This window comes from Oncorhynchus nerka, linkage group LG20 (genome assembly GCF_034236695.1).
Source record: "Oncorhynchus nerka isolate Pitt River linkage group LG20, Oner_Uvic_2.0, whole genome shotgun sequence".
Taxonomy (NCBI): Eukaryota; Metazoa; Chordata; class Actinopteri; order Salmoniformes; family Salmonidae; genus Oncorhynchus; species Oncorhynchus nerka.
This window is the reverse complement of record NC_088415.1, coordinates 6,706,177-6,850,355: the sequence shown is the minus strand read 5'-3', so window position 1 is coordinate 6,850,355 and position 144,179 is coordinate 6,706,177. Positions and strand designations below refer to the sequence as shown.

General features: G+C 45.0%; 9 protein-coding genes and 1 long non-coding RNA gene across 15 annotated transcripts in view; 6 read left to right on the top strand and 4 right to left on the bottom strand.

Moving 5' to 3' along the window:
- Positions 1-9,837, top strand: part of ampd2b (adenosine monophosphate deaminase 2b) — a 96,723-nt gene extending 86,886 nt beyond the window's left edge. For both annotated transcript variants that reach the window (XM_065005157.1, XM_065005156.1), the window contains exons 17-18: positions 8,287-8,397; positions 9,600-9,837. In XM_065005157.1, the coding sequence (XP_064861229.1) occupies positions 8,287-8,397; positions 9,600-9,806 (318 nt within the window). In that variant the 3' untranslated portion in view covers positions 9,807-9,837. The remainder of the gene's footprint in view (positions 1-8,286; positions 8,398-9,599) is intronic.
- A 9,484-nt stretch (positions 9,838-19,321) lies between these two features.
- LOC115126007 (glutathione S-transferase Mu 3-like) lies at positions 19,322-23,624 on the top strand. Its single transcript, XM_029655594.2, has 8 exons — positions 19,322-19,501; positions 20,043-20,118; positions 20,204-20,268; positions 20,340-20,421; positions 20,631-20,728; positions 22,562-22,657; positions 22,796-22,906; positions 23,099-23,624. Exons 1-8 carry the CDS (start codon positions 19,466-19,468, stop codon positions 23,192-23,194), a joined length of 660 nt encoding a protein of 219 aa, XP_029511454.1. The 5' UTR covers positions 19,322-19,465; the 3' UTR covers positions 23,195-23,624.
- On the bottom strand, positions 23,334-27,142 carry LOC115126008 (uncharacterized). Its single transcript, XR_003863063.2, has 2 exons — positions 26,957-27,142; positions 23,334-24,077 (listed from the first exon to the last, which is right to left on the bottom strand). It is a non-coding gene; the product is annotated as an uncharacterized LOC115126008 (long non-coding RNA).
- Positions 27,143-37,154: 10,012 nt separating this feature from the next.
- LOC115126009 (ATP synthase F(0) complex subunit B1, mitochondrial-like) lies at positions 37,155-43,704 on the bottom strand. Its single transcript, XM_029655595.2, has 7 exons — positions 43,591-43,704; positions 42,769-42,805; positions 41,439-41,581; positions 40,065-40,228; positions 39,420-39,545; positions 38,830-39,009; positions 37,155-37,378 (listed from the first exon to the last, which is right to left on the bottom strand). The coding sequence occupies exons 1-7, from the start codon at positions 43,616-43,618 to the stop codon at positions 37,301-37,303; spliced, it is 756 nt and encodes a 251-aa protein (XP_029511455.1). The 5' UTR covers positions 43,619-43,704; the 3' UTR covers positions 37,155-37,300.
- A 548-nt stretch (positions 43,705-44,252) lies between these two features.
- Positions 44,253-72,397, top strand: LOC135562794 (uncharacterized). Its single transcript, XM_065005155.1, is given in 16 exon segments — positions 44,253-44,435; positions 47,683-47,768; positions 47,956-48,558; positions 54,585-55,160; positions 55,163-55,472; positions 55,556-55,613; positions 55,757-55,784; positions 59,932-59,961; positions 60,121-60,216; positions 62,601-62,672; positions 65,478-65,624; positions 68,480-68,617; positions 68,907-69,042; positions 69,193-70,079; positions 70,899-71,024; positions 71,163-72,397. Coding segments are annotated over 15 exon segments (3,441 nt in total). The 5' UTR covers positions 44,253-44,435; positions 47,683-47,735; the 3' UTR covers positions 71,364-72,397.
- A 6,579-nt stretch (positions 72,398-78,976) lies between these two features.
- Positions 78,977-83,884, top strand: LOC115127611 (uncharacterized). Of its 2 annotated transcripts, none has more exons than XM_029657225.2 (5): positions 78,977-80,985; positions 81,164-83,007; positions 83,153-83,222; positions 83,355-83,465; positions 83,546-83,884. In XM_029657225.2, the coding sequence occupies exons 2-5, from the start codon at positions 81,206-81,208 to the stop codon at positions 83,645-83,647; spliced, it is 2,085 nt and encodes a 694-aa protein (XP_029513085.2). In that variant the 5' UTR covers positions 78,977-80,985; positions 81,164-81,205; the 3' UTR covers positions 83,648-83,884. The 2 variants fall into 2 exon arrangements, with proteins under 2 accessions (XP_029513085.2, XP_029513082.2); XM_029657222.2 differs by having other exon boundaries at positions 78,983-80,985; positions 83,150-83,222.
- Positions 83,885-84,071: 187 nt separating this feature from the next.
- LOC115127612 (emerin-like) lies at positions 84,072-93,095 on the top strand. 3 transcript variants are annotated; one of them, XM_029657226.2, is made up of 9 exons: positions 84,073-84,276; positions 84,815-84,919; positions 85,272-85,306; positions 85,909-85,991; positions 86,113-86,160; positions 86,243-86,296; positions 86,379-86,432; positions 86,967-87,023; positions 90,252-93,095. In XM_029657226.2, the coding sequence occupies exons 1-9, from the start codon at positions 84,195-84,197 to the stop codon at positions 90,472-90,474; spliced, it is 741 nt and encodes a 246-aa protein (XP_029513086.1). In that variant the 5' UTR covers positions 84,073-84,194; the 3' UTR covers positions 90,475-93,095. The 3 variants fall into 3 exon arrangements, with proteins under 3 accessions (XP_029513087.1, XP_029513086.1, XP_029513088.1); XM_029657227.2 differs by lacking the exon at positions 86,113-86,160 and having other exon boundaries at positions 84,072-84,276; XM_029657228.2 differs by lacking the exon at positions 86,243-86,296.
- A 2,120-nt stretch (positions 93,096-95,215) lies between these two features.
- si:ch211-150o23.3 (uncharacterized) lies at positions 95,216-111,348 on the bottom strand. Of its 2 annotated transcripts, none has more exons than XM_065005153.1 (7): positions 110,676-111,348; positions 110,060-110,446; positions 109,479-109,787; positions 109,043-109,159; positions 108,642-108,839; positions 96,416-96,568; positions 95,216-96,044 (listed from the first exon to the last, which is right to left on the bottom strand). In XM_065005153.1, the coding sequence occupies exons 1-7, from the start codon at positions 110,707-110,709 to the stop codon at positions 96,004-96,006; spliced, it is 1,239 nt and encodes a 412-aa protein (XP_064861225.1). In that variant the 5' UTR covers positions 110,710-111,348; the 3' UTR covers positions 95,216-96,003. The 2 variants fall into 2 exon arrangements, with proteins under 2 accessions (XP_064861225.1, XP_064861226.1); XM_065005154.1 differs by having other exon boundaries at positions 110,685-111,348.
- A 2,263-nt stretch (positions 111,349-113,611) lies between these two features.
- On the top strand, positions 113,612-123,065 carry LOC115126764 (uncharacterized). The gene is made up of 14 exons (XM_029656406.2): positions 113,612-113,683; positions 113,782-113,849; positions 114,325-114,384; positions 114,558-114,638; positions 114,897-114,974; positions 116,082-116,126; positions 116,253-116,324; positions 118,193-118,270; positions 118,984-119,070; positions 121,626-121,664; positions 122,405-122,476; positions 122,666-122,698; positions 122,811-122,878; positions 122,971-123,065. The coding sequence occupies exons 2-13, from the start codon at positions 113,807-113,809 to the stop codon at positions 122,861-122,863; spliced, it is 741 nt and encodes a 246-aa protein (XP_029512266.1). The 5' UTR covers positions 113,612-113,683; positions 113,782-113,806; the 3' UTR covers positions 122,864-122,878; positions 122,971-123,065.
- A 5,332-nt stretch (positions 123,066-128,397) lies between these two features.
- The window catches only part of LOC115126763 (solute carrier family 25 member 33), a 32,343-nt gene continuing 16,561 nt past the window's right edge, over positions 128,398-144,179 (bottom strand). Inside the window, exons 6-7 of the mRNA XM_065005152.1 lie at positions 130,900-131,180; positions 128,398-130,098 (exon numbers count right to left, since the gene is read on the bottom strand). Coding sequence (XP_064861224.1) covers positions 129,896-130,098; positions 130,900-131,180 — 484 coding nt within the window. The 3' untranslated portion in view covers positions 128,398-129,895. The remainder of the gene's footprint in view (positions 130,099-130,899; positions 131,181-144,179) is intronic.

The window sequence follows — 144,179 nt, the reverse complement described above, 5'->3', positions numbered from 1 at the left end:
GCTGTGGAGAATAGACCATGTTCTGGAGGGTAGATAAGTAGCTGTGGAGAATAGACCATGTTCTGATGGGTAGATAAGTGGCTGTGGAGAATAGACCATGTTCTGGAGGGTAGATAAGTAGCTGTGGAGAATAGACCATGTTCTGGAGGGTAGATAAGTAGCTGTGGAGAATAGACCATGTTCTGGAGGGTAGATAAGTAGCTGTGGAGAATAGACCATGTTCTGATGGGTAGATAAGTAGCTGTGGAGAATAGACCATGTTCTGGAGGGTAGAGTGGCTGTGGAGAATAGATGTTCTGAAGTAGCTGTGGAGAATAGACCATGTTCTGGAGGGTAGATAAGTAGCTGTGGAGAATAGACCATGTTCTGGAGGGTAGATAAGTAGCTGTGGAGAATAGACCATGTTCTGATGGGTAGATAAGTAGCTGTGGAGAATAGACCATGTTCTGATGGGTAGATAAGTAGCTGTGGAGAATAGACCATGTTCTGATGGGTAGATAAGTAGCTGTGGAGAATAGACCATGTTCTGATGGGTAGATAAGTAGCTGTGGAGAATAGACCATGTTCTGATGGGTAGATAAGTAGCTGTGGAGAATAGACCATGTTCTGATGGGTAGATAAGTAGCTGTGGAGAATAGACCATGTTCTGATGGGTAGATAAGTAGCTGTGGAGAATAGACCATGTTCTGATGGGTAGATAAGTGGCTGTGGAGAATAGACCATGTTCTGGAGGGTAGATAAGTAGCTGTGGAGAATAGACCATGTTCTGATGGGTAGATAAGTAGCTGTGGAGAATAGACCATGTTCTGGAGGGTAGATAAGTAGCTGTGGAGAATAGACCATGTTCTGATGGGTAGATAAGTAGCTGTGGAGAATAGACCATGTTCTGGAGGGTAGATAAGTAGCTGTGGAGAATAGACCATGTTCTGGAGGGTAGATAAGTGGCTGTGGAGAATAGACCATGTTCTGATGGGTAGATAAGTAGCTGTGGAGAATAGACCATGTTCTGATGGGTAGATAAGTAGCTGTGGAGAATAGACCATGTTCTGATGGGTAGATAAGTAGCTGTGGAGAATAGACCATGTTCTGATGAGTAGATAAGTAGCTGTGGAAAATAGACCGTGTTCTGATGGGTAGATAAGTGGCTGTGGAGAATAGACCATGTTCTGGAGGGTAGATAAGTAGCTGTGGAGAATAGACCATGTTCTGATGGGTAGATAAGTAGCTGTGGAGAATAGACCATGTTCTGGAGGGTAGATAAGTGGCTGTGGAGAATAGACCATGTTCTGATGGGTAGATAAGTAGCTGTGGAGAATAGACCATGTTCTGGAGGGTAGATAAGTAGCTGTGGAGAATAGACCATGTTCTGGAGGGTAGATAAGTAGCTGTGGAGAATAGACCATGTTCTGATGGGTAGATAAGTAGCTGTGGAGAATAGACCATGTTCTGGAGGGTAGATAAGTGGCTGTGGAGAATAGACCATGTTCTGATGGGTAGATAAGTAGCTGTGGAGAATAGACCATGTTCTGGAGGGTAGATAAGTAGCTGTGGAGAATAGACCATGTTCTGGAGGGTAGATAAGTAGCTGTGGAGAATAGACCATGTTCTGATGGGTAGATAAGTAGCTGTGGAGAATAGACCATGTTCTGATGGGTAGATAAGTAGCTGTGGAGAATAGACCATGTTCTGGAGGGTAGATAAGTGGCTGTGGAGAATAGACCATGTTCTGATGGGTAGATAAGTAGCTGTGGAGAATAGACCATGTTCTGGAGGGTAGATAAGTAGCTGTGGAGAATAGACCATGTTCTGATGGGTAGATAAGTGGCTGTGGAGAATAGACCATGTTCTGGAGGGTAGATAAGTAGCTGTGGAGAATAGACCATGTTCTGGAGGGTAGATAAGTAGCTGTGGAGAATAGACCATGTTCTGGAGGGTAGATAAGTAGCTGTGGAGAATAGACCATGTTCTGATGGGTAGATAAGTAGCTGTGGAGAATAGACCATGTTCTGGAGGGTAGATAAGTGGCTGTGGAGAATAGACCATGTTCTGATGGGTAGATAAGTAGCTGTGGAGAATAGACCATGTTCTGGAGGGTAGATAAGTAGCTGTGGAGAATAGACCATGTTCTGGAGGGTAGATAAGTAGCTGTGGAGAATAGACCATGTTCTGATGGGTAGATAAGTAGCTGTGGAGAATAGACCATGTTCTGGAGGGTAGATAAGTAGCTGTGGAGAATAGACCATGTTCTGGAGGGTAGATAAGTAGCTGTGGAGAATAGACCATGTTCTGATGGGTAGATAAGTAGCTGTGGAGAATAGACCATGTTCTGATGGGTAGATAAGTAGCTGTGGAGAATAGACCATGTTCTGATGGGTAGATAAGTAGCTGTGGAGAATAGACCATGTTCTGATGGGTAGATAAGTAGCTGTGGAGAATAGACCATGTTCTGATGGGTAGATAAGTAGCTGTGGAGAATAGACCATGTTCTGATGGGTAGATAAGTAGCTGTGGAGAATAGACCATGTTCTGGAGGGTAGATAAATAGCTGTGGAGAATAGACCATGTTCTGATGGGTAGATAAGTAGCTGTGGAGAATAGACCATGTTCTGGAGGGTAGATAAGTGGCTGTGGAGAATAGACCATGTTCTGATGGGTAGATAAGTAGCTGTGGAGAATAGACCATGTTCTGATGGGTAGATAAGTAGCTGTGGAGAATAGACCATGTTCTGGAGGGTAGATAAGTAGCTGTGGAGAATAGACCATGTTCTGATGGGTAGATAAGTAGCTGTGGAGAATAGACCATGTTCTGGAGGGTAGATAAGTAGCTGTGGAGAATAGACCATGTTCTGGAGGGTAGATAAGTAGCTGTGGAGAATAGACCATGTTCTGATGGGTAGATAAGTAGCTGTGGAGAATAGACCATGTTCTGGAGGGTAGATAAGTAGCTGTGGAGAATATACCATGTTCTGGAGGGTAGATACGTAGCTGTGGAGAATAGACCATGTTCTGATGGGTAGATAAGTAGCTGTGGAGAATAGACCATGTTCTGGAGGGTCGATAAGTGGTTGTGGAGAATAGACCATGTTCTGATGGGTAGATAAGTAGCTGTGGAGAATAGACCATGTTCTGGAGGGTAGATAAGTAGCTGTGGAGAATAGACCATGTTCTGATGGGTAGATAAGTAGCTGTGGAGAATAGACCATGTTCTGATGGGAGATGGGTAGATAACCATGTTCTAGCTGTGGAGAATAGACCATGTTCTGAGGGTAGATAAGTAGCTGTGGAGAATAGACCATGTTCTGGAGGGTAGATAAGTAGCTGTGGAGAATAGACCATGTTCTGATGGGTAGATAAGTAGCTGTGGAGAATAGACCATGTTCTGGAGGGTAGATAAGTGGCTGTGGAGAATAGACCATGTTCTGATGGGTAGATAAGTAGCTGTGGAGAATAGACCATGTTCTGGAGGGTAGATAAGTAGCTGTGGAGAATAGACCATGTTCTGGAGGGTAGATAAGTAGCTGTGGAGAATAGACCATGTTCTGATGGGTAGATAAGTAGCTGTGGAGAATAGACCATGTTCTGATGGGTAGATAAGTAGCTGTGGAGAATAGACCATGTTCTGATGGGTAGATAAGTAGCTGTGGAGAATAGACCATGTTCTGGAGGGTAGATAAGTAGCTGTGGAGAATAGACCATGTTCTGATGGGTAGATAAGTAGCTGTGGAGAATAGACCATGTTCTGGAGGGTAGATAAGTAGCTGTGGAGAATAGACCATGTTCTGATGGGTAGATAAGTAGCTGTGGAGAATAGACCATGTTCTGATGGGTAGATAAGTAGCTGTGGAGAATAGACCATGTTCTGGAGGGTAGATAAGTAGCTGTGGAGAATAGACCATGTTCTGATGGGTAGATAAGTAGCTGTGGAGAATAGACCATGTTCTGGAGGGTAGATAAGTAGCTGTGGAGAATAGACCATGTTCTGGAGGGTAGATAAGTAGCTGTGGAGAATAGACCATGTTCTGATGGGTAGATAAGTAGCTGTGGAGAATAGACCATGTTCTGGAGGGTAGATAAGTAGCTGTGGAGAATATACCATGTTCTGGAGGGTAGATACGTAGCTGTGGAGAATAGACCATGTTCTGATGGGTAGATAAGTAGCTGTGGAGAATAGACCATGTTCTGGAGGGTCGATAAGTGGTTGTGGAGAATAGACCATGTTCTGATGGGTAGATAAGTAGCTGTGGAGAATAGACCATGTTCTGGAGGGTAGATAAGTAGCTGTGGAGAATAGACCATGTTCTGATGGGTAGATAAGTGGCTGTGGAGAATAGACCATGTTCTGGAGGGTAGATAAGTAGCTGTGGAGAATAGACCATGTTCTGGAGGGTAGATAAGTAGCTGTGGAGAATAGACCATGTTCTGGAGGGTAGATAAGTAGCTGTGGAGAATAGACCATGTTCTGATGGGTAGATAAGTAGCTGTGGAGAATAGACCATGTTCTGGAGGGTAGATAAGTGGCTGTGGAGAATAGACCATGTTCTGATGTTCTGATGGGTAGATAAGTAGCTGTGGAGAATAGACCATGTTCTGGAGGGTAGATAAGTAGCTGTGGAGAATAGACCATGTTCTGGAGGGTAGATAAGTAGCTGTGGAGAATAGACCATGTTCTGATGGGTAGATAAGTAGCTGTGGAGAATAGACCATGTTCTGATGGGTAGATAAGTAGCTGTGGAGAATAGACCATGTTCTGATGGGTAGATAAGTAGCTGTGGAGAATAGACCATGTTCTGATGGGTAGATAAGTAGCTGTGGAGAATAGACCATGTTCTGATGGGTAGATAAGTAGCTGTGGAGAATAGACCATGTTCTGATGGGTAGATAAGTAGCTGTGGAGAATAGACCATGTTCTGATGGTAGATAAGTAGCTGTGGAAAATAGACCATGTTCTGATGGGTAGATAAGTAGCTGTGGAGAATAGACCATGTTCTGGAGGGTAGATAAGTAGCTGTGGAGAATAGACCATGTTCTGATGGGTAGATAAGTAGCTGTGGAGAATAGACCATGTTCTGGAGGGTAGATAAGTGGCTGTGGAGAATAGACCATGTTCTGATGGGTAGATAAGTAGCTGTGGAGAATAGACCATGTTCTGGATGGGTAGATAAGTAGCTGTGGAGAATAGACCATGTTCTGGAGGGTAGATAAGTAGCTGTGGAGAATAGACCATGTTCTGATGGGTAGATAAGTAGCTGTGGAGAATAGACCATGTTCTGGAGGGTAGATAAGTGGCTGTGGAGAATAGACCATGTTCTGATGGGTAGATAAGTAGCTGTGGAGAATAGACCATGTTCTGATGGGTAGATAAGTAGCTGTGGAGAATAGACCATGTTCTGGAGGGTAGATAAGTAGCTGTGGAGAATAGACCATGTTCTGATGGGTAGATAAGTAGCTGTGGAGAATAGACCATGTTCTGGAGGGTAGATAAGTAGCTGTGGAGAATAGACCATGTTCTGATGGGTAGATAAGTAGCTGTGGAGAATAGACCATGTTCTGATGGGTAGATAAGTAGCTGTGGAGAATAGACCATGTTCTGGAGGGTAGATAAGTAGCTGTGGAGAATAGACCATGTTCTGGAGGGTAGATAAGTAGCTGTGGAGAATAGACCATGTTCTGATGGGTAGATAAGTAGCTGTGGAGAATAGACCATGTTCTGGAGGGTAGATAAGTAGCTGTGGAGAATAGACCATGTTCTGATGGGTAGATAAGTAGCTGTGGAGAATAGACCATGTTCTGGAGGGTAGATAAGTAGCTGTGGAGAATAGACCATGTTCTGGAGGGTAGATAAGTAGCTGTGGAGAATAGACCATGTTCTGATGGGTAGATAAGTAGCTGTGGAGAATAGACCATGTTCTGGAGGGTAGATAAGTGGCTGTGGAGAATAGACCATGTTCTGATGGGTAGATAAGTAGCTGTGGAGAATAGACCATGTTCTGGAGGGTAGATAAGTAGCTGTGGAGAATAGACCATGTTCTGGAGGGTAGATAAGTAGCTGTGGAGAATAGACCATGTTCTGATGGGTAGATAAGTAGCTGTGGAGAATAGACCATGTTCTGATGGGTAGATAAGTAGCTGTGGAGAATAGACCATGTTCTGATGGGTAGATAAGTAGCTGTGGAGAATAGACCATGTTCTGATGGGTAGATAAGTAGCTGTGGAGAATAGACCATGTTCTGATGGGTAGATAAGTAGCTGTGGAGAATAGACCATGTTCTGATGGGTAGATAAGTAGCTGTGGAGAATAGACCATGTTCTGATGAGTAGATAAGTAGCTGTGGAAAATAGACTGTGTTCTGATGGGTAGATAAGTGGCTGTGGAGAATAGACCATGTTCTGGAGGGTAGATAAGTAGCTGTGGAGAATAGACCATGTTCTGATGGGTAGATAAGTAGCTGTGGAGAATAGACCATGTTCTGGAGGGTAGATAAGTAGCTGTGGAGAATAGACCATGTTCTGATGGGTAGATAAGTAGCTGTGGAGAATAGACCATGTTCTGGAGGGTAGATAAGTAGCTGTGGAGAATAGACCATGTTCTGGAGGGTAGATAAGTAGCTGTGGAGAATAGACCATGTTCTGATGGGTAGATAAGTAGCTGTGGAGAATAGACCATGTTCTGGAGGGTAGATAAGTGGCTGTGGAGAATAGACCATGTTCTGATGGGTAGATAAGTAGCTGTGGAGAATAGACCATGTTCTGGAGGGTAGATAAGTAGCTGTGGAGAATAGACCATGTTCTGGAGGGTAGATAAGTAGCTGTGGAGAATAGACCATGTTCTGATGGGTAGATAAGTAGCTGTGGAGAATAGACCATGTTCTGATGGGTAGATAAGTAGCTGTGGAGAATAGACCATGTTCTGATGGGTAGATAAGTAGCTGTGGAGAATAGACCATGTTCTGATGGGTAGATAAGTAGCTGTGGAGAATAGACCATGTTCTGATGGGTAGATAAGTAGCTGTGGAGAATAGACCATGTTCTGATGGGTAGATAAGTAGCTGTGGAGAATAGACCATGTTCTGATGGGTAGATAAGTAGCTGTGGAGAATAGACCATGTTCTGGAGGGTAGATAAGTAGCTGTGGAGAATAGACCATGTTCTGGAGGGTAGATAAGTAGCTGTGGAGAATAGACCATGTTCTGGAGGGTAGATAAGTAGCTGTGGAGAATAGACCATGTTCTGATGGGTAGATAAGTAGCTGTGGAGAATAGACCATGTTCTGGAGGGTAGATAAGTAGCTGTGGAGAATAGACCATGTTCTGGAGGGTAGATAAGTAGCTGTGGAGAATAGACCATGTTCTGATGGGTAGATAAGTAGCTGTGGAGAATAGACCATGTTCTGATGGGTAGATAAGTAGCTGTGGAGAATAGACCATGTTCTGATGGGTAGATAAGTAGCTGTGGAGAATAGACCATGTTCTGGATGGGTAGATAAGTAGCTGTGGAGAATAGACCATGTTCTTGAGGTAGTAGATAATGTAGCTGATGGGTAGAGAATAGAGACCATGTTCTGGAGGGTAGATAAGTAGCTGTGGAGAATAGACCATGTTCTGGAGGGTAGATAAGTGGCTGTGGAGAATAGACCATGTTCTGATGGGTAGATAAGTAGCTGTGGAGAATAGACCATGTTCTGGAGGGTAGATAAGTAGCTGTGGAGAATAGACCATGTTCTGGAGGGTAGATAAGTAGCTGTGGAGAATAGACCATGTTCTGATGGGTAGATAAGTAGCTGTGGAGAATAGACCATGTTCTGATGGGTAGATAAGTAGCTGTGGAGAATAGACCATGTTCTGATGGGTAGATAAGTAGCTGTGGAGAATAGACCATGTTCTGATGGGTAGATAAGTAGCTGTGGAGAATAGACCATGTTCTGATGGGTAGATAAGTAGCTGTGGAGAATAGACCATGTTCTGATGGGTAGATAAGTAGCTGTGGAGAATAGACCATGTTCTGATGGGTAGATAAGTGGCTGTGGAAAATAGACCATGTTCTGATGGGTAGATAAGTGGCTGTGGAGAATAGACCATGTTCTAAGAGAGAATAAATAAAGTAAATAAATAAGTATGTGAAGTGAACAGACTGTACATAGTCATGATTCCATGCTTGGTGCCCTCAATGCTGGGGCCCTCCTATCCCTGACTCCAAGAGCTGGGTGTTCCGGGCCTTCCTCAGGCTGAATGTCATTATCAGGATGGAACGTATGACATATTACTGTTACTGTACGCTGTCCCGTTCCAGGAGCCTCTGATGGAGGAGTACAGCATCGCTGCTCAGGTGTGGAAGCTCAGCTCCTGTGACATGTGTGAGCTGGCCAGGAACAGTGTTCTGATGAGCGGTTTCTCCCATAAGGTACTACTTTTATCTTTAACCACTGCATTATCAAGTTTCTACATTATTTACTTGAGCATCTATTCCCTACTACATTATTTACCTACTGTTATCCTGTTGCTACTGTTAGCCTGTTCCTACTGTTAGCCTGTTTCTACTATTAGCCTGTTCCTACTGTTAGCCTGTTCCTACTGTTAGCCTGTTCCTACTGTTAGCCTGTTTCTACTATTAGCCTGTTCCTACTGTTATCCTGTTCCTACTGTTAGCCTGTTCCTACTGTTAGCCTGTTCCTACTGTTATCCTGTTCGTACTGTTAGCCTGTTCCTACTGTTAGCCTGTTCCTACTGTTAGCCTGTTTCTACTATTAGCCTGTTCCTACTGTTATCCTGTTCCTACTGTTAGCCTGTTCCTACTGTTAGCCTGTTCCTACTGTAATCCTGTTCGTACTGTTAGCCTGTTCCTACTGTTAGCCTGTTCCTACTGTTAGCCTGTTCCTACTATTAGCCTGTTCCTACTGTTAGCCTGTTCCTACTGTTAGCCTGTTCCTACTGTTAGCCTGTTTCTACTATTAGCCTGTTCCTACTGTTAGCCTGTTCCTACTGTTATCCTGTTCCTACTGTAATCCTGTTCGTACTGTTAGCCTGTTCCTACTGTTAGCCTGTTCCTACTGTTAGCCTGTTCCTACTGTTAGCCTTATTCCTACTGTTAGCATGTTCCTACTGTTATCCTGTTCCTACTGTTAGCCTGTTCCTACTGTTAGCCTGTTCCTACTGTTAGCATGTTCCTACTGTTAGCCTGTTCCTACTGTTATCCTGTTCCTACTGTTAGCCTGTTCCTACTGTTAGCCTGTTCCTACTGTTATCCTGTTCCTAATGTTAACCTGTTCGTACTGTTAGCCTGTTCCTACTGTAATCCTGTTCCTACTGTTAGCCTGTTCCTACTGTTTGCCTGTTCTTACTGTTAGCCTGTTTCTACTGTTAGCCTGTTCCTACTGTTAGCCTGTTCCTAAGGCTATGTGTATGTTTGAGATTGACAGACTTTGCTTAGGTCTGTTCAGATCAACAGATCTTCGTAATGCCTGGAACAGCCTCCAACCAATCAATGTATCTCTAACACACACTACTACTATTTCCCACGGTCATACACAGTCTGTTTGGAGGAAACCTTGTTTAATCACCTGACAAGTTACAGTACTTTTTCCTCAATCCACTTTCTGTCCTCAGGTGAAGAGTTACTGGCTGGGCCCTCACTACATCAAGGAGGGGCAGGAAGGAAACGACATCCGACGCACCAACGTCCCCGACATCCGTGTGGCGTACCGTTACGAGACCATGTGTGAAGAACTCAACCTCATCACCCAGGCCATCCGCACAGACGAGCTGGAGGCCATCACAGAAGAGGAAGGGACTCTGTGTATGGGGCCTGTCTAGGGGGAGAGAGGAGGGGCAGAGAGGAGGGAGGTCTGTCTATGGGGCCTGTCTAGGGGGAGAGAGGAGGGGCAGAGAGGAGGGAGATCTGTCTATGGGGCCTGTCTAGGGGGAGAGAGGAGGGGCAGAGAGGAGGGAGGTCTGTCTATGGGGCCTGTCTAGGGGGAGAGGAGGGGCAGGATGGGGCCTGTCTAGGGGGAGAGAGGAGGGAGGTCTGTCTATGGGGCCTGTCTAGGGGGAGAGAGGAGGAGGTCTGTCTATGGGGCCTGTCTAGGGGGAGAGAGGAGGGGCAGAGAGGAGGGAGGTCTGTCTATGGGGCCTGTCTAGGGGAGAGAGGAGGGAGGTCTGTCTATGGGGCCTGTCTAGGGGGAGAGAGGAGGAGCAGAGAGGAGGGAGGTCTGATGGGGCCTGTCAGAGAGGAGGGAGGTCTGTCTATGGGGCCTGTCTAGGGGGAGAGAGGAGGGGCAGAGAGGAGGGAGGTCTGTCTATGGGGCCTGTCTAGGGGGAGAGAGGAGGGGCAGAGAGGAGGGAGGTCTGTCTATGGGGCCTGTCTAGGGGGGGGAGAGAGGAGGGTCTATGGGGCCTGTCAGAGGAGGGGCAGAGAGGAGGGAGGTCTGTCTATGGGGCCTGTCTAGGGGGAGAGAGGAGGGACAGAGAGGAGGGGAGTCTATAAGGCCTGTCTAGGGGGAGAGAGGAGAGACAGAGAGGAGGGGAGTCTATAAGGCCTGTCTAGGGGGAGAGAGGAGGGACAGAGAGGAGGGGAGTCTATAAGGCCTGTCTAGGGGGAGAGAGGGGGACAGAGAGGAGGGGAGGGACTAGGGGGAGAGAGGAGGGACAGAGAGGAGGGGAGTCTATAAGGCCTGTCTAGGGGGAGAGAGGAGGGACAGAGAGGAGGGAGGTCTGTCTAGGGGGCCTGTCTAGGGGGAGATAGGAGGGACAGAGAGGAGGTGAGTCTATGTATGGGTTCATCCTTGGCTCTGGCATCTTCCACAATATTTGGAACCAAGGATTGATCACCCCAATCCACAAAAGTGGAGACAAATTTGACCCCAATAACTACCGTGGGATATGCGTCAACAGCAACCTTGGGAAAATCCCCAGCATTATCATTAACAGCAGACTAGTTCATTTCCTCAGTGAAAACAATGTACTGCAAATGCAAATATCAAATTACCGTACGACAGACCACGTATTCACCCTACACACCCCAATTGACAAACAAACATGGGGCCTGTCTAGGGGGAGGAAAGGAGGGACAGAGAGGAGGGGAGTCTGTGTATGGAGTCTGTCTACTGGGAGAGATGAGGGAGGAGGAAGAGCAGAGGAGGAGGGTAACCTTCATATGGGACAGGTGTAGGAAGGAAGTGGAAGGAGGAGTAACAGGAAGGAGGAGGCAGGGTCGTAACTACAAATGAGGACAGAGAGGTCCGGACGCAGGTCATTTTTTTCAACTAATAAAAATGTATACAGTATATTTACAGTATATTATATTTACAGTATATTATATTTACAGTACATTTACTGCATATTATATTTACAGTACATTTACTGTATATTATATTTACAGTATATTTACAGTATATTATATTTACAGTACATTTACTGCATATTATATTTACAGTATATTTACAGTATATTACATTTACAGTACATTTGCTGTATATTATATTTACAGTATATTTACAGTATATTAAATTTACAGTACATTTACTGTATATTATATTTACAGTATATTCACAGTATAGTATATCTACAGTACATTTACTGTATATTATATTTACAGTATATTTACAGTATATTAAATTTACAGTACATTTACTGTATATTATATTTACAGTATATTTACAGTATATTAAATTTACAGTACATTTACTGTATATTATAATTACAGTATATTTACAGTATATTATATTTACAGTATATTTACAGTATATTTACAGTATATTATATTTACAGTATATTATATTTACAGTATATTTATAGTATATTATATTTACAGTATATTTACAGTATATTATATTTACAGTATATTATATTTACAGTATATTTATAGTATATTATATTTATAGTATATTATATTTACAGTACCAGTCAAAAGTTTAGACACGCCTACTCATTCCAAGGGTTTTTCTTTATTTTGTACTATTTTCTACATTGTAGAATAATAGTGAAGACATCAAAACTATGAAATAACACATATGGGATCATGTAGTAACCAAAAAAGTGTTTAAACAAATCAAAATGTATTTTATATTTGAGATTCTTCAAAGTAGCCACACTTTGCCTTGATGACAGCTTTGCACACTCTTGGCATTCTCTCAACCAGCTTCTACCAAGAAGGAGAGTAACGGAGTGCTGCATCAAATGACCTGGAAAGAAAAGCAGCCAACAAGTACTCAGCATATGTGGGCACTCCTTCAAGACTTTTGGAAAAGCATTCCGGGTGAAGCTGGTTGAGGGAATGCCAAGTGTGTGCAAAGCTGTCATCAAGGCAAAGGGTTTTATTTCCCGGGGGGTTCCCTTCCCGACCTCTCTAGAGCTTAAACCCTGGTTACGGCCCTGGGAGAAGGAGCATGGAAGAGGAGGAGGAGCAGGGAAGAGGAGAGAGGAGGGGGAGCAGGGGAGAGGAGGAGGAGCAGGGAAGAGTGGGAGGAAGAGGAGGGAAGAGGAGGAGAAGCAGGGAAGAGGAGGGAGGAGGAGGAGCAGGGAAGAGTGGGAGGAAGAGGAGGGAAGAGGAGGGAGGAGGCGGAGCAGGGAAGAGTGGGGGGAAGAGGAGGGAGGAGGAGGCACAGGGAAGAGTGGGGGGAAGAGAAGGGAGGAGGAGGCACAGGGAAGAGGAAGGAGAAGCAGGGAGGAGGACAGACCTCAGTCCTGAGGGAACCAAGACGGTTGCAAGAGACCCTATCATTCACAGGACAGAGTAGAGAATACAATTTTTTTTTTTTTTTTAAGGAAAATCTTTGCAGAGACTTTACTGGCAGATATGGTTTGATAGAAATAATTGTGTGGTGTGCGACATGGAAGAGATCTGGGCAATGCAATATTAGAGAACAAACCTATTCCTGTCTGTCAAAATGACCTGTTTTTGATTAATATTGTTTTTGCGGTATCTGATATTGTGACTTTCCATTGTATCTTTGATTTCATCATTCTTACTGTTGTGGCAAAGAAGGGGGTCGAGTGATAAGTGGCAGATATGTGAGAGCAGAACTAATAAACGGGCTCTGCCCGATCACTAAAATGGCCACCCCTGTCAGAACTACAGATCACAAAATGGCCGACCGCCAAAACAATCCAGCTCATACACGGTAAATCCAGCCAATCTCTATAGTCTCTTTCTCTATTGTTCATAGCTCCTTCCAGCACTCTCTCTTCCTCTTCCTGGTTTTTCTTGACCCTTTATCTGTGAGTCGGCTCCACCTTCTGAGGGTTCCCCTTGCTTCTGGGACTTGTAGTTTTGGCGGTCGGCCATTTTGTGATCTGTAGTTCTGACAGGGGTGGCCATTTTAGTGATCGGGCAGAGCCCGTTTATTAGTTCTGCTCTCACATATCTGCCACTTATCACTCGACCCCCTTCTTTGCCACACTGTCAAACCTTTCTTTGTCACTGTGATATAATTTCTGAGTTTATTTATTTGCAAGTGAATATAGGCTACATATTCTTTAGAATCTAAAAAATGTCTGCCAGTATTTAAAAAAACAACTACATATTTCTGGCAATATTTCTTAAGCCTTTTATGGTTTTATACTAGCCTGGTGAATTCCAGTCTTTTTGTGCTAACATTCCACTCATTGCCACTTCTTGTCATACCAAACAACATGTACAAATGAGTGGAACGTTAGCACAAAACAGGTTCTGGATTTCAGGCTAGTTTTACATCAGGGTGGCGTAAAGACCTTTTACTGGAGCGGATGCTGTGGTAACTCATCTTTCGTCTCAGATTCATCCTGACAATAGTCTTTCATTATAGTGACTGTATCATATCTCATCATGTCATTTCATTGCATTACAATGTCAACTCTCTATCTGATCTCGGATCAGTGTCCTGCATAGCCTACAATACAAAATAAAGCTCCAAGTTTGGAATCATCATCTAGATGGAGATGCTGCATCACGTTTCATATCTGTTTTACAATCCATAATTACCTGATAGATTTTGTCTGTGTTTCCGTAAAACTTATGGACATGTCCCAAAATGAAGGGTGAACACACTCATCCTAGTTTTGTATCAACAGTAGCTTCGTAATGGTCTCTTTTCAGACTTGCGTGCCCAAGGTAAACTAGCGTCACACCTCAGACTGTATGGATGACTGTTATCTGCATTTACTTTCCCAATAACTGTGGACTAAAAAGCCATCTGACTTGGTTCAATATTTGTTGTTGATTTATAGTTGGTGTTTGTTTGTTTTATCTCGTAAATAAATTTCTCTAAGACACAGGAATTCATTGCAGTTGTTGAAGTGTGTGATTCATTTCGAAACTTCTATTCCATCAAATAAGCCTCGCGTAGCAAATGAGCAATTACATTTTTTTTGTTGACCATTACTAACCTACACTCTCTCATTGACCTCCATACAAAAATCCCTCACTTCGTGGTCTCATTTTTCTGGAAGTAAAGTCTCTCGCTTCGCCAGGAAATTGTTATTTATTTAACTAGGCAAGTCAGTTATGTCTCTCGCTTCGCCAGGAAATTGTTATTTATTTAACTAGGCAAGTCAGTTAAGAATCTATTCTTATTTACAATGACGGCCTAGGAACAGTGGGTTAACTGCCTTGTTCAGGGTCAGAACGACAGATTTTTACCTTGTCAGCTCGGGGATTCAATCTAGCAACCTTTCAGTTACTGGCCAAACGCTCTAACCACTAGGCTTCCTGCCTCCCAATGACATCAAACGACACCAACTTTAACCCGTATGCTCCAAGTATGGGAAACTGCATCCTTGGAGTGTCTGAAAGTTGGCGTTGCACAAGAAGTTGGTGGCTCATCAGCGATGTGTGTATCAGTGGGTGTAACATCAGCTCTCCATTATTGGTTAGACTGGCCAAATCTGCTTAATTACCTGATATGCTTTCCATACACCCACTTCTGTTGATCCTCCCACTGCTGTTGACACGCCCACTTCTGTTGATCCTCCCACTGCTGTTGACACACCCACTTCTGTTGATCCTTCCACTGCTGTTGACACGCCCACTTCTGTTGATCCTTCCACTGCTGTTGACACGCCCACTTCTGTTGATCCTCCCACTGCTGTTGACACGCCCACTTCTGTTGATCCTTCCACTGCTGTTGACATGCCCACTTCTGTTGATCCTCCCACTCTGTTGATCCTCCCACTGCTGTTGACACGCCCACTTCTGTTGATCCTCCCACTGCTGTTGCCCACTGTTGATCCTCCCTGTTGATGCCCACTTCTGTTGATCCTCCCACTGCTGTTGACATGCCCACTTCTGTTGATCCTCCCACTGCTGTTGACATGCCCACTTCTGTTGATCCTCCCACTGCTGTTGACACGCCCACTTTCAGACACACTCCATGTATCTATTTATGTTTTTTATTGAACCTTTATTTAATTAGGCAAGTCAGTTAAGTCAGTTAATTCTTAGTTAGAATGACGGCCTACCCTGGCCAAACTGTAACCCGGACGACGCTGGGTTATGGTATGCAGTTACCCATAACACAGCACTGGGGGCCTGAGGCTATATGTTAATGCCACATTATTTCGAGGATTACTCTCAGATTAGCTTTTTTAAATTCATAGATTTTGCCTTGATGATGTCCAGTCAGCAGGAGCACTCACATTCTGTAATGTAAACAAGACAGCCAGGTGCTCTGAAGACAATAAATAGAAATTTACATGAATAAAAAAATATTACAAAATTGTCAAAAAAAATTCCCAACTAATAAAGACTTTAGAAATGTAGAAATACAACTCCAATAGGTAGTTTACATGTAGCCCTTGATCATCTCTGCATTCCATTACATCACACTTCTGTGGCCTCCAACTGCTCTTAAATGCAAGTAAAACTAAATGTATGCTCTTCAACCGATCGCTGCCCGCCCGTCCGTCCAGCATCATTACTCTGGACGGTTCTGACTTAGAATATGTGGACGACTACAAATACCTAGGTGTCTGGTTAGACTGTAAACTCTCCTTCCAGACTCACATTAAACATCTTCAATCCCTTCACTCATGCTGCCAAACATACCCTCGTAAATCTGACCATCCTACCGAGCCTCGACTTCGGCGATGTCATTTAGAAAATAGCCTCCAACACTCTACTCAACAAATTGGATGCAGTCTATCACAGTGACGAACTGCAAAAATCTCTGAAGCTGGAGACTCTTACCTCCCTCACTAGCTTTAAGCACCAGCTGTCAGAGCAGCTCACAGATCACTGCACCTTTACATAGCCCATCTGTAAATAGCCCATTCAATCTACCTCATCCCCATACTGTATTTATTTATTTATCTTACTCCTTTGCACCCCAGTATCTCTACTTGCGCATTCATCTTCTGCACATTCTACCTTTCCAGTGTTTAATTGCTATATTGTAATTACTTCGCCACCATGGTCTATTTATTGCCTTACCTCTCTTATCCTACCTCATTTGCACATGCTGTATATAGATTTTTCTACTGTATTATTGATTTTATGTTTGTTTATTCCATGTGTAACTCGCAGGTCGCAGTTACAAATGAGAACTTGTTCTCAACTAGCCTACCTGGTAAAATAAAGGTGAAATTAAATTAAATTAAAAACACATAAGAGTAATTTGGACGAAGGTGTCTTCGGGAACGGAGGAGTTTTGTTTAAAGCCCCGGTCCTCGGTCTGGGAACGGGGGAGTTTTGTTTAAAGCCCCGGTGCTCAGTCTGGGAACGGGGGAGTTTTGTTTAAAGCCCCGGTGCTCGGTCTGGGAACGGGGGAGTTTTGTTTAAAGCCCCGGTGCTCGGTCTGGGAACGGGGGAGTTTTGTTTAAAGCCCCGGTGCTCGGTCTGGGAACGGGGGAGTTTTGTTTAAAGCCCCGGTGCTCAGTCTGGGAACGGGGGAGTTTTGTTTAAAGCCCCGGTGCTCGGTCTGGTGGGAACGGGGGAGTTTTGTTTAAAGCCCCGGTGCTCGGTCTGGGAACGGGGGAGTTTTGTTTAAAGCCCCGGTGCTCGGTCTGGGAACGGGGGAGTTTTGTTTAAAGCCCCGGTGCTCGGTCTGGTGGGAATGGGGGAGTTTTGTTTAAAGCCCCGGTGCTCGGTCTGGGAACAGGGGAGTTTTGTTTAAAGCCCCGGTGATCGGTCTGGGAACGGGGGAGTTTTGTTTAAAGCCCCGGTGCTCGGTCTGGGAACGGGGGAGTTTTGTTTAAAGCCCCGGTGCTCGGTCTAGGAACGGGGGAGTTTTGTTTAAAGCCCCGGTGCTCGGTCTGGTAACAGGGGAGTTTTGTTTAAAGCCCCGGTGCTCGGTCTGGTGGGAACGGGGGAGTTTTGTTTAAAGCCCCGGTGCTCGGTCTGGGAACAGGGGAGTTTTGTTTAAAGCCCCGGTGCTCGGTCTGGGAACGGGGGAGTTTTGTTTAAAGCCCCGGTGCTCGGTCTGGGAACGGGGGAGTTTTGTTTAAAGCCCCGGTGCTCGGTCTGGTAACAGGGGAGTTTTGTTTAAAGCCCCGATGCTCGGTCTGGTGGGAACGGGGGAGTTTTGTTTAAAGCCCCGGTGCTCGGTCTGGGAACGGGGGAGTTTTGTTTAAAGCCCCGGTGCTCGGTCTGGGAACGGGGGAGTTTTGTTTAAAAGCCCCGGTGCTCGGTCTGGGAACAGGGGAGTTTTGTTTAAAGCCCCGGTGCTCGGTCTGGGAACGGGGGAGTTTTGTTTAAAGCCCCGGTGCTCGGTCTTGTAACAGGGGAGTTTTGCTTAAAGCCCCGGTGCTCGGTCTGGTGGGAATGGGGGAGTTTTGTTTAAAGCCCCGGTGCTCAGTCTGGGAACGGGGGAGTTTTGTTTAAAGCCCCGGTGCTCGGTCTGGGAACGGGGGAGTTTTGTTTAAAGCCCTGGTGCTCGGTCTGGTGGGAACAGGGGAGTTTTGTTTAAAGACCCGGTGCTCGGTCTGGGAACGGGGGAGTTTTGTTTAAAGCCCCGGTGCTCAGTCTGGGAATAGGGGAGTTTTATTTAAAGCCCCGGTGCTCGGTCTGGGAACGGGGGAGTTTTGTTTAAAGCCCCGGTGCTTGGTCTGGGAACAGGGGAGTTTTGTTTAAAGCCCCGGTGCTCGGTCTGGACATTAACATGCAGCATAAGGACCTTATCTTCGATATTAGCGAGAAAACATTTTCAATTGATACACAGCTTTTTAGGGTTTGGGTTAGTGTTCCCACAATGCCATATCTCAATGTTACAGTGAATGTTTATGGAAGACAGACGAAAGACAGAGGGAACACCTGTGTGGTATGGAAGAATGGCCGCCAGAAATGTGATGTCACTGAAAAACACTGTCTTCTGCAACTGTGATAAAGCAGGTTAAAACAGTGTACAGTAAGTGTATATTTAGATTTTATTATTATTATGTTTGATGTGATAGGAAAGTAAAGGGCTTTATGTTTCTAGAATCGTATCACAATTGAGAATGGATTCACGTTTAGATGGAGTATTTAACTGTTTTGGCTGCCAGAGCCAGTCTACCTCTGAAAATAACATACAAGGTCCTTGAACCTTAAGGAGTAACGGTAGCCTGCCTACATGAACCTTTCGATTTACGTTCTCCTAGCAGCAGAATATTATGCTGGTAGCATCGCGGATTTTTCTTCTCAAAATAAGAGTCCCCCTGCAAAGACATGCTAAACTTCGGGACTATCGATTTTTTTTTCAGCAGTAGTTCATGACAACTGTTTTTCACAGCATTGTAACCACCTCAGAAAATACTGGAATGTTGAAAGCTATTGTGTAGGCTATATTTAAAGAAATACACTTTTAATAAAATGCAAAGTATATCAAATTGGAAAGACTCAATAGTCTGCAGAACTTAAATGTGTCTCTTTTGCTGGGCAACGGGGTTTAATACAGAGTACTGGTGAGTCCTTACTCCACCAATACATTTGGGATGGTTATTGGCTTGTAGAGAGAAAACTGTTATTTCTATCTGTCTCAGCTAAAGTGGGGTGGGAAAGACTCAGTGGGGTCTCTACTAACCAAATATGTGTAGTTTTGGAAGGGGACTGTGTTGTACATATCCAGCAGCACTTCGTTTTCTACCCCCTTCACAATACAGTAATAGACTGTACATGGGATACAAAAACCAGCAGCATGCCGTGCAACTCAGCACCCTTCCTAATTGCTTAGTAGACACCCTGTTGTGTATTTTCTCTCTACAGAACAATATTCTCAACATACCAGTGTCGACGTTGTATTTTTTCATTGTTTTGAAGCTTATTTACATTTGTTATTTGTTGTTTTGATTTGTTTTGAAATGCGGGATTTTATTTTTGAAGGTTAATATTACCATACGAAAGTGACGTCATAGTTTGTGCTGCTGGCAGAACAGCAGTATTTTTTTCTCATTCCACACAGTGAAGGTTCCGGTATAAAGCCTCCACAGGCTGCTACAGAATATTCATTTTAACGCCGTTGTTCGTCTGTGTTTGCAATAAACTCGGTGCTGTAGTCTGTGCTACCTTGTTCGTGAAAGGGTACAACATGGCAATGAAATTGGCTTATTGGGATATTCGCGGGGTAAGGAATCAAGTTATTTGTTTTTCTGCACGCAGTTGCACAGTTGGTATGAACAGCGGTTTCCCATTAATTTGTGTGCCTGCGGTGGTAGGTTATAGTAACGGTACTTTGTTTCCAATATTCGGGCGTGATTTCAAGCTGTTCATAATAGTTGGATACAATTATTGTCATGCAGTCTAATTGTTTAAATCGAGAAATGTCTATTGTGTTATACATTTCAAAGACCCTAAGAGAAATGTGTGTTATGTAACTATAAATTGCCGATTTGCAACACGTGTTTACTTTGTTAGAAATTGCTTGCCAGAGGGGAAAAAAATGTCAGTTAATCTGAAATGTGTTCAAACGTAATCGCCACGCGTCAGTATATCAGATTGTCAATATGAAATATTTTAGATTTAGCACACACACACACCTGCTATTTTAAATGTTCATAGTATAGTCGCACTGTCTCATCCATGATATTTTATTTTTATTTCACCTTTTATTTATGAGGACCTCTGGCAGAAAAGTTTACTACGTGCCATATTGTCTTTCTAAATAGCTTGCTCAGCCCATTCGTCTGCTCCTGGAGTACACTGACACTAAATATGAGGACAAATTCTACACCTGCGGAGAAGGTACATGTTTAATTTGTTGAATATTCCTAAAGGGAAGAATATAAATTTTGAGAACATTCAAGTTCTAACTTTCTGTCTCCTGTAGCCCCAAACTATGACAAAAGTTGCTGGTTTGATGAGAAGCACAAACTGGGCATGGACTTCCCCAACGTAAGTAGCCTACTATAATATGCTGAACACACACACACACACCCTGTGACTGTTGCTGTGTTTTCCCCTAGCTGCCCTATCTGGAGGACGGAGACAGGAAGATTGTCCAGAGCAATGCCATCATGAGATACATCGCACGCAAGCACAACCTCTGTACTGTGTGATAAACTGCAATCAGGCCATTCAGGGTGGCATTATTGCTGTAGTTCTACAACACAGTACTTTACACACACACACACACACACAGCTAAGCTATGACTAGACCACGGAGTTGCCATATCTCTATTCTGTAAGTTCTTAGTTGAGAATATAAATGTTCTATTGTCTTTTTGTGTGATTTTTTTTCTCTGTCATTTTTGTAGGTGGAGAGAGCGACGACGAGAAGGTTCGTGTGGACATTCTTGAGAATCAGGCGATGGACTTCCGGAACGGCTTTGTGATTCTGTGCTACACAGACTTTGTAAGTGACAACTTTACACTTAGACTGGCTTCTTGAATGTCATTCCGAAGTCTCGCTTGATAATTGGCGACCAATAGACTTTGTAAGTCTTGGACATTGACCCATCACTCAAGACTTATTTCAACTCACTTTCTAAATTAAACATTTCATCATTATGGAATTTTAGTTTGCACTTACCACTGCCTTTAAAAAAATATATATATATATTAGTACCAGTCAAAAGTTTGGACACCTACTCATTCAAGGGTTTTTATTTTTACTATTTTCTACATTGTAGAATAATAGTGAAGACATCAACTGAAATAACACATGGAATCATGTAGGAACCAAAACCGTGTTAAACAAGTTGCAGCTTTACACACTCTTGGCAGTCTCTCAACCAGTCTCAACCAGTTTCACCTGGAATGCATTTCAATTAACAGGTGTGCCTTGTTAAAAGTTAATTTGTGGAATTTCTTTCCTTCTTAATGCATTTGAGCCAATCAGTTGTGTTGTGACAAGGTAGGCGTGGTCTACAGAACAATTTGGTAAAAGACCAAGTCCATATTATGACGAGAACAGCGCAAATAGAAAGAGAAACGACAGTCCATCATTACTTTAAGACATGAAGGTCTTAAAGAACTTAAGAAAGTTTCTTCAAGTGAAGTTGCTAAAACCATCAAGCACTACGATGAAACTGGCTCTCGTGCGGACCGCCACAGGAAAGGATAAGGTCATTAGTTACAAGTAAACTCTTCAGAGTTCAGATAACAGACACATCTCAACATCAACTGTTCAGAGGAGACTGTCCTCTGGCCTGATGATGAGTCCAAATTTGAGAACGTTGGTTCCAACCGCCTTGTCTTTGTGAGACGCAGAGTAGATGAACGGCTCTCCGCATGTTTGGTTCCCACCGTGAAGCACGGAGGTGTGTGGTTCCCACCGTGAAGCACGGAGGTGTGTGGTTCCCACCGTGAAGCACGGAGGTGTGTGGTTCCCACCGTGAAGCACGGAGGTGTGGAGGTGAAGCTGGTTGAGAAACTTTTAGGAGTACATTCCTTTCTTCCTAGGTACATGCCATATAACCCCTTCCTAATGAACGCACATTATTTAACACTAGAAGAAAGACGGGGTTAGAATTCTTGCCAGTTTTCGTTCCGTATACCTCATTTTAAAAATCCCATAACAGTTAACAGACAACGTCACAGCCAATGCTCATGCTTCAATGGGGCAGACGTTTGTGTTGTGATTCTGGATGGCCACCAAGCATGAGAAGAAACCTCTGTGTTGTGATTCTGGATGGCCACCAAGCATGAGAAGAAACCTCTGTGTTGTGATTCTGGATGGCCACCAAGCATGAGAAGAAACCTCTGTGTTGTGATTCTGGATGGCCACCAAGCATGAGAAACCTCTGTGTTGTGATTCTGGATGGCCACCAAGCATGAGAAGAAACCTCTGTGTTGTGTATTGTGTCTCTTTTTTGGGGAGTTTTGTTTTGAGTGACTTCATGTCCATGCTACTGTGGCAAATTCACGAGCTAGCTAACCAACAACTGGTAACCATGTATTTGAGACAAGTGTCAACAGTCTAAACCAACCCAGTCTTTTTTTTTGCCCCATAGTTTCACACGTGTCTGTTTTGTTTAAACAACCAACCCGTCTCGTGATTATGGATTTTGCTGTTTCGATGTGATCTGGGTTTGCAGCCCGCTATAAGGACCTTGTGCTACTCACCCGATTTTCATAGCAGTACAATACCTTCCTATGTTCTAGTTTTCATTCCCCAAGACTCATCTTGATACTGAGTGACCCTAGATCGTTTGGAGTATAACTCCCCGCCTGTATTCTCCCTCAGGACAAGATGAAGCCAGGCTACACAGAGAGACTGCCCGGAACACTGAAGCAATTCTCAGAGTTCCTAGGAACCAGGAAGTGGTTTGCTGGTGACAAGGTATGATGCACTTCTATTGGCTAGTCACTGCACTGTTAAGTAGTGAGACACGTAACGCACCAATGGTGCCGGCCAGGATAAAATACTCACCACCTCTCTGGAGAATGAATAATTGCTCTGTTGCTCCCCCTCAACCAGATCACCTTTGTGGACTTCATCATGTATGAGCTTTTGGATCAACATATAATGTTTGACTCCAAGTGCCTGGACAACTTCAAGAACCTACAGGAACTTGTAGACCGCTTCGAGGTCAGGATTGTCATTTTGTATATTTGGGGATTATTATCATTTCCTCTGCTGTTTTCTATTAAAGCCCATTGTATAACTGAAAGGGTTCCCTTTCCAATTTGAAGGATAAAAAATGTTATCTACACAGAATAAGACGATACCCGCCGGCTTTAAACTTTAGTTGACTTGACACTGTATTATCTTTCTCAACAGGCTCTGGAGAAGATCGCAGCCTACATGAAGTCAAGCCTCTTCAGAAAGACTCCTGTCAATAACAAGATAGCCAAGTGGGGCAACAAGAAAGAGTAAAGAAACCAATGACTGGAAAAACATCCATCGTATGATTTGAGATATTAGGAGAGTTAGTTCTGCACCCACTGGGGTCATGGGACCTGATAAGACATCTAGGAGTCTGCTGAATGAACCATTTGATAGACTAGCTAGTCTTAAGGTTTTTACACAGGCAGGCCAATTCTGTTCTTTAATCCTATTTCAGTGGCAAAATATCAGGATCTGGCTGCCTGTGGTTGAGTATTGGCACGGAGGAAAATGTATCATCTTTGGAATGGAGTGACATTAACTAATGTTAGATGTTTGAATGGCTAAAATAATTTACTGTCCTGACTTATGATTTTTGTTTTGTACTTTTTTTTTTCTTTTTTTTTTTGGAAACTAAAAAGCATAAATGTTTTAAAGTGATAATTAGAACCTTGAGTTAATAAAAAATGATTTCATTAAATGTCAGTGTCATCACTTTATTTTCAGGATAACGTTACCCGAATATGCAAAGGATATTGTTTTAATGATGAGTACAATACATTCGTTCAAGTGCAAAAGAGAAACTATTGCATATCTGTCCACTGTAAACATTGAGGACACTTTGAAGCTTGGCGATTTTTGTTCCTTGATTCTTGCAAATGTGGATATTCAGAATTACTGAAATAAACTGTACGATCTAACATGGGCTCACAAGTGGCTAGGAGTACTAACAAAGTAGTTCTCTTTGGCTACTCCAATTGTTTTGCTTAGTCATCACTCCATTCTACGGACTGCACTGACGTCTATAAGTGTACACAATTATAAGGTTAAATGGTTCTCCCTCCGTAGACTCTTGGTTCTTTAGGACGAGTCAGTCTGATGACCATTATAAGGGCCATAGCTGTTGGATTCACTGGCAAGCTGCAAACGAAGACTGGGAAGAGACCGGCTGTCATTATCTCCCTCACAGATGTATTTTGTTTCTTGAATTTGTCAGACGTAGAAATGACCCCCAAAACACACCCAAACCCTTAGATAAATATAGCTTGCTCGATCCGTGTTGTACAGTATTACTATGTGTGGGCCTGTCTGCTATGGAGGACTTAGGAGAGCACCGTTCAGCTACGAACCGCACCGTTCAGCACAACCAGGCTACGAACAGCACCGTTCAGCACGGCCAGGCTACGAACAGCACCGTTCAGCACGGCCAGGCTACGAACAGCACCGTTCAGCACGGCCAGGTTACGAACCGCACCGTTCAGCACGGCCAGGCTACGAACCGCACCGTTCAGCACGGCCAGGCTACGAACCGCACCGTTCAGCACGGCCAGGCTACGAACAGCACCGTTCAGCACGGCCAGGCTACGAACCGCACCGTTCAGCACGGCCAGGCTACGAACCGCACCGTTCAGCACGGCCAGGCTACGAACCGCACCGTTCAGCACGGCCAGGCTACGAACCGCACCGTTCAGCACGGCCAGGCTACGAACCGCACCGTTCAGCACGGCCAGGCTACGAACCGCACCGTTCAGCACGGCCAGGGAACCCAGTTCAGCACGGCCAGGCTACTTAACCGCACCGTTCAGCACGGCCAGGCTACGAACCGCACCGTTCAGCACGGCCAGGCTACGAACCGCACCGTTCAGCACGGCCAGGCTACGAACAGCAGTTCAGCACGGCCAGGCTACGAACAGCACCGTTCAGCACGGCCAGGCTACGAACCGCACCGCACCGTTCAGCACGGCCAGGCTACGAACCGCACCGTTCAGCACGGCCAGCGAACCGCACCGTTCAGCACGGCCAGGCGAACCGCACCGTTCAGCACGGCCAGGCTACGAACAGTTCAGCACGGCCAGGCTACGAACCGCACCGTTCAGCACGGCCAGGCTACGAACAGCACCGTTCAGCACGGCCAGGCTACAAACAGCACCGTTCAGCACGGCCAGGTTACGAACAGCACGTTCAGCACCGCACCGTTCAGCACGGCCAGGCTACGAACAGCACCGTTCAGCACGGCCCGTTCAGCACGGCCAGGCTACGAACAGCACCGTTCAGCACGGCCAGGCTACGAACAGCACCGTTCAGCACGGCCAGGCTACGAACAGCACCGTTCAGCACGGCCAGGCTACGAACAGCACCGTTCAGCACGGCCAGGCTACGAACAGCACCGTTCAGCACGGCCAGGCTACGAACAGCACCGTTCAGCACGGCCAGGCTACGAACCGCACCGTTCAGCACGGCCAGGCTACAAACAGCACCGTTCAGCACGGCCAGGCTACGAACCGCACCGTTCAGCACGCCAGGCTACGAACCGCAGTTCAGCACAGCCAGGCTACGAACCGCACCGTTCAGCACGGCTACGAACAGGCTCAGCACGAACCGCACCGTTCAGCACGGCCAGGCTACGAACCGCACCGTTCAGCACGGCCAGGCTACGAACCGCACCCGTTCAGCACGGCCAGGCTACAAACAGCACCGTTCAGCACGGCCAGGCTACGAACCGCACCGTTCAGCACAGCCAGGCTACGAACCGCACCGTTCAGCACGGCCAGGCTACGAACCGCACCGTTCAGCACAGCCAGGCTACGAACCGCACCGTTCAGCACGGCCAGGCTACGAACCGCACCGTTCAGCACAGCCAGGCTACGAACCGCACCGTTCAGCACGGCCAGGCTACGAACCGCACCGTTCAGCACAGCCAGGCTACGAACCGCACCGTTCAGCACGTTCAGCACGGCCAGGCTACGAGCACCCAGGCACCGTTCAGCACGGCCAGGCTACGAACCGCACCGTTCAGCACGGCCAGGCCGAAGGTTCAGCACGCCAGGCTACGAACCGCACCGTTCAGCACGGCCAGGCTACGAACCGCACCGTTCAGCACGGCCAGGCTACGAACCGCACCGTTCAGCACGGCCAGGCTACGAACCGCACCGTTCAGCACGGCCAGGCTACGAACCGCACCGTTCAGCACAGCCAGGCTACGAACCGCACCGTTCAGCACGGCCAGGCTACGAACCGCACCGTTCAGCACGGCCAGGCTACGAACCGCACCGTTCAGCACAGCGAACGTTCAGCAGGCTACGAACCGCACCGTTCAGCACAGCCAGGCTACGAACCGCACCGTTCAGCACAGCCAGGCTACGAACCGCACCGTTCAGCACGGCCAGGCTACGAACCGCACCGTTCAGCACGGCCAGGCTACGAACCGCACCGTTCAGCACGGCCAGGCTACGAACCGCACCGTTCAGCACGGCCAGGCTACGAACCGCACCGTTCAGCACGGCCAGGCTACGAACCGCACCGTTCAGCACGGCCAGGCTACGAACCGCACCGTTCAGCACGGCCAGGCTACGAACCGCACCGTTCAGCACGGCCAGGCTACGAACCGCACCGTTCAGCACGGCCAGGCTACGAACCGCACCGTTCAGCACGGCCAGGCTACGAACCGCACCGTTCAGCACGGCCAGGCTACGAACCGCACCGTTCAGCACGGCCAGGCTACGAACCGCACCGTTCAGCACGGCCAGGCTACGAACAGTTCTGACAACACAGAGCCATTTTATAAAGCCTTCATAAACACATCCAACATGTCATCTCTGGTCATCCATAGCAATAGATAACATTACAGGTTATTTATGGTTGCTCCTCTACCTCTGGTCTGTAGACTTGTTCTAGTCCATGTCCCTACTCCTTGAGACTAGTTTTAATGTAAGCAGTCCTCCCAAGGAGAAAACACCATACATTGCTGCTCCCTCATTCGTCAGTTGCTTGCCTGTCTGTGGTTTTTAAAAAAGAGTGCATTTGATGTCTTACATTTTGGAGAAGGTCTTGTACCCCAGCCATGCTTTGCCATCTGGAGATCTGGACTGGTGGGGATCACACCTCCTCAGCCCTCATCCCAGAGTTCCCTTCCATCCAGAGTCTCCAGAACATTCTTGGCAACATGACCCTCCTCACCACGTTCATTACGGACTCTCCACCACTGCCCCTGACTTGTCCATTACCTAGAAAAAGAAGAAGAAAAGGAAACATACACTATTTCTTTGAGGCCTTGGATAGATATACTCCTATTTAAATATTAATAAGCGTTATGGATTCCTCCTATATTTCCTTACCCTCAAGTTATCTTTACCCATGTATATATCAATACCTAATAACAACTCCTAGTAGTTATTATGCTCGTCAGCTAGTAGTCACTCGGAAACTAGTATTGGTATATGTTTTGACTTTCTTAAAAATATATTATTGTCCACACAATGAAATATTCTTTAGTGCAATCACTTTAACCTATAACCAGGGTCACTTTCTGTTCAGTGAGAGTGTCAAAGGCGTTTGCTCTCCAGATCGTTAATCTGGCCTAGTTGTCAAAGTTTCAAGCTTTTATTAAGTCACTCTGTTTTTTGTCTTATACACATTATTACAATTCAATGGTTATACAGTTTCTCAATACAACAATAATGCTCAATCAATCCTTAATGCTGTAAGCTATGCCAGATAATATTGCAAAACTTTAAATGCGTTAACACTTCTAACAATATTGACTAAATAGCAAAAATAGTTCAATTACCTTAAATGCTCAGCCCCTTGGTCACTTTCCTGTAATCGGTATTCTCGCAGCTATGACGCTAGATTCCGAATTCCAGTATCTCTATACACTTCCAACTCTGTGTATGGACTCAATATATTGTAACTGGTACTTGGCTGTTTTTCCTTGAATTGCTAATCACCTCTGGTTTCTGGTGTCAAAAATGCGAACGCCCGCTTTGTCTATGTGATCAAGAGGTGGTTAGACCTCTGTTTTTCGGAGACTCAGTCGGGTTCACAAGATTCAACCAGCTTCTTCAGAGTATGACCCAATAAGTACTTAAGCACAATTATCCGGTTCCCAAAATATTGTTTTACTCTATCAAAAAGCATATAGTGCAATAGTAAATTTACCTATGATGATTCTCCATATGAAGTCTGTTTCATATGTTAGTGAGGATCATGCTGTCCTATGATCTCTGTTCTCTTTATATACCTTTTTAAAGGGGAAGTTCCCACTGGGGCTGTAGACCTACGTAACCTTAGGCCTGTGTGTTAAACGGAAGCTTCCTATTATTACCCTTTAAGGTCATGCACTACTGACTCTCACATTGCTGCTTCCGTGTTACTGTTGGCTGATTCTACTCAATCATACCAGCTGGTTGTTTCTACCACTGGAGGTGGCGTAGGTGGTATGTCAAGCGTCAGCTGGGAGAAGTCTATGATAGGTATCTCCTCTGCTTCTCCCTGTTGTCCAGTTTCTGCAGGTGCTTGTCCAGTTTCTGCAGGTGCTTGTCCAGTTTCTGCAGGTGCGGTCCAGTTTCTGCAGGTGCTTGTCCAGTTTCTGCAGGTGCTTGTCCAGTTTCTGCAGGTGCGGTCCAGTTTCTGCAGGTGCTTGTCCAGTTTCTGCAGGTGCTTGTCCAGTTTCTGCAGGTGCTTGTCCAGTTTCTGCAGGTGCTTGTCCAGTTTCTGCAGGTGCGGTCCAGTTTCTGCAGGTGCTTGCCCAGTTTCTGCAGGTGCTTGTCCAGTTTCTGCAGGTGCTTGTCCAGTTTCTGCAGGTGCTTGTCCAGTTTCTGCAGGTGCTTGTCCAGTTTCTGCAGGTGCGGTCCAGTTTCTGCAGGTGCGGTCCAGTTTCTGCAGGTGCTTGTCCAGTTTCTGCAGGTGCTTGTCCAGTTTCTGCAGGTGCTTGTCCAGTTTCTGCAGGTGCGGTCCAGTTTCTGCAGGTGCTTGTCCAGTTTCTGCAGGTGCTTGTCCAGTTTCTGCAGGTGCTTGTCCAGTTTCTGCAGGTGCGGTCCAGTTTCTGCAGGTGCTTGTCCAGTTTCTGCAGGTGCGGTCCAGTTTCTGCAGGTGCGGTCCGTGGTTCTGCAGGTGCGGTCCAGTTTCTGCAGGTGCTTGTCCAGTTTCTGCAGGTGCTTGTCCAGTTTCTGCAGGTGCGGTCCAGTTTCTGCAGGTGCTTGTCCAGTTTCTGCAGGTGCTTGTCCAGTTTCTGCAGGTGCGGTCCAGTTTCTGCAGGTGCTTGTCCAGTTTCTGCAGGTGCGGTCCAGTTTCTGCAGGTGCTTGTCCAGTTTCTGCAGGTGCTTGTCCAGTTTCTGCAGGTGCTTGTCCAGTTTCTGCAGGTGCTTGTCCAGTTTCTGCAGGTGCTTGTCCAGTTTCTGCAGGTGCGGTCCAGTTTCTGCAGGTGCGGTCCAGTTTCTGCAGGTGCGGTCCAGTTTCTGCAGGTGCTTGTCCAGTTTCTGCAGGTGCGGTCCGTGGTTCCATGAGGTCCCTTGAATGCCCTGTGTTGTTGTACCCATTGTTTGATGGAGTGGGCAGATTCTTTTTATCTCTTGTCACAATTGTGTCCCACTTGTTGTTGATTCTTCACAAAAAAATACAGTTTTATATCTTTATGTTTGAAGCCTGAAATGTGGCAAAAGGTCGCAAAGTTCAAGTGGGCCGAATACTTTCGCAAGGCACTGTATAAATTCTCATAAAATAGATTAAGAGTTTTCAATTGATGAAAGCACATTGGCATAATTAAATTACAGTAACTCAACCCCAACCCACCTGGACCACCTCTCCCTTCATAATGCTCAGCTCCTGGTGGTTCAACCCCAACCCACCTGGACCACCTCTCTCTTCATAATGCTCAGCTCCTGGTGGTTCAACCCCAACCCACCTGGACCACCTATCTCTTCATAATGCTCAGCTCCTGGTGGTTCAACCCCAACCCACCTCTCTCTTCATAATGCTCAGCTCCTGGTGGTTCAACCCCAACCCACCTGGACCACCTCTCCCTTCATAATGCTCAGCTCCTGGTGGTTCAACCCCAACCCACCTCTCTCTTCATAATGCTCAGCTCCTGGTGGTTCAACCCCAACCCACCTGGACCACCTCTCCCTTCATAATGCTCAGCTCCTGGTGGTTCAACCCCAACCCACCTCTCTCTTCATAATACTCAGCTCCTGGTGGTTCAACCCCAACCCACCTGGACCACCTCTCCCTTCATAATGCTCAGCTCCTGGTGGTTCAACCCCAACCCACCTGGACCACCTCTCCCTTCATAATGCTCAGCTCCTGGTGGTTCAACCCCAACCCACCTCTCTCTTCATAATGCTCAGCTCCTGGTGGTTCAACCCCAACCCACCTGTACCACCTCTCTCTTCATAATGCTCAGCTCCTGGTGGTTCAACCCCAACCCACCTGGACCACCTCTCTCTTCATAATGCTCAGCTCCTGGTGGTTCAACCCCAACCCACCTGGACCACCTCTCTCTTCATAATGCTCAGCTCCTGGTGGTTCAACCCCAACCCACCTGGACCACCTCTCTCTTCATAATGCTCAGCTCCTGGTGGTTCAACCCAAACCCACCTGGACCACCCTCTCTTCAAAAAGCTGGACAGAGTCATAATCACCTGCAGAATAGAGATGTTCAACTATAACCCACCTGGACCACCTCTCTCTTCAATAATGCTCAGCTCCTGGTGGTTCCTGGCCATGAAGTCATAGATCACATGCATCCTCACTGGGGCAGGAAAGGAGATGAACAATGCTATAACAATGTAGTAACAATGCAATATCAATGCAAATTAGACAGAGAAACACAATGTAGTAGATATGTAATGGCAATAGAATAGTTATATAATTACAATTTTATAACTATTTAATATCAATAGTATAGCTATATAATTACAATGTTATAACTACGTAATAGCTATATAATTAATGTTATAACTATGTAATAGCAATAGTATAGCTATATAATTACAATGTTATAACTACGTAATAGCTATATAATTAATGTTATAATAGCTATATAATTAATGTTATAACTATGTAATAGCTATATAATTACCATGTTATAACTACGTAATAGCTATATAATTAATGTTATAACTATGTAATAGCAATAGTATAGCTATATAATTACAATGTTATAACTATGTAATATCAATATAATTACAATGTTATAACTATGTAATATCAATATAATTTATTTTCTAACTATGTCATATCAATATAATTCATGTTATAACTATGTCATATCAATATAATTAATGTTCTAACTATGTAATATCTATATAATTCATGTTATAACTATGTCATATCAATATAATTCATGTTATAACTATGTCATATCAATATAATTCATGTTATAACTATGTAATATCAATATAATTCATGTTATAACTATGTACATATCAATATAATTCATGTTCTAACTATGTGATATCTATATAATTCATGTTCTAACTATGTACAGTACCAGTCAAGAGTTTGGAAAAACCATCTCATTCAAGTTTTTATTATCTTCTACATTGTAGAATAATAGTGAAGACATCAAAACTATGAAATGTAGTAACCAAAAAAGTGTTAAACAAATCAAAATATATTTTATATTTGAGATTCTTCAAAGTAGCCCCCCTTTGCCTTGACGAGAGCTTTGCACACTCTTGGAAGTCTCTCAACCAGCTTCGTGAGGAATGCTTTTCCAACAGTCTTGAAGGAGTTCCTACATATGCTGTGCACTTGTTGACTGGTTTTCCTTCTCTCTGCGGTCCAACTTATCCCAAACCATCTCAATTGTGTTGAGGTCAGGTGATTGTGGAGGCCAGGTCATCTGATGCAGCACTCCATCACCCTCCTTCTTGGTCAAATAGCCTTTACACTGCCTGGAGGTGTGTTGGGTCATTGTCCTGTTGAAAAACAAATGATAGTCCCACTAAGCACAAACCAGATGGGATGAGGTGTCGCTGCAGAATGCTGTGGTAGCCATGGTGATTAAGTGTGTCTTGAATTCTAAATAAATCACCAACAGTGTCACCAGAAAAGCACCCCCACATCATCACACCACCTCCTCCATGCTTTACGATTGGAACCATACATGCGGAGGTCATCCGTTCACCTACTCACAAAGACACGGCAGTTGGATCAAAAATCGCACATTTGGACTCATCAGACCAAAGGACAGATTTCCACCAGTCTAATGTCCATTACTCATGTTTCTTGACCCAAGCAAGTCTCTTATTATTGGTGTCCTTTAGTAGTGGTTTCGTTGCAGCAATTCAACCATTAAGGCCTGATTCCCACAGTCTCCACTGAACAGTTGATGTTGAGATGTGTCTGTTACTTGAACTCTGTGAATCATTTATTTTGGCTGCAATTTCTGAGGCTGGGAACTCTAATGAACTTATCCTCTGCAGCAGAGGTAACTCTGGGTCTTCCTTTCCTGTGGCGGTCCTCATGAGAGCCAGTTAACTCTAATGAACTTATCCTCTGCAGCAGAGGTAACTCTGGGTCTTCCTTTCCTGTGGCGGTCCTCGTGAGAGCCAGTTAACTCTAATGAACTTATCCTCTGCAGCAGAGGTAACTCTGGGTCTTCCTTTCCTGTGGCGGTCCTCATGAGAGCCAATTTCATCATAGTGCTTGATGGTTTTTGTGACTGCACTTGAAGAAACTTTCAAAGTTCTTGACATTTTCCAGATTGACTGACCTTCATGTCTTAAAGTAATGATTGACTGTCATTTCTCTTTGCTTATTTGAGCTGTTCTTGCCATAAAATGGACTTGGTTTTTAACCAAATAGGGCTATCTTCTGTTTACCACCCCTACGTTGTCACAACACAACTGACTGGCTCAAACGCATTAAAGAAAGAAATTTTAACAAGGCACACCTGCTGATTGAAATGCATTCCAGGTGACTACCTCATGAACCTGGTTGAGAGAATGCCAAGAGTGTGCAAAGCTGTCATCAAGTCAAAGGGTGGCTACTTTGAAGAATCTCAAGTATAAAATACATTTTGACTTGTTTTACACTATTTTGATTACAACATGATTCCATATGTGTTATTTCATAGTTTTGGCTCGTCACTATTATTCAACAATGTAGGAAACAGTAAAAACAGTAAAAAAATAAAGACAAACCCTTTAACGAGTAGGTGTGTCCAAACTTCTGACTGGTACTCAATGGTGGAAAAAGTACCCAATTGTCATACTTGAGATAAAGTATAGAAAGTTACTCATGTAATGTGGTGCGTGTTGGTGGCAGGGAAGTCAGGTGCAGGAGAACGAACTTGGTAAAAACAGAGTTGTTTAATAAAATCTGTTACAACTCCAAAAACCAAAATGTACAAAATAACAATAGTGTGTGTACAAAATCCATCGCACACCAACATAATACATAACAAACAAACAATCTCCGACAAGGACATGAGGGGGGAACAGAGGGTTAAATACACAACATGTTATTGATGGGATTGGAACCAGGTGTGATGGAAGACAAGACAAAACCAATGGAAAATGAAAAGAGGATCAGTGATGGCTAAAAGGCCAGTGACTTCGACCACCGAACACTGCCCGAACAAGGAGAGGGACCGAACAAGGAGAGGGACCGAACAAGGAGAGGGGCCGAACAAGGAGAGGGACCGAACAAGGAGAGTGGGCGAACACCGCCCGAACAAGGAGAGGGACCGAACACCGCCCGAACAAGGAGAGGGACCGAACAAGGAGAGGGGCCGAACACCGCCCGAACAAGGAGAGGGACCGAACAAGGAGAGGGGGCGAACACCGCCCGAACAAGGAGAGGGACCGAACAAGGAGAGTGGGCGAACACCGCCCGAACAAGGAGAGGGACCGAACACCGCCCGAACAAGGAGAGGGGCCGAACACCGCCTGAACAAGGAGAGGGACCGAACAAGGAGAGGGGGCGAACACCGCCCGAACAAGGAGAGGGGGCGAACAAGGAGAGGGACCGAACAAGGAGAGGGGGCGAACAAGGAGAGGGGGCGAACACCGCCCGAACAAGGAGAGGGACCGAACAAGGAGAGGGACCGAACAAGGAGAGGGACCGAACACCGCCCGAACAAGGAGAGGGACCGAACAAGGAGAGGGGGCGAACACCGCCCGAACAAGGAGAGGGACCGAACAAGGAGAGGGGCCGAACAAGGAGAGGGACCGAACAAGGAGAGGGGGCGAACACCGCCCGAACAAGGAGAGGGACCGAACAAGGAGAGGGGCCGAACACCGCCCGAACAAGGAGAGGGACCGAACAAGGAGAGGGACCGAACAAGGAGAGGGGCCGAACACCGCCCGAACAAGGAGAGGGACCGAACAAGGAGAGGGGACGAACACCGCCCGAACAAGGAGAGGGACCGAACAAGGAGAGGGGACGAACACCGCCCGAACAAGGAGAGGGACCGAACAAGGAGAGGGACCGAACAAGGAGAGGGGGCGAACACCGCCCGAACAAGGAGAGGGACCGAACAAGGAGAGGGGCCGAACAAGGAGAGGGACCGAACAAGGAGAGGGGGCGAACACCGCCCGAACAAGGAGAGGGGCCGAACAAGGAGAGGGACCGAACAAGGAGAGGGGCCGAACAAGGAGAGGGACCGAACAAGGAGAGGGACCGAACAAGGAGAGGGGGCGAACACCGCCCGAACAAGGAGAGGGACCGAACAAGGAGAGGGACCGAACAAGGACAGGGGGCGAACAAGGAGAGGGACCGAACAAGGAGAGGGGGCGAACACCGCCCGAACAAGGAGAGGGACCGAACAAGGAGAGGGACCGAACAAGGAGAGGGACCGAACAAGGAGAGGGGGCGAACACCGCCCGAACAAGGAGAGGGACTGAACAAGGAGAGGGACCGAACAAGGAGAGGGACCGAACAAGGAGAGGGGGCGAACAAGGAGAGGGACCGAACAAGGAGAGGGGGCGAACACCGCCCGAACAAGGAGAGGGGCCGAACAAGGAGAGGGACCGAACAAGGAGAGGGGCCGAACAAGGAGAGGGACCGAACAAGGAGAGGGGGCGAACACCGCCCGAACAAGGAGAGGGACCGAACAAGGAGAGGGGCCGAACACCGCCCGAACAAGGAGAGGGACCGAACACCGCAAGGAGAGGGACCGAACACGAACAAGAGAGGGACCGAAACGAACAAGGAGAGGGACCGAACAAGGAGAGGGACCGAACAAGGAGAGGGACCGAACACCGCCCGAACAAGGAGAGGGACCAAACAAGGAGAGGGGCCGAACAAGTCGTGACAACTCAAGTAAAAGTCACCCAGTAAAATACTACTTGAGTAAAAGTCTAAAAGTATTTGGTTGTAAATATATATATAAGTATCAAAAGTAAATGTAATTGCTAGAATATACTTATGTATCAAAAGTTATTTTGGGTACTTTTGTGTACTTTTTCACTCCCCTTTACTTGTGATCGAGTATTCAGTATTAAAAGCTGAGACAACCATTATAATTCCAGACTTTATTCAGTATATGACTTACTAGTAAAAGGAAACCAAGAGGGAACAAGTTGTTACACAAACACTTGGCATCAGTCAGACACTGGTTAATCACTACCAATGTGTTTGTCCATCTCTATAAATCACTTGCCATCTTCTCTGTTCACACACCAGTTCAAATCCAATACAATAGGTGAAGGACTAAGTGTTTAAGGTGAAATAGTTCACATAAGATAATGTTGACAAGAAAGTAAATCATCCGTGAAGTAATGTATGAATTGTGAAGTGATTGAGTGTCATTATTGATAGTAGGCCTATGAATCAAAGGAATGTTTCAGGTTTAAAAAGTGTTGGTTCCATGTTTTATGAGCTAAAATGAAAGCTCCTAGAAATGTTTCATTACGCACAAAAAAAAGCTTATTTCTCTCAAATGTTTGTGGGAATTTAGCAGTATGTCGAAACCGGCCTCACATCCGCATACCACGTGTAACCACGCCAGCCCAGGACCTTCCACATCCTGCTCCTTCACTTGCGGGATCGTCTGAGACCAATCACCTGGAAGCTGATGAAACTGTCAGAAACCTCTTCAGGGAAGCTTATCTGCGTGCTCGTCGTCCTCACCAGGGTATTGGCCTGACTGTAGTCCGGCGTCGAGAAGTGTGCTCTTCACGGATGAATCCTGGTTTTTACTGCACCAGGTAGATGACGTGTATTGGCGTCATGTCAACATCAGACAACTGCCTTGGTAGGACCAAATGGGGATCCATAATAAACCCCAGGAAGAGTAGCTGCTGCCTTGGCAGGAACTAATGGGGATCCATAATAAACCCAAAGAAGAGTGGCTGCTGCCTTGGTAGGAACTAATGAGGATTCATAATAAACCCCAGGAAGAGTGGCTGCTGCTGCCTTGACAGGAACTAATGGGGATCCATAATAAACCCCAGGAAGAGTAGCTGCTGCCTCGGCAGGAACTAATGGGGATCCATAATAAACCCCAGGAAGAGTAGCTGCTGCCTTGGCAGGAACTAATGGGGATCCATAATAAACCCCAGGAAGAGTAGCTGCTGCCTTGGTAGGAACTAATGAGGATCCATAATAAACCCCAGGAAGAGTGGCTGCTGCCTGCTGCTAATGGGGATCCATAATAAACCCCAGGAAGAGTAGCTGCTTTGGCAGGAATTGGGGATCCAAAATAAACCCCAGGAAGAGTAGCTGCTCTTGGTAGGAACTAATGAGGATCCATAATAAAAGGAAACATTTGACATGTTTCAAGGATCGATCATTAAAAAAAACATTTGACATGTTTCTATGAACTTTACGGATACTATTTGGAATTGGTGTCTGCCCCGTCGTGACCGCTCGAGCCTGTGGATTTCTGAACAAAACGCGCCAACCAAATGGAGGTATTTTGGATATAAAAATAATCTTTATGGAACAAAAGGAACATTTCATTGTGTAACTGGGAGTCTCGTGAGTGCAAACAGCCAAAGTTCAAAAGTAAGCAATTCATTTTATTTCTTTTCTGACCAATCTACTTTGCTGCTAGCTGTTTGTAATGTTGTCTGCTGAGAGAGATGTCCTAACACAAACGCTTGGATAGCTTTTGCTGTAAAGCTTTTTTGAAATCTGACACACCAGGCCGATTAACAACAAGCTAAACTGTGTTCTGCTATATTGCACTTGTGATTTCATGAAAATTAAATATTTTTAGTAAATTAATTTGACGCTCTGCAATTTTAGCGGACGTTGACAAAAATGAGCCAGAACACCAAACTAGAACCGAATAAAATGACTTTTATTTTATGATCAGTTGACATGTACAGTATAGACAGACCATATATGGTTAAAGAGGAAATAGTTTATTTGAAATGAAAACAGTTGGGGTTCAGGAGAGAAGGTCTAGACTGTTACAGCGGTGAATTACGCAGTGGCCTTAGCCTGCTGGACTTTAGCCAACGCCTTCAGGTCTGTGATGCACTTGGCAATACTCGCCTTCTCCTGAAACACAAAGTGAACACGTTCTTTGGTTACTACATGATTCCATAGGTGTTATTTCATAGTTAAGATGTTTTCACTATTATTCTACAATGTAGAAATAAAGAAAAAACCCTTGAATGAGTAGGTGTGTCCAAACTGTTGACTGGTACTGTATATAGACCTACCCCTCTATACACACACACACATACATACATACATATGACCTACCCCTTAACACACACATATCTATCCTTCTATACAGCAGTCAAGTACGTCATGTCCCCATCTCTACACTGACTATACACACACTCCAGTCAAATCCATAACGTTCCCCATCTCTATACTGACTATATACACTCAGTCAAATCCATAACGTTCCCCATCTCTATACACACTCTCCAGTCAAATCCATAACGTTCCCCATCTCTATACACACTCTCCAGTCAAATCCATAATGTTCCCCATCTCTATACACACACTCCAGTCAAATCCATAACGTTCCCCATCTCTATACACACTCTCCAGTCAAATCCATAACGTTCCCCATCTCTATACACACACTCCAGTCAAATCCATAATGTTCCCCATCTCTATACACACACTCCAGTCAAATCCATAACGTTCCGTATACACACACTCCAGTCCCATCTCCCCATCTCTATACACACACTCCAGTCAAATCCATAACATTCCCCATCTCTATACACACACTCCAGTCAAATCCATAACGTTCCCCATCTCTATACACACACTCCAGTCAAATCCATAATGTTCCTGTTAAGGGAATTTTGATCAATGATGACTAATTATGTAGACATTTCAATCAGGACTGACTAATCAGAATACTATTATGTTACTTTATATGTACTATTCAGAATACTATTATGTTAGTGTATATGTACTAATCAGAACACTATTGGTACTGTATATGTATGAATTTTCTTTTTAATCCTAGTACTGAATATAATGTGTGTAAATATAATCAAGAATTAGAACAATAACTGTCTGTTCCTTGGTAGAAATGAATGAACTATAAATCGCCAGTCTGGCTAGAAGGCTTATCTACACAAGCATGACCTTGGCTCGGTCGTATATTATTTTAATAGGGAGAGACTATGTGAGAACCATACAGCCTTTGTACTGGAACGGAGATGACACGGGCTAGTACTGAAACTAATGACGTCATTTTAACCTGTGGTAAACTGTGTAAAAAGGAGCAGTACTCTCGTGAATAAAGGCTGCTGTTTGACTTGAAGACTGGGCTCTGTCCATTTCTATACTAATAAGGGTCATACAAATCCTTATGAATTGACAGAGTGTTTAATTTTAATTGGGTGTTAAAACAGAGGAATTTAATTCCTCTAACAGTTCCCCATCTCTATACTGACTATACACACTCCAGTCAAATCCATAACGTTCCCCATCTCTATACACACACACTCCAGTCAAATCTATAACGTTCCCCAACCCACCTGCTGAGGGGTGATGCTGGTGACTACGTTCTTCTCCACCCAGTTCACCATGTGTTCCTGCTCCATGCGACGGTGAAGGGTCTGCAGGGCGATCTGGTAGTCCAGCCTCTTCTTCACATCGTTGGTCACCATGTGGACCCTCTCCCTACGGTTGGTCTCCAGTAGCATGGCCACGTTGTTCTGACGTGGGGTGGGGGGTGGGGAGAGAACGGAGGAGACATTAGCACACCATCTCATGCTAAAATCATAGCAAGACGTTAGGGTCTGGTTTCCTCAGAAACGGTTTAATCCTGGATTATTTATTTTTTTAAACACTCTTTCAACAGATATTCTCCATTCACAATGCTTTTTAATCCAAGTTTACACTTAATTAAGTCTGTGTCCTGAAATACCAGCCCTAGGAGTGGTTACACAGACCTAGATGAAGCTTACTCCTGGACTGAAGACCATGTGAAAACAGGTCTATCAAAAGGCTTTTCAAATTGGACCGATTTGACCTCGTCAGAGCGTGTGGGTTTTGAGCCCAGAGTTGGAACTCCTCTTTACCATACAGACGAGACGCGTGTTCTAACGGCAGGTAACCGACTCACCCTCTTAGCGTCGAAGAGCATCTGTCGTCCCTCTGCTCTCCACTGCTCCTTCTTCTCATCCAGGACGGCCTGAGCCAAGCTGGTCATGGCCAGGTCCTTCACTTCCTGAGCCTTCTGCACTTTCTCCTGCAAAAAAAATAGAACACACAGCCAACGTCAGAGAGTCATAACCAGAACACACAGCCAACGTCAGAGGGTAAGGGTCATAGGTCAGCTGTGAGACTACGGGGCACCGAGGAACACAGCATATGGACAGTTTGCATAACATATGAAATGTCTCAGGACTGGTGACTTTAAATAAGGGAGGGGCTAAAATCCTCAATAGAAAATTCAGTAGAAACACTGCTGGGGGTACCGGAGGAGTCGGGGCTGCTGGGGGGAGGGGGTGGTGCCGGAGGAGTCGGGGCTGCTGGGGGAGGGGGGTGGTGCCGGAGGAGTCGGGGCTGCTGGGGGGGATGGTGCCGGAGGAGTCGGGGCTGCTGGGGGGGTGGTGCCGGAGGAGTCGGGGCTGCTGGGGGGGTACCGGAGGAGTTGAGAAACACTGCTCCAGAACTACTACAAAAGTCCAAAAGATTTACGACAAGAAGACCTGCAATTAATGATCAAACCGGCCAAACAAACGCAGGAGGACAATAAATTCCGCACCTCGTTCAGTTTGTCAGCGAAAGCCGCGACGTCGGGGCCGAACTTCCTGACACCGTAGATGATGACCGTACCCATGCAGGCAGCAGCGAAGGTCTCGTGGTTGATGATGTAAATCTCCTTGGAGAGAATGTACGTGAGCAGCCCAGCACCCAGCATGTAGGGGCCTAGAGACAACAGGAGTGGAGATGCCAACGTTTATTTAGTATAATTTATAGAGGAGAAGAGCAAGAGAGAGAGAAGCAGAACAGGATTTGGTTTTGGAGCTGGTCACGGGTGCACCTCAGCCACGCTCAAGGTCCTAAACGATATCATAACCGCTATCGATAAGAGACATTACTGTGCAGCCGTTTTCATCGACCTGGCAAGGCTTTCGACTCTGTCAATCACCACATTCTTATCAGCAGACTTGTTTTCTCAAATGACTGCCTCGCCTGGTTCACCAACTACTTCTCAGATAAGAGTTCAGTGTGTCAAATCGGAGGGCCTGTTGTCTGGACCTCTGGCAGTCTCTATGGGGGTGCCACAGGGTTAAATTCTCGGGTTGACTCTTTTCACTGTATACATCAATGATGTCGCTCTTACTGCTGGTGATTCTCTGATCCACCTCCACGCAGACGACACCATTCTGTATACTTCTGGCCCCTCTTTGGACACTGTGTTAACTAACCTCCAGATGAGAGTCAATGCCATACAACACTCCTTCATTTCTCCTTTGCACCCCAGTATCTCTACTTGCACACTCATCTTCTGCACATCAATCACTCCAGTATTTAATTGCTATATTGTAATTATTTTGCCACTATGGCCTATTTATTGCCTTACCTCTCTTATCCTACCTCATTTCCACACACTGTATATATACACACACCTTTTCTATTGTATTATTGACTGTATGTTTGTTTATTCCATGTGTAACTCTGTGTTGTTGTTTGTGTCGTACTGCTTTGCTTTATCTTGGCCAGGTCGCAGTTGTAAATGAGAACTTGTTCTCAACCAGCCTACCTGGTTAAATAAAGGTCAAATAAAAATAAAAAACAAAAAAGGATGTAGGAACCTGGGGGTGATAATAGAACACGGGAGAGGAGAGTGTCAAGGGCAAAAGTAGATGGAAGGGAGAACGGATAGGAGGGGGAGGAGGAAGAGGGGATGGGAGGGGGAGGAGGAAGAGGGGATGGGAGGGGGAGGAGAGCAGATAGGAGAGAGGAGAGTGAAAGCCCATGGCCACATTCAATAGGCAAATGTTGATTATGTAGATAAATATGTCATGAATACAGATTAAATTATTAGTTACTCAACATGTCAGTGAGGCATGTTTGTTCCACATATCATTTTTCTATCTGAACACTGCTCCGGGTTTGTGGAAGTTCTGCTGACCTGTGACTCCAGTCTTGGGGTACAGGAGCTGGAAAATCTCCTCAGGGATGATGCCATGGCGTGTCTTGCCTCCCTTCTCTGGCAGAGCAGGGACTGGAGCTTGGCTGTTGGGGGACGTGTGGAGGTGGGACAGCTGGACCAGCCTGAGAAGACAGGCAGACTTTATTGTAGGGAACTATGGTGAGGACGGGCATGTAGAACGTCAATGTAGAGTTCAAGGTCCCCATTATCATTTTGTCACCCTTTATTTCATTTATCTAGTTTGCCAATTCATATCAAAACTACTGGACCATTAAAATGACATATCTAGTGTTGTGAATTGGCATTTAGAGAAAGGGGAATAATGGAGCGGCAGGAAGCCTAGCGGTTAGAGCGTTGGGCCAATGGAGCGGCAGGAAGCCTAGCGGTTAGAGCGTTGGGCCAATGGAGCGGCAGAAGCGTTAGAGCGGGCCAATGGAGCGGCAGGAAGCCTAGCGGTTAGAGCGTTGGGCCAATGGAGCGGCAGGAAGCCTAGCGGTTAGAGCGTTGGGCCAATGGAGCGGCAGGAAGCCTAGCGGTTAGAGCGTTGGGCCAATGGAGCGGCAGGAAGCCTAGCGGTTAGAGCGTTGGGCCAATGGAGCGGCAGGAAGCCTAGCGGTTAGAGCGTTGGGCCAATGGAGCGGCAGGAAGCCTAGCGGTTAGAGCGTTGGGCCAATGGAGCGGCAGGAAGCCTAGCGGTTAGAGCGTTGGGCCAATGGAGCGGCAGGAAGCCTAGCGGTTAGAGCGTTGGGCCAATGGAGCGGCAGGAAGCCTAGCTGTTAGAGCGTTGGGCCAATGGAGCGGCAGGAAGCCTAGCGGTTAGAGCGTTGGGCCAATGGAGCGGCAGGAAGCCTAGCGGTTAGAGCGTTGGGCCAATGGAGCGGCAGGAAGCCTAGCAGTTAGAGCGTTGGGCCAATGGAGCGGCAGGAAGCCTAGCTGTTAGAGCGTTGGGCCAATGGAGCGGCAGGAAGCCTAGCGGTTAGAGCGTTGGGCCAATGGAGCGGCAGGAAGCCTAGCGGTTAGTGTTGGGCCAGTAACCAAAAGGTTGCTGGATCGAATCCCCGGGCTGATGACTATGTAAAAATCTGTCGTTCTGCACCTGAATAAGGCATTAACCCCACTGTCAATTTTAAGGCAGCCCACCTCTCTGATTCAGAGCGGTTGGGTTAAATACGGAAGACATTTCAGTTGAAGGCATTCAGTTGTACAACTGACTCGGTTTGAAATGCAGTGTACTGACATTTAATTGTGTAATGTTTACTTAGAGAACGTCATGTAGCTTCATGTTAAAGTAATAATAACAAGTGCATACCCAGCGCCGAGGGGACCACTGCTTTTTACAGCATTAGCTGGAGGAGAAAAGAACAGTCAATATAATTAAAAAAGACAAGAAACATGTTTTGAATGTCATGAATTTACGTGTCAATGAAACATGTGACTGAAAGAGGCTGCTCGGTTGCTAAAAAAAAAATCATTCACATAATGGTAGAGAATAATAGCGCTAGGGAACTGTATCCACATACAAGCTTTCGCTAGCCAACGTCAAATCAGCTGTCAAGTGCAATAGCCACGACATCTACAAGTGTTAGTACGCTAGCTAACGTTTGTTAACCGTCCAGGACTCGACATTGTCCCTAGTTAACTAGATAGATACCTAAATATTTTTTTTGCTAACTAGTTGTTTAACAAACAAATACCTACTTCAAGACACCAATATTATGCATGATGAACTTGCACGATGAGTTGCCAACTGTCAGTGAAGTTAGCTATGCTAACAGTTTAACTGTGGAAGGCTTGACACCTTTCCCAACAAGCAAGGACAGTCTGGCTAACGTCAAAAACAATGTTACCTTGACATTTACTGTAACTAAATAACGTTAGTTATTCCAAAATATGGGTGCAATAACTACCCAGATTGGACAAATAAAGAATATTTTTGCCACGTAACATTTACGGTTTGCTAGCTATATTTACCCTGTTCTTGCTAGGTTAGCATGTTGCTCATTCAATTGTGATTGAGGCCTTCTCCTCCAGACTTTACCCTTCAGCTTTACATTTCAAATCAGCCACACTTCGTGACATTACTATTGCTATTTCAACTCAATAGTATGTATGATACGCTGACATTGCATACCTGAAACGAAAATGATCCTAGACAGCATTGGTTAAACGAAAAAGTGCCAAGTCTTAGATTTCCTGACCACCTTCTCTTCGTGCCCTTCTACTGCTAGAGACCGTCAAACGTCGCGAGATTATAAACGGGATTTGAAGGTCACTGTTTTACAAATTGTCCTGTTGTTCAGTGTTTAATCCACTAGGTTGAACACAAGTGAAATAGATATGACCTTTGCCGCACGGGATATTAAGTTATTATGCTCCTAAATATAGTTGCAGTTGAAATTTGTTTTGAGCGTTATGAATAGGCCTAGTTTGAAAGCACAGTGTTTCAAGTCCAGAGGCAATCAGCCCCATGTTATTTTCAAAACACACACACACAACATAATACATTGCTGGGAGTTTTACAGTGTATATGCATCATGTCCAGTAGTTACATATCATACCAATTTACAGTACGTACAGAAGAACATGCCTAGTACATAACACCCAGCTGACCAGTCTCGCTGAGATGGGGAGAGAGGAAAACGACCAAATAGCTACCTTCTACACCCAACTACAGTGTCAACAGGGCATGGCAGTCTCTAATCAATGGGACCCACCAGTGTGTGGCATCATTGGAGCTACAGCTTGTTGGTGAGATAGAGGAACCTGCATGACGTGGTTACCCATCCCTTCCACTTCCTGAAAAAACATGCAAGACAGAACGAGCGACTTGAGAAAGACAGAAAATCTACAAGGAGGACACGATTTAGAAGACAGAGAAAGCTTGGCTGGTTTTTTTTTCTGGTTTAAAAAAAAAAAATTACTTCACAACTGCCTCTTCAGGATCCGTTACTTCAAACAATATTGATGCCTGAGCAGGTAACATGTACATATCTTGATAAACCTCCCTGTAGTCATGCTTCCCTTCTCTACTGAAACTCTGTTGTCATAGCAGCCAGAGAAATGTCTTATTTGTGTGTAACTATCTTCTTCAACTTGCTTTTGACACATAAAGCCTTTTTAGCAACTGACAGATGTTTATTGTGCCATTAGTTTTACAAAACGTTCTGTGTTATGTGTACACGTTTGTCAAGTTTGAGGAGCGATGAAGAGCTCCCTGTCAACTGTAAAATGCGATGAGAGAAGTTGAACTGTGAATGGTATTAGACCTGTGGGCAAAGAAATAACAATCAGTCGAAGGCTAATTATACATTCCCCTCATCTGCTTCTCGAGGTGCGTGTCATTTACTGATTGAGTATCCACCCCGTTATCCACCACAGTATCCACCCCGTTATCCACCACAGTATCCACCCTGTTATCCACCCCGTTATCCACCACAGTATCCACCCTGTTATCCACCAGGTTATCCACCAGGTTAACCACCACAGTATCCACCACAGTATCCACCCCGTTATCCACCACAGTATCCACCCTGTTATCCACCAGGTTAACCACCACAGTATCCACCACAGTATCCACCCCGTTATCCACCACAGTATCCACCCCGTTATCCACCACAGTATCCAACCCGTTATCCACCACAGTATCCACCCCGTTATCCACCACAGTATCCACCACAGTATCCACCCCGTTATCCACCACAGTATCCACCACAGTATCCACCACAGTATCCACCCCGTTATCCACCACAGTATCCACCACAGTATCCACCCCGTTATCCACCACAGTATCCACCACAGTATCCACCCCGTTATCCACCACAGTATCCACCACAGTATCCACCCCGTTATCCACCACAGTATCCACCACAGTATCCACCAGGTTATCCACCAGGTTATCCACCAGGTTATCCACCAGATTATCCACCCCGTTATCCACCAGGTTATCCACCATGTTATCCACCAGGTTATCCACCCCGTTATCCACCAGGTTATCCACCAGGTTATCCACCCCGTTATCCACCAGGTTATCCACCAGGTTATCCACCCCGTTATCCACCAGGTTATCCACCAGGTTATCCACCCCGTTATCCACCAGGTTATCCACCATGTTATCCACCAGGTTATCCACCAGGTTATCCACCCCGTTATCCACCAGGTTATCCACCAGGTTATCCACCCCGTTATCCACCCCGGTATCCACCAGGTTATCCACCAGGTTATCCACACCGTTATCCACCAGGTTATCCACCAGGTTATCCACCCCGTTATCCACCCCGGTATCCACCCTGTTATCCACCAGGTTATCCACCATGTTATCCACCAGGTTATCCACCCCGGTATCCACCAGGTTATCCACCAGGTTATCCACCCCGTTATCCACCCCGGTATCCACCAGGTTATCCACCAGGTTATCCACCCCGTTATCCACCCCGGTATCCACCCTGTTATCCACCAGGTTATCCACCATGTTATCCACCAGGTTATCCACGCTGTTATCCACGCTGTTATCCACCAGGTTATCCACCAGGTTATCCACCCCGTTATCCACCCCGGTATCCACCAGGTTATCCACCAGGTTATCCACCCCGTTATCCACCCCGGTATCCACCCTGTTATCCACCAGGTTATCCACCAGGTTATCCACCAGGTTATCCACCAGGTTATCCACCCCGTTATCCACCAGGTTATCCACCAGGTTATCCACCCCGTTATCCACCAGGTTATCCACCAGGTTATCCACCCCGTTATCCACCAGGTTATCCACCAGGTTATCCACCCCGTTATCCACCAGGTTATCCACCCCGTTATCCACCAGGTTATCCACCATGTTATCCACCAGGTTATCCACCAGGTTATCCACCAGGTTATCCACCAGGTTATCCACCATGTTATCCACCAGGTTATCCACCCCGTTATCCACCAGGTTATCCACCAGGTTATCCACCAGGTTATCCACCCCGTTATCCACCAGGTTATCCACCAGGTTATCCACCCCGTTATCCACCAGGTTATCCACCAGGTTATCCACCCCGTTATCCACCAGGTTATCCACCCCGTTATCCACCAGGTTATCCACCATGTTATCCACCAGGTTATCCACCAGGTTATCCACCCCGTTATCCACCAGGTTATCCACCAGGTTATCCACCCCGGTATCCACCAGGTTATCCACCAGGTTATCCACCCCGTTATCCACCAGGTTATCCACCAGGTTATCCACCCCGTTATCCACCCCGGTATCCACCCTGTTATCCACCAGGTTATCCACCATGTTATCCACCAGGTTATCCACGCTGTTATCCACGCTGTTATCCACGCTGTTATCCACCAGGTTATCCACCCCGTTATCCACCCCGGTATCCACCAGGTTATCCACCCCGTTATCCACCCCGGTATCCACCCTGTTATCCACCAGGTTATCCACCAGGTTATCCACCAGGTTATCCACCAGGTTATCCACCCCGTTATCCACCAGGTTATCCACCAGGTTATCCACCATGTTATCCACCAGGTTATCCACCCCGTTATCCACCAGGTTATCCACCAGGTTATCCACCAGGTTATCCACGCTGTTATCCACCAGGTTATCTACCAGGTTATCCACCCCGTTATCCACCAGGTTATCCACCAGGTTATCCACCAGGTTATCCACCCCGTTATCCACCAGGTTATCCACCCCGGTATCCACCAGGTTATCCACCCCGTTATCCACCAGGTTATCCACCAGGTTATCCACCCTGTTATCCACCCCGGTATCCACCAGGTTATCCACCCCGGTATCCACCAGGTTATCCACCATGGTATCCACCCCGGTATCCACCAGGTTATCCACCCCGGTATCCACCAGGTTATCCACCAGGTTATCCACCAGGTTATCCACCCCGTTATCCACCAGGTTATCCACCCCGGTATCCACCCCGTTATCCACCAGGTTATCCACCCCGGTATCCACCAGGTTATCCACCAGGTTATCCACCCTGTTATCCACCCCGTTATCCACCCCGGTATCCACCAGGTTATCCACCAGGTTATCCACCCTGTTATCCACCCCGTTATCCACCCCGGTATCCACCAGGTTATCCACCATGGTATCCACTACCTCCACTCCTGCCTTCATTTAGCCAATATGACACAACCATTTTAACTGCTTTATTTGTCATGTGTCTCTACATATCAATTGCAATAACAATATACTAAATGTTTTAACATGTTCACTTTGCAGTTGTAAGAGTAGGCCTACACCCTCATCATTACAGCCAGACAGGACACACTACCATGGAGGATATCACCCTGACCAAGTGGTTTAAGGTGAGAGAATAACAACTCTGCCTAATGAAGGTCTCTGGCTGAAAGGTCACGCTATGTTTTTATCCTTGTAATTTACAAGAGAGAGAGAGAGAGAGAGTCCGTGCTTCAACTTCTGATGCGTCGTTCGTTTATTTAAGGTAGCACCACTACTCCAGTTGTTTGACCATATGACCCTCTGTTGCGTCAGGTGAAAGAATACGACCAGAAGAGTGAGCAGCGGTCAGAGAAACATAAGGGACTACGGGGACGCAACAACGTTACTTCCTGTCGGAGCCCAACCAGAGAACTGGACACACGGTGGATCAAGAAGGAGCTGAGGCGGAAGAGACAGCAGGAATTCAATATAAGACGATCAGTCAGCCCAGAAAGGGCCAAAGACTCTGGAAAGGTCAAGGACGACAGTTGTGTCATCTGTGACACAGCCAAGTCAGAGACGGTGGGGGCTAAGGTCAGCGTGACCCCTAAGTCAAATTTGCATGGGTCACAAAGGGCCAAAGACTCTGGAAAGGTCAAGGACGACAGTTGTGTCATCTGTGACACAGCCAAGTCAGAGACGGTGGGGGCTAAGGTCAGCGTGACCCCTAAGTCAAATCTGCATGGGTCACAAAGGGCCAAAGACTCTGGAAAGGTCAAGGACGACAGTTGTGTCATCTGTGACGAAGCGAAGACAGAGTCTTTGCAGTGTAACATCAATTGGCCTATGCCTCCTGGGCTTATGTCCAATGTAAGGCCATTGACAATGGGTCGAAGAATAAAGACATCCACAGATGACCTGGACAACAGTGAATGGGTAAAAGAAAACATGTAATTCATGGTTTACCATCTACTTTACTACATGCCTATTGGTTTACCATCTACTTTACCGCATGCCTATTGGTTTACCATCTACTTTACTGCATGCCTATTGGTTTACCATCTACTTTACTGCATGCCTATTGGTTTACCATCTACTTTACTACATGCCTATTGGTTTACCATCTACTTTACCGCATGCCTATTGGTTTACCATCTACTTTACTGCATGCCTATTGGTTTACCATCTACTTTACCGCATGCCTATTGGTTTACCATCTACTTTACCGCATGCCTATTGGTTTACCATCTACTTTACTGCATGCCTATTGGTTTACCATCTACTTTACTGCATGCCTATTGGTTTACCATCTACTTTACTACATGCCTATTGGTTTACCATCTACTTTACCGCATGCCTATTGGTTTACCATCTACTTTACTACATGCCTATTGGTTTACCATCTACTTTACCGCATGCCTATTGGTTTACCATCTACTTTACATGCCATTGGTTTAAAATCCTATTGGTTTACCATCTACTTTACATGCCATGCCTATTGGTTTACCATCTACTTTACCGCATGCCTATTGGTTTAAAATCTACTTTACTACATGCCTATTGGTTTACCATCTACTTTACTACATGCCTATTGGTTTACCATCTACTTTACTACATGCCTATTGGTTTACTTTAACATGCCTATTGGTTTAAATTACTTTACATGCCTATTGGTTTACCATCTACTTTACTGCATGCCTATTGGTTTACCATCTACTTTACTGCATGCCTATTGGTTTACCATCTACTTTACTACATGCCTATTGGTTTACCATCTACTTTACTGCATGCCTATTGGTTTACCATCTACTTTACTACATGCCTATTGGTTTACCATCTACTTTACTACATGCCTATTGGTTTACCATCTACTTTACTACATGCCTATTGGTTTAAAACTTTCGACTATTGGTTTTTACTACATGCCTATTGGTTTACCATCTACTTTACTACATGCCTATTGGTTTACCATTTATGCCTATTGGTTTACCACTACATGCCTATTGGTTTACCATCTACTTTACTACATGCCTATTGGTTTAAAATCGACTTTACTACATGCCTATTGGTTTACCATCTACTTTACTACATGCCTATTGGTTTACCATCTACTTTACTACATGCCTATTGGTTTACCATCTACTTTACTACATGCCTATTGGTTTACCATCCATCTATGCCTATTGGTTTTTACTACATGCCTATTGGTTTACCATCTACTTTACCGCATGCCTATTGGCATGCCTATTGGTTTACCATCTACTTTACTGCATGCCTATTGGTTTACCATCTACTTTACCATGCCATTGCCTATTGGTTTAAAATCTACTTTACTACATGCCTATTGGTTTACCATCTACTTTACCGCATGCCTATTGGTTTACCATCTACTTTACCGCATGCCTATTGGTTTACCATCTACTTTACTGCATGCCTATTGGTTTACCATCTACTTTACTACATGCCTATTGGTTTAAAATCGACTTTACTACATGCCTATTGGTTTACCATCTACTTTACTACATGCCTATTGGTTTACCATCTACTTTACTACATGCCTATTGGTTTACTACATGCCTATTGGTTTACCATCTACTTTACTATTAGTTTACATGCCTATTGGTTTAAAATCTACTTTACTACATGCCTATTGGTTTACCATCTACTTTACTACATGCCTATTGGTTTACCATCTACTTTACTACATGCCTATTGGTTTACCATCTACTTTACTACATGCCTATTGGTTTACCATCTACTTTACTACATGCCTATTGGTTTACCATCTACTTTACCGCATGCCTATTGGTTTACCATCTACTTTACTGCATGCCTATTGGTTTACCATCTACTTTACCGCATGCCTATTGGTTTAAAATCTACTTTACTACATGCCTATTGGTTTACCATCTACTTTACCGCATGCCTATTGGTTTACCATCTACTTTACCGCATGCCTATTGGTTTACCATCTACTTTACTGCATGCCTATTGGTTTACCATCTACTTTACTACATGCCTATTGGTTTAAAATCTACTTTACCGCATGCCTATTGGTTTGCCTACTTTTGGTTTACCATCTACTTTACATGCTATGTTTACCATCCTACTACATTGGTTTACCATCTACTTTACTACATGCCTATTGGTTTACCATCTACTTTACCGCATGCCTATTGGTTTACCATCTACTTTACTGCATGCCTACATGCCTGGTTTACCATCTACTTTTACTATTGGCATGCCTATTGGTTTACCATCTACTTTACTACATGCCTATTGGTTTACCATCTACTTTACTACATGCCTATTGGTTTACCATCTACTTTACTGCATGCCTATTGGTTTACCATCTACTTTACTACATGCCTATTGGTTTACCATCTACTTTACTACATGCCTATTGGTTTACCATCTACTTTACTACATGCCTATTGCCTATTGGTTTACCATCTACTTTTATGCCTATTGGTTTACCATCTACTTTACTGCATGCCATGCCTATTGGTTTAAAATCGACTTTACTACATGCCTATTGGTTTACCATCTACTTTACTACATGCCTATTGGTTTACCATCTACTTTACTACATGCCTATTGGTTTACCATCTACTTTACTACATGCCTATTGGTTTAAAATCGACTTTACTACATGCCTATTGGTTTACCATCTACTTTACTACATGCCTATTGGTTTACCATCTACTTTTACTGCCTATTGGTTTACCATCTACTTTACTACATGCCTGGTTTACCATCTACTTTACTACATGCCTATTGGTTTACCATCTACTTTGCCTATTGGTTTACCATCTACTTTACTGCATGCCTATTGGTTTACCATCTACTTTACTGCATGCCTATTGGTTTACCATCTACTTTACTACATGCCTATTGGTTTACCATCTATGCCTATTGGTTTTTACTACATGCCTATTGGTTTACCATCTACTTTACTACATGCCTATTGGTTTACCATCTACTTTACTACATGCCTATTGGTTTACCATCTCTTTACTACATGCCTACTACTTTACTACATGCCTATTGGTTTACCATCTACTTTACATGCCTATTGGTTTACCACTTTCTACATGCCTATTGGTTTACCATCTACTTTACTACATGCCTATTGGTTTACCATCTACTTTACTACATGCCTATTGGTTTACCATCTACTTTACTACATGCCTATTGGTTTAAAATCGACTTTACTACATGCCTATTGGTTTACCATCTACTTTACTACATGCCTATTGGTTTACCATCTACTTTACTACATGCCTATTGGTTTACCATCTACTTTACTACATGCCTATTGGTTTACCATCTACTTTACTACATGCCTATTGGTTTACCATCTACTTTACCGCATGCCTATTGGTTTACTGCATGCCATCTACTACATGCCTTTATCTACTTTACTACATGCCTATTGGTTTACCATCTACTTTACCGCATGCCTATTGGTTTAAAATCTACTTTACTACATGCCTATTGGTTTACCATCTACTTTACCGCATGCCTATTGGTTTACCATCTACTTTACCGCATGCCTATTGGTTTACCATCTACTTTACTGCATGCCTATTGGTTTACCATCTACTTTACTACATGCCTATTGGTTTAAAATCTACTTTACTACATGCCTATTGGTTTACCATCTACTTTACCGCATGCCTATTGGTTTACCATCTACTTTACTGCATGCCTATTGGTTTACCATCTACTTTACTACATGCCTATTGGTTTAAAATCTACTTTACTACATGCCTATTGGTTTACCATCTACTTTACTACATGCCTATTGGTTTACCATCTACTTTACTACATGCCTATTGGTTTACCATCTACTTTACTACATGCCTATTGGTTTACCATCTACTTTACTACATGCCTATTGGTTTACCATCTACTTTACTACATGCCTATTGGTTTACCATCTACTTTACTACATGCCTATTGGTTTAAAATCGACTTTACTACATGCCTATTGGTTTACCATCTACTTTACTGCATGCCTATTGGTTTACCATCTACTTTACTGCATGCCTATTGGTTTACCATCTACTTTACTACATGCCTATTGGTTTACCATCTACTTTACCGCATGCCTATTGGTTTACCATCTACTTTACTGCATGCCTATTGGTTTACCATCTACTTTACTGCATGCCTATTGGTTTACCATCTACTTTACTACATGCCTATTGGTTTACCATCTACTTTTGGTTTACCATCTACTTTACCGCATGCCTATTGGTTTACCATCTACTTTACCGCATGCCTATTGGTTTAAAATCTACTTTACTACATGCCTATTGGTTTACCATCTACTTTACTACATGCCTATTGGTTTACCATCTACTTTACTACATGCCTATTGGTTTAATGCCTATTGGTTTACCAACTTTATCACTTTACTACATGCCTATTGGTTTACCATCTACTTTACTGCATGCCTATTGGTTTACATCATCTACTATTGGTTTTTACTGCATGCCTATTGGTTTACCATCTACTTTACTACATGCCTATTGGTTTACCATCTACTTTACTGCATGCCTATTGGTTTACCATCTACTTTACTACATGCCTATTGGTTTACCATCTACTTTACTACATGCCTATTGGTTTACCATCTACTTTACTACATGCCTATTGGTTTACCATCTACTTTACTACATGCCTATTGGTTTAAAATCGACTTTACTACATGCCTATTGGTTTACCATCTACTTTACTACATGCCTATTGGTTTACCATCTACTTTACTACATGCCTATTGGTTTACCATCTACTTTACTACATGCCTATTGGTTTTAAAATCTATTGGACTTTACTACATGCCTATTGGTTTACCATCTACTTTACTACATGCCTATTGGTTTACCATCTACTTTACTAGATGCCTATTGGTTTACCATCTACTTTACTACATGCCTATTGGTTTACCATCTACTTTACTACATGCCTATTGGTTTACCATCTACTTTACCGCATGCCTATTGGTTTAAAATCTACTTTACTACATGCCTATTGGTTTACCATCTACTTTACCGCATGCCTATTGGTTTACCATCTACTTTACCGCATGCCTATTGGTTTACCATCTACTTTACTGCATGCCTATTGGTTTACCATCTACTTTACTACATGCCTATTGGTTTAAAATCTACTTTACCGCATGCCTATTGGTTTACCATCTACTTTACCGCATGCCTATTGGTTTACCATCTACTTTACTACATGCCTATTGGTTTAAAATCGACTTTACTACATGCCTATTGGTTTAAAATCTACTTTACCGCATGCCTATTGGTTTACCATCTACTTTACCGCATGCCTATTGGTTTACCATCTACTTTACTACATGCCTATTGGTTTACCATCTACTTTACTACGTGCCTATTGGTTTAAAATCTACTTTACTACATGCCTATTAGTTTACCATCTACTTTACTACATGCCTATTGGTTTACCATCTACTTTACTACGTGCCTATTGGTTTAAAATCTACTTTACTACATGCCTATTAGTTTACCATCTACTTTACTACATGCCTATTGGTTTAAAATCTACTTTACTACATGCCTATTAGTTTACCATCTACTTTACTACATGCCTATTGGTTTAAAATCTACTTTACTACATGCCTATTAGTTTACCATCTACTTTACTACATGCCTATTGGTTTAAAATCTACTTTACTACGTGCCTATTGGTTTACCATCTACTTTACTACATGCCTATTGGTTTACCATCTACTTTACTACATGCCTATTGGTTTACCATCTACTTTACTACATGCCTATTGGTTTGAACAATATATTTGAAGTGTATCTTGTTAATTGGGCTACTGTCTATAGTCTGATTCTGACTATCCAGGGCTCATTTATTTATTAAGGTAACGTTACAGCATAATTATTGAGTTCCTTCGTTATCACTGTTGTATTTACCAGGCCTCAATATGGAAAAATGAGAAGAGCAGTACTAGAACACTAGAGTCAGTTTCCTCCACCTTCACCACCTTCACCACCTCGACCAGAGAACCACCCACCTCCACCTTCACCACCTCGACCAGAGAACCACCCACCTCCACCTTCACCACCTCGACCAGAGAACCACCCACCTCCACCTTCACCACCTCGACCAGAGAACCACCCACCTCCACCCCAACCATCTGCACCTCGACCAGAGAACCACCCATCTCCACCCCAACCTCCACCCTGAAGACGTCCACCCCGAGCAGAGAACTAGTCCAGCCCAGGTTAAAAGCCTTGACAAAACAACCACCCACCTCCACCCCTACATCCACCCCTACCTCCACCCCTACGTCCACCCCTACCTCCACCCCTACCTCCACCCCTACGTCCACCCCTACCTCCACCCCTACGTCCACCCCTACCTCCACCCCTACCTCCACCCCAACCTCCACCCCGAGCAGAGATCTAGTCCAGCCCAGGAAAAAAGCCTTGACAAAACAACCACCCACCTCCACCCCTACCTCCACCCCTACCTCCACCCCTACCTCCACCCCAACCTCCACCCCGAGCAGAGATCTAGGCCAGCCCAGGAAAAAAGCCTTGACAAAACAACCACCCACCTCCACCCCTACCTCCACCCCTACGTCCACCCCTACCTCCACCCCAACCTCCACCCCGAGCAGAGATCTAGTCCAGCCCAGGAAAAAGCCTTGACAAAACAACCACCCACCTCCACCCCTACCTCCACCCCTACCTCCACCCCAACCTCCACCCCTACCTCCACCCCTACCTCCACCCCAACCTCCACCCCGAGCAGAGATCTAGTCCAGCCCAGGAAAAAAGCCTCCACGAAGAAAGAAAAGGGTACTTCTATATTTTTTATTCCACTTCCAATACAATACAATTATGACCAAGTCATATTGAATGAAAACATTTCACTCTACCAGGCATCCTGAAGGGTACAGGAGATAAGAAGACACAGCAAGAAGCCAACACACAAACAGAGTGAGTCTCAATCATGTATTTGTCTTGAAATAATGGGTGTATAAAACCCACAAACTGTAGCAATAGAAAACACATCAAATCTCTGATTCTGTTGTTATCTTGATGTCAGTCTCTGTAACAAAATAAATGTTTTGTATATACAGGTCTGGCTATGTTACCGTCAAAGAATCTGTGAGTTTCCACAATCCACCTTGCTCACAATTGTGTGCAGTGCCATATAGATCAGTCACTACAGTCTTAGGTTAAATACACCCCCCCCCCCCCATACAGGTCAGTCACTACAGTCTTAGGTTAAATACACCCCCCCCATACAGGTCAGTCACTACAGTCTTAGGTTAAATACACCCCCCCCCCCCATACAGACCAGTCACTACAGTCTTAGGTTAAATACACCCCCCCCATACAGGTCAGTCACTACAGTCTTAGGTTAAATACACCCCCCCATACAGGTCAGTCACTACAGTCTTAGGTTAAATACCCCCCCCCATACAGGTCAGTCACTACAGTCTTAGGTTAAATATACCCCCCCCATACAGGTCATTCACTACAGTCTTAGGTTAAATACACCCCCCCAGACCAGTCACTACAGTCTTAGGTTAAATACACCCCCCCCCATACAGACCAGTCACTACAGTCTTAGGTTAAATACACCCCCCCCCCCCCAGACCAGTCACTACAGTCTTAGGTTAAATACACCCCCCCATACAGACCAGTCACTACAGTCTTAGGTTAAATACACCCCCCCCCCATACAGACCAGTCACTACAGTCTTAGGTTAAATACACCCCCCCCATACAGACCAGTCACTACAGTCTTAGGTTAAATACCCCCCCCATACAGACCAGTCACTACAGTCTTAGGTTAAATACACCCCCCCCATACAGACCAGTCACTACAGTCTTAGGTTAAATACACCCCCCCCACCCCCATACAGGTCAGTCACTACAGTCTTAGGTTAAATACACCCCCATACAGACCAGTCACTACAGTCTTAGGTTAAATAAACCCCCCCCCCAGGTCTGTCACTACAGTCTTAGGTTAAATACACCCCCCACCCCCATACAGGTCATTCACTACAGTCTTAGGTTAAATACACCCCCCCACCCCCATACAGACCAGTCACTACAGTCTTAGGTTAAATACACCCCCCCAGACCAGTCACTACAGTCTTAGGTTAAATACACCCCCCCAGACCAGTCACTACAGTCTTAGGTTAAATACACCCCCCATACAGACCAGTCACTACAGTCTTAGGTTAAATACACCCCCCACCCCCATACAGACCAGTCACTACAGTCTTAGGTTAAATACACCCCCCCCCATACAGACCAGTCACTACAGTCTTAGGTTAAATACACCCCCCCATACAGACCAGTCACTACAGTCTTAGGTTAAATACCCCCCCATACAGACCAGTCACTACAGTCTTAGGTTAAATACACCCCCCCATACAGACCAGTCACTACAGTCTTAGGTTAAATACACCCCCCCCCCATACAGACCAGTCACTACAGTCTTAGGTTAAATACCCCCATACAGACCAGTCACTACAGTCTTAGGTTAAATACACCCCCCCCCCATACAGACCAGTCACTACAGTCTTAGGTTGAATACACCCCCCCCCCCATCCAGGTCAGTCACTACAGTCTTAGGTTGAATACACCCCCCCCCACCCCCATACAGACCAGTCACTACAGTCTTAGGTTAAATACACCCCCATACAGACCAGTCACTACAGTCTTAGGTTAAATACACCCCCCCATACAGACCAGTCACTACAGTCTTAGGTTAAATACACCCCCCCCAGACCAATCACTACAGTCTTAGGTTAAATACCCCCCCATACAGACCAGTCACTACAGTCTTAGGTTAAATACACCCCCCCATACAGACCAGTCACTACAGTCTTAGGTTAAATACACCCCCCCCCCCATACAGACCAGTCACTACAGTCTTAGGTTAAATACCCCCCCCCCCATACAGACCAGTCACTACAGTCTTAGGTTAAATACACCCCCATACAGACCAGTCACTACAGTCTTAGGTTAAATACACCCCCCCCCCCCCCATACAGACCAGTCACTACAGTCTTAGGTTAAATACACCCCCCCATACAGACCAGTCACTACAGTCTTAGGTTAAATACCACCCCCCCCCATACAGACCAGTCACTACAGTCTTAGGTTGAATACACCCCCCCATCCAGGTCAGTCACTACAGTCTTAGGTTAAATACACCCCCCCCCATACAGGTCAGTCACTACAGTCTTAGGTTAAATACACCCCCCCCATACAGGTCAGTCACTACAGTCTTAGGTTAAATATACCCCCCCATACAGGTCATTCACTACAGTCTTAGGTTAAATACACCCCCAGACCAGTCACTACAGTCTTAGGTTAAATACACCCCCCCCCCCCCCATACAGACCAGTCACTACAGTCTTAGGTTAAATACACCACCCCCCATACAGACCAGTCACTACAGTCTTAGGTTAAATACACCCCCCCAGGTCAGTCACTACAGTCTTAGGTTAAATACACCCCCCCATACAGACCAGTCACTACAGTCTTAGGTTAAATACACACCCCCCCCATACAGGTCAGTCACTACAGTCTTAGGTTAAATACACCCCCATACAGACCAGTCACTACAGTCTTAGGTTAAATAAATCCCCCCACCCAGGTCTGTCACTACAGTCTTAGGTTAAATACACCCCCCCATACAGGTCATTCACTACAGTCTTAGGTTAAATACACCCCCCCACCCCCATACAGACCAGTCACTACAGTCTTAGGTTAAATACACCCCCCCCCCCCAGACCAGTCACTACAGTCTTAGGTTAAATACACCCCCATACAGACCAGTCACTACAGTCTTAGGTTAAATACCCCCCCCCCCCCATACAGACCAGTCACTACAGTCTTAGGTTAAATACACCCCCCACCCCCCATACAGACCAGTCACTACAGTCTTAGGTTAAATACACCCCCCCCGCCCCATACAGACCAGTCACTACAGTCTTAGGTTAAATACACCCCCCCCCCCATACAGACCAGTCACTACAGTCTTAGGTTAAATACCCCCCCCATACAGACCAGTCACTACAGTCTTAGGTTAAATACACCCCCCCATACAGACCAGTCACTACAGTCTTAGGTTAAATACACCCCCCCCCATACAGACCAGTCACTACAGTCTTAGGTTAAATACACTCCCCCCATACAGACCAGTCACTACAGTCTTAGGTTGAATACACCCCCCCCCTCCAGGTCAGTCACTACAGTCTTAGGTTGAATACACCCCCCCATACAGGTCTGTCACTACAGTCTTAGGTTAAATACACCCCCCCAGGTCTGTCACTACAGTCTTAGGTTAAATACACCCCCCCCCATACAGACCAGTCACTACAGTCTTAGGTTAAATAACCCCCCCCCCCCCCAGGTCTGTCACTACAGTCTTAGGTTAAATACACCCCCAGGTCAGTCACTACAGTCTTAGGTTAAATACCCCCCCATACAGACCAGTCACTACAGTCTTAGGTTAAATACACCCCCAGACCAGTCACTACAGTCTTAGGTTAAATACACCCCCCCAGGTCAGTCACTACAGTCTTAGGTTAAATACACCCCCCATACAGACCAGTCACTACAGTCTTAGGTTGAATACACCCCCCCCCCCATACAGACCAGTCACTACAGTCTTAGGTTAAATACACCCCCCCAGACCAGTCACTACAGTCTTAGGTTAAATCCACCCCCAGACCAGTCACTACAGTCTTAGGTTAAATACACCCCCCCCATACAGACCAGTCACTACAGTCTTAGGTTGAATACACCCCCCCCCAGGTCAGTCACTACAGTCTTAGGTTGAATACGCCCCCCCCAGGTCAGTCACTACAGTCTTAGGTTGAATACACCCCCCCATACAGGTCTGTCACTACAGTCTTAGGTTGAATACACCCCCATACAGGTCTGTCACTACAGTCTTAGGTTGAATACACCCCCCCCCCCCCATACAGACCAGTCACTACAGTCTTAGGTTAAATACAACCCCCCCCAGGTCTGTCACTACAGTCTTAGGTTAAATACACCCCCCCATACAGACCAGTCACTACAGTCTTAGGTTAAATACAACCCCCCCCCCCAGGTCTGTCACTACAGTCTTAGGTTAAATACACCCCCCCATACAGACCAGTCACTACAGTCTTATGTTAAATACCCCCCATACAGACCAGTCACTACAGTCTTAGGTTAAATACCCCCCCCCAGGTCAGTCACTACAGTAACACAATGTTCTTTCCCCTGTTCTTCCTTGACAGGAAGTTATTCAGCTGGATGTTTACTTGCAGGTAAAACTTTATTTTTAAAGATTCACACGTTTAAAGCATTATTTATTTTTTTGACCCAACCTGTAATGTGCCCAGTTAAACGTGTGAGGCCAGTTGTCCTTCATAGAAGTGTGTATCTTGGCCTTCATACGATATCTGTTCTGTTCCTGCTCGTGGCAGGAGGCTCTATGGAGAGAGGAGGTCCTGAAGAAGAAGTTGGCTGTTCTCCAGAAGCGTGGCTCCACCCTGCTGCGATACTCTGACAACCTATGGGCTGTAAGAGACATACCTTCCTCACAGACCACACCCACTTTCCTCATACCTTCCTCACTTACAACACCAACTTTCCTCATACCTTCCTCACAGACCACACCCACTTTCCTCTTGCCTGTCTCAGATACCACACCCACTTTCCTCATACCTGCCTCAGATACCACACCCACTTTCCTCATACCTTCCTCACATACAACACCCACTTTCCTCATACCTGCCTCACACACCACACCCACTTTACTCATACCTGCCTCACATACCACACCCACTTTCCTCATACCTTCCTCACAGACCACACCCACTTTCCTCTTACCTGCCTCAGATACCACACCCACTTTCCTCATACCTGCCTCAGATACCACACCCACTTTCCTCATACCTGCCTCAGATAACACACCCACTTTCTTCATACCTGCCTCAGATACCACACCCACTTTCCTCATACCTTCCTGACACACCACACCCACTTTCCTCATACCTTCCTCACATACCACACCCACTTTCCTCATACCTGCCTCACATACCACACCCACTTTCCTCATACCTGCCTCACATACCACACCCACTTTCCTCATACCTGCCTCAGATACCACACCCACTTTTCTCATACCTGCCTCAGATAACACACTCACTTTCCTCATCCCTGCCTCAGATACCATACCCACTTTCCTCACACCTGCCTCACATACCACACCCACTTTCCTCATACCTGCCTCACACACCACACCCACTTTCCTCATACCTGCCTCACACACCACACCCACTTTTCTCATACCTGCCTCACATACCACACCCACTTTCCTCACACCTGCCTCACATACCACACCCACTTTCCTCATACCTGCCTCACAGACCACACCCACTTTCCTCATACCTGCCTCACATACCACACCCACTTTCCTCACACCTGCCTCACATACCACACCCACTTTCCTCATACCTGCCTCACATACCACACCCACTTTCCTCACACCTGCCTCACATACCACACCCACTTTCCTCATACCTGCCTCACAGACCACACCCACTTTCCTCATACCTGCCTCACACAAACAAAACTCATTGCCATAATCATGTACAGTATCTGTAGTGTTTCTCTGTTTCTGACTACGATACAGCAGACAGGATGAGTCTGTAGTGTTTCTCTGTTTCTGACTACGATACAGCAGGCAGGATGAGTCTGTGGTGTTTCTCTGTTTCTGACTACGATACAGCAGGCAGGATGAGTCTGTAGTGGTTCTCTGTTTCTGACTACGATACAGCAGACAGGATGAGTCTGTAGTGTTTCTCTGTTTCTGACTACGATACAGCAGGCAGGATGAGTCTGTGGTGTTTCTCTGTTTCTGACTACGATACAGCAGGCAGGATGAGTCTGTAGTGGTTCTCTGTTTCTGACTACGGTACAGCAGACAGGATGAGTCTGTCGTGTTTCTCTGTTTCTGACTACGGTACAGCAGACAGGATGAGTCTGTCGTGTTTCTCTGTTTCTGACTACGATACAGCAGACAGGATGAGTCTGTCGTGTTTCTCTGTTTCTGACTACGGTACAGCAGGAAGGATGAGTCTGTCGTGTTTCTCTGTTTCTGACTACGGTACAGCAGACAGGATGAGTCTGTAGTGTTTCTCTGTTTCTGACTACGGTACAGCAGACAGGATGAGTCTGTAGTGTTTCTCTGTTTCTGACTACGATACAGCAGGCAGGATGAGTCTGTGGTGTTTCTCTGTTTCTGACTACGATACAGCAGGCAGGATGAGTCTGTGGTGTTTCTCTGTTTCTGACTACGATACAGCAGGCAGGATGAGTCTGTCGTGTTTCTCTGTTTCTGACTACGATACAGCAGGCAGGATGAGTCTGTGGTGTTTCTCTGTTTCTGACTACGATACAGCAGGCAGGATGAGTCTGTGGTGTTTCTCTGTTTCTGACTACGGTACAGCAGACAGGATGAGTCTGTGGTGTTTCTCTGTTTCTGACTACGATACAGCAGGCAGGATGAGTCTGTGGTGTTTCTCTGTTTCTGACTACGATACAGCAGGCAGGATGAGTCTGTGGTGTTTCTCTGTTTCTGACTACGGTACAGCAGACAGGATGAGTCTGTGGTTAAGGGCTAGCTTCCTTCTGCTCTCGTCTGTACCTTGCTCACAGAGTAATATCAGAGAACATCAGTATCTAGGAAGAGAGATTGCTGTAGCTCTCACACAGGAAGGGTGTGTTCTTATTGTTTCTGTTCACAACAGACTATATCTGCCTTTGATTGGTGCATACGGGACAGACCGCGGTGACAAGCAAGGAGACTCGTCGTGGTGTCAACCAGCCGTTAGTCTTTCCTCGGCAGATTTCAGTCGTGTAAAAACTTCAGGCTACAGACGTTTCCTCTCCACTCCCACAGACGAGCTGCAACGAAGACCTCCTAAAGAACCAGATCAGAGCCTTGGAAGCACAGCTGCAAGTCTGTCTGCAGGTAAGAATAGAACCCCGGCTGTATCCGCAGCTGTTGACTGAGGATGCGCTCTTTCTCCGCGAAGATTAAAAAAAAAAAAAATATCCCTCTTGTCATTTCTAGTTTGTCCTATTTTGTTGTCAGATGCTTCTAATGTTTGCACATGAGTTTGAAAAGGAAGTGTTTGGCATCCCGTTAAATCTCATTTGTAGGCTTTATTACAGTTGTATGTTGCCCTTTGGCCAAAACAACCATTCAGGCAATATCTCGGTTCAGAACCAACAACCCTCTCATACTAATCCGATGATACTGTCCATAGAGAGTGGTGTTGCCATGTGGTTTGTGGGTTATACCTCCTTAAGCTCGTGTATTTCTATTTATTAATAAGGATCCCCATTTAGTTCCTGCCAAGGCCGCAGCTACTCTTCCTGGGGTTTATTATGGATCCCCATTAGTTCCTGTCAAGGCAGCAGCTACTCTTCCTGGGGTTTATTATGGATCCCCATTTAGTTCCTGCCAAGGCAGCAGCTACTCTTCCTGGGGTTTATTATGGATCCCCATTAGCTGCAAGGCAACAGCTACTCTTCCTGGGATTTATTATGGATCCCCATTTAGTTCCTGCCAAGGCAGCAGCTACTCTTCCTGGGGTTTATTATGGATCCCCATTAGCTGCAAGGCAACAGCTACTCTTCCTGGGGTTTATTATGGATCCCCATTAGTTCCTGTCAAGGCAGCAGCTACTCTTCCTGGGGTTTATTATGGATCCCCATTAGTTCCTGCCAAGGCAGCAGCTACTCTTCCTGGGGTTTATTATGGATCCCCATTTAGTTCCTGTCAAGACAGCAGCTACTCTTCCTGTGGTTTATTATGGATCCCCATTAGCTGCAAGGCAACAGCTACTCTTCCTGGGGTTTATTATGGATCCCCATTTAGTTCCTGCCAAGGCAGCAGCTACTCTTCCTGGGGTTTATTATGGATCCCCATTAGCTGCAAGGCAACAGCTACTCTTCCTGGGGTTTATTATGGATCCCCATTAGTTCCTGCCAAGGCAGCAGCTACTCTTCCTGGGGTTTATTATGGATCCCCATTAGCTGCAAGGCAGCAGCTACTCTTCCTGGGGTTTATTATGGATCCCCATTAGTTCCTGCCAAGGCAGCAGCTACTCTTCCTGGGGTTTATTATGGATCCCCATTAGTTCCTACCAAGGCAGCAGCTACTCTTCCTGGGGTTTATTATGGATCCCCATTTAGTTCCTGTCAAGACAGCAGCTACTCTTCCTGGGGTTTATTATGGATCCCCATTAGCTGCAAGGCAGCAGCTACTCTTCCTGGGGTTTATTATGGATCCCCATTAGTTCCTGCCAAGGCAGCAGCTACTCTTCCTGGGGTTTATTATGGATCCCCATTTAGTTCCTGCAAAGGCAGCAGCTACTCTTCCTGGGGTTTATTATGGATCCCCATTAGTTCCTACCAAGGCAGCAGCTACTCTTCCTGGGGTTTATTATGGATCCCCATTAGTTCCTGCCAAGGCAGCAGCTACTCTTCCTGGGGTTTATTATGGATCCCCATTTAGTTCCTGCAAAGGCAGCAGCTACTCTTCCTGGGGTTTATTATGGATCCCCATTAGTTCCTACCAAGGCAGCAGCTACTCTTCCTGGGGTTTATTATGGATCCCCATTAGTTCCTACCAAGGCAGCAGCTACTCTTCCTGGGGTTTATTATGAATCCCCATTAGTTCCTGCCAAGGCAGCAGCTACTCTTCCTGAAAGTGGCTGTTCCACTGGATGTCTTAAGGTGAACGCACCAATTTGTAAGTCGCTCTGGATAAGAGCGTCTGCTAAATGACTTAAATGTAAATGTAAATTATGGATCCCCATTAGTTCCTGCCAAGACAGCAGCTACTCTTCCTGGGGTTTATTATGGATCCCCATTAGTTCCTGCCAAGGCAGCAGCTACTCTTCCTGGGGTTTATTATGGATCCCCATTTAGTTCCTGCCAAGGCAGCAGCTACTCTTCCTGGGGTTTATTATGGATCCCCATTAGTTCCTGCCAAGGCAGCAGCTACTCTTCCTGTGGTTTATTATGGATCCCCATTAGTTCCTGCCAAGGCAGCAGCTACTCTTCCTGTGGTTTATTATGGATCCCCATTAGTTCCTGCCGAGGCAGCAGCTACTCTTCCTGTGGTTTATTATGGATCCCCATTAGTTCCTGCCGAGGCAGCAGCTACTCTTCCTGGGGTTTATTATGGATCCCCATTAGCTGCAAGGCAACAGCTACTCTTCCTGGGGTTTATTATGGATCCCCATTAGTTCCTGTCAAGGCAGCAGCTACTCTTCCTGTGGTCCAGCCAAATTAAGGCATTACAATACATTTCACAACAGATTTCACAACAGGGCCCTACTCTACAACACAAAATCCATGTGTATGTGTGTGTATAAAGCGTATGTTATCATGTGTGTGCATGTGTCTGTGCCTGTGTGTGTGTCTCTTTACAGTCCCCGCTGTTCCATAAGGTGTATTTTTGTCTGTTTTTTAATTCTGATTCTACTGTTTGTATCAGTTACCTGATGTGGAATAGAGTTCCATGTAGTCATGGCTCTATGTAGTACTGTGCACCTCCCATAGTCTGTTCTGGACTTGGGGACTGTGAAGAGACCTCTGGTGGTATGTCTTTGTGGGGTATGTATGGGTGTCTGAGCTGTGTGCAAGTAGTTTAAACAGCCAGCTTGGTTCATTCAACTTGTCAATACTTCTCACAACTACAGTGTAGCGCAGCTAGCAAACGTCTGTCTATGTTTAACCCGTTTATAACTTGCTGTTCTCACAGAAACAGAAGCTCCCCTTGGATGGAGTGAAGAAGCTCGTGCTACAGATGGAGAACCAGAAGGGAGCGTATGAGGAGAAAGCCTTAGAGGTCATCCAGAGGGCTACAGAGGAGAAAAGGGAAGCTCTCAGTCAGGCCGAGACACTCGAGGTTGGGGTCTTTCTCTGTCTCTCTCTCTGTGTCTGGCACATACAGACACCCTGTTCATACCTGCCTCACATAACAAACTCTCAGTCAGGCCGAGACACTCGAGGTTGGGGTCTTTCTCTGTCTCTCTCTCTCTCTGTCTCTGGCACATACAGACACCCTGTTCATACCTGCCTCACATAACAAACTCTCAGTCAGGCCGAGACACTCGAGGTTGGGGTCTTTCTCTGTCTCTCTCTCTCTGTCTCTCTCTCTCTCTCTGTCTCTGGCACATACAGACACCCTGTTCATACCTGCCTCATATAACACACTCTCAGTCAGGCCGAGACACTCGAGGTTGGGGTCTTTCTCTGTCTCTCTCTCTCTCTGTCTCTGGCACATACAGACACCCTGTTCATACCTGCCTCACATAACAAACTCTCAGTCAGGCCGAGACACTCGAGGTTGGGGTCTTTCTCTGTCTCTCTCTCTCTCTGTCTCTGGCACATACAGACACCCTGTTCATACCTGCCTCATATAACACACTCTCAGTCAGGCCGAGACACTCGAGGTTGGGGTCTTTCTCTGTCTCTCTCTCTCTCTGTCTCTGGCACATACAGACACCCTGTTCATACCTGCCTCACATAACAAACTCTCAGTCAGGCCGAGACACTCGAGGTTGGGGTCTTTCTCTGTCTCTCTCTCTCTCTCTGTCTCTGGCACATACAGACACCCTGTTCATACCTGCCTCATATAACACACTCTCAGTCAGGCCGAGACACTCGAGGTTGGGGTCTTTCTCTGTCTCTCTCTCTCTCTGTCTCTGGCACATACAGACACCCTGCTCATACCTGCCTCATATAACACACTCTCAGTCAGGCCGAGACACTCGAGGTTGGGGTCTTTCTCTGTCTCTCTCTCTCTCTGTCTCTGGCACATACAGACACCCTGTTCATACCTGCCTCACATAACAAACTCTCAGTCAGGCCGAGACACTCGAGGTTGGGGTCTTTCTCTGTCTCTCTCTCTCTCTGTCTCTGGCACATACAGACACCCTGTTCATACCTGCCTCATATAACACACTCTCAGTCAGGCCGAGACACTCGAGGTTGGGGTCTTTCTCTGTCTCTCTCTCTCTCTGTCTCTGGCACATACAGACACCCTGCTCATACCTGCCTCATATAACACACACTCAGTCAGGCCAAGACACTCGAGGTTGGGGTATTTCTCTGTCTCTCTCTCTCTCTGTCTCTGGCACATACAGACACCCTGTTCATACCTGCCTCACATAACAAACTCTCAGTCAGGCCGAGACACTCGAGGTTGGGGTCTTTCTCTGTCTCTCTCTCTCTCTGTCTCTGGCACATACAGACACCCTGTTCATACCTGCCTCATATAACACACTCTCAGTCAGGCCGAGACACTCGAGGTTGGGGTCTTTCTCTGTCTCTCTCTCTCTCTGTCTCTGGCACATACAGACACCCTGCTCATACCTGCCTCATATAACACACACTCAGTCAGGCCAAGACACTCGAGGTTGGGGTCTTTCTCTGTCTCTCTCTCTCTCTGTCTCTGGCACATACAGACACCCTGTTCATACCTGCCTCATATAACACACTCTCAGTCAGGCCGAGACACTCGAGGTTGGGGTCTTTCTCTGTCTCTCTCTCTCTCTGTCTCTGGCACATACAGACACCCTGTTCATACCTGCCTCATATAACACACACTCAGTCAGGTCGAGACACTCGAGGTTGGGGTCTTTCTCTGTCTCTCTCTCTCTCTGTCTCTGGCACATACAGACACCCTGTTCATACCTGCCTCATATAACACACACTCAGTCAGGCCGAGACACTCGAGGTTGGGGTTTTTCTCTGTCTCTCTCTCTCTCTGTCTCTCTCTGTCTCTGGCACATACAGACACCCTGTTCATACCTGCCTCATATAGCACACTCTCAGTCAGGCCGAGACACTCGAGGTTGGGGTCTTTCTCTGTCTCTCTCTGTCTCTCTCTCTCTCTCTGTCTCTGGCACATACAGACACCCTGCTCATACCTGCCTCATATAACACACACTCAGTCAGGCCAAGACACTCGAGGTTGGGGTTTTTCTTTGTCTCTGTCTCTCTCTCTGGCACATGCAGACACCCTGTTCATGTACAGGCCGGCACTTTGCAGCTATACTAAACTGATGTTACGTTTTGGCTATAATGAATTGCTCATACCATTTCACCAGGTTTCTACTGTCGAGATAGTGTATTGAATACTATGAAGCCCTACATTGATAACACTTGTAGTGGCTTGTCTTGTATAATGTAGGTGTACTTCTCTGTCCACTAGGTGCTGTCTCTCTGTATAATGTAGGTGTACTTCTCTGTCCACTAGGTGCTGTCTCTCTGTATAATGTAGGTGTACTTCTCTGTCCACTAGGTGCTGTCTCTCTGTATAATGTAGGTGTACTTCTCTGTCCACTAGGTGCTGTCTCTCTGTATAATGTAGGTGTACTTCTCTGTCCACTAGGTGCTGTCTCTCTGTATAATGTAGGTGTACTTCTCTGTCCACTAGGTGCTGTCTCTCTGTATAATGTAGGTGTACTTCTCTGTCCACTAGGTGCTGTCTCTCTGTATAATGTAGGTGTACTTCTCTGTCCACTAGGTGCTGTCTCTCTGTATAATGTAGGTGTACTTCTCTGTCCACTAGGTGCTGTCTCTCTGTATAATGTAGGTGTACTTCTCTGTCCACTAGGTGCTGTCTCTCTGTATAATGTAGGTGTACTTCTCTGTCCACTAGGTGCTGTCTCTCTGTATAATGTAGGTGTACTTCTCTGTCCACTAGGTGCTGTCTCTCTGTATAATGTAGGTGTACTTCTTCCTCCTGTCCACTAGATGTTGCTGCAGGCAGCCAGGGTGGAAGCAGCACAGTGGCAGGGTCTGTGTGAGGAAATGAAGGAGAGCTCAGAACAGCTGAAGAAGAAACAGGAGATCAGCTCTGAACAGGTTCTACAACTGCAGAACCAACTGGAGGTACAGTAGTCACTGCTGTACAGACAGCAGTTATCGCAGAGTGGAGTGTTCTGTGAGGCACTGAAGGATGCCGTCATAATCAGTTAGCCTCTGGTGAAGTGAGACTACATCATGATCAGAGAGACCGCTACATATTGTGTGATCCATTGGGTTACTGTCATTTAACTAACTGGAGTTGGATAAAAATCTGGATCTAAAATAGATTTAATTCTAGGGGGAAAAGATGTTTGTATAGACATAGCTGTGTATATTAATGCTCAAGAGGCTGGTTGGTGTCTGTTGTGTGCAGCTGGCCAGGGGTCAGGAGGCGGGGCTGAGGGAGGAGCTGGGGGCAGTACAGCGAGTGGAGGAGGAGTTACAGTCCAACATTGTTCTGCTGGAAGAACAGAACCAGAACCTGAGGGACCAGATCCATGAGATGAGAGGTTAGAGGCCATACAAATAACACATGTAGTTTGATACACACACACCAATTTTCATGGGGTTCTGCATCTGAATATATTTTAGTAGTGAAGTAGAAACTAAAGGAATTAATTCATTAATGGCTTTCTCATCTTGCCTTGCCTGACTCCTAGATGCCAGAGCTGACACTCAGGAGGTGTCCCTGGATGAATCCTTGGTCCAGTTGGATGTGTCGCTGGAGCAGTCGGAGGAGGAGGAGACCCTGGCCCAGTTGGAGCGGACCCTGGCCCAGTTGGATGTGTCTCTGGAGCAGTCGGAGGAGGAGGAGACCCTGGCCCAGCTGGATGTGTCTCTGGAGCAGTCGGAGGAGGAGACCCTGGCCCAGTTGGATGTGTCTCTGGAGCAGTCGGAGGAGGAGGAGACCTTGGCCCAGCTGGATGTGTCTCTGGAGCAGTCGAAGTCGGAGGAGACCCTGGCCCAGTTGGAGCGGACCCTGGCCCAGTTGGATGTGTCTCTGGAGCAGTCGGAGGAGGAGGAGACCCTGGCCCAGTTGGATGTGTCTCTGGAGCAGTCGGAGGAGGAGGAGACCCTGGCCCAGCTGGATGTGTCTCTGGAGCAGTCGGAGGAGGAGACCCTGGCCCAGTTGGATGTGTCTCTGGAGCAGTCGGAGGAGGAGGAGACCTTGGCCCAGTTGGATGTGTCTCTGGAGCAGTCGGAGGAGGAGGAGACCTTGGCCCAGCTGGATGTGTCTCTGGAGCAGTCGAAGTCGGAAGAGACCCTGGCCCAGCTGGAGCGGACCCTGGCCCAGCTGGATGTGTCTCTGGAGCAGTCGGAGGAGGAGACCTTGGCCCAGCTGGATGTGTCTCTGGAGCAGTCGGAGGAGGAGACCCTGGCCCAGCTGGAGCGGACCCTGGCCCAGTTGGATGTGTCTCTGGAGCAGTCGGAGGAGGAGGAGCTGATTGTATCGTCACAGCAGAAGCAGCTATTATGGGGAGATGGAGATCAGGTTCTGGAGCAGCTCCGTCACGCTCTGGACCGATTACAGCTGAAGGAGAGGGAGGTGAGGAAGAGGGGTTCATAAACCCAGACCTCGTAGTGATTACAGCTGAAGGAGAGGGAGGTGAGGAAGAGGGGTTCATAAACCCAGACCTCGTAGTGATTACAGCTGAAGGAGAGGGAGGTGAGGAAGGAGGGGTTCATAAACCCAGACCTCGTAGTGATTACAGCTGAAGGAGAGGGAGGTGAGGAAGGAGGGGTTCATAAACCCAGACCTCGTAGTGATTACAGCTGAAGGAGAGGGAGGTGAGGAAGAGGGGTTCATAAACCCAGACCTCGTAGTGATTACAGCTGAAGGAGAGGGAGGTGAGGAAGAGGGGTTCATAAACCCAGACCTCGTAGTGATTACAGCTGAAGGAGAGGGAGGTAAGGAAGGAGGGGTTCATAAACCCAGACCTCGTAGTGATTACAGCTGAAGGAGAGGGAGGTGAGGAAGAGGGGTTCATAAACCCAGACCTCGTAGTGATTACAGCTGAAGGAGAGGGAGGTGAGGAAGGAGGGGTTCATAAACCCAGACCTCGTAGTGATTACAGCTGAAGGACAGGGAGGTGAGGAAGGAGGGGTTCATAAACCCAGACCTCGTAGTGATTACAGGAGAATAATGGCAGTTATTACATGTTCATTGAAACGTTGCCAATAAGTAGGAATGGAATTAAAGGAGCCCTCCTGAACCCTCCTGAATTGGACCAATAAGTGGAACAGGAATATTTCATTCTCAGCTAAATGTAAAGATGTTTCAATTCAGTCCCCAAATTATATTTCATACACAATGGTGGAGAAAAAAAATGTATTTCATAGTGTCTGTGTGTGTGTGTGTGTGCAGTGTGAGGAGCTGCAGAACGATCTGGAAGCCGTGGAGGCAGAGTGCCAGTCGTGCCAGGTCCGTCTGACGCAGTGCAGGGACGAACTCCGACAGCTCAGCCACCGACACAGCAGCAGGGTGTGCAGGGTGTGTGTGTGTGTGTGAAATATGCCCCTGGCGGTGCAGTTACATCCACTTTGAAGGAAATGTTGTTTTTTACTGCGCTTCAGTACAGGTTAACTTTGTAAAGACCAGAATTGTATGTACTTTTCCTTCTGTTTCTAGAAGCCCTGTGTCTCGTGGATATGGCTCTGTGTTCTACTACCACTGCTCCTGTCCATGGTGGCGGTGGCCATCTTGTGGGCGTGGCATCCTCCCTTCAAGGACCAAGTCCAGGACCTGTACTCAGCTGTAGAGGAACACATAGAGGACTATCTAATGCAGGCCGCCTCTCCACAACACGTTGGCTGCTTCAGGCCTGTCTGACCACAGCACTAGCCTGAGTCCCACATCGGTTGGGGCTCTCTTGCCAACTCTAAGACATTGGACTTGACAAGACAGTACAAAGAGATCTGGGACTCAGGCTACCACAGCTCAGGTTTATGATTTATAGTTTGATTGAGTTTGTTTCGTGTATATTAGGAATTTTTGTTAAGTTATTATTAATTTATTTTTTAAAGAAAAAAATCTAGCAAAAACAATCCAAATGATAAAAGACAAAACAATCTATTAATTTAATTTATATTTATAACTCAGAACGTTTGTGTGCCTTTATAGATGAATTGAGAATGACAACTAAGAATTAGTTGCTTTTGATTTCAACTTTGAAGTAGTCTCTCTGCAGATATAGTTTGATTGACTTTAACATGAATGTTTACAATGTTACACATTACACAAACTCTGGGATACAAATAACAATTTACTGCCTATCAGTGAAGGCTGCTGAGAGGAGGACGGTTCATAGTAAAGGCAGGACTGGAGTCAATGGAATGGAATCAACCCACATGGAAACCGCATGTTTAGATTCCATTCCATTGACTCCAGTCCAGCCTTTACTATGAACCGTCCTCCTCTCAGCAGCCACCAATGCTACATAAGCATCATTATGTAAAGATTGTTCAATATCTGTGTTTGAAATGATTATATTTGACTAATGCACCTCATATTTTAGTTGGACACAAAAAATCGTTGCAGATCATGAAAAATCGTTAGATGAGTATCACAATAAGTATTCTGTTTTGTGTCATTTTGTTTGAGAAACAGAGAGCGGGATTCAATCCGATCCGCTGTAGGATCAGCGTTGTAGCGCGTTTGACATTTAAAGGTCACTCCCGAGGTGACATATGCAGAGTTTACCGTGAATGCAGTGTGAGTGTGGAAACATTGCCTTTAAAAGGTGCGATCGGATCAGAACTCGGCCATAATGTTAATGATTGTGTTTACATTATTGTCACAAGTGCTGTCCATTTTTGTGGAGTTTGTGGAAATCGACTGTAATAAAATGACTGTAGAAGGTCCAATGACTGTCCTGGAGGGGTGACTGTCCTGGAGGGGGGACTGTCCTGGAGGGGTGACTGTCCTGGAGGGGGGACTGTCCTGGAGGGGGGACTGTCCTGGAGGGGTGACTGTCCTGGAGGGGTGACTGTCCTGGAGGGGGGACTGTCCTGGAGGGGTGACTGTCCTGGAGGGGTGACTGTCCTGGAGGGGGGACTGTCCTGGAGGGGGGACTGTCCTGGAGGGGTGACTGTCCTTGTCCTGGAGGGGGGACTGTCCTGGAGGGGGACTGTCCTGGAGGGGTGACTGTCCTGGAGGGGGACTGTCCTGGAGGGGGACTGTCCTGGAGGGTGACTGTCCTGGAGGGGGGACTGTCCTGGACTGTCCTGGAGGGGTGACTGTCCTGGAGGGGTGACTGTCCTGGAGGGGTGACTGTCCTGGAGGGGGGACTGTCCTGGAGGGGGGACTGTCCTGGAGGGGGGACTATCCTGGAGGAGTGACTGTCCTGAAGGGGTGACTGTCCTGGAGGAGTGACTGACCTGGAGGGGTGACTGTCCTGGAGGGGTGACTGCTTGTTCAGATTCATATTCTGCTGTATATTTGTCAAATTATCATTGAGTATGTGGGCCTGTAAATTGCCAAAGCTGTGTCAACACACCTGATGCCATTTGATGACCTGCAGCAGGCTATGTTTAAAGATAACGGATTTATGAAACAATGACACTCACTGAAATGGTTTGAATTTCACCAACTCCTAAATGAGCAGACACGGAAGGTAGCAATTATACTTCCGGAAAATGGGTCCCCGAAGACAGAGGTTGAAGCAGGGACTTCACAGTTTCTTCTTCCAATACACCTATGGTTAAAGAACGAGAGGGTATGTACAACTGCATTCAGCATGCAGGGCTGGCCATGTCCTTCTGGGGCCCTATCCTTCTAGGGCCCTATCCTTCTGGGGCCCTAGCCTTCTGGGGCCCTATCCTTCTGGGGCCCTAGCCTTCTGGGGCCCTAGCCTTCTGGGGCCCTATCCTTCTGGGGCCCTAGCCTTCTCGGGCCCTATCCTTCTAGGGCCCTAGCCTTCTGGGGCCCTATCCTTCTGGGGCCCTATCCTTCTGGGGCCCTAGCCTTCTGGGGCCCTATCCTTCTAGGGCCCTATCCTTCTGGGGCCCTAGCCTTCTGGGGCCCTATCCTTCTGGGGCCCAAACCTTCTGGGGCCCTAGCCTTCTGGGGCCCTATCCATCTGGGGCCCTATCCTTATAGGGCCCTATCCTTCTGGGGCCTTATCCATCTGGGGCCTTATCCTTCTGGGGCCCTAGATTCTGTTTTTCCCTCTCTAGATTCTGATTTTCCCTCTCTAGATTCTGTTTTCCCCTCTCTAGATTCTGTTTTCCCCTCTCTAGATTCTGGTTTTTCCCTCTCTAGATTCTGTTTTTCCCTCTCTAGATTCTGTTTTCCCCTCTCTAGATTCTGATTTCCCCTCTCTAGATTCTGATTTCCCCTCTCTAGATTCTGATTTCCCCTCCCTAGATTCTGTTTTCTCCGTCTCTAGATTCTGTTTTTTCCCTCTCTAGATTATGTTTTTCCCTCTCTAGATGCTGTTTTCCCCTCTCTAGATTCTGTTTTCCCCTCTCTAGATTCTGTTTTTCCCTCTCTAGATTCTGGCTTGCTGTGACCTGTGTGTGATTCAGGAGGTTTGAGACTCTAAAGGGGAAGCCATCAAATCAAATGATATTGGTCACATACATACTGTATATTTAGCAGATGTTATTGCAGGTGTAGTGAAATACTTGTGTTCCTAGCACCAACAGTGCTGTAGTATCTAACAATTCACAACAATACACACAAAACTAAAACCAAACGAATGGAATTAAGAAAGACACACTGTGCTTATCTCTTCCTCATCAATATGTTGAGTCTCCTCTTCTCCTGAACCTCATCAATATGTTGTCTCCTCTTCTCCTAAACCTCATCAATATGTTGTCTCCTCTTCTCCTAAACCTCATCAATATGTTGTCTCCTCTTCTCCTAAACCTCATCAATATGTTGTCTCCTCTTCTCCTAAACCTCATCAATATGTTGTCTCCTCTTCTCCTGAACCTATCTCTTCCTCATCAATATGTTGTCTCCTCTTCTCCTGAACCTATCTATTCATCATCAATATGTTGTCTCCTCTTCTCCTGAACCTATCTCTTCCTCATCAATATGTTGTCTCCTCTTCTCCTGAACCTATCTCTTCCTCATCAATATGTTGAGTCTCCTCTTCGTCATCCTATATCTCCACTGAGATATGGTCAGATACAGTTTCAGTTTCTCCACCAGGCTCTCCCTCTATCTCTTCCTGTCCTACATCTTCCTCTTCCTCTCTCAGCACCGGTAACGTTCCAGGAGACATGTCTGGCTTGGCTTCGTCAAAATAGAGAGACTCAAAGTCTAACTCTCCTTCAGGGAAAGATGGGAGGGATGAGTCTGCAACAACAACATCACAGACAGAAAAATATCATATGAGATGGCGTCTGAGAAAATATATTATTTCAGTCAGCACAAAGACTAATACATTATATTTATTTGATATCTGCAGACTGAAGTCTATTTTGGATTCATCCCTTATAACATATTATACAAGAATGGAGATAGTTTATATGTTCACCAGTAAGTTATATGTAGGTAGGGCCTAGACAGTTGATGCATATGTAGGTAGGGCCTAGACAGTTGATGCATATGTAGGTAGGGCCTAGACAGTTGATACATATGTAGGTAGGGCCTAGACAGTTGATGCATATGTAGGCAGGGCCTAGACAGTTGATGCATATGTAGGTAGGGCCTAGACAGTTGATGCATATGTAGGTAGGGCCTAGACAGTTGATGCATATGTAGCTAAGGCCTAGACAGTTGATGCATTTGTAGGTAGGGCCTAGACAGTTGATGCATATGTAGGTAGGGCCTAGACAATTGATGCATATGTAGGTAGGGCCTAGACAGTTGATGCATATGTAGCTAGGGCCTAGACAGTTGATGCATATGTAGCTAGGGCCTAGACAGTTGATGCATATGTAGGTAGGGCCTAGACAGTTGATGCATATGTAGGTAGGGCCTAGACAGTTGATGCATATGTAGCTAGGGCCTAGACAGTTGATGCATATGTAGGTAGGGCCTAGACAGTTGATGCATATGTAGCTAGGGCCTAGACAGTTGATGCATATGTAGCTAGGGCCTAGACAGTTGATGCATATGTAGGTAGGGCCTAGACAGTTGATACATATGTAGCTAGGGCCTAGACAGTTGATGCATATGTAGGTAGGGCCTAGACAGTTGATGCATATGTAGGTAGGGCCTAGACAGTTGATGCATATGTAGCTAGGGCCTAGACAGTTGATGCATTTGTAGGTAGGGCCTAGACAGTTGATCCATATGTAGGTAGGGCCTAGACAGTTGATGCATATGTTAGGGCCTAGACAGTTGATGCATATGTAGGTAGAACCTAGACAGTTGATGCATATGTAGGTAGGGCCTAGACAGTTGATACATATGTAGCTAGGGCCTAGACAGTTGATGCATATGTAGGTAGGGCCTAGACCATATGTAGGTAGGGCCTAGGCAGTTGATGTATTGTAGGGCCTAGGCAGTTGATGTATATGTAGGTAGGACCTAGACAGTTGATGTATATGTAGGTAGGGCCTAGACAGTTGATGCACATAGCTAGGGCCTAGACAGTTGATACATATGTAGCTAGGGCCTAGACAGTTGATGCAGGTAGGGCCTAGACAGTTGATGCATATGTAGGTAGGACCTAGACAGTTGATGCATATGTAGCTAGGGCCTAGACAGTTGATCCATATGTAGGTAGGGCCTAGACAGTTGATGGATATGTAGGTAGGGCCTAGACAGTTGATGGATATGTAGGTAGGGCCTAGACAGTTGATGCATATGTAGATAGGGCCTAGACAGTTGATGGATATGTAGGTAGGACCTAGACAGTTGATGCATATGTAGGTAGGGCCTAGACAGTTGATGCATATGTAGGTAGGGCCTAGACAGTTGATGTATATGTAGGTAGGACCTAGACAGTTGATGGATATGTAGGTAGGGCCTAGACAGTTGATGCATATGTAGCTAGGGCCTAGACAGTTGATGCATATGTAGGTAGGGCCTAGACAGTTGATGCATATGTAGCTAGGGCCTAGACAGTTGATGCATATGTAGCTAGGGCCTAGACAGTTGATGCATATGTAGGTAGGGCCTAGACAGTTGATACATATGTAGCTAGGGCCTAGACAGTTGATGCATATGTAGGTAGGGCCTAGACAGTTGATGCATATGTAGGTAGGGCCTAGACAGTTGATGCATATGTAGCTAGGGCCTAGACAGTTGATGCATTTGTAGGTAGGGCCTAGACAGTTGATCCATATGTAGGTAGGGCCTAGACAGTTGATGCATATGTAGGTAGGGCCTAGACAGTTGATGCATATGTAGGTAGAACCTAGACAGTTGATGCATATGTAGGTAGGGCCTAGACAGTTGATACATATGTAGCTAGGGCCTAGACAGTTGATGCATATGTAGGTAGGGCCTAGACAGTTGATGCATATGTAGGTAGGGCCTAGGCAGTTGATGTATATGTAGGTAGGGCCTAGGCAGTTGATGTATATGTAGGTAGGACCTAGACAGTTGATGTATATGTAGGTAGGGCCTAGACAGTTGATGCACATGTAGCTAGGGCCTAGACAGTTGATACATATGTAGCTAGGGCCTAGACAGTTGATGCATATGTAGGTAGGGCCTAGACAGTTGATGCATATGTAGGTAGGACCTAGACAGTTGATGCATATGTAGCTAGGGCCTAGACAGTTGATCCATATGTAGGTAGGGCCTAGACAGTTGATGGATATGTAGGTAGGGCCTAGACAGTTGATGGATATGTAGGTAGGGCCTAGACAGTTGATGCATATGTAGATAGGGCCTAGACAGTTGATGGATATGTAGGTAGGACCTAGACAGTTGATGCATATGTAGGTAGGGCCTAGACAGTTGATGCATATGTAGGTAGGGCCTAGACAGTTGATGTATATGTAGGTAGGACCTAGACAGTTGATGGATATGTAGGTAGGGCCTAGACAGTTGATGCATCAACTGTCTAGGTCGCTCCTACCAGGTGGCGAATCGCATCTCTGCATGTCTGGCAGACATATCAGTGTGGATGACGGATCACCACCTCAAGCTGAACCTCGGCAAGACGGAGCTGCTCTTCCTCCCGGGGAAGGACTGCCCGTTCCATGATCTCGCCATCACGGTTGACAACTCCACTGTGTCCTCCTCCCAGAGCGCTAAGAACCTTGGCGTGATCCTGGACAACACCCTGTCGTTCTCAACTAACATCAAGGCGGTGGCCCGTTCCTGTAGGTTCATGCTCTACAACATCCGCAGAGTACGACCCTGCCTCACACAGGAAGCGGCGCAGGTCCTAATCCAGGCACTTGTCATCTCCCGTCTGGATTACTGCAACTCGCTGTTGGCTGGGCTCCCTGCCTGTGCCATTAAACCCCTACAACTCATCCAGAACGCCGCAGCCCGTCTGGTGTTCAACCTTCCCAAGTTCTCTCACGTCACCCCGCTCCTCCGCTCTCTCCACTGGCTTCCAGTTGAAGCTCGCATCCGCTACAAGACCATGGTGCTTGCCTACGGAGCTGTGAGGGGAACGGCACCTCAGTACCTCCAGGCTCTGATCAGGCCCTACACCCAAACAAGGGCACTGCGTTCATCCACCTAGACAGTTGATGTATATGTAGGTAGGACCTAGACAGTTGATGCATATGTAGGTAGGGCCTAGACAGTTGATGCATATGTAGGTAGGGCCTAGACAGTTGATGCATATGTATCTAGGGCCTAGACAGTTGATGCATATGTAGGTAGGGCCTAGACAGTTGATGCATATGTAGCTAGGGCCTAGACAGTTGATGCATATGTAGGTAGGGCCTAGACAGTTGATGCATATGTAGCTAGGGCCTAGACAGTTGATGCATATGTAGCTAGGGCCTAGACAGTTGATGCATATGTAGGTAGGGCCTAGACAGTTGATGCATATGTAGGTAGGGCCTAGACAGTTGATGCATATGTAGCTAGGGCCTAGACAGTTGATGCATATGTAGGTAGGACCTAGACAGTTGATGCATATGTAGCTAGGGCCTAGACAGTTGATGCATATGTAGGTAGGACCTAGACAGTTGATGCATATGTAGCTAGGGCCTAGACAGTTGATGCATATGTAGGTAGGACCTAGACAGTTGATGCATATGTAGCTAGGGCCTAGACAGTTGATGCATATGTAGGTAGGGCCTAGACAGTTGATGCATATGTAGCTAGGGCCTAGACAGTTGATGCATATGTAGGTAGGGCCTAGACAGTTGATGCATATGTAGCTAGGGCCTAGACAGTTGATGCATATGTATCTAGGGCCTAGACAGTTGATGCATATGTAGCTAGGGCCTAGACAGTTGATGCATATGTAGGTAGGGCCTAGACAGTTGATGCATATGTAGGCAGGGCCTAGACAGTTGATGCATATGTAGGTAGGGCCTAGACAGTTGATGCATATGTAGGTAGGGCCTAGACAGTTGATGCATATGTATCTAGGGCCTAGACAGTTGATGCATATGTAGCTAGGGCCTAGACAGTTGATGCATATGTAGGTAGGGCCTAGACAGTTGATGTATATGTAGGTAGGACCTAGACAGTTGATGCATATGTAGGTAGGACCTAGACAGTTGATGCATATGTATGTAGGGCCTAGACAGTTGATGCATATGTAGCTAGGGCCTAGACAGTTGATGCATATGTAGGTAGGACCTAGACAGTTGATGCACCTTCCTTTGCCAGAGACAGACAGAGACAGATAGACAGGGTGGAAGTGGTAGCCTACATCTCTAAGGGATGGAGGTAGGGCCTAGACAGTTGATGCACCTTCCTTTGCCAGAGACAGACAGAGACAGATAGACAGGGTGGAAGTGGTAGCCTACATCTCTAAGGGATGGAGGTAGGGCCTAGACAGTTGATGCACCTTCCTTTGCCAGAGACAGACAGAGACAGATAGACAGGGTGGAAGTGGTAGCCTACATCTCTAAGGGATGGAGGTAGGGCCTAGACAGTTGATGCACCTTCCTTTGCCAGAGACAGACAGAGACAGATAGACAGGGTGGAAGTGGTAGCCTACATCTCTAAGGGATGGAGGTAGGGCCTAGACAGTTGATGCACCTTCCTTTGCCAGAGACAGACAGAGACAGATAGACAGGGTGGAAGTGGTAGCCTACATCTCTAAGGGATGGAGGTAGGGCCTAGACAGTTGATGCACCTTCCTTTGCCAGAGACAGACAGAGACAGATAGAGATGTAGGCTACCACTTCCACCCTGTCTAAGGGATGGAGGTAGGGCCTAGACAGTTGATGCACCTTCCTTTGCCAGAGACAGACAGAGACAGATAGACAGGGTGGAAGTGGTAGCCTACATCTCTAAGGGATGGAGGTAGGGCCTAGACAGTTGATGCACCTTCCTTTGCCAGAGACAGACAGAGACAGATAGACAGGGTGGAAGTGGTAGCCTACATCTCTAAGGGATGGAGGTAGGGCCTAGACAGTTGATGCACCTTCCTTTGCCAGAGACAGACAGAGACAGATAGACAGGGTGGAAGTGGTAGCCTACATCTATAAGGGATGGAGGTAGGGCCTAGACAGTTGATGCACCTTCCTTTGCCAGAGACAGACAGAGACAGATAGACAGGGTGGAAGTGGTAGCCTACATCTCTAAGGGATGGAGGTAGGGCCTAGACAGTTGATGCACCTTCCTTTGCCAGAGACAGACAGAGACAGATAGACAGGGTGGAAGTGGTAGCCTACATCTCTAAGGGATTGAGGTAGGGCCTAGACAGTTGATGCACCTTCCTTTGCCAGAGACAGACAGAGACAGACAGACAGGGTGGAAGTGGTAGCCTACATCTCTAAGGGATGGAGGTAGGGCCTAGACAGTTGATGCACCTTCCTTTGCCAGAGACAGACAGACAGGGTGGAAGTGGTAGCCTACATCTCTAAGGGATAGAGGTAGGGCTGGGGCTTGTGTTCTACATCTGAAAGTATAACCACAGCACGGCTGACATGTTGAATCTACGGTGAGTACATCGACATAAACACCTTCTTCTTATGTGTGACTTTTTATTTTTTATGACAAAGCAAATGCTTTTAACATACTGTGATTTTCTGCCATTTTAATTAACATATTAGTTTAAACTATTTTGTCGTTCTCTTTATGTGCTGTCTGTCTGTCACTACTTGTCAATGTGTTTTGTTCTATTTCTGTATCCCCATTTTGACAGGAAGCGTCATGATGCAATAACAGATGTAAAACTAAACTAAACTCACTTCCTGTCAGAAATCAGAAGAGCTTCAATAGGAAATGAAATGCTGTCAAACATGAAATCATTACGTGTCTCTTGTCTGCTTGTCTCTTGGTAAAACTGGAAAAACTAAATGCACAAAAAATGCAATGACATATATAGTTTGAATGTACCTATCCTATTCTACCTAGAAGATAGAACAAGACTTTGCTGATTTGTTAGAGGATTCATTTTCAGGTAAGCGTTATGCAGGTTGTAGTTAGAACACTGCACTTTCACTGACATTTACTGCAATTACTTCCTGAAAGTGTTTGTTTTTGTTTTTCTGTCTTTGTTATTATTTTCCATCTCATGTGATATTTTTCTGTCTGTGATGTTGTTGTTGCTGACTCATCCCTCCCATCTTTCCCTGAAGGAGAGTTACACTTTGTGCATTTTTTACGAAGCCAAGCCAGACATGTCTCCTGGAACGTTACCGGTGCTGGGAGAGGAAGAGGAAGATGTAGGACAGGAAGAGATAGAGGGAGAGCCTGGTGGAGAAACTGAAACTGTATCTGACCATATCTCAGTGGAGATATATGATGACGAAGAGGAGACTCAACATATTGTTGAAGAAGAGATGGGTTCAGGACATGAGGATACTCAACCTATTGATGAGGAAGAGGCAGAGATGATGGACTCAGGAGAAGAAGAGGACACAGGAATAAAGAACCTTGGCTCGCCAGGGGGTTGGTCTGTGGTTGTTCACTACGATGAAGAAAGCTGGGATGGTGCACTCCAGGACATAGAGAAGATTGTAACCACAGGACAACCTTTTGCCGAACAAGACAGTGAAAACCGTGAAGTCAGAAACGCAGAGCAAGGTACTTTCGAAAACAGTGATGTGAGGTGTTTTGTGGGTGTCACTGAAGACGTCACCATGGAGATCACAGCAGATATATGTGAAGAAGAGGAAAGACAGACGGATGAAGAAAACCAAGAGGAATCATCTGATTCAGACCTGGAGGTCCTGACTAGCTCTATCACCAAAAAACAGAGAAAAGAGGCAAATAAAGTAGCGAACTTACTCTCCCAGCAGACTGTTCCTCGGGAGAATGAAGAGGAAGACGAGCAAGAAGAAGATGGAGCTCCAGAGGTTGTTTGTGATTGGCCAGATCCTGCAGCAACACAGAATGTGCAAGCTCTTATGGTCAACGCCTTTGTGGAACACCCTCTTCAGAAGAAAATGAAGGAGTTCCAATTGGACGACCACCAAGAGGCAGATGACCCCTCTGTTTGCTCTCCGTGTAAATACAAAAAGGATGGAGGAAAACTGTCTAGTCCCTTGGAAGGTATCTGGAATACAGAAGAGAAAGTAGACGTGGTAACAGCCTCTATCTCTCCACGCGTAGAAGGTGAGCAAGATTTAGCAGATTGTGCGATGTTCAAAACCAATATTGACACTAGCATGAGGAAGAGTATTGGATACCATCTTGAACCTCAGAGTGACAACAATAGTTCCAGAGGCAGTTCTAGTGAGGATGAGGAGGAACAACAGAAGTATAAGGAAGAACACCAAGCGCTGCCAAGATACCAGGGTCTTCCTCGGAGAGACCGGGGGTCTGAGGATTCTCCTCTTCAAGTTCAGTGGGGAGGTGGAGAGGAGGACGGCTCCAAGCAGAGCGTTGCTGCCGACCTGCATCTTTCAGAAACCATCTCCGATGTCTCCACTTTTACCCTTCACAGTGAGGCCAGACGCGGTAGAGCAGCTATAACTATCTCCAGAGGTACCGGCAACATGTCACCATCTGGCTCTGAGGAAAGTTTGCCCGCAGCGTTGTGGACATTGGAGGCTGAACAACGAGAGGATAAACGGGAGACTTGGCTTTGGGGTGAGGCTGGGCCAGGCGCTTTAGAAGAGGAACATCTTTACAAAGTTCAACTGGAACTAGCAGGAAGGTTGAAGAGCCACATTCACACTGATATAAGCTGGGACACAGGGAAAAATAATGTGGAACGTGGTGGTTTAATTCAAGATTACCAATATGACGCGTCTGGAATCACAGAGAGTGGAGAACTTGCAGACGAAGAGGATGACGAAGAGGATAATAGGAGTTGGGAACAAGAGAAAGAGAGAATCAAGGCATTCTACAAGTTTTATAATGATGAAGAGGAAGAGGGGGAGAATGCCACTGGAACAGAATGTGATTTTTCAGGGAGGAAGAGTTCAGTTCAGTTCTGCATGGATCCCCTGCCTCAAGTCATTGAATACACAGACAGGTAAGTGAAATAACAAACATAAAAAATAGTTACGACAACCGCCAACCAGGAAATGCCTATTTCTACTTGAACAAGACATGTCACTGTGGTATAGATGAGTGAAATGATTTACTATGTCACTGTCTGTCTACTACGTTCTCAGCAGCAGTGATGTTGATTTGGTCGACAACTTATCTGATGGAGACGAGGACCTGGATTCTACAGAAAGACTTGAAGTGAGCGCACACACACACACACACACACACACACACACACACACTCTCTCTCTCTCTCTCTCTCTGTCTCTTTGTCTCTTTCCTTTAGCCAGCACACTTTACCAGCAGATGACGATGTTGTGACTATTTCAGGAGCAGAGTGAGCCTGAGAGACAGAGAATGAGTTTACCCGAGACTCGGGAGCCACAAGGAGAACTACAAGATCTCAGCAAAATGCCTCAGACCCACACCAAGAGAGACCAGGTAAGTCTTTAACCCACAACTTGCTATAAAAAAGGGCTTCGTTGATTGATTGATTCCTCTGACACACTGTGTTTCTGTAGTGTCTGAGGGTGCTAAAGTTACTGGTGAAGATAACCCTGTTGACAGTGATTGGACTTCTGACATTTTGGTGGACAAGATACCAACTGGACTTGGAATGGTGATTTGGCTAAAATTGTCTTGCCTAACGACTGTACTGTATTGCCAATGTGTCTGAATATAATTAGAACGTAAAAAGTAGCAGTAGTTTTAAGTAAAAAAAAAAAGGCTTACTTGTAAGGCAAATGCTATCTCCTTATATACTGTAGTTGCTGTCACTTATTTGTATCATGGCATCATCTATATCATGTCTTTATCTGTTTTGAGGATAATAAAGGGGTATATTTATAGTCCCATTCGACTTTAAGCGTCAGTCGTTTTTGTTGTTGTTGCCATCACAGATACAGAAAGCCTTGGATTTTGCACACAAATGTACATCTTATTGTATAAATTCTCTGGTAACGTTACGATGTGACTGTTGCCAACGCGCAGGAAATTCAGAGGGCGCTGTCACAGTTTAAATGCGATGTTCAAAGAGGACCCGGAAGTAACATAGGAATGTTGTGTGGAAGTGGGTGGGGACAGAAGCTTGATTTTTGGAAATGAAAGTGTAAGTCAACACGAGTAATTGTCTGTTTCAATCAGAGTAGCTACAAATATATCGCCGACAGTATGGCCGCACTGCGCAATAAATCTGACCAAGAAATCAAGGACCTGCTGGATGAGTATGGAATTAAGCATGGTCCTGTCGTTGGTAAGTCAAGCTTTGAGTTGTTTGAATTAGCTCACGTTAAGCTAAGCTTTACCCAGCCCTGTCCGAATACACTCCACGATTTACTATGGAGTTGAGCGTTGACTAGTGTGGGCGGACTGCAGCGCCGACTTCACAGAAAATGAAAGAATAACACGCATTTACACAGTTGAAATCCCTAGTTTTTTTTGTTGTTGTATAAAAACTTAATTTTATGTGACATCAGAGCTCCAGTCCTCCCACACTAGTTTTATTATACATGTGTTTTTATTGCCGCGAAAGCCATCGTTAATCATGGCGTGTAGTTGGCTAGGCCAGCCTATGTTTTAAAGTTACAATACATGGGCTGGGCATGCTTAGTTTAGCTAACGTTTGCTAGTTATTTTAGTTACAAATTCCTAGTCTGAGTAGGCCTGCTTAATAGACTAACTTAGATGTCTATGACTAGACAGTCTCAAATGTACTGATGATATTCTAATAGTCATGTAACTATGGTTTTAAATTGCATTACTGAGCCACACCTAACATTTGTGCGTTGTAGACACTACAAGACCACTGTATGAGAAGAAGCTGACAGAAGCCATGGCCAAAGCCAAGGTCACTGTGACAAAACCATCCCCAGACAGAACCTTCTACAGAGAGGACCGTAAGTTAGACATGCATGATAACACAAGGCTACTTTATGCATATCAACCATTAGACTGAACTAAGCTCCCGACAGGCGCAGCGGTCTAAGGAACTGCATCGCAGTGCTAGAGGTGTCACTACAGACCCTGGTTCGATCCCGGGCTGTATCACAACCGGCCGTGATAACGAGTCCCATAACGCGGCACACAATTGGCCCAGCGTCGCCCTGGATAGGGTTTGGCCGGTTTTAGGCCGCCATTGTAAATAAGAATTTGTTCCTAACTGACTTGCCTAGTTAAATAAAGATTGAATAAAAATGTAAATAAGAAAGTGGAACTCGGTAATGTTGGTTTACTTCTGTTTCATTTCAGAGGAAGAAGTCACCTATGTCACCTACCAGACACCAGTAAGTATTGATTATTTTGTTTGCAGTTGCTTCTAGAACATGTCCTTTTGTTGACAGAATGTCTAATTAAGCAATGAGACACGAGTGCTTCTAGAACATGTCCTTTTGTTGACAGAATGTCTAATTAAGCAATGAGACACGAGTGCTTCTAGAATATGTCTTTTTGTTGACAGAATGTCTAATTTAGCAATGAGACACGAGTGCTTCTAGAATATGTCATTTTGTTGACAGAATGTCTAATTAAGCAATGAGACACGAGTGCTTCTAGAACATGTCCTTTTGTTGACAGAATGTCAAATTAAGCAATGAGACACGAGTGCTTCTAGAACATGTCCTTTTGTTGACAGAATGTCTAATTAAGCAATGAGGGGGGGGTTATACGGCCTATATACCACGGATAAGGGTTGTTCTTAGGCACCTGGACACAGCCCTTAGCCGTGGTATATTGACCATATACCACAAACCTCTGAATTACCTTATTGATATTATAAACTGGTTACCAACACAATTAGGACAGTAAAAAATACATTATTTTTCAGCATTCGGGGCTTGAACCACCCAGTTTATAACCATCAATATTCTTCTGTTTCTCATATTTGCAGGTTAGAAGTGAGGGTCCTTCTGGAGATGGGAAACCCTACATGAGATCAAGACCAGAGTACAGCGAGAGGGACCGGGTGGATGAGTATGTTTACGGATGGCTTTGCATTAGAAAATGTCATGTTATTCAGTGTTTTTGTGGTCAGTTGATTTAAAGTGGACCAATACAACTAATCAAAGCTTTTCTCTCTCTCTCTCCTTTGCAGTAAACCCTATTCAAGACCAGAGTACAGCGAGAGGGACCGGGTGGATGAGTATGTTTACAGATAGCTTTGTGGTCAGTTGATTTAAAGTGGACCAATACAACTAATTAAATCTTTTCTCTCTTCTTTGCAGTAAACCCTATTCAAGATCAAGACCAGAGTACAGTGAGAGGGACCGGGTGGATGAGTATGTTTACAGATAGCTTTGTGGTCAGTTGATTTAAAGTGGACCAATACAACTAATTAAATCTTTTCTCTCTTCTTTGCAGTAAACCCTATTCAAGATCAAGACCAGAGTACAGTGAGAGGGACCGGGTGGATGAGTATGTTTACAGATAGCTTTGCATTAGTAAATGTCATGTTATTCAGTGTTTGTGTGGTCAGTTGATTTAAAGTGGACCAATAAAATGTATCAAAGCCTCTCTGTCTCTCTCTCTGTCTCTCTCTCTGTCTCTCTCTCTGTCTCTCTCCGTCTGTCTCTCTCTGTGTCTCTCTGTCTCTCTCTCTGTCTCTGTGTCTCTCCATCTCTCTCTCTCTCCGTCTGTCTGTCTCTGTCTGTCTCTCTGTCTGTCTGTCTGTCTCTCTCCATCTCTCTCTCTGTCTGTCTCTCTCTCTCTCTCTCCATCTCTCTCTCTCTGTCTGTCTGTCTGTCTGTCTGTCTCTCCATCTCTCTCTCTCTCTGTCTGTCTCTCCGTCTGTCTCTCTCTCCATCTCTCTCTCTCTCTGTCTGTCTCTCCGTCTGTCTCTCTCTCCATCTCTCTCTCTCTCCGTCTGTCTCTCTCTCTGTCTGTCTGTCTCTCTCCATCTCTCTCTCTCTCCGTCTGTCTGTCTCTCTGTCTGTCTGTCTCTCTCTCCAGTAAACTCTATTCGAGATCAAGACCAGAGTACAGCAGTGGAAGACCGTACATTGATGAGTGAGTCTAGTTTAGACAGATTTCACATTGTTCATGTATAATAAATGTTTTAATAGCCTGGTCCCAGATCTGTTGCGGTCTTGCCAAGTCCTATGGTCATTATTGTGCCGAAAACAACCAATACGAGCTGGCAATGCAACATAAACCGATCTGAAACCAGGCTAATTGTTCAGAGATGTGATTTCTGCTTCTCTGACATGTATCCTTCATTCATATACACTAGGTAGTCCACTGTTCCACTTGAATGTACCTTTGGTACAGAGCATTCATGAAGTATTCAGACCCCTTCCTTTTCCCACATTTTGTTACGTTACAGCCTTGGACTAAAATGGATTAAATAAAATATTTCTCTTCACATCTACACACAATACCCCATAATGACAAAGTAAACAGGTTTTTCAGAATCTTTTGCAAATTCACAAAAATAAACTTATTTACATAAGTATTCAGACCCTGTGCTATATGACTGGAAATTGAGCTCAGGTGCATCTTGTTTCCATTGATCATCCTTGAGATGTTTCTACAACTTTGATTGGAGTCCAACCTGTGGTAAATTCAATTGATTGGACATGATTTGGAAAGACACACACCTGTCTATATAAGGTGCCACAGTTGACACTTCATGTCGGAGTAAAAACCAAGCCATGAGGTTGAAGGAATTGTCCGTAGAGCTCTGAGACCGGATGGTATCGAGGCACAGATCTGGGGAAGGGTACCAAAACATTTCCGCAGCATTTAACAAAAAAAACTTTGTTTAACTATTAATTTATTTTACCTTTATTTAACCAGGCAAGTCAGTTAAGAACAAATTCTTATTTTCAATGACTGCCTAGGAACAGTGGGTTAACTGCCTTGTTCAGGGGCAGAATGACAGTTTTGTACCTTGTCAGCTCGGGGTTTGAACCTGCAACCCTCCAGTCATCAGTCCAACCACTAGGCTACCCTGCCATTGAAGGTCCCCAAGAACACAGGGGCCTCCATCATTCTTAAATGGAAGAAGTTTGGAACCACCAAGACTCTTCTCCTTAGAGCTGGCCAGCCGGCCAAACTGAGCAATCGGGGGAGAAGGGCCGTGGTCAGGGAGGTGACCAAGAGCTCCAGAGTTTCTCCGTGGAGATGGGAGAACCTTCTAGAAGGACAACCATCTCTGCACTACTCACCAATCAGGCCTTTATGGTAGAGTGGCCAGACGGAAGCCACTCCTCAGTAAAAGGCAAATGTGAGCCCGCTTGGAGTTTGCCAAAAGGCACCGAAAGGACTCTGACATTGAGAAACAAGATTCTCTGGTCTGATGAACCCAAGATTGAACTCTTTGGCCTGAATGCCAAGCGTCACTCCTGGAGGAAACCTGAAAATGAGTGGCCCAGCCAGAGCCAAAACCTCTGGAGACCTGAAAATAGCTGTGCAGTGACGCTCCCTATCCAACCTGACAGAGCTTGAGAGGATCTGCAGAGAAGAATGTGAGAAACTCCCCAAATACAGGTGTGCCAAGCTTGTAGCGACATACCCAAGAAGACTCAAGGCTGTAGTCGCTTCCAAAGGTGCTTCAACAAAGTACTGAGTAAAGGGTCTGAATACTTATGTAAATGTGATATTTCCATTTAAAAAAATATATATTTGCAAATATTTCTAAACCTGTTTTTGCTTTGTCATTATGGAGTATTGTGATGTCATTATGGAGTATTGTGATGTCATAATGGAGTATTGTGTGTAGATTGAGGGGAAAACAATTTAATCCATTTTAGAATAAGGTTGTAACACAACAAAATGTGGAAAAGGTCAAAGGGTCTGAATACTTAACAAATGCCTTCCGAAAGTATCCCCACCCCTTGACTCTTTTTACAGCCTTCATTTTAAAATAGATTCCATGGAGTCGTCGTCTCTGGCCTACACACAATACTCCATAATGTAAAAATGGAATTACGTTTGTAGAAATGTTTACGAATGAATACAAAATAAAGCTGAAATGTCTTGAACCCTGTTGTTATGTCAAGCCTAAACCCGTTCAGGAATGATAATGGTGCTTAACAAGCCACGTCCGTTGCATGGACTCTGTGGGTAATAATAGTGTTTGACATTCTTTTTTTCTTTTTTTTGAATGACTACTTCATCACTGTACCTCACACATACAATTATCTGTAAGGCCTCTCAATCGAGGAGTACATTTTGAAACACAGATTCAACCACAAAGACCAGGGAGGTTTTCCAATGCCTCGTAAAGAAAGGCATCGAACCTAAAATGACAGCCTGTACAGAATAACACTATTCCCGAAACATACATTGTGTTTGCAACAAAAGGCACTAAAGTAAAACTACAAAAAAAAAAAAAAATTTTTACTTCATGTCCTGAATACCAAGTGTTGTTTGGGGCAAATCCAACACGTCAGAGTACCACTTTTATATTTTTAAGCATGGTGGTAACTGCATCATTATGGGTATGCTTGTCATTGGCAAGGACATGGGAGTTTTTTTTTTTTTTTTTTAAGGATAAAAAGAAACCGGATAAAGCTAAGCACAGGCATTATCCTAGAGGAAACCCTGGTTCAGTCTGCTTTCCACCAGACACTGGGAGACATTCGCCTTTCAGCAGGACAATAACCTGAAACACAAGGCCAAATCTACACTGGAGTTGGTTACCAAGACGATATTGAATGTTCCTGAGTGGCCTAGTTGTGACTTAAATCTACTTGAAAACCAATGGCAGGACCTGAAAATGGTTGCCTAGCAATGATTAACTACCAACTTCACAGAGCTTGAATATTTAAAAAAAAATATTAAAAAATTAAGTAAGCAAATTTTGTACAATTTCAAGGTTTGCAAAGCTCTTAGACTTACCCAGAACGACTCACGGCTGTAACCGCTGCCAAAGGTGATTCTAACAAGTTTTGACTCGGGTGTGAATTCTTACGTAAATGAGATTTGCGTTTCATTTTCAATACATTTGCAAACATGTGTAAAAAGAAAAAAAACATTTAAAACAAATATCTAATATCTTGTCATTATGGGGTATTGTGTGTGTGTAGATGGGTGAGAGGAAAAAGGAATCCATTTTAATCCATTTTGAATTCAGGCTGTAACACAACAAAATGTGTAATGCGTCAAGGTGTATGAATACTTACAGAAGGTTTTGTATACAAACAGACCTATCCCCCTAACTAAAGAGCCCGCTTTTACTATGTTGGTCTGATCACATGGATGAATGTAGTCATGTTTGAGACCTGTTTTCAGGCCCCATGTCTACAACACACCGTCGTCATCATCCTACTCCAAACCAACGCCCGTTGTGAAGTCTGGAGGTGGCGTTGTGAAGAAGGAAAACACAACGAGTTCTGGGAGACTGATCCCTCTCTGGGTCCAGTTCCTGGTCTTCCTGATCCTAGCCGGGTTCCTCTACTTCATATTCACTAACATGGAGTCTGCAGAGAGTAGCCCCTTTAACAGAATCCAATGATCCAAAAATTTACAAATAAATGTCAATCTGGGGTATGTTCTTTAGGCACGAAATGGTCCAAAATGGGAAAGTACTATTTGTTCTTGAGCTATAAGAATCACTCGTTTTCTGATGGACAATGTTTTTTTTAAATGTTTCATTACGTGTGTCCTAATGAATATGACCCAGTTATATATAATGACACTTCCTATGCCTGTTTTTTTCTTTTAACTCTTTTTGCATGTTCTTTAAGGTGACTTTGGGTTCTGGGAACTTTACTATTGGTGAAAGGAAAGCTGTAACATTTCCTCCTGTCTCAACTCCTATGTAATGACTAGATGGTGATGTATAGTGTTCTGTTTATCAGAACTACCTTGGGGTGCTTCTACTGTGGGGTAACAGTACTATCTTCATCTTCACAAATGTAGAGAGCCCGCGGCCCACAGTAAATGTAGAGAGCCCCCACAGTAAATGTAGAGAGCCCGCGGCCCACAGTAAATGTAGAGAGCCCCCACAGTAAATGTAGAGAGCCCCGCGGCCCACAGTAAATGTAGAGAGCCCCCACAGTAAATGTAGAGAGCCCGCGGCCCACAGTAAATGTAGAGAGCCCGCGGCCCACAGTAAATGTAGAGAGCCCGCGGCCCACAGTAAATGCAGAGAGCCCCGCGGCCCACAGTAAATGTAGAGAGCCCCCACAGTAAATGTAGAGAGCCCGCGGCCCACAGTAAATGTAGAGAGCTCCCACAGTAAATGTAGAGAGCCCGCGGCCCACAGTAAATGTAGAGAGCCCGCGGCCCACAGTAAATGTAGAGAGCCCCCACAGTAAATGTAGAGAGCCCGCGGCCCACAGTAAATGTAGAGAGCCCGCGGCCCACAGTAAATGTAGAGAGCCCGCGGCCCACAGTAAATGTAGAGAGCCCGCGGCCCACAGTAAATGCAGAGAGCCCGCGGCCCACAGTAAATGCAGAGAGCCCGCGGCCCACAGTAAATGCAGAGAGCCCGCGGCCCACAGTAAATGCAGAGAGCCCGCGGCCCACAGTAAATGCAGAGAGCCCGCGGCCCACAGTAAATGCAGAGAGCCCGCGGCCCACAGTAAATGCAGAGAGCCCGCGGCCCACAGTAAATGTAGAGAGCCCGCGGCCCACAGTAAATGTAGAGAGCCCCGTGGCCCACAGTAAATGTAGAGAGCCCCCCCCCACAGTAAATGTAGAGAGCCCCCGGCCCACAGTAAATGTAGAGAGCCCCGTGGCCCACAGTAAATGTAGAGAGCCCCGTGGCCCACAGTAAATGTAGAGAGCCCCGCGGCCCACAGTAAATGTAGAGAGCCCCCGGCCCACAGTAAATGCAGAGAGCCCCCGGCCCACAGTAAATGTAGAGAGCCCCGTGGCCCACAGTAAATGTAGAGAGCCCCGCGGCCCACAGTAAATGTAGAGAGCCCCGCGGCCCACAGTAAATGTAGAGAGCCCCGCGGCCCACAGTAAATGTAGAGAGCCCCGTGGCCCACAGTAAATGTAGAGCCCCGTGGCCCACAGTAAATGTAGAGAGCCCCGTGGCCCACAGTAAATGTAGAGAGCCCCCGGCCCACAGTAAATGCAGAGAGCCCCCGGCCCACAGTAAATGCAGAGAGCCCCGTGGCCCACAGTAAATGTAGAGAGCCCCGTGGCCCACAGTAAATGTAGAGAGCCCCGTGGCCCACAGTAAATGTAGAGAGCCCCGTGGCCCACAGTAAATGTAGAGAGCCCCGCGGCCCACAGTAAATGTAGAGAGCCCGCGGCCCACAGTAAATGCAGAGAGCCAGCGGCCCACAGTAAATGTAGAGAGCCCGTTACAAAACTCTAAATGACGTTACAAAACTCTAAATGACGTTACACAATTCTAAATGACGTTACAAAACTCTAAATGACGTTACACAATTCTAAATGACGTTACACAATTCTAAATGACGTTACAAAACTCTAAATGACGTTACACAATTCTAAATGACGTTACACAATTCTAAATGACGTTACAAAACTCTAAATGTTACACAATTCTAAATGACGTTTTAAAGTTCTAAATGTTACACAATTCTAAATGACGTTTTAAAGTTCTAAATGTTACACAATTCTAAATGACGTTTTAAAGTTCTAAATGACTTTACAAAATTCTAAATTACATTAAAGTTGTAAACAGATCCATAGCCCCCCCCATTTAATTGTGGGGGACAATACAGTTCTAAATGAAGTAGCGTAGCATTTTGAACTGTTAATGATTTCTATCCATACATTTCTAGAACTGTAATTGCTGTGGTCGGTGTATCGTCATTTTAAATGTAATGTGAGTTGTGGTTTTGTTAGATGAACTCATGCCACCGGTTCTTTTTAGTTTTCTACACCTGCAGTATCATTTTGTAACAAAGTAACTTTTTAAAGTTTTCAGACACTTGTCTGTTTTATCAGAGGAGATCACTTTGGTCACACAATAATGTTTATAAGCACAGGCTGTGTCCTATATAGGCAATAGGATGCCATTTAGGACAGACTCAGTTTACAAATGAAAATACCTTCAGCAGGACAGCAACTGTTCAGATATACTATTTTTTATCCAGCCATTGAGTCATTCATAGGATTCTCCAACTTTAAAAATAAATGTTTTTATATCAATTTGTCTGCTATTTCTTTATTTCATTTGAGGTTAGTAGTATTAACTAGTAGAAGATATAACCTGTGAACAGAATGGAAGAAATCCTTTTTTCTTTGTCATTTGTTCCCAGCTCCACAGTGAATAGAACTTAGTGATATCGGTGAATGTGGTAATTCATAACCGGGTGAAATATAAAACCCCAATAGATTCTAGATACTACAGAGGGCATACGGGTCTCTCTCTGAGATGGACGTCCCCACGGGTCTCTCTGAGATGGACGTCCCCACGGGTCTCTCTCTGAGATGGAAGTCCCCACGGGTCTCTCTCAGAGATGGACGTCCCCACGGTTCTCTCTCAGAGATGGACGTCCCCACGGGTCTCTCTCAGAGATGGACGTCCCCACGGGTCTCTCTCAGAGATGGACGTCCCAACGGGTCTCTATCTGAGATGGACGTCCCCACGGGTCTCTCTCTGAGATGGACGTCCCCACGGGTCTCTCTCAGAGATGGACGTCCCCACGGGTCTCTCAGAGATGGACGTCCCCACGGGTCTCTCTCAGAGATGGACGTCCCCACGGGTCTCTATCTGAGATGGACGTCCCCACGGGTCTCTCTCTGAGATGGACGTCCCCACGGGTCTCTGAGATGGAAGTCCCCACGGGTCTCTCTCAGAGATGGACGACCCCACGGGTCTCTCTCTGAGATGGACGTCCCCACGGGTCTCTCTCAGAGATGGACGTCCCCACGGGTCTCTCTCAGAGATGGACGTCCCCACGGGTCTCTCTCTGAGATGGACGTCCCCACGGGTCTCTCTGAGATGGAAGTCCCCACGGGTCTCTCTCAGAGATGGACGACCCCACGGGTCTCTCTCTGAGATGGACGTCCCCACGGGTCTCTCTCAGAGATGGACGTCCCCACGGGTCTCTCTCAGAGATGGACGTCCCAACGGGTCTCTCTCAGAGATGGACGTCCCCACGGGTCTCTCTCTGAGATGGACGTCCCCACGGGTCTCTCTCAGAGATGGACGTCCCCACGGGTCTCTCTCAGAGATGGACGTCCCCACGGGTCTCTCTCAGAGATGGACGTCCCCACGGGTCTCTCTCAGAGATGGACGTCCCCACGGGTCTCTCTCAGAGATGGACGTCCCAACGGGTCTCTCTCTGAGATGGACGTCCCCACGGGTCTCTCTCTGAGATGGACGTCCCCACGGGTCTCTCTCTGAGATGGACGTCCCCACGGGTCTCTCTCAGAGATGGACGTCCCAACGGGTCTCTCTCTGAGATGGACGTCCCCACGGGTCTCAAAGCCATCTTTCCAAATGGAGCGAAGCCTGGGCATCCGAGGCAACGTCACAACTATCAGTAAGATGATCCCAGATCTGTTCGTGCTACCTTGCCAACTCCTATAGCTGCAACATTAGACATTTCTCTTAACCATAGTGTAAAAGCAAGAATGTAAAAGCAAGAATTCATTATCCTTGATGTTGTCCCCTGTTAATTTACTGTGCTGTCTTTTAATGAAATTAATTAGACGAATTGTGTAAACACATTAACAAGAAACCTAAATTATGTTTCACAGTCAAACTTAAAGTCTTAATATCAAACTTCTAGCCTGGTCCCAGATCTGTTTGTGCCGTCTTACTCACTTCTGTTGTTATTGTCTCACCCACAGTGGCAAGTCAGCACAAACAGACCTGAGACCAGGCTATCAAACTACTCCATTCAGGAGCAGAGCTGACAAACCTAAGTGAATCTTTCTTCAGTCCAACAAGTGTCCACTGTTCTCTTGTTGACCATCAGTCTTATTCAACCATACATTTAAAGGCCCAACCATAAATTTAAAATGTGATTTTCCTGTGTTTTATATATATATATATATATATATATATATATTTCCACATTGAGGTTGGAATAATACTGCAAAAATGATAATGCCCTTTTAGTGGAAGAGCTGTTTGAAAAGATGGCCTGAAATTTCAGCCTGTTTTTAATCGGTGGGATGGAGATTTGACCTGCCTGGTGGCATCACTAGACGGTATATTAATTAACACTAATAACTAGTTCTGTTTTTCTACACTCAGACCCACTCCCAGACAGTCCTAGAAAAATGATTGCTTGAGAAATTCTTTGCAAAATAAGCTATTTTTTGTTGTTTATTTTTGATAATTTTTATTTGAAAACAAATCACAGTAAAAAGTACTTCATTGATACACAGAAATGATTTGAGAGATAAAAACCGCTACATTGGATATTTTAAATCATTGGAACACAGTGTTCTATTTCATGTCCATCATTGTCAGTTGTAGCTGACCTGAGAACTGGTCCAGAAAGGCCAATGTGTCCAGAAAGGGTCATTATAGTCAACACCCTTTTCATAGTCAGTTGTAGCTGACCTGAGAACTGGTCCAGAAAGGCCAATGTGTCCAGAAAGGGTCATTATTATAGTCAACGCCCTTTTCATAGTCAGTTGTAGCTGACCTGAGAACTGGTCCAGAAAGGCCAATGTGTCCAGAAAGGGTCATTATAGTCAACGCCCTTTTCATAGTCAGTTGTAGCTGACCTGAGAACTGGTCCAGAAAGGCCAATGTGTCCAGAAAGGGTCATTATTATAGTCAACGCCCTTTTCATAGTCAGTTGTAGTGTTTATTACAGTGTACCTGGTATATAGATGAAGACCTAACAATTACTCTACCTACAAGTGCTGCTGTCGTGTTCTAATGCAGGATTCTACCAGGTACTACTAGTAGCTGCTGAGAGATTGAGGCATTTTCGTGCCGATGTCTCCTTCGTAGTGTTTTCGGATAACTTGGTCTTGTGTCTTCTTCACCTGTGCTCCAGAGCCATCCTTCAGGAAGGTTTGTCAGCTCAGGAATGTCTCTCCATGGTTCCATCTTTAATGGTTCTCTCAAAAACATAGCAACTTGCCCAACTCACAATTTTATTGCTAAGGCAACGTAAGTGTTCTCCACACCTGTTGGTCAAATCAGACATGTAAATGGACGTGTCAGTGTGTTCATGGTTATATACAGGAGGATTCTTCTAAATGACCTTGACAGTGGTAAGCGAAGACAACCAGGAATATAAAACTGATATGCTTTGTTTCACCATTGTTTCACCATTGTTTCTATGCATATCAGTTTAGATTCCAGCAGGGTTAGGGTCAATTCCATTTCAATTCAGGAAGAACGATGAAATTACTATTCTCTTCAATACTTTTTCAATGAGGAAAATGTGGAATTGGTTTTACTTTCTGAATTGACTGGAAATGGAACCTGACCCCAAACTTGGATTCTAGGCTAAAGCTAAGAGTGGGAAGTGGAATTATACATGACAAGGACTCACAGGTTCTGGTCTCTCTCTCTAGCTCCGAGGGTTTCTTCTCCCTCTTGCAGAGCACTCTGGCAACGATGATGATGATGATGAGGAGAGCCACGAGGAAGGTCAGAGCAGACGCCAGCCAGCTGATCACCATAGGGCTCAACACCGGGTCTGGGTCTGGTGAGGGTGGACGCAACACAGATGGACAGACAATATGAGAAGTGATACTTTATATCTTCCAGGTCAGGTGAGGGTGGACGCACATTACATTACATTTACATTTAAGTCATTTAGCAGACGCTCTTATCCAGAGCGACTTACAAATTGGTGCATTCACCGTTTGACATCCAGTGGAGCAGCCACTTTACAATAGTGCATCTAAATCTTTTAAGAGGGGGGTGAGAAGGATTACTTTATCCTATCCTAGGTATTCCTTAAAGAGGTGGGGTTTCAGGTGTCTCCGGAAGGTGGTGATTGACTCCGCTGTCCTGGCGTCGTGAGGGAGTTTGTTCCACCATTGGGGGGCCAGAGCAGCGAACAGTTTTGACTGGGCTGAGCGGGAACTGTACTTCCTCAGTGGTAGGGAGGCGAGCAGGCCAGAGGTGGATGAACGCAACACAGATGGACGCAACCAAACATGAATATATGTATGGCCACAACCCAGATGGACAGACAGTCAGTATATGAAAGTATAAACAGTTTACATTAGAGTTTATCATTATAATTCATTACAACTAAACACCAACTCATCTACATATAAAATCATCTGTGTTTCTTTCTCTGCATTAGAATCGATAAATAACCTTCATGACACCAATCCACAAGGCCTGAGGTGGTGCCCTAGTAGCCTGGCCTCATGACACCAATCCACAAGGCCTGAGGTGGTGCCCTAGTAGCCTGGCCTCATGACACCAATCCACAAGGCCTGAGGTGGTGCCCTAGTAGCCTGGCCTCATGACACCAATCCACAAGGCCTGAGGTGGTGCCCTAGTAGCCTGGCCTCATGACACCAATCCACAAGGCCTGAGGTGGTGCCCTAGTAGCCTGGGCTCATGACACCAATCCACAAGGCCTGAGGTGGTGCCCTAGTAGACTGGCCTCATGACACCAATCCACAAGGCCTGAGGTGGTGCCCTAGTAGCCTGGCCTCATGACACCAATCCACAAGGCCTGAGGTGGTGCCCTAGTAGCCTGGCCTCATGACACCAATCCACAAGGCCTGAGGTGGTGCCTAGTAGACTGGCCTCATGACACCAATCCACAAGGCCTGAGGTGGTGCCCTAGTAGCCTGGCCTCATGACACCAATCCACAAGGCCTGAGGTGGTGCCCTAGTAGCCTGGGCTCATGACACCAATCCACAAGGCCTGAGGTGGTGCCCTAGTAGACTGGCCTCATGACACCAATCCACAAGGCCTGAGGTGGTGCCCTAGTAGCCTGGCCTCATGACACCAATCCACAAGGCCTGAGGTGGTGCCCTAGTAGCCTGGCCTCATGACACCAATCCACAAGGCCTGAGGTGGTGCCCTAGTAGCCTGGCCTCATGACACCAATCCACAAGGCCTGAGGTGGTGCCCTAGTAGACTGGCCTCATGACACCAATCCACAAGGCCTGAGATGGTGCTCTAATCTGGCCTCATGACACCAATCCACAAGGCCTGAGGTGGTGCCCTAGTAGCCTGGGCTCATGACACCAATCCACAAGGCCTGAGATGGTGCCCTAGTAGACTGGCCTCATGACACCAATCCACAAGGCCTGAGGTGGTGCCCTAGTAGCCTGGCCTCATGACACCAATCCACAAGGCCTGAGGTGGTGCCCTAGTAGCCTGGCCTCATGACACCAATCCACAAGGCCTGAGGTGGTGCCCTAGTAGCCTGGCCTCATGACACCAATCCACAAGGCCTGAGGTGGTGCCCCTAGTAGACTGGCCTCATGACACCAATCCACAAGGCCTGAGGTGGTGCTCTAATCTGGCCTCATGACACCAATCCACAAGGCCTGAGGTGGTGCCCTAGTAGACTGGCCTCATGACACCAATCCACAAGGCCTGAGGTGGTGCTCTAATCTGGCCTCATGACACCAATCCACAAGGCCTGAGGTGGTGCCCTAGTAGCCTGGCCTCATGACACCAATCCACAAGGCCTGAGGTGGTGCCCTAGTAGCCTGGCCTCATGACACCAATCCACAAGGCCTGAGGTGGTGCCTAGTAGCCTGGCCTCATGACACCAATCCACAAGGCCTGAGGTGGTGCCCTAGTAGACTGGCCTCATGACACCAATCCACAAGGCCTGAGGTGGTGCTCTAATCTGGCCTCATGACACCAATCCACAAGGCCTGAGGTGGTGCCCTAGTAGACTGGGCTCATGACACCAATCCACAAGGCCTGAGGTGGTGCCCCAGTAGACTGGCCTCATGACACCAATCCACAAGGCCTGAGGTGGTGCCCTAGTAGCCTGGCCTCATGACACCAATCCACAAGGCCTGAGGTGGTGCCCTAGTAGACTGGCCTCATGACACCAATCCACAAGGCCTGAGGTGGTGCTCTAATCTGGCCTCATGACACCAATCCACAAGGCCTGAGGTGGTGCCCTAGTAGACTGGGCTCATGACACCAATCCACAAGGCCTGAGGTGGTGCCCTAGTAGACTGGCCTCATGACACCAATCCACAAGGCCTGAGGTGGTGCTCTAATCTGGCCTCATGACACCAATCCACAAGGCCTGAGGTGGTGCCCTAGTAGACTGGGCTCATGACACCAATCCACAAGGCCTGAGGTGGTGCCCTAGTAGACTGGCCTCATGACACCAATCCACAAGGCCTGAGGTGGTGCTCTAATCTGGCCTCATGACACCAATCCACAAGGCCTGAGGTGGTGCCCTAGTAGCCTGGCCTCATGACACCAATCCACAAGGCCTGAGGTGGTGCCCTAGTAGCCTGGCCTCATGACACCAATCCACAAGGCCTGAGGTGGTGCCCTAGTAGCCTGGCCTCATGACACCAATCCACAAGGCCTGAGGTGGTGCTCTAATTTGGCCTCATGACACCAATCCACAAGGCCTGAGGTGGAGCCCTAGTAGACTGGCCTCATGACACCAATCCACAAGGCCTGAGGTGGTGCCCTAGTAGACTGGCCTCATGACACCAATCCACAAGGCCTGAGGTGGTGATCTAATCTGGCCTCATGACACCAATACACAAGGCCTGAGGTGGAGCCCTAGTAGACTGGCCTCATAACACCAATCCACAAGGCCTGAGGTGGTGCCCTAGTAGACTGGCCTCATGACACCAATCCACAAGGCCTGAGGTGGTGCTCTAATCTGGCCTCATGACACCAATCCACAAGGCCTGAGGTGGAGCCCTAGTAGACTGGCCTCATGACACCAATCCACAAGGCCTGAGGTGGTGCTCTAATCTGGCCTCATGACACCAATCCACAAGGCCTGAGGTGGTGCCCTAGTAGACTGGGCTCATGACACCAATCCACAAGGCCTGAGGTGGTGCCCTAGTAGACTGGCCTCATGACACCAATCCACAAGGCCTGAGGTGGTGCTCTAATCTGGCCTCATGACACCAATCCACAAGGCCTGAGGTGGTGCCCTAGTAGACTGGGCTCATGACACCAATCCACAAGGCCTGAGGTGGTGCCCTAGTAGACTGGCCTCATGACACCAATCCACAAGGCCTGAGGTGGTGCTCTAATCTGGCCTCATGACACCAATCCACAAGGCCTGAGGTGGTGCCCTAGTAGCCTGGCCTCATGACACCAATCCACAAGGCCTGAGGTGGTGCCCTAGTAGCCTGGCCTCATGACACCAATCCACAAGGCCTGAGGTGGTGCCCTAGTAGCCTGGCCTCATGACACCAATCCACAAGGCCTGAGGTGGTGATCTAATCTGGCCTCATGACACCAATACACAAGGCCTGAGGTGGAGCCCTAGTAGACTGGCCTCATAACACCAATCCACAAGGCCTGAGGTGGTGCCCTAGTAGACTGGCCTCATGACACCAATCCACAAGGCCTGAGGTGGTGCTCTAATCTGGCCTCATGACACCAATCCACAAGGCCTGAGGTGGAGCCCTAGTAGACTGGCCTCATGACACCAATCCACAAGGCCTGAGGTGGTGCTCTAATCTGGCCTCATGACACCAATCCACAAGGCCTGAGGTGGTGCTCTAGTAGCCTGGCCTCATGACACCAATCCACAAGGCCTGAGGTAGTGCCTAGTAGACTGGCCTCATGACACCAATCCACAAGGCCTGAGGTGGTGCCCTAGTAGACTGGCCTCATGACACCAATCCACAAGGCCTGAGGTGGTGCCCTAGTAGACTGGCCTCATGACACCAATCCACAAGGCCTGAGGTGGTGCTCTAATCTGGCCTCATGACACCAATCCACAAGGCCTGAGGTGGTGCCCTAGTAGACTGGCCTCATGACACCAATCCACAAGGCCTGAGGTGGTGCTCTAATCTGGCCTCATGACACCAATCCACAAGGCCTGAGGTGGTGCTCTAGTAGCCTGGCCTCATGACACCAATCCACAAGGCCTGAGGTGGTGCTCTAATCTGGCCTCATGACACCAATCCACAAGGCCTGAGGTGGTGCTCTAGTAGCCTGGCCTCATGACACCAATCCACAAGGCCTGAGGTGGTGCCCTAGTAGACTGGCCTCATGACACCAATCCACAAGGCCTGAGGTGGTGCCCTAGTAGACTGGCCTCATGACACCAATCCACAAGGCCTGAGGTGGTGCCCTAGTAGACTGGCCTCATGACACCAATCCACAAGGCCTGAGGTGGTGCCCTAGTAGACTGGCCTCATGACACCAATCCACAAGGCCTGAGGTGGTGATCTAATCTGGCCTCATGACACCAATCCACAAGGCCTGAGGTGGTGCCCTAGTAGACTGGCCTCATGACACCAATCCACAAGGCCTGAGGTGGTGCTCTAATCTGGCCTCATGACACCAATCCACAAGGCCTGAGGTGGAGCCCTAGTAGACTGGCCTCATGACACCAATCCACAAGGCCTGAGGTGGTGCCCTAGTAGCCTGGCCTCATGACACCAATCCACAAGGCCTGAGGTGGTGCCCTAGTAGACTGGCCTCATGACACCAATCCACAAGGCCTGAGGTGGTGCCCTAGTAGCCTGGCCTCATGACACCAATCCACAAGGCCTGAGGTGGTGCCCTAGTAGCCTGGGCTCATGACACCAATCCACAAGGCCTGAGGTGGTGCCCTAGTAGACTGGCCTCATGACACCAATCCACAAGGCCTGAGGTGGTGCCCTAGTAGCCTGGCCTCATGACACCAATCCACAAGGCCTGAGGTGGTGCCCTAGTAGCCTGGCCTCATGACACCAATCCACAAGGCCTGAGGTGGTGCCCTAGTAGCCTGGCCTCATGACACCAATCCACAAGGCCTGAGGTGGTGCCCTAGTAGACTGGCCTCATGACACCAATCCACAAGGCCTGAGATGGTGCTCTAATCTGGCCTCATGACACCAATCCACAAGGCCTGAGGTGGTGCCCTAGTAGCCTGGGCTCATGACACCAATCCACAAGGCCTGAGATGGTGCCCTAGTAGACTGGCCTCATGACACCAATCCACAAGGCCTGAGGTGGTGCCCTAGTAGCCTGGCCTCATGACACCAATCCACAAGGCCTGAGGTGGTGCCCTAGTAGCCTGGCCTCATGACACCAATCCACAAGGCCTGAGGTGGTGCCCTAGTAGCCTGGCCTCATGACACCAATCCACAAGGCCTGAGGTGGTGCCCTAGTAGACTGGCCTCATGACACCAATCCACAAGGCCTGAGGTGGTGCTCTAATCTGGCCTCATGACACCAATCCACAAGGCCTGAGGTGGTGCCCTAGTAGACTGGCCTCATGACACCAATCCACAAGGCCTGAGGTGGTGCTCTAATCTGGCCTCATGACACCAATCCACAAGGCCTGAGGTGGTGCCCTAGTAGCCTGGCCTCATGACACCAATCCACAAGGCCTGAGGTGGTGCCCTAGTAGCCTGGCCTCATGACACCAATCCACAAGGCCTGAGGTGGTGCCCTAGTAGCCTGGCCTCATGACACCAATCCACAAGGCCTGAGGTGGTGCCCTAGTAGACTGGCCTCATGACACCAATCCACAAGGCCTGAGGTGGTGCTCTAATCTGGCCTCATGACACCAATCCACAAGGCCTGAGGTGGTGCCCTAGTAGACTGGGCTCATGACACCAATCCACAAGGCCTGAGGTGGTGCCCCAGTAGACTGGCCTCATGACACCAATCCACAAGGCCTGAGGTGGTGCCCTAGTAGCCTGGCCTCATGACACCAATCCACAAGGCCTGAGGTGGTGCCCTAGTAGACTGGCCTCATGACACCAATCCACAAGGCCTGAGGTGGTGCTCTAATCTGGCCTCATGACACCAATCCACAAGGCCTGAGGTGGTGCCCTAGTAGACTGGGCTCATGACACCAATCCACAAGGCCTGAGGTGGTGCCCTAGTAGACTGGCCTCATGACACCAATCCACAAGGCCTGAGGTGGTGCTCTAATCTGGCCTCATGACACCAATCCACAAGGCCTGAGGTGGTGCCCTAGTAGACTGGGCTCATGACACCAATCCACAAGGCCTGAGGTGGTGCCCTAGTAGACTGGCCTCATGACACCAATCCACAAGGCCTGAGGTGGTGCTCTAATCTGGCCTCATGACACCAATCCACAAGGCCTGAGGTGGTGCCTAGTAGCCTGGCCTCATGACACCAATCCACAAGGCCTGAGGTGGTGCCCTAGTAGCCTGGCCTCATGACACCAATCCACAAGGCCTGAGGTGGTGCCCTAGTAGCCTGGCCTCATGACACCAATCCACAAGGCCTGAGGTGGTGCTCTAATTTGGCCTCATGACACCAATCCACAAGGCCTGAGGTGGAGCCCTAGTAGACTGGCCTCATGACACCAATCCACAAGGCCTGAGGTGGTGCCCTAGTAGACTGGCCTCATGACACCAATCCACAAGGCCTGAGGTGGTGATCTAATCTGGCCTCATGACACCAATACACAAGGCCTGAGGTGGAGCCCTAGTAGACTGGCCTCATAACACCAATCCACAAGGCCTGAGGTGGTGCCCTAGTAGACTGGCCTCATGACACCAATCCACAAGGCCTGAGGTGGTGCTCTAATCTGGCCTCATGACACCAATCCACAAGGCCTGAGGTGGAGCCCTAGTAGACTGGCCTCATGACACCAATCCACAAGGCCTGAGGTGGTGCTCTAATCTGGCCTCATGACACCAATCCACAAGGCCTGAGGTGGTGCCCTAGTAGACTGGGCTCATGACACCAATCCACAAGGCCTGAGGTGGTGCCCTAGTAGACTGGCCTCATGACACCAATCCACAAGGCCTGAGGTGGTGCTCTAATCTGGCCTCATGACACCAATCCACAAGGCCTGAGGTGGTGCCCTAGTAGACTGGGCTCATGACACCAATCCACAAGGCCTGAGGTGGTGCCCTAGTAGACTGGCCTCATGACACCAATCCACAAGGCCTGAGGTGGTGCTCTAATCTGGCCTCATGACACCAATCCACAAGGCCTGAGGTGGTGCCCTAGTAGCCTGGCCTCATGACACCAATCCACAAGGCCTGAGGTGGTGCCCTAGTAGCCTGGCCTCATGACACCAATCCACAAGGCCTGAGGTGGTGCCCTAGTAGCCTGGCCTCATGACACCAATCCACAAGGCCTGAGGTGGTGATCTAATCTGGCCTCATGACACCAATACACAAGGCCTGAGGTGGAGCCCTAGTAGACTGGCCTCATAACACCAATCCACAAGGCCTGAGGTGGTGCCCTAGTAGACTGGCCTCATGACACCAATCCACAAGGCCTGAGGTGGTGCTCTAATCTGGCCTCATGACACCAATCCACAAGGCCTGAGGTGGAGCCCTAGTAGACTGGCCTCATGACACCAATCCACAAGGCCTGAGGTGGTGCTCTAATCTGGCCTCATGACACCAATCCACAAGGCCTGAGGTGGTGCTCTAGTAGCCTGGCCTCATGACACCAATCCACAAGGCCTGAGGTAGTGCCCTAGTAGACTGGCCTCATGACACCAATCCACAAGGCCTGAGGTGGTGCCCTAGTAGACTGGCCTCATGACACCAATCCACAAGGCCTGAGGTGGTGCCCTAGTAGACTGGCCTCATGACACCAATCCACAAGGCCTGAGGTGGTGCTCTAATCTGGCCTCATGACACCAATCCACAAGGCCTGAGGTGGTGCCCTAGTAGACTGGCCTCATGACACCAATCCACAAGGCCTGAGGTGGTGCTCTAATCTGGCCTCATGACACCAATCCACAAGGCCTGAGGTGGTGCTCTAGTAGCCTGGCCTCATGACACCAATCCACAAGGCCTGAGGTGGTGCTCTAATCTGGCCTCATGACACCAATCCACAAGGCCTGAGGTGGTGCTCTAGTAGCCTGGCCTCATGACACCAATCCACAAGGCCTGAGGTGGTGCCCTAGTAGACTGGCCTCATGACACCAATCCACAAGGCCTGAGGTGGTGCCCTAGTAGACTGGCCTCATGACACCAATCCACAAGGCCTGAGGTGGTGCCCTAGTAGACTGGCCTCATGACACCAATCCACAAGGCCTGAGGTGGTGCCCTAGTAGACTGGCCTCATGACACCAATCCACAAGGCCTGAGGTGGTGATCTAATCTGGCCTCATGACACCAATCCACAAGGCCTGAGGTGGTGCCCTAGTAGACTGGCCTCATGACACCAATCCACAAGGCCTGAGGTGGTGCTCTAATCTGGCCTCATGACACCAATCCACAAGGCCTGAGGTGGAGCCCTAGTAGACTGGCCTCATGACACCAATCCACAAGGCCTGAGGTGGTGCTCTAATCTGGCCTCATGACACCAATTCACAAGGCCTGAGGTGGTGCTCTAGTAGCCTGGCCTCATGACACCAATCCACAAGGCCTGAGGTAGTGCCCTAGTAGACTGGCCTCATGACACCAATCCACAAGGCCTGAGGTGGTGCCCTAGTAGACTGGCCTCATGACACCAATCCACAAGGCCTGAGGTGGTGCCCTAGTAGACTGGCCTCATGACACCAATCCACAAGGCCTGAGGTGGTGCTCTAATCTGGCCTCATGACACCAATCCACAAGGCCTGAGGTGGAGCCTAGTAGACTGGCCTCATGACACCAATCCACAAGGCCTGAGGTGGTGCCTAGTAGACTGGCCTCATGACACCAATCCACAAGGCCTGAGGTGGTGCCCTAGTAGACTGGCCTCATGACACCAATCCACAAGGCCTGAGGTGGTGCTCTAATCTGGCCTCATGACACCAATCCACAAGGCCTGAGGTGGAGCCCTAGTAGACTGGCCTCATGACACCAATCCACAAGGCCTGAGGTGGTGCCCTAGTAGACTGGCCTCATGACACCAATCCACAAGGCCTGAGGTGGTGCTCTAATCTGGCCTCATGACACCAATCCACAAGGCCTGAGGTGGAGCCCTAGTAGACTGGCCTCATGACACCAATCCACAAGGCCTGAGGTGGTGCTCTAATCTGGCCTCATGACACCAATCCACAAGGCCTGAGGTGGTGCTCTAGTAGCCTGGCCTCATGACACCAATCCACAAGGCCTGAGGTGGTGTAGTAGACTGGCCTCATGACACCAATCCACAAGGCCTAGGTGGTGCTCTAATCTGGCCTCATGACACCAATCCACAAGGCCTGAGGTGGTGCTCTAGTAGCCTGGCCTCATGACACCAATCCACAAGGCCTGAGGTGGTGCCCTAGTAGACTGGCCTCATGACACCAATCCACAAGGCCTGAGGTGGTGCCCTAGTAGACTGGCCTCATGACACCAATCCACAAGGCCTGAGGTGGTGCCCTAGTAGACTGGCCTCATGACACCAATCCACAAGGCCTGAGGTGGTGCCCTAGTAGACTGGCCTCATGACACCAATCCACAAGGCCTGAGGTGGTGATCTAATCTGGCCTCATGACACCAATCCACAAGGCCTGAGGTGGTGCCCTAGTAGACTGGCCTCATGACACCAATCCACAAGGCCTGAGGTGGTGCTCTAATCTGGCCTCATGACACCAATCCACAAGGCCTGAGGTGGAGCCCTAGTAGACTGGCCTCATGACACCAATCCACAAGGCCTGAGGTGGTGCTCTAATCTGGCCTCATGACACCAATTCACAAGGCCTGAGGTGGTGCTCTAGTAGCCTGGCCTCATGACACCAATCCACAAGGCCTGAGGTAGTGCCCTAGTAGACTGGCCTCATGACACCAATCCACAAGGCCTGAGGTGGTGCCCTAGTAGACTGGCCTCATGACACCAATCCACAAGGCCTGAGGTGGTGCCCTAGTAGACTGGCCTCATGACACCAATCCACAAGGCCTGAGGTGGTGCTCTAATCTGGCCTCATGACACCAATCCACAAGGCCTGAGGTGGAGCCCTAGTAGACTGGCCTCATGACACCAATCCACAAGGCCTGAGGTGGTGCCCTAGTAGACTGGCCTCATGACACCAATCCACAAGGCCTGAGGTGGTGCCCTAGTAGACTGGCCTCATGACACCAATCCACAAGGCCTGAGGTGGTGCTCTAATCTGGCCTCATGACACCAATCCACAAGGCCTGAGGTGGAGCCTAGTAGACTGGCCTCATGACACCAATCCACAAGGCCTGAGGTGGTGCCTAGTAGACTGGCCTCATGACACCAATCCACAAGGCCTGAGGTGGTGCTCTAATCTGGCCTCATGACACCAATCCACAAGGCCTGAGGTGGAGCCCTAGTAGACTGGCCTCATGACACCAATCCACAAGGCCTGAGGTGGTGCTCTAATCTGGCCTCATGACACCAATCCACAAGGCCTGAGGTGGTGCTCTAGTAGCCTGGCCTCATGACACCAATCCACAAGGCCTGAGGTGGTGCCCTAGTAGACTGGCCTCATGACACCAATCCACAAGGCCTGAGGTGGTGCTCTAATCTGGCCTCATGACACCAATCCACAAGGCCTGAGGTGGTGCTCTAGTAGCCTGGCCTCATGACACCAATCCACAAGGCCTGAGGTGGTGCCCTAGTAGACTGGCCTCATGACACCAATCCACAAGGCCTGAGGTGGTGCCCTAGTAGCCTGGCCTCATGACACCAATCCACAAGGCCTGAGGTGGTGCTCTAATCTGGCCTCATGACACCAATCCACAAGGCCTGAGGTGGAGCCCTAGTAGCCTGGCCTCATGACACCAATCCACAAGGCCTGAGGTGGTGCCCTAGTAGCCTGGCCTCATGACACCAATCCACAAGGCCTGAGGTGGTGCCCTAGTAGACTGGCCTCAAATATGTGTGTGTTGTCTTGGCAACTCAACAACCATAGGAGTAGGCCATACAGCACAAACACATCTGGGACCAGGCTACTGCCCTAGATGTTGACTAGCATGGCCTCACCTCTGATGGACCAGGCTACTGCCCTAGATGTTGACTAGCATGGCCTCACCTCCAATGGACCAGGCTACTGCCCTAGATGTTGACTAGCACAGCCTCACCTCCAATGGACCAGCCTACTGCCCTAGATGTTGACTAGCACGGCCTCACCTCCGATGGACCAGGCTAATGCCCTAGATGCTGACTAGCATGGCCTCACCTCTGATGGACCAGGCTAATGCCCTAGATGTTGACTAGCATGCCCTCACCTCCGATGGACCAGGCTAATGCCCTAGATGTTGACTAGCATGGCCTCACCTCCAATGGACCAGGCTACTGCCCTAGATGTTGACTAGCACAGCCTCACCTCCAATGGACCAGCCTACTGCCCTAGATGTTGACTAGCACGGCCTCACCTCCGATGGACCAGGCTAATGCCCTAGATGCTGACTAGCATGGCCTCACCTCCGATGGACCAGGCTACTGCCCTAGATGCTGACTAGCACGGCATCACCTCCAATGGACCAGGCTACTGCCCTAGATGCTGACTAGCATGGCCTCACCTCTGATGGACCAGGCTAATGCCCTAGATGTTGACTAGCATGCCCTCACCTCCGATGGACCAGGCTAATGCCCTAGATGCTGACTAGCATGGCCTCACCTCTGATGGACCAGGCTACTGCCCTAGATGTTGACTAGCACGGCCTCACCTCCGATGGACCAGGCTACTGCCCTAGATGTTGACTAGCACGGCCTCACCTCCGATGGACCAGGCTACTGCCCTAGATGCTGACTAGTATGCCCTCACCTCTGATGGAGATAGGGAGCGGTTGGCTCTCCCGGGACATGAAGGTTCTCCCGCCCAGCTGGACCTTGTAGAGGCAGTAATAGTAGCCCTCGTTGGAGCGCTGTGCGTTTGAAAAGGTGAAGGTGACGAAGGGAGAGAGGGCGGGCAGCGACTGTCGCACCGTGCCGTTGGAACGGATCAGACGCAGCTGGAAAGAACCTTAGTAAGGAAATAAGATAATATGACTAAATAGCTACATATACAAAAAACTATGTACTGCTTGTTCTTGGCTCTACGGACCGGTTTTCCCGTGCACAGCTTAGCCCAAAGACTAAAAAAGCTTGCCGACTGGAGAATCTCAATTGAAATTACTCCAGGACTAGGCAAATTGTAAAATGAATCGAATAAATGAATCAAGTTACCTCCAGGGTACTGCTGCTCGGTGGAGCAGGTGATGTTGAAGCTGTGGCCTTTGATGACAGAGCCTGTGGGAGCCTCGATGGACGTGTTGTGCCAGTGCCGAGGGGTGTGCAGCTCCACTGGCGAGATGCGAGAGAAACAAGGGGCCGGGGATCAATTTGACCCCGTCATTGAGTTACAGAATAGATCCAAATGACAAAACAAGTCACAGTCGAGTCATTTTTTTGTTTCTGGAAAAGATGTCAGGACTTCAGACAATACCTTTTGTCGTTTTGGTTAAGTGTTTAGTAAGGAGAACATGTTTTGAAAATGGAGTGAAATGAGGCAGTACTACTATCTATCCTGCACATATGAACACTGAACTTTAGCGCATTCTGTAGCAAATCGCTTTGTTTTCTTCCATTATATATCTAACTGAACAGGCCCCAGATAACTCACCCACAGTGATGTTGATAGAGTTGCTGGGTGGAGAGCTAAGCAGGGAGGAGGGAGAGCTGCCCTTGATCCTGTACAGACAGCTGTAGCTGCCCTGGTGGGTAGCCTCCAGGTCTGACAGAGTCAGCTCCACCCTGGTCTGGGCAGAGTCCACCCTCTGAGTCACCAACGGGGTGGCTATGCCCCTCTTATACAGGTGGAAGTCATTCAGGTGGTGGCCCAGTAGCACAGTACAGCTGAAGCGAACCGCCTCCCCGGCAGAGAAGACAGTGTGAGGGGAGAGCAGGGACAGGGTGGGCATCAACAGTGTACCTGTCAGGGACAAAAGGTATGTTATATATCCATTAGGATATAGGTTAGGTTCCTAGCCACATACATTGTCTCAACAACAAACAAAAAAACACAATCACACCACACGTATATTATCAATTGTTAATCGTTGTTTGTTCATATGTATCCCAACATGGAAATGTTTTCTGTCCCATAACCAATCCTCACTATTATAGGTGTCCTTGTCTCCTGTAGCCTGGGGATCTGTTTAAACAGATCTGGTACCAGGCTATCCTCCTGGGCCTCAGTCTCACCTGAGCATTTCACCCCAGCGTCATTATTATGGGTGCAGGTGAGGTAACTGTGGAGGACCCTGGGACATCGCGTCAGGCTCGCCTCGTGGCCAGAGCACTGGACGTGCCTCAGCCAGATCTCTCTGGAGCCCCTGCCAAACGCAGCTCCACGGAGCGCGTTCTCGGCCAGCCCACAGCCCAGCTCCAGACACACCACGTCAGCCTCCCTCAGGTCCCAGCCGTGGTCACACACCGTCCCCCACTGGTTTCTCTGGAGCACCTCCACACGCCCCGAACACTCACTGTCCCCGTTGACGAGCCGGATGAACGACACGCCATCTGCAGAGGGTATCATTTTGAGCAATTCACCGTCTGCATCGACTCCATCCCAAGTAGCAAGAGCACAGCCTGTATGGGAACAGCATAACGAAGAGAGGAAAACATTAGAACTATAACCGTGAAAATACTGCAGAAGAGTCATTGCTACAGTACAAAGCAATAGCTTTACAGTAATGGTTATGACACTTGCTCATTACATCAAAAGAGCACATTGAAATACTAAAGCTAGTTCCAGAATGAACAAATTACACCATATAATCATCAGGCACAGAGCAAAAACATTTAAATCATCTCTGACCGAGCGTACAAAGGACAAGGAGAATCTTCAGCATCTTTGTCACCGTTCCATTCGAGAGATGATGATGATGATGATGATGACGGCTCGATGCGATTTTCTGGGGAACAGACTACTCAAAATGCACCGGACAATGGAGTCCTTCAACTTGACACCACTATAGCTGGCTGGTTAACAAGTCAAAGTATCGCGGCGCAAATACTAGCCGAATGATTTCGGTGTGCTTAGCTCGTACAACTGGCTATAGCATACCTACTGGCGTCAGCTAACTAGCTATATTCCTTCATACGTGTTTAGTCCGTCGCGGTCCTTCTTTTCACATTTAATCACGGATTAAATCACGGTAAAATAAATGTCAATTTAGTATCAAACTTTTTTTTGGGAGAAGGCGAAGATGATGGTTAAAAACGAGCTAGCTAGCATGCTAGCTAACTAGCTAGCATATAGTTACTAGTTAGCTAATGGGGTGGATGGCGTAGCTATAGTTAACATTATAGATACAGTATTCTTTATCATCCATATATAATCACTTCAAGGCGTAAATCCTTTCAAACATTATTTTTTTTTGTTTACGAAAACTAGCTAGACACATGTCCGTGACGCGTTGTATTTACGTCATCACGTACGGAAGCGATTCCCAAACCTTCCATCACACGCAGAGAGGAACCTGGAGAAGAGTCCCCTGAGCATGCTGGCCCTGGGGACTCTGTTCACAAACACACCTCCGGAGCCCCAGGACAGCAACACAATTAAAGCATAAAAAATAAAAAATAAATTACTTGACACATTGGAAACAATTTAACAAAAACAAAAAAACGAGCAAACTGGAATGCTATTTGGCCCTAAATAGAGAGAAAGTACACAAGTGGCAAAATACCTGGCCACTGTGACTGACCGAAAATTAAGGAAAACTTGTGACTTTCCACAAAGTGACCCAGTGAGCCAGTCAGCGAGCATAGTCTTGCTATTGAGAGAGGCCTCTGTAGGCAGACCTGGCTCTCAAGATAAGACAGGCCATGTGCACACTGCCCACAAAATGAGGTGGAAACTGATCTGCACTTCCTAACCTGCCAAATATACGACTGTATTAAAGACACATATTTCCCTCAGATTACACAGACACACAAAGAATTTGAAAACAAATCGAATTTTGATCAACTCCCATATATATTAGGTCAAATACCACAGTGTGTCATCACAGCAGCAAGATTTTGTGACCTGTTGCCACAAGGGCAACCGGTGAAGAACAAACACCACTGTAAATACAACCCATATTTATGTTAATACACATCCCCTTTAGTGCTTATATTATTATCACATTGTTTAAAAACTACATAGCCATGATATGACATTTGAATTACTCTATTCCTTTTAAGCTTTTGTGAGTGTTTACTGTTCATTTCAGATTGTTTATTTCACTTTTCTTTATTAATCTATTTATTTTTGCTTTGGCAAATGTAAACATATGTTTTCCATGCCAATAAAAGCCCATTTTGAATTGAACTGAATGTTTTCCTCTGGCTTGTGACGATGGGTCTATTCATTACACCGATTATGTAGCGAAACGTTTCGTCTGTTGCCAAATGGAAATGTTTCCCAATGAAAAAACAAGATTTTCTATTGGACAAATCCATGTAGGTCCCTCCCCGTTTACTTCCGTTTGGTTCTGAAACTGTAATTGTTTTCTGTTGCATAAAGCGTAATGAATACACCCAATGACCGTCCCACAAAAATGTTTTTTTTAAAGTGTGACCATCCTTCCATCCCACAGACAGAGGTCACTCATTCACCACTAGCTACTCTGCTACAATGTATCCATTTCATACTGTATGTCGAGGATGAAGCTACAGGGCAACACTGAGTAAACAAAACATTAAGAACACCTGCTCTTCCAATGACACAGACAGAGGTCACTCATTCACCACTAGCTACTCTGCTACAACGTATCCATTTCATACTGTATGTCGAGGATGAAGCTACAGGGCAACACTGAGTAAACAAAACATTAAGAACACCTGCTCTTCCAATGACACAGACAGACCAGGTGAATTCAGGTGAACGCTACGATCCCTTAGTGTAGAGATGAAGGGGAGGAGACGGGTTAAAGAAGGGGTTTTAAGCATTGAGACAACTGAGACCTGGATTGTGTATGTGAGCCATTCAGAGGGTGAATGGGCAAGATCAACTATTTCAGTGCCTTTGAACAGGGTATGGTAGTAGGTACCGGTTTGTGTCAATAACTGCAACATTGCTGTTTTTTTGGTGTTTTTTTTACACTCAATGGTTTCCTGTGTGTATCAAGAATGGTCCACCACCCAAAGGACACCCACACAAGCATTGGGGTCAACATGGGCCAGCATCCCTGTGGAACGCTTACAACCCATTTCGTTACACCCGCAATAACATCTGATAAATATGTGTATGTGACCAATACGATTTGATTTGAACACCTTGTAGAGCCCATGCCCTTATGAATTGAGGCTGTTCTCAGGGCGAAAGGGGGGAGGTGTTCCTAATGTTTAGTATACCTCAGTGGGACGAACCATTGCACAGGAAAGTAGCCCATCTTTGATAGAAAGTAATGACCCGTGTGCAGGTACTGCTTCTACACCTGCATTGCTTGCTGTTTGGGGTTTTAGGCTGGGTTTCTGTACAGCACTTTGAGATATCAGCTGATGTACGAAGGGCTATATAAATAAATTTGATTGGATTTGATTTACTGTAGGTAAGGGTAGCCATATTGATGGATGAAAAATATCTTAGCAGAACAAACATTCTTGATGCTCCTTTGATACAGACAGTCCCCCACCAATCACTGAAAGAGCTTTGTCATCCCACCAATTCATCTGACTGATATGAGTCAATTGTAGATAACGGGTTGTAAAAAATATTATACAGCTAGTCAAATGACCACAGCATTCGCATTCGTAAGTTCATAACCGAAACCAAAAGTCTCATATGCGTTATCAGCTTTCCATGCACCACACTGACTTTTTTAGAGGTTGAATCAGGTATTCGTTTCTTAAAATGTCTCTGCATTTTATCGAGGTTTTTTGGAGATATTCTCATATTTAATAATCATCTATTTATTTCTGTTAAATGTGAACAGGTTGAGAGCAGACTTGAGTGAAAACATGCAGAGAGAGACTCTGACGATCATTCTCCTTTTACTCTGTGGTAATTCTCCTTTTACTCTGTGGAAATTCCACTTTTACTCTGTGGAAATTCCACTTTTACTAGGTGGTAATTCTCCTTTTACTCTGTGGTAATTCTCCTTTTACTCTGTGGTAATTCTCCTTTTACTCTGTGGAAATTCCACTTTTACTCTGTGGTAATTCTCCGTTTACTCTGTGGAAATTCCACTTTTACTCTGTGGTAATTCTCCTTTTACTTTAATAGTATTGTGAATAAGGCTATTACAGTGATTACAATGTAACATTGGGCATAACGGCTTTATCTATTGTATCTGAATTATAGTAAACATGGAGAAACATTAACTGGTATGTGGTTGAGGTTTTGAACAGTGTTACTTTGCCATCTCAAACAGCACTAAATCTCTCTTACTGTCACTCAAAAGTTAAAGAGAAAATTATCATGAATGTTATTACCATGTTACACATATAACAAACTCACTATTTCCTTCCTTCTCTAGCTGGGCTTCCAGGTGACTGTGGAGTAATAGAGTTGCCCGTACTCCATTCTGATATAACCGGTAAACAACAGTATCCTTATTGGATGAGTGCCAGTCTGTTTCTAATGTGGGACCAGGCTATTCATTTTATTCCCCGTGTACACTAAAGCATATGCTAGTTTAATTCAATTGTGTTGTCATCAACCTGTTGATATATATATATATATATATTTATATACACATATATATTTCAGGCTGTATGAAAATGACATGTGCCAGGAGTATCAATGCCTGTGTGGACACACATGGACAGGCCCCCACAGAACAGCTCAAAGGTGAGGAGGACAAAATGTCAGATGTCTTGGTTATAATACATTTATACATCATGGATTAGATTTATATATATCCTAAAGTATATACGTCAGCCTCAAAGTCTTTTCATCATGCATTATCAAAACAACGATATAATATTACTATATTTATTTTATTTTATATTTATATATTTTTTTTCTCCCTAAAAATCAAAACTGATGTCTTTAAGATCTTTTTTTTCAATCATTATTACTGCTAACCAACCTGTTTTTCTGTTGCAGGTTGTGTTGTCCACAAATGTAGGAAAATCACCAACCGCTGTGTAGATCAGTTCTTCCAACAGTATCTACCCCTGTTATGTGAGTTCAGTTCATTACAGTTTAGTATTATTACAGTGAAATGATTCATTACAGTTTAGTATTATTACAGTGAAATGATTCATTACAGTTTAGTATTATTACAGTGAAATGATTCATTACAGTTTAGTATTATTACAGTGAAATGATTCATTACAGTTTAGTATTATTACAGTGAAATGATTCATTACAGTTTAGTATTATTACAGTGAAATGATTCATTACAGTTTAATATTATTACAGTGAAATGATTCATTACAGTTTAGTATTATTACAGTGAAATGATTAATTACAGTTTAGTATTATTACAGTGAAATGATTCATTACAGTTTAGTATTATTACAGTGAAATGATTCATTACAGTTTAATATTATTACATTACAGTTTGAAATGATTCATTACAGATTTAGTATTATTACAGTGAAATGATTCATTACAGTTTAGTATTATTACAGTGAAATGATTCATTACAGTTTAGTATTATTACAGTGAAATGATTCATTACAGTTTAGTATTATTACAGTGAAATGATTCATTACAGTTTAGTATTATTACAGTGAAATGATTCATTACAGTTTAGTATTATTACAGTGAAATGATTCATTACAGTTTAATATTATTACAGTGAAATGATTCATTACAGTTTAGTATTATTACAGTGAAATGATTCATTACAGTTTAGTATTATTACAGTGAAATGATTCATTACAGTTTAGTATTATTACAGTGTGATGATTCATTACAGTTTAATATTATTACAGTGAAATGATTCATTACAGTTTAGTATTATTACAGTGAAATGATTCATTACAGTTTAGTATTATTACAGTGTGATGATTCATTACAGTTTAGTATTATTACAGTGAAATGATTAATTACAGTTTAGTATTATTACAGTGAAATGATTCATTACAGTTTAGTATTATTACAGTGAAATGATTCATTACAGTTTAGTATTATTACAGTGAAATGATTCATTACAGTTTAGTATTATTACAGTGAAATGATTCATTACAGTTTAGTATTATTACAGTGAAATGATTCATTACAGTTTAATGTTATTAGAGTGTAATGATTCCCTCCTCTAACTATGAGAACTCTGTTTTCTAGTGGCACAAAATCCAAAAGTTGCCTCAATTGTCGAACCAAATGCCGGTATGTATCAACATTTTTTCATTCTAATGACAATGGGTCTTTTAAGACAGGGACAGAAATGATTCTAAACTATAAGGGGACGTGAATTTCTTTCATTGAATGAGTTCTCTGTTTGTGTCAACATAGAGCTTTTCATGGCTGAAATGACAGATGCTTATCTTGAATGCTGGCTCGAGACGACAGACTCCGAAGTCGGAGGTGAGGCAATGTTCAGCAGTCAGTACAATATTTTGATGGTGAATAAACTGTGTGACTGAGTGTCTGTACCTTATGTGATGGTCTGTATATATATCAGCTGTATCTGTTGTTATGTAATGGTATTTGTGTGTATATATATATATATATATACAGTGGGGCAAAAAAGTATTTAGTCAGCCACCAATTGTGCAAGTTCTCCCACTTAAAAATATGAGAGAGGCCTGTAATTTTCACCATAGGTACACTTCAACTGTGACAGACAACACGAGAAAAAATATCCAGAAAATCACATTGTAGGATTTTTAATGAATTTATTTGCAAATGATGGTGGAAAATAAGTATTTGGTCACCTACAAACAAGCAAGATTTCTGGCTCTCACAACCTGTAACTTCTTCTTTAAGAGGCTCCTCTGTCCTCCACTCGTTACCTGTATTAATGGCACCTGTTTGAACTTGTTATCAGTATAAAAGACACTTGTCCACAAACTCAAACAGTCACACTCCAAACTCCACTATGGCCAAGACCAAAGAGCTGTCAAAGGACACCAGAAACAAAATTGTAGACCTGCACCAGGCTGGGAAGACTGAATCTGCAATAGGTAAGCAGCTTGGTTTGAAGAAATCAACTGTGGGAGCAATTATTAGGAAATGGAAGACATACAAGACCACTGATAATCTCCCTCGATCTGGGGCTCCACGCAAGATCTCACCCCGTGGGGTCAAAATGATCACAAGAACGGTGAGCAAAAATCCCAGAACCACACGGGGGGACCTAGTGAATGACCTGCAGAGAGCTGGGACCAAAGTAACAAAGCCTACCATCAGTAACACACTACGCCGCCAGGGACTCAAATCCTGCAGTGTCAGACGTGTCCCCCTGCTTAAGCCAGTACATGTCCAGGCCCGTCTGAAGTTTGCTAGAGAGCATTTGGATGATCCAGAAGAAGATTGGGAGAATGTCATATGGTCAGATGAAACCAAAATAGAACTTTTTGGTAAAAACTCAACTCGTCGTGTTTGGAGGACAAAGAATGCTGAGTTGCATCCAAAGAACACCATACCTACTGTGAAGCATGGGGGTGGAAACATCATGTTTTGGGGCTGTTTTTCTGCAAAGGGACCAGGACGACTGATCTGTGTAAAGGAAAGAATGAATGGGGCCATGTATCGTGAGATTTTGAGTGAAAACCTCCTTCCATCAGCAAGGGCATTGAAGATGAAACGTGGCTGGGTCTTTCAGCATGACAATGATCCCAAACACACCGCCCGGGCAACGAAGGAGTGGCTTCGTAAGAAGCATTTCAAGGTCCTGGAGTGGCTTAGCCACTTGAATATCTTTGGAGGGAGTTGAAAGTCCGTGTTGCCCAGCAACAGCTCCAAAACATCACTACTCGAGGAGATCTGCATGGAGGAATGGGCCAAAATACCAGCAACAGTGTGTGAAAACCTTGTGAAGACTTACAGAAAACGTTTGACCTCTGTCATTGCCAACAAAGGGTATATAACAAAGTATTGAGATAAACTCTTGTTATTGACCAAATACTTATTTTTCACCATAATTTGCAAATAAATTCATTAAAAATCCTACAATGTGATTTTCTGGATTTTTTTCCCTGATTTTGTCTGTCATAGTTGAAGTGTACCTATGATGAAAATTACAGGCCTCTCTCATCTTTTTAAGTGGGAGAACTTGCACAATTGTGGCTGACTAAATACTTTTTTGCCCCACTGTATATATATATATATACTGTATCTGTTTTTAAGTGATGGTCTGTTTGTATACATATACTGTATCTGTTGTTAAGTGTGTTTTTGTACTCTATATTCGCCGAGGTGATCATTGATTTAAGTCAGTCTTTCTCTTGCAGGTTGTTTTATGGGCAGACTCATTGATAAGGCACAGCCGTTCATTACCCCGTTGTTTGCATTGATCTTTGATGATCCAGGTCAGACATATTTCACATTTTAAGTTTTACCTCCTAGAGTGGTGTGGTGTTGATTCATCCCTACAGTTCTGAAGTCCAATCCACCTGCTATTTATCAAGTTGCTGAAGAGAAATTTGAAAATTAGTACCTAGACAACAAGGTATTCTATCAGTCCTGAGACAACAAGCTATTCTATAAGTACCTAGAAAACAAGGTATTCAATAAGTACTATAAGTACATAGACAACAAGGTATTTTATGAGTACTTAGACAACAAGGTATTCTATAAGTACTTAGACAACAAGGTATTCTATGAGTACTTAGACAACAAGGTATTCTATAAGTACATAGACAACAAGCTATTCTATAAGTACTTAGACAACAAGCTATTCTATAAATACTTAGACAACAAGGTATTATATAAGTACTTAGATAACAAGGCATTCTGCAGGTACTTCGATAACAAGGTATTCTATGAGTACTTAGACAACAGGGTATTCTATAAGTACTTAGATAACAAGGTATTCTGGGGGTACTTAGACAAGTTATTCTGGGGGTACTTAGACAAAGTATTCTATAAGTACTTTGAAAACAAGGTATTATATAAGTACTTAGACAACAAGGTCTTCTATAAGTACTTGGACAGCAATATATTCTGTAAGTACTTAGACAACACGATATTCTATAATTTTCATATCAGTTAAATCTGATTGCTATACATTCCATATTTTCAGTTGCTGTGAGCTGTTGGCTCTACCATACTTTGAAAGGAATGGTAAGCTGCTATGGTCAGCTAGATGTCAACTTCATCAAGGAACTGAGTAAGGCAGATATCATATAATTTATATCATTACACAATTGTATTTAAAAATGTTTACATAAATGTACACATACGAAATGTTCATGTACAGTGCCTTCAGAAAGTAATCATACCCCTTGACTTATTCCACATTTTGTTACAGATTAATCTGTATTCGTCATGTTAAATATGATGCGTTACTCAGCGATAATTCTAATCAAAACTTCACCGTGTGGTAGTGAATAAATAAACTATCATGAGTGTGTGTGCTTTTGCCTGGAAAATAACAACTCTAGCTATGCCTCCACCTTCTTTCCCATCATTAGTGTGAAATGAAATAACCTGTAATGAAATAACCCGTAGTGAAATAACCCGTAGTGAAATAACCCGTAATGAAATAACCCGTAATGAAATAACCCGTAGTGAAATAACCAGTCTTCCTGGTTATTAAGTCTCTAAGAGCTTTCCACACCTGGATTGTGAAACAGTTGCCCATTATTCTTTTCAAAATTCTTCAAGCTTTGTCAAATTTGTTGTTGATCATTTATAGACAACCCTTTTCAGGTCTCTGCCATAGATTTTCAAGTAGATTTAAGTCAAAAACTGTAACTCGGCCACTCAGGAACATTCACTGTATTCTTGGTAAGCAACTCCAGTGTTTTAGGTTATTATCCTGCTCAAAGGTGAATTAATCTCCCAGTGTCTGGTGGAAAGCAGACTGAATCAGGTTTTCCTCTAAGATTTTGCCTGTGCTTAATGATTACAAGCATACCCATAACATGATGCAGCTACCACTATGCTTGAAAATATGGAGAGTGGTACTCAGTAATGTGTTGTATTGGATTTGACCCAAACATAACACTTTGTATTCAGGACAAAAAGTGAATTGCTTTGCCACAGTTTCTGCAGTATTACTTTAGTGCCTTGTTGCAAACGGAATGCATGCTAAGGAATATTTTTATTCTGTACAGGCTTCCTTCTTTTCACTCTGTCAATTAGGTTAGTGTTATGGAGTAACTACAATGTTGTTGATCCATCCTCAGTTTTCTCCCATTACAGCCATTAAACTTTGTAACTGTTTTAAAATCACCATTGGCGTCATGGTGAAATCCTGAGTGGTTTCCTTCCTCTCTGGCAACTGAGTTAGGAAGGACGCCTGTATGTTTGTAGTGACTGCCTGTATCTTTGTAGTGACTGGGTGTATTGATACACCATCAAAGTGTAATTAATAACTTCACCATGCTCAAACGGATATTCATTGTCAGCTTTTTTCTATACCTATCTACCAATAGTTTCCTTTCTTTAAGAGGCACTGGAAAACCTCCCTGGTCTTTGTGGTTGAATCTGTGTTTGAAATTCTCATGCTCGACTGAGGGTCTTTATACAGTAGATAATTGTATTTGTGGGGTACAGAGATGAGGTAGTCATTCAAAAATCATGCTAAACACCATTAATATTATTGAGTTCATGTAACTTGTGACTTGTTAAGCAAATTTTTACTCCTGAACTTATGTAGGCCATAACAAAGGGATTGAATACTTATTGACTCAAGATATCACAGCTTAAAATATTGAATGAATTTGTAAAAAAAAAAAATTTAAATCACAAAAATAATATTGAAATCATTCCACTTTGACATAATGTGATGTGTGTAGTAGGCCAGTGACACGACATCTCAATTGAATTCATTTTAAATTCAGGCTGTAACATATTAAAATGTGGGAAAAGCCGAGGGGTATTCGTCATAACGAGGAGACCAAGGCGCAGCAGCGTGCTATGAATACATTCTTTATTTACACGAAGAACACTAAACAAACTAACACAATAACCAAACGAATGTGACGCTATAAACACGAGTGCTGACATGCAACTACACATAGACAATAACCCACAAAACCAAAAATGGAAAATGGCAACCTAAATATGATCCCCAATCAGAGACAACGATAAACAGCTGTCTCTGATTGGGAACCAATTCAGGCCACCATAGACCTACATATGCCAAGACATACTAAAACCCCCATAGATATACAAAAACCCTAGACAGGGCTAAAAAAACACCTAGACAATACAAAAAACTAAACCAACCACCCTCGTCACACCCTGACCTAACCAAAATAATAAAGAAAACTAAAGGTCAGGGCGTGACAGTGTGAATACATTCTGAAGGCGCTGTAGATTCCCTTGGATTGGTTGGATCTTCCATTGAATTTAAGGGTGGCCTAGTGGTTAGAGCGTAGAGGCGGCAGGGTGGCCTAGTGGTTAGAGCGTAGAGGCGGCAGGGTGGCCTAGTGGTTAGAGCGTTGGACTAGTAACCGAAAGGTTTCATGTTCAAATCCCCGAGCTGACAAGGTACAAATCTTGTCAGACAAATCTGTCGTTCTGCCCCTGAACAAGCAGTTAACCCACTGTTCCTAGGCCGTCTTTGAAAATAAGAATTTGTTCTTAATTGACTTGCCTAGTTAAATAAAGTTTTTTTTTTTTTTTAAACATATAGATTAGTTTCTGTCTGATTGTAAAACGACTGTGTACTCCACCAATTCTCCCACCAATTCATACTCTTTTTTTTTCCAACAGAAAAAAGGGCAGAGAGAGAGATGAAAGACAATATGTTACGTAAGTAAAATGACATTCTTTGTAATGACCGTATTATTTTAAGTCTACACTGAGTGTACAAAACATTAGGAACACCTGCTCTTTCCATGACACAGACTGACCAGGTGAAAGCTATGATCCCTTATTGTTAAATCCACTTCAATCAGTGTAGATGAAGGGGAAGAGACAGGTTTAAAGAAGGATTTTTAAAGCCTCGAGTCAATTGAGACATGGATTGTGTATGTGTTGCCATTCAGAGGGTGAATTGGCAAGACAAAAATATTTCAGTTCCTTTGACCAGGGTATGGTAGTAGTTGCCAGCCGCACCAGTTTGAGTTTTGAGCTTTGTGAGCACTATGGTGTTGAACGCTGAGCTCTAGTCAATTTGAGTCAACATGGGCCAGTATCCCTGTGGACTGCTTTTGAAAACCCCTTGCCCCCACGGGCCTGGGGCCAGGGGGCTTCAGCCCCGGTAAGGTGATGCATTAACCTGGCCCTGCTTGTAGAGTCCATGCCCCTGACAAATGGAGTCTGTTCTGAGGACAAAAGGGGGGTGCAACTCAATATTAGGACAGTGTTCCTAATGTTTTGTCCACTCTGCGTATTTATTGAAGTCTACACTGTGATAATAGTTAGAAGTTTTCAAATATTACTATTGTTGATAGTTGTGTCACTTCATCACTTGTAAATTATGATGCATATATTTTCACACATTTAAGTTGTCTCTTGGAATCAGCAAGGTTTCTGTCTCTTTGCGGTAGGTTATATGACATGCATGAGCAAACCCATGCAAAACTGGAACTGGTGTAAAGGACTCTTTGATGATCTTCTTGGTAAGTAATTATAGTGTAAAAAAAAAAAACACACAAAAAAACCAACAACATTAAGATGGCTAGAAATGAAGAGCCCAGAAGACGGGGAGATGTTTCTACGTTTTTGAAGTATAAGTAGTTTGAATAGAATTATTCTACCAGTTAATTAAATGCTGTCTAATTATTTTTTTACTGTGGTTTACTCTCTAGCTTCATCACCAAAGAGGAAACGACAGTACAAAGGTAAGTCAATAATAAACAACGTGTCCTGTGCATGATAAGTTCACGTTTAACAGGGTTTCCCTCGCCACTGAATCCTATCCCTTAAATATTTTGTATTTTTTCCCCCCTCAAGACTTCCTCATCTGTTCAATTCACGGTGGGATTACTGCGACAGCGAAATGCTAAAACTTGTTTTACGAGGTAATACTCTTTCTTATGAGGAAATTTATTACATTTTCCTTGTCAAAATGTATTCATTTGTGGGTTTTTTTTTCTTTCTTGGTTTGTTTTAGGGGACGGTTATGCATTTGCAGGTTTCCAAAGCAACAGGTGACCAGTAGAAACACGACAAAAAAAAAAAAAAAATGAATAACGTATTTTGAATGAATCATCCACAAACACAAGAGTTTGATTATACCTTGAAAATCATTATTTTGTTTTATCTTTAACAACTTGAAACTATTGTATGTAAAGCACTAATACTGTCTTTTATTACATAGACAATGAATAAACATATAAATCACAATTAAATTTTCAACTATGGATACAAAACACACATGGGATTGTTTTTCAAATCCACAACAATGACTTTACAGTGTTTGCAACCCACAGTATTCTGCAGTGTCCACAGTATTCTGCAGTGTCCACAGTATTCTGCAGTGTCCACAGTATTCTGCAGTGTCCACAGTATTAGTGTCCACAGTATTAGTGTCCACATTATTCTGCAGTGTCCACTGTATTTAAAGTGTCCACAGTATTCTGCAGTGTCCACAGTATTTTAGTGTCCACATTATTCTGCAGTGTCCACAGTATTAGTGTCCACAGTATTAGTGTCCACAGTATTAGTATCCACTGTATTTAAAGTGTCCACAGTATTAGTGTCCACATTATTCTGCAGTGTCCACATTATTCTACAGTGTCCACAGTATTTTACAGTGTCCACATTATTTTACAGTGTCTAGAGTATTTTAGTGTCCACATTATTCTTGTGTCCACAGTATTTGTGTCCACAGTATTTGTGTCCACAGTATTTTAGTGTTCACATTATTCTACAGTGTCCACAGTATTTGTGTCCACAGTATTTGTGTCCACAGTATTTGTGTCCACAGTATTTTAGTGTTCACATTATTCTACAGTGTCCACAGTATGTGTCCACAGTATTTTAGTGTCCACAGTATTCTACAGTGTCCACAGTATTCTACAGTGTCCACAGTATTTTACCGTGTCTAGAGTATTCTAGTGTCCACAGTATTCTACAGTGTCCACAGTATTTTACAGTGTCTAGAGTATTTTAGTGTCCACAGTATTCTACAGTGTCCACAGTATTCTACAGTGTCCACAGTATTTTACCGTGTCTAGAGTATTTTAGTCTCCACAGTATTCTACAGTGTCCACAGTATTCTAGTGTCCACAGTATTTTACCGTGTCTAGAGTATTTTAGTGTCCACAGTATTCTACAGTGTCCACAGTATTCTACAGTGTCCACAGTATTTTACAGTGTCCACATTATTTTACAGTGTCTAGAGTATTTTAGTGTCCACATTATTCTTGTGTCCACAGTATTTGTGTCCACAGTATTTGTGTCCACAGTATTTTAGTGTTCACATTATTCTACAGTGTCCACAGTATTTGTGTCCACAGTATTTGTGTCCACAGTATTTGTGTCCACAGTATTTTAGTGTTCACATTATTCTACAGTGTCCACAGTATGTGTCCACAGTATTTTAGTGTCCACAGTATTCTACAGTGTCCACAGTATTAGTGTCCACAGTATTTTACCGTGTCTAGAGTATTTTAGTGTCCACAGTATTCTACAGTGTCCACAGTATTCTACCGTGTCTAGAGTATTTTACCGTGTCTAGAGTATTTTAGTGTCCACAGTATTCTACAGTGTCCACAGTATTAGTGTCCACAGTATTTTACCGTGGCTAGAGTATTTTAGTGTCCACAGTATTCTACAGTGTCCACAGTATTTTACCGTGTCTAAAGTATGTGTCCACATTATTCTACAGTGTCCACAGTGTTCTACAGTGTCCACAGTATGCTACTGTGTCCATAGTATTTTACCGTGTCTAGAGTATTTTAGTGTCCACAGTATTAGTGTCCACAGTATTCTACAGTGTCCACAGTATTCTACAGTGTCCACAGTATTTTACCGTGTCTAGAGTATTCTAGTGTCCACAGTATTCTACAGTGTCCACAGTATTTTACCGTGTCTAGAGTATTTTAGTGTCCACAGTATTCTACAGTGTCCACAGTATTCTACAGTGTCCACAGTATTTTACCGTGTCTAGAGTATTTTAGTCTCCACAGTATTCTACAGTGTCCACAGTATTCTAGTGTCCACAGTATTTTACCGTGTCTAGAGTATTTTAGTGTCCACAGTATTCTACAGTGTCCACAGTATTCTAGTGTCCACAGTATTTTACCGTGTCTAGAGTATTTTAGTGTCCACAGTATTCTACAGTGTCCACAGTATTAGTGTCCACAGTATTTTACCGTGTCTAGAGTATTTTAGTGTCCACAGTATTCTACAGTGTCCACAGTATTCTACAGTGTCCACAGTATTTTACCGTGTCTAGAGTATTTTAGTGTCCACAGTATTCTACAGTGTCCACAGTATTCTACAGTGTCCACAGTATTTTAGTGTCCACAGTATTAGTGTCCACAGTATTCTACAGTGTCCACAGTATTCTACAGTGTCCACAGTATTTTAGTGTCCACAGTATTAGTGTCCACAGTATTCTACAGTGTCCACAGTATTCTACAGTGTCCACAGTATTTTAGTGTCCACAGTATTAGTGTCCACAGTATTCTACAGTGTCCACAGTATTCTACAGTGTCCACAGTATTCTACAGTGTCCACAGTATTTTACCGTGTCTAGAGTATTCTACAGTGTCCACAGTATTTTACCGTGTCTAGAGTATTTTAGTGTCCACAGTATTCTACAGTGTCCACAGTATTCTACAGTGTCCACAGTATTTTACCGTGTCTAGAGTATTTTAGTCTCCACAGTATTCTACAGTGTCCACAGTATTCTAGTGTCCACAGTATTTTACCGTGTCTAGAGTATTTTAGTGTCCACAGTATTCTACAGTGTCCACAGTATTCTAGTGTCCACAGTATTTTACCGTGTCTAGAGTATTTTAGTGTCCACAGTATTCTACAGTGTCCACAGTATTAGTGTCCACAGTATTTTACCGTGTCTAGAGTATTTTAGTGTCCACAGTATTCTACAGTGTCCACAGTATTCTACAGTGTCCACAGTATTTTACCGTGTCTAGAGTATTTTAGTGTCCACAGTATTCTACAGTGTCCACAGTATTCTACAGTGTCCACAGTATTTTAGTGTCCACAGTATTCTACAGTGTCCACAGTATTCTACAGTGTCCACAGTATTACAGTGTCCACAGTATTTTAGTGTCCACAGTATTCTTCAGTGTCCACAGTATTCTACAGTGTCCACAGTATTTTAGTGTCCACAGTATTAGTGTCCACAGTATTCTACAGTGTCCACAGTATTCTACAGTGTCCACAGTATTCTACAGTGTCCACAGTATTTTACCGTGTCTAGAGTATTCTACAGTGTCCACAGTATTTTACCGTGTCTAGAGTATTTTAGTGTCCACAGTATTTTACCGTGTCCACAGTATTTTACCGTGTCCACAGTATTTTACCGTGTCCACAGTATTTTACCGTGTCCACAGTATTTTACCGTGTCCACAGTATTTTACCGTGTCTAGAGTATTTTAGTGTCCACAGTATTTTACCGTCCACAGTATTTTACCGTGTCCACAGTATTTTACCGTGTCCACAGTATTTTACCGTGTCCACAGTATTTTACCGTGTCCACAGTATTCTACAGTGTCCACAGTATTTTACCGTGTCCACAGTATTTTACCGTGTCCACAGTATTCTACCGTGTCCACAGTATTCTACAGTGTCCACAGTATTTTACCGTGTCCACAGTATTCTACCGTGTCCACAGTATTCTACAGTGTCCACAGTATTTTACCGTGTCCACAGTATTCTACAGTGTCCACAGTATTTTACCGTGTCCACAGTATTTTACCGTGTCCACAGTATTTTACCGTGTCTAGAGTATTCTAGTGTCCACCGTATATATATATATTTTTGTTGTTGTATTTTCCCCCCTTTTCGTGATATCCAATAGCGATCGTCTCATCGCTTCAACTCCCCAACGGGCTCGGGAGAGGCGAAACATGACCCGCCAAACTGCGCTTTTTAATCACCAGCCCGCTTAACCAGGAAGCCAGCCGCACCAATGTGTCAGAGAAAACACCGTTCAACTGATGACTGAGGTCATCCTGCAGGTGCCCGGCCCGGCCCGCTAGAGCGCAATGAGCAAAGTAAAGGCCACCCGGCCAAACCCTCCCCTAAACCCAGACGACGCTGGGCCAATTGTGCGACTCCCGGTCACGGCCGGTTGTGATACAGACTGGGATCAAACCTGGGTCTGTGGTGACGGGAGGCCGCTCCCACAGTATTCTAATGTCCACAGTATTCTAATGTCCACAGTATTTTACAGTGTCCACAGTATTCTAGTGTCCACGGTATTTTAATGCCCACGGTATTCTAGTGTCCACGGTATTCTAGTGTCCACGGTATTCTAGTGTCCACGGTATTCTAGTGTCCACGGTATTCTAGTGTCCACGGTATTCTAGTATCCACGGTATTCTAGTGTCCACGGTATTCTAGTGTTCACGGTATTCTAGTGTCCACGGGATTCTAGTGTTCTCGGGATTCTAGTGTTCACGGTATTCTAGTGTTCTCGGGATTCTAGTGTTCTCGGGATTCTAGTGTTCACGGTATTCTAGTGTCCACGGTATTCTAGTGTCCACGGTAATTCTAGTGTCCACGGTATTCTAGTGTCCACGGTATTCTAGTGTTCACGGTATTCTAGTGTCCACGGTATTCTAGTGTTCACAGTATTCTAGTGTTCACAGTATTCTAGTGTCCACGGTCCATTCCAAACAAAGTTGATGCAACTTGTTATGAGGATGTTCTAGTAAATCAGATTTGATAACTACATTTGATAAGAGTTGGGCATATATATATCCCCTTCTCAGTCTTTGCATAGGGTTTTCACTTTTGATTGAACCACTATGTAAAGTGTAGTTTGGTACGGAGTTGTGAAGTGAGAATATCCAGTTGACATTCAGCATCTTTTACTGTAGACCACCAAGTGAAATCCATAACACAAAAAAATCCAGTCCATCTTTTACTGTAGACCACCAAGTGAAATCCATAACATCAAAACAATCCAGTCCATCTTTTACTGTAGACCACCAAGTGAAATCCATAACATCAAAAAAATCCAGTCCATCTTTTACTGTAGACCACCAAGTGAAATCCATAACATCAAAACAATCCAGTCCATATTTTACTGTAGACCACCAAGTGAAATCCATAACACCAAAAAAATCCAGTCCATCTTTTACTGTAGACCACCAAGTGAAATCCATAACACCAAAAAAATCCAGTCCATCTTTTACTGTAGACCACCAAGTGAAATCCATAACACCAAAAAAATCCAGTCCATTATTTACTGTAGACCACCAAGTGAAATCCATAACACCAAAAAAATCCAGTCCATCTTTTACTGTAGACCACCAAGTGAAATCCAGAACACCACAAGTCTATATTTTCCAACCAGGTTACTGTAGTATGACACCATTCAAAAACAAATGAACCAAACCACTTATTGATGCAATTTTATTGAGCCACTGGTCAAATAAGCATTCACGTTGTCGTTATATTGTAAAAGATGACCATGTTCTTTAACAAACACAATATTACAGATTAATCTGTATTCGTCATGTTAAATATGATGCGTTACTCAGCGATAATTCTAATCAAAACTTCACCGTGTGGTAGTGAATAAATAAACTATCATGAGTGTGTGTGCTTTTGCCTGGAAAATAACAACTCTAGCTATGCCTCCACCTTCTTTCCCATCATTAGTGTGAAATGAAATAACCTGTAATGAAATAACCTGTAGTGAAATAACCCGTAGTGAAATAACCCGTAGTGAAATACCCTGTAATGAAATAACCTTTAATGAAATAGCCTGTAATGAAATAGCCTGTAATGAAATAACCCGTAGTGAAATAACCCGTAGTGAAATACCCTGTAATGAAATAACCTTTAATGAAATAGCCTGTAATGAAATAACCCGTAGTGAAATAACCCGTAGTGAAATAACCCGTAGTGAAATAACCCGTAATGAAATAACCCGTAATGAAATAACCCGTAGTGAAATAACCCGTAATGAAATAACCCGTAATGAAATAACCCGTAATGAAATAACCCGTAGTGAAATAACCCGTAATGAAATAACCCGTAGTGAAATAACCCGTAATGAAATAACCCGTAATGAAATAACCCGTAGTGAAATAACCCGTAATGAAATAACCCGTAATGAAATAGCCTGTAGCCAAAGAAAGTGGTGGACCGTTGGACATTCAACATGGATAAGCCGTCAGAGAAACAACATTTAACAATACAAATACAAGATTTAATTGAGTTGAACTTAACAGTGGCCCACCTATTCCGGTGACCTCTTTACCTCGTATGATTCAAAACGGAAACTAAAGTTCTTCTCGGGACATGGAGTTGTCCTAGCCGGATTCCCAGATCTGTTTGTGTCGTCTTGCCAACTTACAACTCAAAATGACAGCAGTGGAGTTGGTAATAAAAGCACAAACCGATCTGGGACTCGGGCTAGAGTTGTCCTGTCGTAAGTACCACAATTCTTGAGAGCGTAGAATTATTCTGAACACCTTAATAAACATAACATGCTTCCATTAAAATAAAACATTTTTCCAGAGCCCTATGGAACCCTATTCCCTATATAGTGCACTACTTTAGACCAGCACACTATGGCACCCTATTCCTTACAGAGTGCACTACTTTTGACTAGAGCCTATAAGGCTCTGGTCAAAAGTAGTGCCCTAAATAGGGATAGGGGATAGTTTTCTATTTGGGATGCAGCCTTAAAAATCAGTTTCAGGTCCTTTGGATAACAGTAAAACCTGCTTTCAAATTCCCTCAAGAGAAACCAACAGTTCACAAAAAACAAAACATGTTTCCTTTCTTCTGCAATTGCACGATAGTCTCTTTCTTAGCCAACGTGCCTTGGGGTACAGCTACATCATGTTGCCCTTCCATCCGATGGGCCCGACCAAAACACGTTGTCATTGCGAGGAGTCTCCCATCAGGTGGACAATGAGTTCGTAGGTGGAGAGGACGATGGCTGTGTTGGGGATCTGTCTGATAAGCTGAGGAATGAGTCCTCTGTAAAACGCAGTGTAGCCCTCCTCCACTGCCACCAACCGGGCTGTCTGGAAGAAGTACTGATATTTGCTGCCCTCTTCTCGCAGCCTTGTCCGAATCACCTCTGACGAAGGGAGACAAGACGCGTTAGAAGGTGATTTTGAATGAAGTTTACAGATTATTTGACCCAAAGATGGAAGGAACATTGGGGGTTTAATCTAAAAAAAGACTGTTCACTCAAAAAGGTCAAGTCTGTAGCTTTCTGGGCGACCCAACCAATAAGACATAGAAATGCGAGTTATAGAGCTGTCATTCTCATTATAATCTCCACCCGGCACAGCCAGAAGAGGACTGGCCACCCCACATAGCCTGGTTCCTCTCTAGGTTTCTTCCTAGGTTTTGGCCTTTCTAGGGGAGTTTTTCCTAGCCACCGTGCTTCTACACCTGCATTGCTTGCTGTTTGGGGTTTTAGGCTGGGTTTCTGTACAGCACTTTGAGATATCAGCTGATGTAAGAAGGGCTTTGTAAATAAATTTGATTTGATTATAAGCTGTAGAGCCATTCTATGAGCGCCACTTTTTAATTTTTAAAGTTCAGATTTGGTTTTGTACACATGATTCAAAACAGCTTCGAAATGGATGTTTGGGTTATTCAAAAGACATTTCACAGGGGTTTAGATTTCAACTGATTTGAATGATTCTCTACTACACACCTTGTTTTTGTCACAAACTGAAATTAGGCGAACATGATAGAATTTTGAGTCACGATGTGTGTTTGCTTATTCCACAGTAGACTAGATGGCCGTTGTCATTTAACAGCTAAGGCTTGGCCTCCGACGTCAATGTGCATTTTGTCCGTTGAGGTGTGGTTTGACAAGTTAATATTCCTAACATCTTATTTTACTACCCATGAACCCCATGCTTACCGTGTGGGTAGGCTATGCAGGAAGCACAACCCTTAGCGAAGGCAGCCGCCATCATCAGGCCTAGGAAGTCGGACGCCCCTTTCTCCGTCTCGCTGTTCGGCGACGTGAAGCGCGCTTCGTTCAGGCGTTTCTTCAGCGTCTCGTAGATGAGGAAACAGATCACGGTCTCGGAGATGCCAGCGTAGGACGCCGTCAGACCCCGGTAGAAACCTCTCATGCCCTCGGTCTTGTAAACGTACCGGGCACACTGCAGCGCGTTCGTCTTCTTCTCCCCTCGCGCCCTGGAGGAAATTATCGGAGGTTAGATTAGACTGAAAGAAACATTTTTCCAGAAGGAACTTAAAATTCATGGGACCAGGGTCGTACGGGTTTGGACAGGGTAGGCTGTCATTGTAAATAAGAATTTGTTCTTAACTGACTTGCCTAGTTAAATAAAAAAATGCACTGGGATTTTGTTTAGCTCCAGTTTGATATGGTGTCCCCTAAAGCACCAGGTGTAGAGGTGTCCCCTAAAGCACCAGGTGTAGAGGTGTCTCCTAAAGCACCAGGTGTAGAGGTGTGTCTCCTAAAGCACCAGATGTAGAGGTGTGTCTCCTAAAGCACCAGATGTAGAGGTGTGTCTCCTAAAGCACCAGGTGTAGAGGTGTGTCCCCTAAAGCACCAGGTGTAGAGGTGTGTCCCCTAAAGCACCAGGTGTAGAGGTGTGTCCCCTAAAGCACCAGGTGTAGAGGTGTGTCCCCTAAAGCACCAGGTGTAGAGGTGTGTCCCTAAAGCACCAGGTGTAGAGGTGTGTCCCCTAAAGCACCAGGTGTAGAGGTGTGTCCCCTAAAGCACCAGGTGTAGAGGTGTGTCCCCTAAAGCACCAGGTGTAGAGGTGTGTCCCCTAAAGCACCAGGTGTAGAGGTGTGTCCCCTAAAGCACCAGGTGTAGAGGTGTGTCTCCTAAAGCACCAGATGTAGAGGTGTCCCCTAAAGCACCAGGTGTAGAGGTGTCCCCTAAAGCACCAGGTGTAGAGGTGTCCCCTAAAGCACCAGGTGTAGAGGTGTGTCCCCTAAAGCACCAGGTGTAGAAGTGTGTCCCCTAAAGCACCAGGTGTAGAGGTGTGTCCCCTAAAGCACCAGGTGTAGAGGTGTGTCCCCTAAAGCACCAGGTGTAGAGGTGTGTCCCCTAAAGCACCAGGTGTAGAGGTGTGTCTCCTAAAGCACCAGATGTAGAGGTGTGTCTCCTAAAGCACCAGATGTAGAGGTGTCCCCTAAAGCACCAGGTGTAGAGGTGTCTCCTAAAGCACCAGGTGTAGAGGTGTCCCCTAAAGCACCAGGTGTAGAGGTGTCAGGAGCTAGTCAACACTTCACCTCCCCAAAACACATCAGTTGTCGTGTGGAGAAGTCAGCATACCTCAGACTCCAGTTAAATATGGAGTCTGAGGTACAAGCATTTCGCTACACCCGCAATAACATCGGCTATACATGTGTCTGTGACCAATAACATCTGCTATGCACGTGTCTGTGACCAATAACATCTGCTATGCACGTGTCTGTGACCAATAGCATCTGCTATGCACGTGTCTGTGACCAATAACATCTGCTATACACGTGTCTGTGACCAATAACATCTGCTATACACGTGTCTGTGACCAATAGCATCTGCTATGCACGTGTCTGTGACCAATAACATCTGCTATACACGTGTCTGTGACCAATAACATCTGCTATACACGTGTCTGTGACCAATAGCATCTGCTATACACGTGTCTGTGACCAATAGCATCTGCTATACACGTGTCGGTGACCAATAACATCTGCTATACACGTGTCTGTGACCAATAGCATCTGCTATACACGTGTCTGTGACCAATAGCATCTGCTATACACGTGTCTGTGACCAATAACATCTGCTATACACGTGTCTGTGACCAATAACATCTGCTATACACGTGTCGGTGACCAATAACAATGATACACGTGTCTGTGACCAATAGCATCTGCTATACACGTGTCTGTGACCAATAGCATCTGCTATACACGTGTCTGTGACCAATAACATCTGCTATACACGTGTCTGTGACCAATAACATCTGCTATACACGTGTCTGTGACCAATAACATCTGCTATACACGTGTCTGTGACCAATAGCATCTGCTATACACGTGTCTGTGACCAATAGCATCTGCTAACACGTGTCTGTGACCAATAACATCTGCTATACACGTGTCTGTGACCAATAACATCTGCTATACACGTGTCTGTGACCAATAACATCTGCTATACACGTGTCTGTGACCAATAGCATCTGCTATACACGTGTCTGTGACAATAGCATCTGCTATACACGTTTGGTGACCAATCTGCTATACACGTGTCTGTGACCAATAGCATCTGCTATACACGTGTCTGTGACCAATAACATCTGCTATACACGTGTCTGTGACCAATAGCATCTGCTATACACGTGTCTGTGACCAATAGCATCTGCTATACACGTGTCTGTGACCAATAGCATCTGCTATACACGTGTCTGTGACCAATAGCATCTGCTATACACGTGTCTGTGACCAATAACATCTGCTATACACGTGTCTGTGACCAATAACATCTGCTATACACGTGTCTGTGACCAATAACATCTGCTATACACGTGTCTGTGACCAATAACATCTGCTATACACGTGTCTGTGACCAATAACATCTGCTATACACGTGTCTGTGACCAATAACATCTGCTATACACGTGTCTGTGACCAATAACATCTGCTATACACGTGTCTGTGACCAATAGCATTTGAGGGGGGGGGAATTCTCTCTCAAACAATATATCCTATATTCCATTTCCTTTCAGTATATATATTTTTTAGCATCTTAATACATTTCAAAATATATCTTAGAAGAATATTTGATGAATTTTCCCTCTAGCAGTTAACACTAGTTTGAGGGACGATCTATATAACACTAGTTTGAGGGACGAGCTATATAACACTAGTTTGAGGGACGAGCTACATAACACTAGTTTGAGGGAAGAGCTACATAACACTAGTTTGAGGGACGAGCTACATAACACTAGTTTGAGGGACGATCTATATAACACTAGTTTATAACACTAGTTTGAGGGACGAGCTATATAACACTAGTTTGAGGGACGATCTATATAACACTAGTTTGAGGGACGAGCTATATAACACTAGTTTGAGGGACGAGCTATATAACACTAGTTTGAGGGACGAGCTATACGACACTAGTTTGAGGGATGAGCTACATAACACTAGTTTGAGGGACTAGCTATATAACACTAGTTTGAGGGACGAGCTATATAACACTAGTTTGAGGGACTAGCTATAGAACACTAGTTTGAGGGACGAGCTATATAACACTAGTTTGAGGGACGAGCTATATAACACTAGTTTGAGGGACGATCTATATAACACTAGTTTGAGGGACGAGCTATATAACACTAGTTTGAGGGACGAGCTACATAACACTAGTTTGAGGGAAGAGCTACATAACACTAGTTTGAGGGACGAGCTACATAACACTAGTTTGAGGGACGATCTATATAACACTAGTTTATAACACTAGTTTGAGGGACGAGCTATATAACACTAGTTTGAGGGACGATCTATATAACACTAGTTTGAGGGACGAGCTATATAACACTAGTTTGAGGGACGAGCTATATAACACTAGTTTGAGGGACGAGCTATACGACACTAGTTTGAGGGATGAGCTACATAACACTAGTTTGAGGGACTAGCTATATAACACTAGTTTGAGGGACGAGCTATATAACACTAGTTTGAGGGACTAGCTATAGAACACTAGTTTGAGGGACGAGCTATATAACACTAGTTTGAGGGACGAGCTATATAACACTAGTTTATAACACTAGTTTGAGGGACGAGCTATATAACACTAGTTTATAACACTAGTTTGAGGGATGAGCTATATAACACTAGTTGGAGGGACGAGCTATATGACACTAGTTTGAGGTACGAGCTATATAACACTAGTTTGAGGGACGAGTTACATAACACTAGTTTATAACACTAGTTTGAGGGACGAGCTACATAACACTAGTTTGAGGGACGAGCTACATAACACTAGTTTATAACACTAGTTTGAGGGACGAGCTACATAACACTAGTTTATAACACTAGTTTGAGGGACGATCTACATGACACTAGTTTGAGGGACGATCTACATAACACTAGTTTGAGGGACAAGCTACATAACACTAGTTTGAGGTACGAGCTATATAACACTAGTTTATAACACTAGTTTGAGGGACGAGCTATATAACACTAGTTTGAGGTACGAGCTACATAACACTAGTTTGAGGTACGAGCTACATAACACTAGTTTGAGGGACGAGCTATATAACACTAGTTTGAGGGACGAGCTATATAACACTAGTTTGAGGGACGAGCTATACGACACTAGTTTGAGGGATGAGCTACATAACACTAGTTTGAGGGACTAGCTATATAACACTAGTTTGAGGGACGAGCTATATAACACTAGTTTGAGGGACTAGCTATATAACACTAGTTTATAACACTAGTTTGAGGGACGAGCTATATAACACTAGTTTGAGGGACTAGCTATAGAACACTAGTTTGAGGGACGAGCTATATAACACTAGTTTGAGGGACGAGCTATATAACACTAGTTTATAACACTAGTTTGAGGGACGAGCTATATAACACTAGTTTATAACACTAGTTTGAGGGATGAGTTATATAACACTAGTTGGAGGGACGAGCTATATGACACTAGTTTGAGGTACGAGCTATATAACACTAGTTTGAGGGACGAGCTACATAACACTAGTTTATAACACTAGTTTGAGGGACGAGCTACATAACACTAGTTTGAGGGACGAGCTACATAACACTAGTTTATAACACTAGTTTGAGGGACGAGCTACATAACACTAGTTTATAACACTAGTTTGAGGGACGAGCTATATAACACTAGTTTATAACACTAGTTTGAGGGACGATCTACATGACACTAGTTTGAAGGACGATCTACATAACACTAGTTTGAGGGACAAGCTAGATAACACTAGTTTGAGGTACGAGCTATATAACACTAGTTTATAACACTAGTTTGAGGGACGAGCTATATAACACTAGTTTGAGGTACGAGCTACATAACACTAGTTTGAGGTACGAGCTACATAACACTAGTTTGAGGGACGAGCTATATAACACTAGTTTGAGGGACGAGCTATATAACACTAGTTTGAGGGACGAGCTACATAACACTAGTTTATAACACTAGTTTGAGGGACGAGCTACATAACACTAGTTTATAACACTAGTTTGAGGGACGAGCTACATAACACTAGTTTGAGGGACGAGCTACATAACACTAGTTTGAGGGACGAGCTACATAACACTAGTTTGAGGGACGAGCTACATAACACTAGTTTGAGGGACGAGCTACATAACACTAGTTTGAGGGACGAGCTACATAACACTAGTTTGAGGGACGAGCTACATAACACTAGTTTGAGGGACGAGCTACATAACACTAGTTTGAGGGACGAGCTACATAACACTAGTTTGAGGGACGAGCTACATAACACTAGTTTGAGGGACGAGCTACATAACACTAGTTTGAGGGACGAGCTATACGACACTAGTTTGAGGGACGAGCTATACGACACTAGTTTGAGGGACGAGCTATATGACACTAGTTTGAGGGACGAGCTTTATAACACTAGTTTGAGGGACGAGCTTTATAACACTAGTTTGAGGGACGAGCTATATAACACTAGTTTGAGGGACGAGCTATATAACACTAGTTTGAGGGAAGAGCTATATAACACTAGTTTGAGGGACGAACTTTATAGCACTAGTTTATAACACTAGTTTGAGGGACGAGCTATATAACACTAGTTTGAGGGACGAGCTTTATAACACTAGTTTGAGGGACGAGCTATATAACACTAGTTTGAGGGACGAGCTATATAACACTAGTTTGAGGGACGAGCTATATAACACTAGTTTGAGGGACGAGCTATATAACACTAGTTTGAGGGACGAGCTTTATAACACTAGTTTATAACACTAGTTTGAGGGACGAGCTATATAACACTAGTTTGAGGGACGAGCTTTATGACACTAGTTTGAGGGTTTGAGGGGCTATATAACACTAGTTTATAACACTAGTTTGAGGGACGAGCTATATAACACTAGTTTGAGGGACGAGCTATATAACACTAGTTTATAACACTAGTTTGAGGGACGAGCTATATAACACTAGTTTGAGGGAGGAGCTACATAACACTAGTTTGAGGGACGAGCTACATAACACTAGTTTGAGGGACGAGCTACATAACACTAGTTTGAGGGACGAGCTTTATAACACTAGTTTGAGGGACGAGCTATACGACACTAGTTTGAGGGACGAGCTATATGACACTAGTTTGAGGGACGAGCTATATAACACTAGTTTGAGGGACGAGCTATATAACACTAGTTTGAGGGACGAGCTTTATAACACTAGTTTATAACACTAGTTTGAGGGACGAGCTATATAACACTAGTTTGAGGGACGAGCTTTATAACACTAGTTTGAGGGACAAGCTATATAACACTAGTTTGAGGGACGAGCTTTATGACACTAGTTTGAGGGACGAGCTATATAACACTAGTTTATAACACTAGTTTGAGGGACGAGCTATATAACACTAGTTTGAGGGACTAGCTATATAACACTAGTTTATAACACTAGTTTGAGGGACGAGCTATATAACACTAGTTTGAGGGACGAGCTATATAACACTAGTTTGAGGGACGAGCTTTATAACACTAGTTTGAGGGACGAGCTTTATAACACTAGTTTGAGGGACGAGCTTTATAACACTAGTTTGAGGGACGAGCTATATAACACTAGTTTGAGGGGGACAAGCTTTATAACACTAGTTTGAGGGACAAGCTTTATAACACTAGTTTGAGGGACGAGCTATATAACACTAGTTTGAGGGACGAGCTATATAACACTAGTTTGAGGGACGAGCTATATAACACTAGTTTGAGGGACGAGCTTTATAACACTAGTTTATAACACTAGTTTGAGGGACGAGCTATATAACACTAGTTTGAGGGACGAGCTTTATAACACTAGTTTGAGGGACGAGCTATATAACACTAGTTTGAGGGACGAGCTTTATGACACTAGTTTGAGGGACGAGCTATATAACACTAGTTTATAACACTAGTTTGAGGGACGAGCTACATAACACTAGTTTGAGGGACGAGCTTTATAACACTAGTTTGAGGGACGAGCTATATAACACTAGTTTGAGGGACGAGCTTTATAACACTAGTTTGAGGGACGAGCTATATAACACTAGTTTGAGGGACGAGCTTTATAACACTAGTTTGAGGGACAAGCTTTATAACACTAGTTTGAGGGACGAGCTATATAACACTAGTTTGAGGGACGAGCTATATAACACTAGTTTGAGGGACGAGCTATATAACACTAGTTTGAGGGACGAGCTTTATAACACTAGTTTATAACACTAGTTTGAGGGACGAGCTATATAACACTAGTTTGAGGGACGAGCTTTATAACACTAGTTTGAGGGACGAGCTATATAACACTAGTTTGAGGGACGAGCTTTATGACACTAGTTTGAGGGATGAGCTATATAACACTAGTTTATAACACTAGTTTGAGGGACGAGCTACATAACACTAGTTTGAGGGACGAGCTTTATAACACTAGTTTGAGGGACGAGCTATATAACACTAGTTTGAGGGACGAGCTAGTTTATATAACACTTTATAACACTAGTTTGAGGGACGAGCTATATAACACTAGTTTGAGGGACGAGCTTTATAACACTAGTTTATAACACTAGTTTTTATAACACTAGTTTGAGGGACAAGCTTTATAACACTAGTTTGAGGGACGAGCTATATAACACTAGTTTGAGGGACGAGCTATATAACACTAGTTTGAGGGACGAGCTATATAACACTAGTTTGAGGGACGAGCTATATAACACTAGTTTGAGGGACGAGCTTTATAACACTAGTTTATAACACTAGTTTGAGGGACGAGCTATATAACACTAGTTTGAGGGACGAGCTTTATAACACTAGTTTGAGGGACGAGCTATATAACACTAGTTTGAGGGACGAGCTATATAACACTAGTTTATAACACTAGTTTGAGGGACGAGCTATATAACACTAGTTTGAGGGACGAGCTTTATAACACTAGTTTATAACACTAGTTTGAGGGACGAGCTATATAACACTAGTTTGAGGGACGAGCTTTATGACACTAGTTTGAGGGACGAGCTATATAACACTAGTTTATAACACTAGTTTGAGGGACGAGCTACATAACACTAGTTTGAGGGACGAGCTACATAACACTAGTTTGAGGGACGAGCTTTATAACACTAGTTTGAGGGACGAGCTATACGACACTAGTTTGAGGGACGAGCTATATGACACTAGTTTGAGGGACGAGCTTTATAACACTAGTTTGAGGGACGAGCTATATAACACTAGTTTGAGGGACGAGCTATATAACACTAGTTTGAGGGACGAGCTTTATAACACTAGTTTATAACACTAGTTTGAGGGACGAGCTATATAACACTAGTTTGAGGGACGAGCTTTATAACACTAGTTTGAGGGACAAGCTATATAACACTAGTTTGAGGGACGAGCTTTATGACACTAGTTTGAGGGACGAGCTATATAACACTAGTTTATAACACTAGTTTGAGGGACGAGCTATATAACACTAGTTTGAGGGACGAGCTATATAGCACTAGTTTATAACACTAGTTTGAGGGACGAGCTATATAACACTAGTTTGAGGGACGAGCTATATAACACTAGTTTGAGGGACGAGCTTTATAACACTAGTTTGAGGGACGAGCTATATAACACTAGTTTGAGGGACGAGCTTTATAACACTAGTTTGAGGGACGAGCTATATAACACTAGTTTGAGGGACGAGCTTTATAACACTAGTTTGAGGGACAAGCTTTATAACACTAGTTTGAGGGACGAGCTATATAACACTAGTTTGAGGGACGAGCTATATAACACTAGTTTGAGGGACGAGCTTTATAACACTAGTTTATAACACTAGTTTGAGGGACGAGCTATATAACACTAGTTTGAGGGACGAGCTTTATAACACTAGTTTGAGGGACGAGCTATATAACACTAGTTTGAGGGACGAGCTTTATGACACTAGTTTGAGGGACGAGCTATATAACACTAGTTTATAACACTAGTTTGAGGGACGAGCTACATAACACTAGTTTGAGGGACGAGCTTTATAACACTAGTTTGAGGGACGAGCTATATAACACTAGTTTGAGGGACGAGCTTTATAACACTAGTTTGAGGGACGAGCTATATAACACTAGTTTGAGGGACGAGCTTTATAACACTAGTTTGAGGGACGAGCTATATAACACTAGTTTGAGGGACGAGCTATATAACACTAGTTTGAGGGACGAGCTATATAACACTAGTTTGAGGGACGAGCTTTATAACACTAGTTTATAACACTAGTTTGAGGGACGAGCTATATAACACTAGTTTGAGGGACGAGCTTTATAACACTAGTTTGAGGGACGAGCTATATAACACTAGTTTGAGGGACGAGCTATATAACACTAGTTTATAACACTAGTTTGAGGGACGAGCTATATAACACTAGTTTGAGGGACGAGCTACATAACACTAGTTTGAGGGACGAGCTACATAACACTAGTTTGAGGGACGAGCTACATAACACTAGTTTATAACACTAGTTTGAGGGACGAGCTACATAACACTAGTTTATAACACTAGTTTGAGGGACGAGCTACATAACACTATAAGGGACGATCTATATGGACAAGTCCAGAGGGTAAACAGGACTCTAGGTCACCAGTTAACCTGCTTATCCTTGTAACTGACTTCAACACAGTCCTCTCTGCTGCAAAAAAATGGCACCCCCATATTCCCTACATAGTGCACTACTTTTGAATAGGGCTCTGGTCAAAAGTAGTGCCCTATATTAGGGAATAGGGGGCGGGTGCAATTTGGTACGCAAGCAGCCGCTTAATATAGCCTCCTCCTCCTCCTCCCACACAGCCTAATGCGTCAGCAGCTCGGGTATTTATGGACCTGTCTGGTCACATGTTAAACCATGCTGCACTGCGTAACACAAGGACAGCACTGCAGCTAAGATGTGGGGGCTCGTCAAAAGGCACATTACACGTGGTGGTGACCGGTGACTAGACTAGTTACAGTAGCAGCTCCATGGTCTGTGCCATTAGTAGCAGCTCCATGGTCTGTACCATTAGTAGCAGCTCCATGGTCTGTGCCATTAGTAGCAGCTCCATGGTCTGTGCCATTAGTAGCAGCTCCATGGTCTGTGCCATTAGTAGCAGCTCCATGGTCTGTGCCATTAGTAGCAGCTCCATGGTCTGTGCCATTAGTAGCAGCTCCATGGTCTGTGCCATTAGTAGCAGCTCCATGGTCTGTGCCATTAGTAGCAGCTCCATGGTCTGTGCCATTAGTAGCAGCTCCATGGTCTGTGCCATTAGTAGCAGCTCCATGGTCTGTGCCATTAGTAGCAGCTCCATGGTCTGTACCATTAGTAGCAGCTCCATGGTCTGTACCATTAGTAGCAGCTCCATGGTCTGTACCATTAGTAGCAGCTCCATGGTCTGTGCCATTAGTAGCAGCTCCATGGTCTGTACCATTAGTAGCAGCTCCATGGTCTGTACCATTAGTAGCAGCTCCATGGTCTGTGCCATTAGTAGCAGCTCCATGGTCTGTACCATTAGTAGCAGCTCCATGGTCTGTGCCATTAGTAGCAGCTCCATGGTCTGTGCCATTAGTAGAACAGCTCCATGGTCTGTGCCATTAAAGATGGAATCCATGGATTTAAAAAAACCATAAAAAAGCAGCTCCATGGTCTGTACCATTAGTAGCAGCTCCAGGAATGTACCATTATAGCAGGAATGGTCTGTACCATTATAGCAGAATGTCTGTACATGGTCTGTACTACATATATAACAGCTCCATGGTCTGTACATATATAACAGGAATGTACTACATATATAACAGCTCCATGGTCTACATATATAACAGGAATGTACTACATATATAACAGGAATGTCTACCATATAGTCAGGAATGTACTACATTATAACAGAATGGAATGTCTGTACATATATAACAGGAATGTTAATATATAACAAATACATATAAACAGGAACTACATATATAACAGGAATGTACTACATATATAACAGGAATGTACTACATATATAACAGGAATGTACTACATATATAACAGGAATGTACTACATATATAACAGGAATGTACTACATATATAACAGGAATGTACTACATATATAACAGGAATGTAAAGTACATATATAACAGGAATGTACTACATATATAACAGGAATGTACTACATATATAACAGGAATGTACTACATATATAACAGGAATGTACTACATATATAACAGGAATGTACTACATATATAACAGGAATGTAAAGTACATATATAACAGGAATGTAAAGTACATATATAACAGGAATGTACTACATATATAACAGGAATGTACTACATATATAACAGGAATGTAGTACATATATAACAGGAATAAAGTACATATATAACAGGAATGTACATATATAACAGGAATGTACTACATATATAACAGGAATGTAAGTACATATATAACAGAATGGAATGTAACAGGAACTACATATATAACAGGAATGTAAACTACAGGAATACTACATATATAACAGGAATGTACTACATATATAACAGGAATGTAAAGTACATATATAACAGGAATGTACTACATATATAACAGGAATGTACTACATATATAACAGGAATGTACTACATATATAACAGGAATGTAAACTACATATATAACAGGAATGTAAAGTACATATATAACAGGAATGTACTACATATATAACAGGAATGTACTACATATATAACAGGAATGTAAAGTACATATATAACAGGAATGTAAAGTACATATATAACAGGAATGTACTACATATATAACAGGAATGTAAAGTACATATATAACAGGAATGTACTACATATATAACAGGAATGTAAAGTACATATATAACAGGAATGTACTACATATATAACAGGAATGTACTTTACATATATAACAGGAATGTACATATATAACAGGAATGTACTACATATATAACAGGAATGTAAAGTACATATATAACAGGAATGTACTACATATATAACAGGAATGTAAAGTACATATATAACAGGAATGTACTACATATATAACAGGAATGTACTACATATATAACAGGAATGTAGTACATATATAACAGGAATGTACTACATATATAACAGGAATGTACTACATATATAACAGGAATGTACTACATATATAACAGGAATGTAAAGTACATATATAACAGGAATGTACTACATATATAACAGGAATGTACTACATATATAACAGGAATGTACTACATATATAACAGGAATGTACTACATATATAACAGGAATGTACTACATATATAACAGGAATGTACTACATATATAACAGGAATGTACTACATATATAAGAGGAATGTAAAGTACATATATAACAGGAATGTACTACATATATAACAGGAATGTACTACATATATAACAGGAATGTACTACATATATAACAGGAATGTACTACATATATAACAGGAATGTAAAGTACATATATAACAGGAATGTACTACATATATAACAGGAATGTACTACATATATAACAGGAATGTACTACATATATAACAGGAATGTAAAGTACATATATAACAGGAATGTACTACATATATAACAGGAATGTACTACATATATAACAGGAATGTAAAGTACATATATAACAGGAATGTACTACATATATAACAGGAATGTACTACATATATAACAGGAATGTACTACATATATAACAGGAATGTACTACATATATAACAGGAATGTACTACATATATAACAGGAATGTACTACATATATAACAGGAATGTACTACATATATAACAGGAATGTACTACATATATAACAGGAATGTACTACATATATAACAGGAATGTACTACATATATAACAGGAATGTAAAGTACATATATAACAGGAATGTAAAGTACATATATAACAGGAATGTACTACATATATAACAGGAATGTAAAGTACATATATAACAGGAATGTAAAGTACATATATAACAGGAATGTAAAGTACATATATAACAGGAATGTAAAGT

Excerpts from the sequence above, each read along its gene's own strand:
- LOC115126007 (XM_029655594.2), top strand. The coding sequence starts at position 19,466 with ATGGCAATGAAATTGGCTTATTGGGATATTCGCGGG. Across the intron at positions 20,422-20,630 it reads CGCACGCAAGCACAACCTCT|GTGGAGAGAGCGACGACGAG; the intron begins GTACTGTGTGAT and ends TCATTTTTGTAG. Across the intron at positions 22,658-22,795 it reads AGTGGTTTGCTGGTGACAAG|ATCACCTTTGTGGACTTCAT; the intron begins GTATGATGCACT and ends CCCCTCAACCAG.
- LOC115126009 (XM_029655595.2), bottom strand. The coding sequence starts at position 43,618 with ATGCTGTCTAGGATCATTTTCGTTTCAG. Across the intron at positions 40,229-41,438 it reads CCCCAAGACTGGAGTCACAG|GCCCCTACATGCTGGGTGCT; the intron begins GTCAGCAGAACT and ends TGTTGTCTCTAG. Across the intron at positions 37,379-38,829 it reads CCAGCATCACCCCTCAGCAG|GAGAAGGCGAGTATTGCCAA; the intron begins GTGGGTTGGGGA and ends TTTGTGTTTCAG.
- LOC115127611 (XM_029657222.2), top strand. The coding sequence starts at position 81,206 with ATGTCTCCTGGAACGTTACCGGTGCTGGGAGAGGAAGAGGAAGATGTA. Across the intron at positions 83,008-83,149 it reads GTCATTGAATACACAGACAG|CAGCAGTGATGTTGATTTGG; the intron begins GTAAGTGAAATA and ends CTACGTTCTCAG. Across the intron at positions 83,466-83,545 it reads CCCACACCAAGAGAGACCAG|TGTCTGAGGGTGCTAAAGTT; the intron begins GTAAGTCTTTAA and ends GTGTTTCTGTAG.
- LOC115127612 (XM_029657226.2), top strand. The coding sequence starts at position 84,195 with ATGGCCGCACTGCGCAATAAATCTGACCAAGAAATCAAGGACCTGCTG. Across the intron at positions 85,992-86,112 it reads GAGAGGGACCGGGTGGATGA|TAAACCCTATTCAAGACCAG; the intron begins GTATGTTTACGG and ends TCTCCTTTGCAG. Across the intron at positions 86,297-86,378 it reads GAGAGGGACCGGGTGGATGA|TAAACCCTATTCAAGATCAA; the intron begins GTATGTTTACAG and ends TCTTCTTTGCAG.
- si:ch211-150o23.3 (XM_065005153.1), bottom strand. The coding sequence starts at position 110,709 with ATGCTGAAGATTCTCCTTGTCCTTTGTACGCTCG. Across the intron at positions 109,788-110,059 it reads CGCTGGGGTGAAATGCTCAG|GTACACTGTTGATGCCCACC; the intron begins GTGAGACTGAGG and ends TGTCCCTGACAG. Across the intron at positions 109,160-109,478 it reads CTCTATCAACATCACTGTGG|TGGAGCTGCACACCCCTCGG; the intron begins GTGAGTTATCTG and ends GCATCTCGCCAG.
- LOC115126764 (XM_029656406.2), top strand. The coding sequence starts at position 113,807 with ATGCAGAGAGAGACTCTGACGATCATTCTCCTTTTACTCTGTG. Across the intron at positions 116,325-118,192 it reads GACAGACTCCGAAGTCGGAG|GTTGTTTTATGGGCAGACTC; the intron begins GTGAGGCAATGT and ends TTTCTCTTGCAG. Across the intron at positions 119,071-121,625 it reads CAACTTCATCAAGGAACTGA|AAAAAAGGGCAGAGAGAGAG; the intron begins GTAAGGCAGATA and ends TTTTTCCAACAG.